This window comes from Suncus etruscus, chromosome 3 (assembly GCF_024139225.1).
Source record: "Suncus etruscus isolate mSunEtr1 chromosome 3, mSunEtr1.pri.cur, whole genome shotgun sequence".
NCBI lineage: Eukaryota > Metazoa > Chordata > Mammalia > Eulipotyphla > Soricidae > Suncus > Suncus etruscus.
Window position 1 is genome coordinate 65,422,348 of NC_064850.1, and position 141,304 is coordinate 65,563,651.

General features: G+C 49.2%; 3 protein-coding genes across 11 annotated transcripts; all 3 read left to right on the forward strand.

The window, feature by feature from the left end:
• Positions 1-22,050: 22,050 nt before the first annotated feature.
• On the forward strand, positions 22,051-97,714 carry PLEKHA6 (pleckstrin homology domain containing A6). 9 transcript variants are annotated; one of them, XM_049770608.1, is made up of 27 exons: positions 22,051-22,101; positions 57,252-57,332; positions 58,028-58,142; positions 62,997-63,101; positions 63,615-63,687; positions 65,923-66,023; positions 69,013-69,215; positions 70,770-71,252; positions 72,110-72,617; positions 72,980-73,066; positions 73,960-74,013; positions 78,201-78,281; positions 79,113-79,181; positions 80,170-80,250; positions 80,427-80,576; positions 81,328-81,423; positions 83,722-83,833; positions 83,942-84,081; positions 84,717-84,866; positions 85,822-85,930; positions 86,075-86,181; positions 87,917-88,093; positions 91,232-91,399; positions 91,467-91,600; positions 91,977-92,122; positions 96,733-96,854; positions 97,527-97,672. In XM_049770608.1, exons 3-26 carry the CDS (start codon positions 58,041-58,043, stop codon positions 96,846-96,848), a joined length of 3,552 nt encoding a protein of 1,183 aa, XP_049626565.1. In that variant the 5' UTR covers positions 22,051-22,101; positions 57,252-57,332; positions 58,028-58,040; the 3' UTR covers positions 96,849-96,854; positions 97,527-97,672. The 9 variants fall into 9 exon arrangements, with proteins under 9 accessions (XP_049626565.1, XP_049626566.1, XP_049626561.1 ...); XM_049770604.1 differs by lacking the exon at positions 22,051-22,101 and adding an exon at positions 53,820-54,365 and having other exon boundaries at positions 85,825-85,930; XM_049770603.1 differs by lacking the exon at positions 22,051-22,101 and adding an exon at positions 53,821-54,365.
• Positions 97,715-105,477: 7,763 nt separating this feature from the next.
• Positions 105,478-126,014, forward strand: GOLT1A (golgi transport 1A). Its single transcript, XM_049770692.1, has 5 exons — positions 105,478-105,574; positions 122,813-122,904; positions 123,586-123,764; positions 125,135-125,198; positions 125,777-126,014. The coding sequence occupies exons 1-5, from the start codon at positions 105,550-105,552 to the stop codon at positions 125,816-125,818; spliced, it is 402 nt and encodes a 133-aa protein (XP_049626649.1). The 5' UTR covers positions 105,478-105,549; the 3' UTR covers positions 125,819-126,014.
• An 8,409-nt stretch (positions 126,015-134,423) lies between these two features.
• KISS1 (KiSS-1 metastasis suppressor) lies at positions 134,424-136,117 on the forward strand. Its single transcript, XM_049770694.1, has 2 exons — positions 134,424-134,517; positions 135,819-136,117. Exons 1-2 carry the CDS (start codon positions 134,424-134,426, stop codon positions 136,115-136,117), a joined length of 393 nt encoding a protein of 130 aa, XP_049626651.1.
• Positions 136,118-141,304: the final 5,187 nt, after the last annotated feature.

Consider the following 141,304-nt stretch of genomic DNA (forward strand, 5'->3'; position numbering starts at 1 on the left):
TAACTTTTCCAAGACCCCTCCCAGGAATGGGCGGGGTCTTGCAGGTAAGGTTACACCTACTATCTGGTTCCCAAGACCCCTCCCAGAAATGGGTGGGTCTCAGGTATCTACACCTAAATCCAGGATCTCAGATAGGTACACCTACATTTCCCCCTTTTCTGAAATATATTATTCCTTGGTCTATGCTCAAAAGTAACCCCTGGTAGTGCTTAGGGGCCCATTTGGAGTGCTGGAGATTCATGCTAGGGTGGGTAGGATGCAAGATATCCCTGGTGCTATCTCCCTGGCCCCCTTAAGTAAGTTTTTTAAGGGAACACTAGTTCATTAAGTCCAGACTTCAGGGTCCTAAATTGGTCCAACCTGGAAACGGGTCATTAGCTGTTGTCTGTATGGGGGAGATCTGGGAAGTTGAGCTCTGATTGAGAAGGCAGAGATGGGGGTCCTCCTGGCTTTGGAACATTCCAAAGGTGTGTGATTTCAGATTATTCACTGTCCCATGGAGCACCAACTGCAGAATTACAGAACATGAGGGGTGAACATATCGGGTCCCCTCTTTAGCTTCTGTGGTTTTTTTTTTTTTCTCTTCTTTCTCTCTTTTTCAGTTTTCGTTTTTGGGGCCACACCCGGTGATGCTCAGAGCTTACTCCTGGCCTTGCTCTGGGGATCACTCCTTACAGGAATCTGAGGACCATGTTGGGTGCAGGAGATTGAACCTGAGTCGATAGTACAAGGCAAGCTCCCTAGCTTCTACATTATCTCTCTGGCCCTTTCTGTAAGGTTCTGATGCAGAATAGAAGGGGTATGTGGAAGCCATATTAGAGCAGGTCAGTGTTCTGGGGAGACAGGGAACTTGGGTGTTCTGACTCACTCCGTGTGGGAGCTCCTGCAACTTGCACTAAAAGTGTGGGAGCCTTTGGCATGTGACTTTCTTGTGTCCTGGTCTCTCAGTGGTTAGAGAAGTTGGTTACCCCTAAGATCTGTCCTCAGGCTTCTGGATCCTCCTGGCCCAACCTGCTTCTTCCTGCTCCTGATTTGGGGTGTCCTTGAAAAACCTGACAGAAACCACCCCCCTTCCTAGGTGTGGCAGGAACTCTCATTTATGGTAATGATACCTCACTTTTACAGTGCGTCCTGGCTGGCAGTACAGGGTTCCCCCACTCCTAAGGTACTGCCTGGGGCTCAGTGATGTGGCTGCAGTGACAGGCCACACTTTGAGCTTCAGCTCTGGCCCTGCCACAGGGATCCACCACCAGTTCAGTGAGACCTTGTTGGCTTCTGAGGTGTGTCCGAGGCCTGGGCCCCAGTTGGTGTGGGGTGACTCTGAGGTAACCTTGAACCTAGGGAGGAGGTGGGAATCAGTGTTCTCGTGACCAGTCTGCACGGACATGAATATGGAACAGACCCGCTATGAAGTCGGTGAGGCCTGAGTCCCCTTAGCAGGGGTCCTTCAGGGGCGGGCCTCATTATCAGGCTCTTGTCCCAAGGTGGAGCCTCCCAGGGCTCCTGCCATCAGGAGGCGGTTTGCCTGGAGCCTCTGATGTGGAAGGTAGGAGAGGCCACTGGGCCACATGGGTGGGCAAGCTCTGTGGGATTCCCAGCCTCTTGGTGTCTCTAGAACTGCCCCCATCTCTTTCTCCTCACTTCTACTCTTCTTTCCTGTTGTCTTTGCTCTCCCCTTGTCCTTCTCTCACTGAATGGTTCCTCATTCAGAGCTCTGGCGTATGCCAGTCTGGTCCGCTCTCCCTCCTCCCGGGCAGCACCATTCCTTCTCTGCCCTTGCCTTTGGAATTCTCTGTCCCTTCCTCCCAGCCTCTCCCTGAACTCTGAGCAGCAGCAGGAAGTGCTAGGGGAGCACCAGCCCAGGAGGTGCCAGCTGTTTGTCTAAGGTGGGGTGAGCTCAATTGGTCCCTGCTGTGCTCTGTAGCTAGCCCTGCCCATACTGCTTCCTTTCCCTTCTCTGCCCCGGACATTCTGGCACCTAATAGAGGCAGGAAGGCAAAAAGGAACTTGATCCAGGTAGAGCAGGTGGGATTTTCTGAAGCGTCTTATCCTTTTCCATCCCTGGTGCAGTGAGCAGCCGGATTCTACTTTGCATTGGATTTGCTCTTGGTTTTCAACACCAAGTCAGGCTGATGGGGGGGGGGGGGGAGGAAATGGAGGGGTGGTTGGTCACCTGCCAGGATGAGGACTGAAAACTTGGCTCATGGCTCCGAGATAGGAGCTGGTGAAAGTGAGTGGGACTTGTTGCAGGGCAGATGCAGAAGTCGGAAAAGCAGCTGAGAAAGACGGGACAGCTCCTGTCATGCCCTCATGTGTTCCTTGGCCCTCTCAGGAGAGTCTTGTGTACTGTACTCTTATTGCTAGATTGGGGGGCTCAGGGAAAGATCCCTGTGCATTGAAAGTAGATGCTGTCTGTTGTAGAGAAAGAATTGCAGTGTCTTTTACGAAGCCACAGAAACCCTCAGTTCCCTCTGGCGTGTGTCTCAGCCTCCCAACTTCCTCCCATGATGACTTTGACCTCTCTATGGACTCTTTAAAGACCACTGTCACCTGGGAACAAAGGAGTGATGGATTCCCTCCTATCATCAATGTGCAGCATCCATTCATCTATCTGGTGGTGGATTTTTCTTTCTGCGTTGGGTACGTTTTGGCTCAGTGAATCCTTGCTCTGTGAGTGGTCGCTGTGCTGCTCATTGGCTCTTCAGTTACTCTGGAGCTGAAGGTTTTCTTCTTGTTGTTCTTTCTCTCTTGCACTGTTTTGCCAAAGAAACCTGGTTGTCTTCCTGAAGTTTTTCACATCTTGCATTTGCAGAATGAATGTGTACCCTGGATTTCTTCTCTGTTGTTAGATTCCAGGCTGGCTCCATTTTAGCTTCTCATTCATTGATAAGGGGGACTAAGGGATGCTGCTTCCGCCTTTGAAGCTCAAGGTGGTTGGTTGTCTCCCTTCTTGTGATATCAGCAACTCTGATGATCACAAAGGCCCATGAATCCATTGTAGACTAATCATCACCTGTTCTTGACTCTAGTGACATTTTTCAGCCAGCTAGTCATCATTTACTTTTCAAAGAAGCTTCCTTCTTGGAAAGTGTGGCCAGGCCATGTGGTAAGTGGGTGGGCCTCACCCTCCCTCTTGGCCTCTCTGTGGACTGGTGAAGCTGGCAGGCCACAAACCATTCATTAGGAGTCCTGAGAAGAGCCCTTTGTATCTCTCTTGAGTCAGGTGTCTGGCTGATGCAGGGAATCAGTCTGAGGGATTCCAGATAAATTTGTTAGGAAACACAATGTAGTTGTATTTGTCTGTTTAATGCTCAGATACACAATTTCCCTAACTGTCTCCTATGCCCACCCACCTCTGCTACTATTATTACTAGCAGTGGCCTGATAATAATTCTTAAACTTGTATAATAGTTCATGGTATGCAAAGTGTGAGCACATGCACACCTGTGAGACATTAAGAGGGAAGTGCTGAGCATGCTTGAGTGTGGATTCCACCCAACTCTCTAGTACCTTGGCTTGGGGCAACTTAGCAAATGTGTCCTGGCACCAAGTATCTGAGAAATATGCACTGAGCTCCTGTCAATAAAGGCCTGAGCACGGTGCTGGTGCATAGTAGGCTTGCAGTCAGTGTTAGCTGTGGTCGTTTTGAGCAATCTGCTCAAAACAATACAGAATTGTAATCTGGAGTGTCTTCAGGCACTACCCAGCACAGCAGCAACACAGGAAAGCTGATTGCTGATCACATGCAGTGCAGCTGGTCACTGTTCCAAGCCATGCTAGAAAGGAGAGTTTATGCAGCATTTTTTTTGTTTGTTTGTTTGTTTGTTTTTTGGGTCACACCCGGCATCGCTCAGAGGTTACTCCTGGCTCTACACTCAGAAATCACTCCTGGCAGGCTCAGGGGACCATACGAGATGCCGGGATTCGAACCATCCTTCTGCTATGCAAGGCAAACGCCCTACCTCTATGCTATCTCTCTGGCCCATTATGCAGCATTTAAGAACCAGTACTTCTTGGGCTAGAGTGATAGTACAACGGGCAAGGTGTTGCCTTGCATGCGGCCAACTGGGGTTTGATCACTGGTCCCTGAGCCTGCAAGGATTGATTCCTGAATACTGAGCCAGGAGTAACCCTAGAGCATAGCTGGGTATGACCCCAAAACTAAAACCAAATCAAACAAACAAAAGAAATCAGCACTTCCCTTCCTTTCTATTTCAGGCTGAGACAAGAGAGTAGGTCAAACTTTCAGGCCACCAAGGTTTCTACAGACTGTCAGGGAATTGGCCCTAGGACATGGCAATTCTAGGGCTTCATTTGGGAAGAAAATCCCTGACCCACCGTCTGGGCCTGTGCTGTCTATCCGCAGGGACTAGGAGCAGCAGGCAGGGGAGGCGGATGTGGGGTTTGGCTTAGACTTGCACTTGTATTTTTCCAATTTGGAGGCCTGGACTGTCTCCCGCCCTTGAGGCATCCCCCTGAGGCCTCAGGACAGAAGTGCCAGGTGGATGTGCCTCCTCCGTAGGAGCTGTGGTTGCTTGGGGCCTGGCACAGCTGCCTGCCCATGTGGCCCTGCAGATCAGAGATGGAAATCTGCAGGCACACAATCAGATGCAGGCACTTGCCTGGGCAGAAGAGAGAGCTGACTTAGATGGTGTCAGTGAGACACAGAGATCCTGGTGCACTGGCCTAAGTGGGCCAGAGACTGCAGGCCAGAAGGGGCTCTGAGAGAGGCTGGTAGAGGCAGGGGAAACACAGAGAGAGGTGGGCTCCGAGGCTCTTAGCTCAATATCTTATTGCTGGCTGGTACCTTGAACTCTCCTGTTGGGCAGTATAGATAACCTGATACCATCTGCAGGTCTCAGAGGCTGTGAGAGGCCAACATCAAAGGTCCTAGGAAGGTGCCAAGGGTTCTAAAGAAGGGTCTCCATGGCGAGGGGAAAGAAGAGCCAGGCAAACAGTACACACTGGCTCTGCTCTTAGGCATCAGCAGAAGAAGAATGTCCCCAATTGAACAAATGAAACATCACCAGTTTCTCTCACTGGGTTCTTGCTGTGTTGCCCGCGCGTTCCTTCTTTTGCTGGGAACTCAGCCTTGTGACAAACACGTGAGCAGAACCCGGCAGCGGGAGTTTCCCTGGCAGAAAAGGGGAGAAGGGAGAGGAGATGCTGAGAGAGGCCAAAGCCCAAGTGTCTGCTTGGTCTCCAATTTCATGCCAGGGAGGCTGCCATGTGGGGAAGATTTTGGCTGGACCAGGTTGGGTCAGGAGCCAAGTGCACAGGTTCGTGGCTCGGAATCGTTTACATCAGAGAACGGAAGCCAGAGGTGGCTGTCGGCAGTGGAGGCTGTGTGAGGCTGCAGGGAGCAGCCCAGAGTTCCCTGCCTGCTGTGGGCCTGTACCCGGAAGGCCCTCAGGATCTGGGGACTGAAGGACAGTCCTGGAAAATGAGTTTGAAAGTTCCTCCCCAGGCCTTTTTATTCACTGGCCTGATGCTGGGAGGAGGCCTTTGGACAGTGCAAGCTGTTTGTGGGGACCGAGTTTTTGGTGAAGAAGCTTGTCTCGGGCCCACAAAGCCCTGCTTTGTGAATTAGCCAGATTCTGGCTTCTCTTCTTTCCTTTTTTTCTCTGTGTCTCTGCGTTTGTTCCCTTGGGTGGGGTGTGCGGGGATACATGGTGGGCAGACCCCAAGAGAGAACTGGGAGAATTGAATGCCTCTGGCAGTTGGGGTTCACTGTCTTGGGGTTTGTTGTTGGGCTCAGCAGCCATATCTATCTGCGGGATGCACCTGGTAGACTTTGGGAGAACATGATGAGTTGAGCTGTGCTGGTGGAGGCAGGGGAGAGGAAGTCTGTCCATCCTGGCTTGGCAGGCCTGGTTCCTTCACTCTTGTTCTATCAGGGTGTGGGTTACTTTGAGGGGAGATGTCTCCGGGTCTGCCCTTGGCCTCTGTGAACAGGGCTCCAGTTTGAGTTTGGGCTCCATTTCAGCTGGCAAAAAAGGCCTGGAACTAGAGCCTGCCCTGGGCCGCGGAGGGAATCAGCTCCAGCAGGATGGGGCAAGCAGAGGCTCCGGCCCACCCTCCCAAAGCAGCCCAGGAGAGATTTGAGCTGGGCAGCTCAGTTCACAGCTGAGGAAATTGGGGTTGGGCGGGGAGCTGGAGCACTGGGCTCAGTTGTACTGGCTTTGGCTGCTTAGAACGGCTGTGCCTGCTCTAGACCATGCCTACCTTTCAACCCCTGTGCCCCTGCCAGCTCATCTTGGGATGAAGGAGATCAAGAGTAGCCAGAAAGCAGAGTCTCGCACTATGGCCTTCTACCCATTTTGCCTGCAGGCTACTTTAACATGACCTTTTTTTAGGGTTCAGGGGCTCCAGTCACCTCAGGTGGGGTCTTCCATCTGGTATTTCCAGCAGAATCAAGGCCTGGCAAGGTGAGGATTTGCCCCTGGCCTCTGAGTATTATGACTGGACTTCAGGCCTGGGACTGAGCTCCTGGTTTCTGAGCATGAAGGTGCTGCATGGTGGTGTGGGGTTTGCCAAGCCAGAGTCTTATTTCTGGAAATCCTTAGCTAGGCGACTCTCTGTTCTGGCTGACCCATTTTCACCCTGAAGTTCTGCATTCTGGAATTATCTTTGATGACCAAGGGATAGTCATAATGCCTAGCCTGAGCCTCTTCTTTAGGCCAGAGGATCTTTAGATGCTGTTGACCTCGTGGGGGACATTTTCCTTGGCTGACCCCAGATAGTGGATCTCAGACCCACCCACCCCCACCCCTGCCCTGGCAGAGATGGCACTTCTGTATCTGAGATGTCAGAATTGCTGCTTCTCTCTCTCTCTCTCTCTCTCTTTTTTTTTTTTTTTTTTTTTTTTTTTATTTTTTTTTTGGGCCACACCCTTTTGATGCTCAGGGATTACTCCTGGCTAAGTTCTCAGAAATTGCCCCTGGCTTGGGGGGACCATATGGGACGCTGGGGGATCAAACCGCGGTCTTACCTTGGCTAGCACTTGCAAGGCAGACACCTTACCTCTAGTGCCCCCGAATTGCTTCTCTACCTGCCGGGCATAGGTGGGTGTTTCAGGAAGAGCCAGGCACAGCCAGGGATGGCCAGAGCACAGCTGAGCACAGACTGGCAGCATTGCCTCTCCTGCCCAGAACTTTGGTATGCCCTTGCATAGCTGCCCCTGTTGTTGTATGGTCTCCTTGACTGATCACAGTCCCTTTCAGGGATGGTAACATGAGCCTTTCAGCAATGTGGTGAGTCTGCACGGGGTCCTGCCACAGAGAAATGTCAGATCAGAAGCAATACTTGCCGCAGCTGTATTGTTTTGGACAAAACTTGAATTGGGTGAGTTCTGGGCCTGCTTTTCCTGTTCGATTCACTTTTGATTCTTCCTCCCATTAAGTGTTGTCAGAGAAAGTGGCTTTTCCACCTTGCTCCTTAGATTCTGTTTTTGCCCTGACGGCAGGAGGGATGACTGTCCCAGCATCAGTTTCCTTTCCGATGGGTTCCTCCAAATTAGTCATACCCAGAGTTGCTCAGCCCTGTCCCCCAATTCCCATGCCACCAAGTGATGATGTATGGAGATATATATGAATATCTTCAGTATTTATGTCTATTTTCACTTTGCTTTCTGCTTGAGACATGGTCAAGATGCAAGAAATTTTTATCTATCCCCTGCCTTTCAAAATTCATAATTGGGACCAAGCATTTAGGGCGCTTTCTCTGCATGTGGCTAACCTGGGTTTGATTCCCAGTATCCCATATGATCCCCTGAGCACTGCCAGGAGTGATTTCTGAGCTCAGAGGCAGAAGTAAGCCCTGAACATCACCAGGCATAGCTCTAAAACAAAAACAACAAAGTGGGTAGTGGGTCTGGCAATAAAGTCAGAAGTTCTGCTGTTTGGAGGACAGGCCCTTATTTGGGGGGGGGGGACTCAGAAGCTCCTTGTGTAGCTGGGACACAGCCCCGCCCAGTAGGCTTGTACCCCACCTTAGCCCAGCCCAGTGACTCACATAGAATGTGTGGGTTGTGTGGATTCAGTACTTGCCTTGCTCTCAGCACTCTCTTGCTTGGAAGTGGTGGAGCTCAGCTCCAGACTCTGTCAGGAACTGTTCACGTCCTGCCACTGTGGATACTTCACTCTCTTTCACATGGTCATCTTTCAATGGCCATCTCAAAAGCATGTGGGCACGCTGCAGCACTTCGTGTGGACAAGGATGTCTGAATAGTCGTTGTTCTTAGTGAGCTCACATTCTCTTCCTTTATCTGACAAACATGCATTGAGTGTCTGCTGTGCATTAGGAGTACAAGGATACACTGTCCAGAGTTTGCAGATGCACGAATCTTTCTCTCGGCCTCGATTTTGCTTCTCTCTCCTGTGCCCAGCCAGGAGTGAGGTCCCTCCTCACTACCTGATTACTTCAGCTGGGGGTCCTCCCACAGGCAAGGAAGAGGTTTCCTGGACTGTAGTGTCCCATCGATTGAGTCTCCATCCTGCTTAACAAATGTATGTGACAGATGTAGGAACCTCCTTGTGATAGACAAGAATGGGATGGAAAGGGGGAGTAAAGAGGGGCCCAGACAGGCCTGATGCCAGAACAGAGGTGATTCTCCTAGGAAAGGGCAACAACAACCAAACTGGGTGGCAGCCTTGGCACAGGGCCTGGCACATGGCAGACACTGTGACACCTGGCACACAGCTTTCACCCTCAAGTCCATGTATGTTAGATAAATGGCTCTGAAATGGCTCCATCCAATGCGGGGCCTATATTCCATCCTGAGGAAGGTGAGGCCAGATCCAGCTGAGGTGAATGAATAGGTTGGGCTCTTTGGAAGAGAATTACCCAAGGAGTTAGGGAGGACTTTCTGGAAGAGGTTTACCACGAAAGAAGACGACTTTGTTTTGGTAAAATAACACTTCCTGGACAGGAAGACTATTAGCTAAGCCAAACTTGGCCAAACTTTAGGGTTTCCTTCTGGCTGTGGGAGAGATCCCAATGAACAGAGCAGGAGGCAGAGGGTCACTTGAAATGCCAAGCCTGGAAGGGTAGTGGGTCTGGAGTGAAGCATGAACATGTGACAGTGGGCAAGTGGTGGAGCCACTCCTGGTGAGCCAGGAGTGCAGCACTGGGGAACTACTGAGGACTTACTCCATCATCCAGCAATTGTGCTTTGAAGGTGGCAAAAGCGAAGGGAAGGGCACCCCTCCACCCCAGCATTGTGATTCCTCAGCTCCCAGGCCCAGGGTGGGGACTGCCGGCTGGGCTCATTAAAGCTCAGGAAAGTGCAGTCTTTCCAGGGCTGCCTCATTTCAGAGCATTGTGAGTTAGGGGCCATTGTTCTTCCTTTTCTAAAGGAGGCCTGGGAATGCAAGCTCACTCATTTCTTAGAGCGGCTGAGAAAGTGGTGTTGGTGGAGGGGTTGGGGGGGTCTAGGGAACAGACAGGCTGCTCCGCACACTCAGGGTCTTGGCCACACTCTGCACCTGTTATGTGACCCTAAGCATGTTTCTCAGCCTCTCTGAGCATCACTTTTCTTATCTGCAGGCCTTTGGCAGAGAGTTGCTTTTGAGAATTCAGGAAAACTGCATGTGAAAAGGACTAACAGTGACTAAGTCAGTGCTGAGTACTCAGGAAGTGGCCATATCATTGGCAGATCCTTCTTCCCAGCACCCTGTAGTGTCCTGGGGAAGGCGGGAAGGCAGAGCTGAGCCTTAGCTGGGCCTGTAGTTCTGCTGGGCCGGCTCATGATGACACAGCAGGGTCACCAGACTGTGACACAGCCACCCTCCCTTGGTATCCTGGCACCGGTTGGCGCCTGGCACAAAGTGGGCTCTTATTCAGTGTTTGTTGAATGAAAGATGAATTTGACATGGTCCATTAAAGTTCCCTGCTGAGCAGGGTTGTCACAGAGAATGAGAAGATTAGGTACATGGGGAGGGTTGGCCAGCCAGAGGGAGGGAAACTGCAGGAGTGGTAGGGGGTCAGGAGGGCATGTTTGGACCAGACACACAAGTCTGTATGTGTGGGGTATGGGCCAGGTGGAGGGGTCAGCACACCAGAAAGCACAAAGGCACGAGATAACATGGGAACCAGAACAGTTGGCATGTAGGGCTGGGGCCGAGTGAGCTTCTGGAGTTCAGGGGACACTTCTGGGGGTGAAAGAATGGAAAGTGGAGCCAGACCCAGTTGCATAGAAGGCAAACACTCTCTCTGCTATCCTATGCCTCTGACCTTTCTGCCCACATCTTGATTGTCCTTAGACATCCTTCTTGGGGTCTCCCAAAGCACAGTGATAACTTCAGTTTTGTTTGTTTGTATTGTGGTGCCTGGTCTCATGCATATGAGGCACTTGCTTTCCTGTAGGTTAGCCCAGCCTGGCATTTAGATTTTGTCTTCAGTCTAAAGAGATTGGCCATGTAAGCAAGGATACATGCGCATATGTACACATATACACACACATGCTTATAATTGTGTGGAAACACATGAAATTGCACTTTTGTGACATAACTTGTACCATGTTTTTTCCATCTCTTTCACTATACTCTTTGCCATGGTCCAGTGAGGAAATTGTCAGTGCCCCATCTTGAGAGAAGTTGAGGGATATAGAAGGTGATGCATCTGCTTTGGTGTTAGGACTGTGTGACATCCAAAACCTCTGGGTCTTGGAAGATGGGATCAAGGGCTTGTGCTCCTGCTTTGTGTGTGGAAGGCCCTTGTACCACTGAGCACTGCCAGGATTGAGTACTGAGGATTGCAGTCCCCTGAGCATTGCCAGACTTGACTTCCCAGAACAGAATTGACCATATCCTCTCATTACCATGAGGTACAGGTCCCACTAGAAAAAAAAATTAGGGACCAGATAGATAGTATGGGGGTTAAGAAAGCATATGCCTTACTTGCTGCCATCCTGTTTCAAACCTCCTATACTGCATATGGTCCCCCAAATACTACTAGGGGTCACTCCTGAGCACAGTGCCAGGAATAGACTCTGAGCATTGCCAGGTGTGGTCTACCACCCTAAAATACACTTTTTTTTTTGAGCATCACAAAATAATACTCTTGTTTTATTTATTTATTATTTTTGGGAAGCCAGGGGTTACTCCTGGCTATGTGCTCAGAAATCGCTCCTGGCTTGGGGGACCATATGGAATGTGGGGTCCATCTTAGGCTAGCGCTTGCAAGGCAGTTGCCTTACCTCTAGTGCCACCACTACAGCCCCAATATTCTTATTTTTTGGTTTTTTGTTTGTTTGTTTTGGGGGTCACACCCAGCGGCACTCAGGGGTTACTCCTGGCTCTTCGCTCAGAAGTCACTCCAGGCAGGCTTGGGGGATCATTTGGGATGCCGGGATTTGAACCATCATTCATCCTGAATCGGCTGTATGCAAGGCAAACACCCTACCACTGTACTATCTCTCCAGCCCCCAAATAATACTCCTGTTGAAGAATATGGGGCTCCACTCAGTGGTGCTCAGGGGCTACTTCAAGCTCTTGGCATTTACTTTTAGGGGGTACCAGGTGTTGTTGGAAATCAAACCCAAGGCTTCTGCATGCCAGGTGAGTGCCTTAACCCCTGTACTGGCTCTCCACTGCAAAATAGTACTTATTTTTCCCAACTATGTTTTGTTCTGTTCCCTTTTGTAAATGCTGTGCTAGTTTCCTAGATGCTGCTGTCCGATTGCAGTTGCTCAGGCAGCATGAAGGCAGCCCTAAAGGCAGGGGGAGCCTGTCGAGTAGGTGTACCTTTCTCCAGGTGCTGGTGGAGGGCCAACTGGCAGCATGGGCTCAGACAGGCTCTGGAGTGAGAGCTGTAGAGAACTTGCACATGCCTGGCATACCCCTTCAGCTGCTTGGAGATCCCATCTTATCTCACCCTGGGAAGGAGTCTGGGTGGAGCCTGGGTGATTCCAGAGCTCAGGGCACCAAGGCCTGCTGGGCCTCTTTGTATGACAGGATAAAATAGAGCATCAGTTCTTCTGTGGGGAACTTCTTGATGTGATTGAGTGAGTGAGTGAGTGAGTGAATGAGTGAGTAAGTGAGTGAATGAGTGAGTGAGTGAGTGAATGAGTGAGTGAGTGTGTGTGTGTGTGTGTGTGTGTGTGTGTGTGTGTGTGTGTGTGTGTGTGAGTGACAGCTGCCACCTGCAGCCTGCTTCCAGCCTAGAGTTCATGGTATTCACCATGTTCGTGTTTGTGCTGAGCGTGGGCAAACAGGTCAGCAGCAAGGGGCATCATACAAGCAAGAAATAGACCGAGTCACGAAATGGTGCAAAAAGGCTCAGGGGATTGAGCAACCTCTAGGATCTTGCTCACACTCTGCAAGTCTCTTGCTTGCTGTTGCTCTCTTGCTGCTCTCTTTTGCTGTTCAATCTCAGTTTTCCCCCTGAACTGCTTTTATTAGTCAGAACTTAACATAAACCACCTGAGGGGGTAGGGTTTACATAATTAAAGGTACTTGTGCTAATTAACTCAGAAAAGGTAAAAGGAGGAAAGAAAAAGTAAAATGTGATTTTATAGGTTTCTATTATTTTACCGATGTCAACAAACAGTAGTCAATGTTTCAGTTTTAGGTTTAATATTTATAACTTTTAAAACATGGGCTAGAATGATAACACAGTGAGTAGGGTGTTTGCCTTGCAAGCAGCTGACCAGGGTTTGATCCCTAGTATCCCATATGGTCCCCTGAACCTACCAAGAGTAATTTCTGAATACAGAGCCAGGAGTAACTCCTGAGAGTCACTTGTTGTTGCTCCACCCTCCCCCCCCCAAAAAAAAACCCTGAACAAAATTTTAAATCATTTTTCTAGGTTAATATATGAGAGTTGGACTGGCACAGTACTTTCCCTCCCATCTGTCAGGAAGCCAGCCCATGGCCTGTTGTAGCTATAAAACTTTTCTTTTAAAGTTGTGGTTCACAATGGTGCCCAGGGCTTATTTATTACTCAGTGAGCACTCCTGTTGAGGATGGGGACCATTTGGGATGTCAGGATTGAACGTGGGTCAGCCGCATATAAAACAAGTGCCCTATTCTCTTAAAATTTTTTTTAATTATAAAAAAGGAGATTAGAGGCCACAGCAGATTGGATGGACCTAGGTTCAATCCCCAGTATCTCATATGGTCCTCTGTGCCTGCCAGGAATAATTTCTCAGTACAGAGCCAGGAATAACACCTGAGTGCTTCCAGGAGTGGCCCAAAATAAAAATCAAAAACAAAATACAAACCAGGAAAACAAACAAGACAAAACAAACAAACAAAAAGAATGTTTTCCCAAGCACTGCTCAGGAGTCCCTCTTCTTCCTAGCAGGCCAAGGCCATCAGAGGCAGTACCTGGAACCACGTCTGGCAAAGCTACACTTGGCTGTGTTCCAGGGCCTATGTGGATTAGCTGCATGTAATGCCAGTGCCTACAGTCCTTCATTGCCTCCTGCAGCAGCTCTTGATGTGGGCTGGGAGAGCAAAGAACGTATTTTTCAGCAGGTACTTGCTTCTGCTTCCTCCTAAGGTGAACCTTCACCTTAATTATCGCTCTTGGAGAAACTTTTTGTTTGTCTTTGGGGGGGGGTGTACTTTTTTGGTTTTGTTTTGTTTTGAGGCCACATCCATCAATGCTCAGGGGTCATTCCTGGCAGGCTTGAGTACTGAACCCGTCTGCTGCATGCAAGGCAAGTGCCCCCTACACACTGTATTATGTTTCTGGTCCAGAATGATATTTTTTTTGTTTGATTTTTTTGTTTGTTTGCTACATCCGGTGACGCTCAGGGGTTACTCCTGGCTAGTGCTCAGAAGTTGCTCCTGGCTTGGGGGACCATATGGGACGCCGGGGGATCGAACCGCGGTCCGTCCTAGGCTAGCTCGGGCAAGGCAGACACCTTACCTCTAGCGCCACCATACCGGCCCCCAGAATGATATTTTTAAAGGATAGTTCTAAGCTCCTTTTCCATGCATCTTATGTCTAACCCAAATCTTTCCTGCTGTTATCAAAGTTCAATTTGTCTCGTGGGAGCAGACAAACAACTGGACAGGGCCCAGGGCTGGAAAGAAAACTCAGTCTCTCTTTCTGCCAGGGAGAGCCCACATTGCAGTGGGGCAGGCGTGTGGTTAGTTCTGGGCCACGCTGGCAGCATTGGGGCTGCAGAAGGACACGGGGGCCTACCTAGTTACAGGGTCCACACCCAGGGATGTAGGTGGGGCTAACTAAAGCACCCATGGAAGTAGAAACCCTGGACTTGTCCCTAAGGTGTGGATCCCATCCCCGACACTGGTTTGTCCCTTTGAAAGGCTGTGGCCTCATCCAGATCTTCATCCTGCTTCATCGTGCCTTCATTGTGCCTGATAAAGGTACAGAGATGGGCCTAGGAGACAGGAGATAAGTCAGCATTCAGGACTTAACCTGGAGGGGACTCAGAGTGGATTAAGATGAAGTCTCGCTGGGATTTATCATAGTTTGTTGAGGGGCTGTGGACATCTGAGAACAGGACCTGCCTGAGTGCTGGGGAGCAGCACTGTTCCCTGCCAGGCCGGGTGGGGGGCAGATTCCAGTTCAAGTATGTCTTGTGCTAGGGAGCCCCTTCTGAAGCTAGACACCCCTATTTCTCCCACCTTACTTCTTCGTGGCTCCGGTTGGAGCTCCAGACCCGCCAGTCTCCTCTAGAGCAAGTTTCTCCTGCACATAGGGCCCTGTCCACCCCTGGCTCCTGGGGCAGGTGGAACATTCCACTGAGCCTGAACCGGGAACAGGTGAGTGAACTCGCAGCCTGCAGCAGCCTGCTGCCCACAGGTGGAGAGAGGTGAGGAGCCCCAGAGCTCTAGACCACCAGAGTCTGCACCGCAGCCTTCCACCTCCACTCTCTTAGGGCCACCGTGCTTCAGAGCCCTGACCCCAAAATGCAGGACGAGGCTCGAGGACACAGAAAGAGGTCAGGTAAGCAGCATCTTCCCACCACCATCACCCGTCCCTCCATGTGGGATCCTCACTGCCCCAGCTTCTGAGTGGTGCAGTTTGGAGGGGCGGGTGCAGTTCACAGGGTGTTTCAGGGTAATACACACACTCTGTGCCACCCCCGGGGTTGTGCCCAGGCCCAGCAGCCCGTGCCAGCAGATAAGGACGGCAGAATCGAACACTTTTCTGTGTTCTAGGCAAACAATGGGGACCTTTCCTGGAAGCTCCAGGGCGGGAGCAGCCTGTAAGGGGATCTGTGCTGCTGCTCTGTGGGGCGGCTGAAAGGTCTTTGCATTGGTTGCCGGTTGCTTAATTAGACGCTTACCGAGCGCTCCCTGCTAATGACCGCATCTCCGGGGAGATGACAGATACAAGGTGGGTGGCTTCAGAGGGCCCGGCGGAGGTCACCTAAATGGGTCACCCAAATCATGCAGGGGCGGTTGAGCATCCTGGGGTCTTCCTGGGTCCAGAAGGGCCAGCGACTCCCACAGAGACTGGGCTTCTGCTCTCCTGAATAAGAAGAAAAGCTATAGGGCTGGAAACCTATTTCTACAAGACAAGCATGCTCTGAGGGAGAATGGTTGCTCTGCAGACTCGGAGAGCCAGGTGGAGAGGGGCCGGAGGGGAGCTGTGGGGAGAAAGCACCTCTGAAGGGCAGGTTTGGGGCCAAGGCAGAACCTTCCTAGTGTGCTACAGGCTGAGTTTCCAGAATGGGCTAAACAAGGTTTCACTGTGGAAGTGTCAGCGCTGCTCAAGGGGAAAATTAAAGATGCTGATTGCTCAGTGCTGGGGTTCGTAACACTCTCCATCATCTCTTCCTAGAGCAGAGCTTGTTGGGATGTGGGAGAACCAGCACTCTCTTTGAAGAGCCAGTCAGCCCAGATGTTTACTGAAGTAGGGCTGCAAAAGGAAGTTGCCTGGTTCTGGGTCAAATTTGTATTTATGGTACCCAAACAGCACCATGTTGCTCTGGTTTCCAAGTGCTTAGGCTTTGATCTGAGAAGGCGGCTGTGTCAGGAACAGGGCTGATGCAAGCACCCAGCTATATGCAAACATCAAATTGTATACAAGCACTGCACTATTTCTGTGTGTGAGCTTAGGAGATACCCTTCTGCTCCTTGGCTGTCTCTGGGCCAGTGGCACCCGCTGTGGGTGAGCTTTGGGGAAACTCTGGAGACAGACTGCAGAGAGCTGTGGTCGGCAACTCCTATCCTGCTTCTGGTGGGAGTGAAGGAATCATGGAGTCATTGTTTCTGTCCATTTCAGAGACTGGGAGGCTGGTGGGTCAGAGAAGCTAGTCCAGCTGCCTCAGGGAAAAGATTTTATGAATGTTCCTTTAAGGAAAAAGACAGAATATTTTAAACAGGACAGGCCTTGCTGTTAATTCTGACTTCACCCCCTATTAGCTATGTGCCTTTGGACAAGTCTACTAACTCCTCCAGCCAAGTTGCCTGCAGTAGAAAATGGGACTTTTAAGAACCCACATGGCCATGGGTGATTGTGAAGGATGTTCTGTAAGAAAAGCCTAGACACTGTTCTTTACAGCCTAGCTTGAATGCTTTTGGCTGAGGAGACAGGAAAGGAGACTCTGCTCAATTTTATTCAATAAACACATTTTTGAGCATTTTGGTATTCCCAGTTGCCAAGAGCCAATGATTTCGTGTCTTGAAAAATCCTTTGAACATTGTGGGAGGAGTATCTGAAAACTTGATCCTATTCAGCCATTATTCTTTTCTATTACGCACTCAGAAAGTCTTCATTGTTTAGGACCATAAGTAGGAGTCTAAAAGTGTTCTAACCTGGGGCCAGAGGGGTAGCATGGAGGTAAAGCGTTTGCCTTGCATGCAGAAGGACGTTGGTTCGAATCCCGGCATCCCATAGGGTTCTCCCTGAGCCTACCAGAAGCAATTTCTGAGCATAGAGCCAGGAGGAACCCTTGAGCGCTGCCGGGTGTGACCCCAAAACCAAAATAAATAAATAAATGAAAGTGTTCTAACCTGCCTCCTTCAATTGCAGTGAGCATCTCACTGTGTGTGTGCACGTGTGCACATGTAAACTCACTGCATGTGTAAGTGCATTCACTGTAAGTGCACAGGTGTGTGAGTTCACTGTGTGTGTGTGAGTACGTGTATGCATGTGAACTCATTGCGTGCATGTATGTGCATTTTGTGAGTGAGTTCACTGTGTACATGTGGACGCTCACTGTGCATACACGTATGTATTCACTGTGTATCCACATTTGGTGCTATGCTTACTGGAGCTCCAGGGTCACACACCCCTTCCCTGACTGCCAAGATGTAGAATTAAATAATAAAGAAGCCCTTTGGATGGGCTTGGATGGAGGTGGACGGTGATAGAGGCCTTTCTTCTCCAGCCCAGGACCATGTGGCTCCAACTCCCTCCTGCCGGAGGATCAGCAGGTTCAGGTAGAGGTGAAGAAATCATCCACAAACAGGTTCCAAGAAATATCAGCTTTATTTATGCCCAAGCTACCACATGTGTGGCTGGATTTATGCTGGATTCCTATTCAGCCCTACATTATACCTTATCCCTCAGCCTTCTCCTCCTGCTTCCTCCTCCATCCGTGCCAAATCTCCTTTTGCCCCTGAGGCTAAACCTTTTGAAACCTTTTTAAGACCCCTCCCAGAAATGGGAGGTCTTTTTTGTAGGTAAGGTTACGCAGGAATAATGAGGGGTGGGGTTACACCAAGAGACCTTTTCCTACATCGGGGACTTAATGCAGAGATTCCCACCTAAATGGGAAAGTTCTGATTCTGGGATCTTCTAAACTTCCCACTTAAGGATAGGGTTTTCCTCACCTCTGGACTCTCCTGCTGGAGACTGAAATTAAAAAACTTTCCCCTGAGCTTCCTAACTTCCCTTTTTTTTTTTTTTTTGGTTTTTGGGCCACACTTGGCGGTACTCAGGGGTTACTCCTGGCTGCCTGCTCAGAAATAGCTCCTGGCAGGCACGGGGGACCATATGGGACACCGGGATTCGAACCAACCACCTTTGGTCCTGGATCGGCTGCTTGAAAGGCAAACGCCGCTGTGCTATCTCTCCGGGCCCCTAACTTCCTTTTTCAAGCACAGTTTTTTTCAGGCCCTGAGTAACAGTATAGTACATAGGATGTTTGCTTTGTGTTCGGCCCACATGGGTATAATCCTGCGCATCCAGTATGGTTCCTCTGAGTCCATCAGGAATAATTTCTGTGTACATAGCAAGTCCATTTCATTTCCCCCCAGATATTAAAAAATACTTTAGGCATTGTGTTCATAATCACGTTTGAACAAATGTATTCATGATAGAATCTCAGTCATAGAGAGCTGGAGAAATAGCACAGCAGTAAGGGATCTGCCTTGCATGCAGCCTATCCAGGACGGATGATGTTTCGAATCCTGGCATCCCATTTGGTCCTCCATGCCTGCCAAGAATGATTTCTGAGCGCAGAGCCAGGAGTAAATTTGAGCACTGCTGGATGTGACCCAAAAACAAACAAACAAATAAGAAAAGAATCTCAGTCATACAGCGTCCCACCAATCTCACTGCCAATGTCAGATACTCTCCACTGGTGTCCCAGTTCCCCCACCCCAGTCTACCTCCTTTGACCTTTTCAGTTAAATTATTGTATTTTATAGGTTTGTAGTTTATAATATTTTAGTCTGTAGATTACTATTACAGTACCAGTGGCTCTGTGGTTTGTTTTATTTTTTTGTTTTGGAGGGATCCACATCCAGCAGTGCTCAGTGGTTACTCCTGGTAGTGCTTAGGGGACTGTATGGGATGATGGCGATTGAACTCCAGTCAGCCATGCAATGCATGTGTGCTCCCTGCTGTCCTATATGGCTTAGGTCTTGGTTCTATGGTTAGATACATACATAGACCCCACCTCTACATATCTGAGGTGTCCCTTGTCTCTGTTACCTCCCATCTGCCTCCTCTTACTCACTTCCCTTTTCTCTCCTTTCCTGGCCTTTTCATTTCTGTAATCTAAGGCCCAGGATTTGCCCATCTTTGGTATCTTGCATTCCCTCGTCCTGTTATTTTCTATCCTGCAGATAAGTGAGATCATTCAGCCCCTTTCATCTGAATCAAGTCTTTTCTCAGAGTTTTTTTGTCCATAACTGATCTTGGAGACTTTCATTGGCTCTGCTCTTTGTGCCCCTGCTGTGTTGCTGGCTTTAGAACCAGCATTTGTTTATGCCTGACCATCTCTGTTGGGATGAGAAATTATCAAGTAATTATCTATAGAGTATCTGCTAGGGTGGAGACCAAAGAAGTCATATGTGGGCGTGTGCCATGGTTGAAAATGGCTGGATACTTTGGTGGCTGGGTCAGTATATAATGGACACAGAATTGTGGGCTGAGAGACTAGGGTTGTAGGCAAGGAGAGTCAAACTTGACCTGAAAGTTCTAATGAGCATGGCAGTTACATTGCTAGAAGGAAGAGTACTTTGGTGGGAATCCATGATTAATGACTATTTTGAACATGCAGAGATCACAGTATTAAAATGGTACTGAGAAGTATTCATTGAAAATTTCCCCTCCTGGGCCCAGAGAGATAGCACAGCGGTGTTTGCCTTGCAAGCAGCCAATCCAGGACCAAAGGTAGTTAGTTCGAATCCCAGTGTCCCATATGGTCCCCCGTGCCTGCCAGGAGCTATTTCTGAGCAGACAGCCAGGAGTAACCCCTGAGCACCACCAGGTGTGGCCCAAAAACCAAAAAAAAAAAAAAAATTTCCCCTCCTTCCCACCTAGGGTTTTCCCCTAGCTCCCTCCTGTTCCAGATCTGGGGTGTCTTTTCCAATAGACTGGAAGCCAGCAAAGCTTTTACTAGGGCCCAAGTCTGGACACTATCTGATTTGGTAAGACCCATAGGTCAGATGGTGTTTCAACCAAGAATGATTGAAAAAAAAAAACAAAACTCAAATGAAGAATAATGCTTTGTGACACATTAAAATGATAGCAATTCAAATTCTGTGTCTAGGAGTTGACACAGAAATAGCCCTACCTATTAATTTCTGCATCTCTGCTTACTTTTTACCTGTGGCAACTTCTGTACAATAAAGGTAAAGTTATCGCAGCAGCCAATCAGTCCAGGAAGCTGTAAAAGTTTGTTAACCTCTGCCCTAGGCAAATGTAATCATATGAGCATTACAAATGATTTTTTGGGGCAAGAGAAAGAGAGAGAGAGTACAGTGGGTAGGGCACTTATCTTGCATGCAGTTGACTTGAGTTTGAGCCCCTTTATCCCATCTGGTCTCTGGAGCACTATCAGGAACGACCCTTGAGTACAGAGCCAGGAGTAACCCTCCCTTGAGCACCACTGGCTGTATCCTGAAAACCAACCAAAAAATAATTTCTTAACCTAAATAATGGCATTTCTAAGTAAATTGCTCTGTCCCTTTCTGTCTTCATTTGTGCTATATTGGAAACTGTTTCATAGCAACATTGTATTATATGGATAAAGAATCCTAATCTGATTTTTTTTTTCCTAAACACCAGTCCTGGTGATACTTAATGAACTAGGCTGGACAGGTCAGTGCTAATCCTAAGAACATGGAGCTGCCTGTGAGACAGAGACATCCAGTGGTTTTCAAGGGCCCAGGTTTTTTTTTTTTTTTTTTTTTTTTTTTTTACCAGACTAAAACTCACGTCCTAATGCATTTCCCAGGACCCCTTAATCTGATTTTAAAAAGAATTAACCTTTGGGGCCTAAGTGATAGCACAGTGGGTAGGGTTCTTGCCTTGCACACAGCCAACCCAGGACCCACCCAGGTTCGTTCCCCTGCATCTCATATGGTCTCCTGAGCCTGCCAGGAGTGATTTCTGAGCACAGAGCTAGGAATAACCCTGGAGAGCTCCTGGGTGTGGCTCAAACCCCTCCCCCCAGAAAAAAAAGGAAAGAGAGAAAGGACAATGTGTTCAAGAGAGAAAGCAGGTTCCTACAGAGAGAGTACCTGAGGGAAGAAAGGAAGGAATCACACACCCCAAAAGGGTCCAGGCAATTCCCAAAAGGAATGGGCTGCTTGCTTGCCAGTTTAATTCAGTCTTTACAAGGTGCCCTGGCATGGAGCCAGCGAGATAGTGTGGCGGGGAGGACGTTGGTCTTCCATGCACTAACTTGGGTTTCAAACCCCTGAGCTCTGCAAGGAGTGATCCCTGGGCACAAAGTCAAGAGTAAGTACTGCTGGATATGGCCCCAACCTTCCTCTTCTCTCAGTCCCCCCCCCCCCCCAAAAAAAAAACACAAAGAGCTCTGGCATAGTAGTTTCTTGCATAGTTGAGAGTTCATTGTTGCCCTCTGACGTAAGATCCTTCTGGTGCCAGGGCAGGCTGGAATCACCCCTGACTTTGGCAAGCCTTTATCTGCCTGCTTCCACTCCCTCGTCTGCAGTGTGGGCACCTTGTCGCCTAGTTCCCTTCCTGCTCTCACTTGGCCTGATTCTGTGGCTCCTGGTGGAATCGTTGTAGGAGGTACGCAACAGACCCCGATGCAGACAACTGGCAAAGGAGAGGAAAGTAAATCTAGCAATTACGTTATTATCTGGGATCCAATCAGTTATCTGCAATCCAAGCTGTAGGAAAATATTACTCCTTGATGTGGAGGAAGAGTCCAGAAATCTCTATTCCTGCACGGGGAATGCATTCTCAAAGCCGAGACCCCAGGGCTACTTACAAGGCTGGACTTGAGCTGCTGGTGGGTGGTGCAGGGAGAGGTGGCGCCTGGGGGTTCCTTGTGCGCTCCCATCTGGCTTCTGGAGGAGATGCAGCTAGAAGGCTGTCTGATGTGTCCCAGGAGTGGCGGCTGGGGAGCCGGAGGAAGCAAGCGAGGGTGGGCGGGGAAGCCAGCCATCACCCAGAGAGCCGAGGAGGAGCTGGGGGTGTGAGCGTGTTTATATAGGACTGGGCCAACCTGCAGTTTCAGATTTCAGACCCTGCTTTATCAGCCGACTTTCTCCTGGTTTGAAGTCTGTGCTGGAGCTGGGCAAGAGCTGACACTAGAGCCTTCCTGGAAGGCTGCGTGAGTTTGGGGCACCCAGCAACTTTCGCTGCTTGCTTCTCATGGGAATAGCTTTCAGCACCCTCAGCAGTGGTCCCCAATTTCAAGCCTGACTTTGTTCCTTTCCAGTCTGCCGGTCCTGACTTCCAGCTTGGAAGGTAAATGGTTGGGAAGGGTTTCTGGGGACCAGGGCTAGAGAGAACTGGGTATGACCCAGACTCAGTGGAGGGGTACATGGAGGACATAGGTCTCAGGCAGAGAGCAATAATTTCCAGTAAGAGGTGTGTGTGTGTGTGTGTGTGTGTGTGTGTGTGTGTGTGTGTGCATATTTGCACCGGGGACACGCCTGCTTGATTTGGAAAGCAAATACAATTTTATATCTTCCTTCCAGTTGTTTCCTCTTTCATCCCTCACAAATAAAGGCAACATGTGGATGCCCTTCTTCCCTGAGGGTCTCACACCTAAGATTAGTACAGGCGCCCGCCTACGGGAGCCCTGAGCTCAGGTTCCTACTGGTTTGGGCTATGTGTCTGGACATTCCCTGGAGCACTTGGGAATCTTCCCAAGGCCCTGAGCCTGTGCTGCCTGCCTGAGGGTTCAGCACAGAGTCCTTGTGGGACAGTGGAGCCATTACGAGGGATCACAGCTGTGAGACAGCATCTGGGGGCTGTCAGGGGCCCTGCAACGGGCAGAGAGAGCAGGACCTGGGCCAGCTCCTGGGGGCTTGGCGCACTGCCTGAAAGCAGGAAGTTGGGTGGGGAGATCAGTGGGAGATGGGTTTGCTGCGGAATGTGGTCGTTTCCCCAGGCTTTGCTGGTCCTGTTTCCCCAGGCTTTGCGCCTTTTCAGCAGAACTGAGATCAGAGAACTGCCTCACACAGGGGCTGGTGGGCGGTCAGCTGGCCTGGCTGCCAAGATTGGTCTGTGCAGTCATGCCCAATGGGTAGTGTGTGCTTCGAGGCAGGGGCAGTGGGATGGTAGGTGGAGCAGGCTGAAAGGTGCTCAGTTAGAGGCTGGGGGTGGCTTTTGGAAAGCTACTTGGGATGGTGAGATATGGAAGAGGGGAACAGTGGGGTGTGCTGGAGGCAGAACAGAGAGAGGAGGGGAAAGAATCAGAGAGGGTTGGGAGTCCTGAGCTCATATCCTTTCCAAAGCTGCAGGCAGCGGCTTGGACTCTCAATATAGAGCAGCCCAGAATAGTCAGGGGTGGGTCCGCTTTGGCTACCTGAGGGTAAAGAGGTACTGAGAGTGGTGTGGGCTGGGCCAGGGTAGGAGGGAGCAAGCACACTGCTATTTGATAGGCAATATAATTAATAGGTTGTATGATTTTGATAGGCAATATAATTAATAGGTTGTATGATTTGGCTATTTTTGAAACTATGGACATCTTAAAATATGACCTTTACTTGTGGGAGTTGGGGTATGACTCAGAAGTAGAGAGCAAACACCTTGCATGTGTGAGGCCCTGGGTTGGAACCTTAGGTGGAACATTAGCACCAAACAAGAAAATAATTATTTGCATCATTAACTGCTTCCAAATAGAATTTCAGGTGTTTATTCCAAGGGCACCAGCATACTTTGGCCCCGACTGTCATTCAATGGTAGTTTCTCACTCCAAGGGCTGCTTCTGTGGATCAACTCTGTTTCTGGCTCTGGTCAACACATTAACCAACCCCTGCTCATACCTAAGTACTTTTGAGACTTTGAGTTTGTAGAAACAGATAAATCCGGTTCTGCCCTTATGATCTTCCAGTTTAATTAATTGCAGCCCTCCAAGAATGAGGAAAGGGTGCAACTATAAACACTGCTGGAAAGTGGGCAATGGTTAGGTTTGGGGCCCACCAGCTGATGCAGTGCTCTGTGGTGTGGTCCCGCTTTATACCTTCTACCTCCTAATCCCCCTCTGGTCTCCACAGCCCCAACCCCCTCTTTCCTGATTGTGCAGCTCAAACAGCTGCATTCTGTTGGCCTGTGCTGATGCAGTGCAGCTTTGATGCTCTCTACCAGCCCACCCACCTTTATCTCTTGGCTAATTCTTGTCTTGGTACTAATGGTGATTACCTTCTTCCTTTTCTCTCTGGATTATCTAAACAGACAAGGGGACTATAAAATCCAGAGGCTCAGAGAAACACAGGAGCTCCACTTGGAGGCAAAGGCTCACTGAACACTGGTATAAAATAACAACCCACTCCCGTCTATAATGGGCACAGAGCATTTACATCAGCAAAGGGTCTTTATTGCTCTCTCTTCCTCTTGGTTCATTTCTGGGATGTTCTGAGTCCCCAAAGCTTAAAATCTTTTTCTTATCATTTTAGGTTTAAACTAATGGGGACCTAGAGAGATCCTCACAGTCCGTGGTGATCAAATTTTGATCTGAGATAGAGTCTAAAGTGAAAAGAGAAAATAGGAAAGAGGCCCCAAACCATTTTCTTTATAAGTAAAATGCCTTCAGTGGATTTAGGACTTAGGTTGGGCAGAATCTGTGCTAAAACATTTATTCTGGGGTTATGGCTTTCTTATTCTTTTCATGAGTCCATGAGAGTAGGTGGTAGTTGAGCTTGGAAAATGTCCTTATTTGGCAAAATAAAAAGTTGGCAATCTTATGTTGGTTCCTTAAGTTTCATTTTTTGGGGAAATTTATCTGATTCATGAGATCTAAGTTTTGCCTCTAGGACAGCCTGCTTCAATCAGAGGAGAAACTCCCTGATAAAGACCCTTTGCGGGCGGATTCCTGAAGGTCATGTTCTGAGCCCATCACTGCCATCCTTTCCCTGGGCCCTGATGGACTCAATCTAAGCCTTGGTTAGGCTGTGAAAGTTCAGCCTCAGGGATCAGCCCTGAGACAATCTGGGCAGAGGCTGCCAGCTCTGAATTCCATAGTCATCAAGACCTGGGGAGCCTGGGGTGATAGGATAGAGGGGAATGTGCTTGTCTTGCACATAGATGACCCAGGTTTGATCCCTGACACTATATATGGTCACCTGAGCATCACCAAGAGTCATCTCAGAGCAGAGAGCAAAAAGTAAGTTTTTGAGCAAGGCTGGGTATGCCCCCTCCCCCCAGCCAGAAACCCAAAATAAACCCAAGGGTTTTGTAGCATGAGGAATATCTTACATTTAGAGACTTGGTATCAAGTATCGATCATTTGGAAGGGACACCAAGACATGTTTATCATGCCATGGACTAATGTCCAGGGCCTTTACAAATCTTCAGGTTTGGAAATTCATGAGCTTTCAAGAATATCACTCGAGTTCATGCTTTGTCTGCTGGAGGCCCAGGTTTTTGTCCTTGGCACCACATGATTCCCCCATCACTATTGGATAGAAGTGACCCTTGTGTGATCCTCCAAACAGAAATATCTCCCAGGACCCACAAAGAATATCAACAGGAACATCTCTAAATCTGGAGGCTCCTTGAAGTCATTACAGTGTCTCCATCTTCAAGGGAGTCAGGCCTGGAGTAGCAACAAGCACATGGTTATTCCCTTAGCTCTCGTGCCTGCCTGAGTCGAGGTCAGTGTGCAAATGTGCAGGGCAGACATCTGGGTGGAGTCATTTGAACTCATCTGGAATGAAACTCCATGCTCACTTTGAGACTCATCCTGGGACCCTCCTTTTCTGAAAGCAGAGGCTTAGCAGCTGTTGTATGAAAGCAACTCCTGATTTTCTACCCCATTTTTTTGCTCTGAAACAAGAATCTTCTTAGCCAGGGAAGTAACGAAGGTGGGAACTGGGGTGTTAAATGTGAGGGAGTGGATAGCAGATCTGTGGGTTTTCCTGGGTGGAGAGAAAAGAGTTGGGAACCAGTAAAGGAAGCAGGGGAGCCTGATTCCCTTAACCAAGACCAAGTATAGGACAAGCCAGTCTTCTCTCCAAAATACAGAAGGATGTGAGGGACCCGGATCCATCACAGGCCCAAGAACAGCACTGTGGGGGCAAGGAAGGAGGGTCAATGGGCTAGAACACATTTTTTATGCAAGAGATGTGGGCGTGGATCGAGAGATAGAACAGTGGATAGGCCATTTCTCTGCATTCCGGCTTTCCATATGGTTCCCCTGAGCACCACCAGGAGTGATCACTGAGAAAAGAGCCAGAAAAAAAGCTCTGAGCACAGCCGCGCATGGCCCCAAAACAAAACCAAACAATCAAAAAAGGCTCAGACTGCATCCCAGCACTTTATATTTCCTTGAGCAACACTAGGAGTGATTCGTGAAACCTGAGCACTGAGCCAGGAGTAGTCCTTGAACACTGCTAGGTGGGCCTTAAATCTCTTCCCCAGAGTGATGGAAGAGCTGGCAGCTATGGGGCATAAGACTCCATGAAATCTACCAGTCAGGCCAGGTAGGACAGTGTCTGCTCCCTCAGGGAATTCTCAGGGCATTGGTGGCACCACTAAGTCTGAGCAGTGAATGAGGGTGCCAGGTGGCTCCTTATCCCATCTCTGCTCACCATCCATGACAGCTTTGCCAAAGATGCTTAAGGAGACACAGGGACTATGTCTGCAATGCTTCAGCTGAAGCACAGAGGTCATCAACCAATTCTCTTGGCAGAGCATTGACCTGGGAACTGACCTCACAAGGAATCTTCTCTTTTTAATGCTGAGGCTGTGTAATGTGGCATCGGGATTCCACGCTGGTTTTGGACCCCTCAGTCATTGTCCAGGGCACAGATTTTTTTCAAATGAGGGACTTGAACTATGTCATGGCCTCCCCTGAGTCTACTCTACTCTCGTGGCTACTCTTGACAGGCAGGAGGAAATTTCTGGAACTTTGCTCTGCTGGTCTGAGAATGGTCTGCCGGCTCCTTGGACTGGGGGGAAGGGGCTTAAGGGGGCAGGGTAAGGCAGTTTCTTCAGGCAGTAGGTCTCAGGCTGCTCTCAGAGCCCTATGGGTCCCTCACAGGCTTCACTTGATGCCTCTGTGGTGTGACAGAGCCCAGAGCCCTGAGAGGAGGAACTGCCCCCATGGTCAGGGCTGCCTGTTCATTTAAATAGTCTCCTCTGGCCATGGAAGTTTCCTGAGAAGCATGTCTGACCTGTCCTGTGGTGCTCCCAACTCTCCCTGACCCTTATGTCCCCCCAATGCTGGCCTCCTACCACCCTCATTTTCTCTAAGGCTCAACCGTGGTTTTTCTGGGAAGGCCCTAAGTTCCATAGTAATCAAGACCTGGGGGGCCTGGGGTGATAGGACAGAGGGGACTGTGCTTGCCTTGCACATGGATGACCCAGGTTCCCTCATTTCCCCAAGGCTCAACCATGGTTTCCCTGGGAAGGCCCGAGGGGGTGGGAAGCACAGTAGGGCTATGGGGGAGGAGGGCTGCAGCCAGCAAGGTAGGGAACAGGAGGAACGCTTGGAATCTCAGACGTGTCTCTACCTGACAGCCAACCTGAACCACAGCGTGCAGCCTCTGCCTGCTCCATTTAGGCATTTGCCATTTTTTAGGGGTTGATGGGTGTATTTCTGGATCATTGCGTCTGGCCAGGCCAATGTACTTCCCAGGGGCCAGCTCTAGGCTGTGGGAGCCTAGGGCTACTATGGAGAGTGAGGAGAAGTACTTGGATAGCTTTGGTGGGGTCCCCAAAGCCTTGTCTTGGGGCTTGGAAGAGCAACAGCCCTGGTGGAACCTTGGGCCTCTGGGTTGTTGAGCCACAAAATGGTGGCCACAGTGTATCCACATGTGTGTTCCAGAAAACTCTAGCAGGGACTGGAACAACCCCAAACCAAGCCAAATGATATTTCTGCAGTAAGATTTCTTGATAGAGGCACTCACATTGGATAAACTGGAGAGATTGTACAGCAGGTAGGGCAGCTGCCTTTTTTTTTTTGATTTTTGGGTCACACCCGGCGGTGTTCAGGGGCTACTCCTGGCTGTCTGCTCAGAAATAGCTCCTGGCAGGCACGGAGGACCATATGGGACACCGGGATTCGAACCAACCACCTTAGGTCCTGGATCGGCTGCTTGCAAGGCAAACGCCGCTGTGCTATCTCTCTGGGCCCAGGGCAGTTGTCTTACATGTGTGAAGATATGGGGTTCAATCTCTGGCACCCCATATAATCCCCCAACCTCCATCAAAAGTGATTCCTGACCCCTGACCCTTGAGCAGAGCCAGGGTAAGCCCTGTGCCCCACCAGGTATGACCCCACCACATAAAAATAAAATGACTGAAGAGTCTCATACCAGTTCTGGCCTGGGCACTGCTCACTTGGTTTGAGGTTAACTGTTGACTGTTTTGTTATTTTGATATTGGGGGCACTTCCAGCAATGCTTATTCCTGCATTCAGCAGGAATCCAATCCAGCAGGGCTTATTCCTGGCTCAATACTCAGAGATCACTACTGGCTGGGCTCAGGGGACCATCTGGAGTTCTGGGATCAAACCCAGGTCAGCTGTGTGCAAGGCAAGTGCCCTGACTAGTATAACTATCGCTCTGGTGCCTTGGCTGGTCTTTATAACCAGTTAAATTAGGAAGAAAACTTTAGTTTCAGATGCATGTGGACTAGGATGCTGCGGCCTTGCAGTTTCGATCTGGGAATCAGCATTTCCACTTTGCTGGTGAGGGAGCTGAGCCTCAGAGAAGGCCAGTCACCTGCCTGCTGGCACCTGGCAGACAGAGGTTGAGCCAAGAGCCCAGGCTTCTTCCTCTGGTTGTGGCCTCTCTAGAGTGTGGGGGGGGGAGAGTCACATCTGGCTCTTCCCCAGGGGGGAAAGCACTTTCTGAGCTCTGACGTGGCTGTCACTGGTCTGTTCTTTCATATTGACTTCTGAATAGGTTAAGTGCTCTGAGGTGGAGTTCAGTCAGCTTTGAGGCTTTGCAGAAAGAATCCAGCTGCTTCGTGGGGGCTTTAAGAGCCAAGAACAAATGGGGTCACGCTGGGTTTAGTGAGAGAAGCTTCTGCTGGGTGGGGCTGGCTTCCTGCCTCACCCATCGAGGGGAGACCGCCCAGACTGGGGACTGGTCCTGAGGGAACAGTCTGGAAGGCTCAAGAACCTCAGATAAATGAGTGATGTGTAGCTTGAAAGGGGGAATCCGATTAGGGAGTCTCACTGGTCTCTTCAGAGATGTAGAAAGGTCAGCAGAAGTGCTAATTCGATCTCGGGAGACACACTGCGGCTGTTCACACTTGGCTGGGAAGATGGACGGCTGTTCACACTTGGCTGGGAAGATGGACGGGCACTGGTCTTTATCTGGGCATTGACAACCTCCCACCCCTTTCTGGGGTGCTGTCGGCTGGGGCTTCCATTTCTGGGTCATCTCTAGGTCAGGTGAGAGTTGAAATCCTCCTCTCCCAACATACCTGAGCATGGAGCCTGTGGATTCTGTGCAGCACCTGGTCCAGTGGCTGGGATCAGAGCGTGGCCCATATTAGATCCTGTCACCCTTTAGGAAGGGTGGTTGGTGAGTTACCATAGGAACCAGGAACATCTGCTCTAGCCAACTAGTGAACAGATGGGGAGAGACTAGTCTTTTTTTTTTTTTTTTTTTTTTTTTTTTGGTTTTTGGGCCACACCCGGTGACGTTCAGGGGTTACTCCTGGCTATGCGCTCAGAAGTCGCTCCTGGCTTGGGGGACCATATGGGACGCCGGGGGATCGAACCGCGGTCCGTCTCCTAGGCTAGCGCAGGTAAGGCAGGCACCTTACCTCGAGCGCCACCGCCCGGCCCCAGATGGGGAGAGACTAGTCTTAAAGAGACCCCTAGCTCATGAAATTGGTGCCAGGGAAGTGGGTTTTTCCAAAGAAGGCTTGAGGCACAGATCAGTTCTTTGTGAGAGATCTGGATGTTTCTAAGACAGCAAAGGATTCATATTTGCTGTACAAAGTGTAGGGGGAAAAACACAAAATTTTCTCTCCAATGCCTGATGTCTGTACCCCTGGAACATGTCTCAAAGCTGTGTCAGCACTTTGGTCCTGAATGCTGGCTCCGACTCCCAGGCCCAGCATTCACACTGCTCACTTTCCACCTTGTTTAGAAAACTCAGCTCACCTGGGCTGAGGTCCCCTTCTCCTCTAACCAGCCCCCTCTCAAACAGCTGAGAGACTTTTCTCCAGGGGAGAGTGCTCATTTTTTTTTTTTTTTTTTTTTGGTGGTGGTGGGCACACCCAGCAGAACTTATGATTTACTTCTGGCTCTGTGCTCAAGGACCACTCTGGTGGGGCTTAGGGAACCATACAGGGTGCCAAGAATCAAACCCGAGTCAGCTACTTGGAAGGCAAGTATCACTCCAGCCCCAAAGTGCTCATTTCTGACCCTTATCTTCTTCCTTGCCTGCTGACGGCTTGCTCTCTGGGCCAGCCAAGGTCTCCTAACTCGCCACTTCCCTCATCCCCTTTCCTTCAGTCCTCTTCCTCATTCCTCTCTTTTTCTTTTTCTGTTCTTCTTCATCCCAAGCTTCTGTGCAGCATCCAGAATAGATGCTGGGTCCTGCCAGGGCATCTGCTCCTGCCTCTTGGTATTAGTAAGGACATGTTACTGCAGGAATTCAAATCAGCGTGAACCCTGAGGGGAATTTTATTATAAGGGCCAGAGAAATGGCTAGCCCACAGGAACACACTAGGACCTGGAACCCAAGGCCGCAAGTAGGTCATGGTTCCAGCTGTGGTTTCTCTGGTCTGCCCTCTGGCTTCTGTCTTCCCACTCAATGATGGATCATCTCCCTTAGAGTCTGCAGGCTGGGCTGCAGGGGAGAAAGGAGTGGCCTTACCAGCTCCTGTGGAAGTAGCTTAGAGAAGCTCTGGTCTCTTTCTTCTGTCTATGCAGTATCTATCCTAGAGAGAGATTTGGTTGAGCTAGAATAGAGAGACTGGCATCAGGTTTTAGGAAGTTGGTACTATAACTGTGGGCTGGGGTATATTTGTAGGTTTGGGGAAATTTCTAGAAATGGGTCGATATTTCCCATCCCTTCTTAGACCTCCAAGACTAGAGGTAGTTTGGCTAGCAGAGTTTGTGTTCTCCTGACTTCTCTTGGGCCAGTTCTGGTTGAGACAAAGCTGAGCTGCTGAGGCTAGGCCAGACCATGTAGCAGGAGAATTTGGTGGCAGTGGCAGGAACCCTCATGTAATAGGGATGTCATTGCTTTCCCTTTGACTAAGGAAGCCTGGACCTTAACTGGGAAGTGCTTTGGCTGCTGTTCTACTCTCTTTGAGAGCTAAGCAGCCCAGCAAATGTCACACTGTACTTTGAGTAAAGCCCCTGATGAGATATGAAGATATGAAGATAACAGATATGAAGGAGGCAGCAGGTGAGCTTTCCTCATTTCTCTCTTCTACTTTTCTTTTCTTTCTTTTTTTTTTTTGGGGGGGGGCACCTCTGGTAGTGCTCAGGACTTACTTCTGGTTCTGGTCTCAGGGGTCACTCCTGGCTATGATTGGGAGACCATCTGGGATGCTGGGGATTGAACCTGGGTCGGCCACATGCAAGGCAAACATCCTACCTGCTGTGCTGTCATTCTGGACCCCCTTCTGCCTTTCTGACCATGATTGGGGCTATTGTCCCTCTCTCTGTAGTGGACTTAAGAAGGCCTGGTACTCACCCTAATTTGGCCTCTTGGCCAGGACACACGGGACTTGGAGCCCTCTCTGACTGACTGTCGCCTTCATCTTAATGAACCCCAGAGCAGAGACAGCATGCAGGATGGCTTTGCCTTTGGTATTTTTGCACTCTCCCCATTAGTCATGCCTCCCTGTTCGGCCTCTTACCTCCATCTCCAGAGACAGGGGAGGCCATCCCTCTTGGCCCTATTCTGAGGCTGCCTGGTGGGGAGTGGGGGAACTGTGTACTTTCTTCTGTTCTTGTCTCACTCCCTCAGAGTTAGGGAGGTGGGGGTATCTCTAAGGGGGAGAAGGAGGCCCTCCAGAGGCCCAGGAGCCAGGCTATTTCTGTAACACAGAACACATCTGCAGCCAGCCGCAGAGAAGGTCAAATTCTGGGCGCGGGGCTGGAATGCAAGGGGCCAGGAGGGAGTAAGGGGGCTGCGGTTTCACCCTTTCTGACAGCGTTGAGGGTCCCTGCAATACCCTGTTGGGAAAGGGGGCTCTCTGCATCAGGGTGTGCTGAGGGGCCCTGGTGCTGGAACCTGGGGGGGGCACTCTGCAGCTCTTGTGCTACTGTGTGTGCCCGTGTGCAGAGGAATCTCCTTTCAAGGTTGTTGGAGAGAAGTCAGGGTCTGCGGAGAAAGCTCACGGGTGGAGTGCATACCTTGAAGGCATGATGCCCCAAGTTTAAGCTCAGTACCTCATGGTCCCCCTGCCACACATTGCCAGGGTGGTAACAGCTGGAAGTGTCACTGAAAGTGGCTCCCAGGCTGCAGAGCGCTGTTGGGAGTTCCCTGTTCCCAAACAGAATTAGTTCAGGGTAGGCTCTGTGAGATAGAACAGTGCTGGGGGCAGGGTTCTTAGTCCAGGCAAGGGGCATTGGTGCATGTGCAGTGTCAGGAGGCAGTGGGATGTTGGCAGGACCCTGGGCCATGTGGCATAGCCCTGGGTCTCTTATGCACCCTGCCCTTTCCGGGCTATTCTGGTCCTAGCTGGAATCTTCTGCTTTTTTGGATTTTGGGCCACAACCAGCTATGCTTAGGGCTTACTCCCAGCTCTGTGCTCCAGGGATCACTCCTGTTGGGCTTAGAGGACCATTTGAGGTTCCAACTCAGATTAGCCATCTGCAAGACAAACTCCCTACCACTGTACCATCTCTCTGGCTTTAGCCTTTTTCTTACCTTTTTTTTTGGGGGGGGGGGTCACACCCAGCAGCACTCAGGGATTACTTCTGGCTCTATGCTCAGAAATCGCCCCTGGCAGGCACAGGAGACCATCTGGGATGCCAGGATTCGAACCAATAACCTTCTGCATGAAAGGCAAACGCCTTACCTCCATGCTATCTCTCGGCCCCTTTAGTCTTTTTTTTTTTTTTTTTTTTTTTTTGGTTTTTGGGCCACACCCGGCGGTGCTCAGGGGTTACTCCTGGCTGTCTGCTCAGAAATAGCTCCTGGCAGGCACGGGGGACCATATAGGACACCGGGATCGAACCAACCACCTTTGGTCCTGGATCGGCTGCTTGCAAGGCAAACGCCACTGTGCTATCTCTCCGGGCCTAGTCTTTTTCTTAATGAGAATCCTCACTTAGATGAACTTTAGGCCCATTATATCTGAATCTGTCTGTGGCCCTTTAACCTTCATACCCCATCCCAGTTTTTCACAGATGTCCTCTCCTCACATCCGCATCCCTACTGTCGCCCATGTGACACCCTCATCACACGTGCTTGTATTTGTTTAGTTTGGGGGCCACATTCGGCAGTGCACAGGCTTGCTCCTAGCTCTGCACTTAGAGATCACTCATGGTGGTACTTGAAGGATCATAATAGGATGCTGGACTGGAGTCAGAGATTGAACCTGGGTCCTCTGAGTGCAAGACACCAGACTCTCTCTCTCTGCTTTACCCACCAGACTCTCTCTCTCTAGCTTGTTTTTGGTATATTTATGGTTCAAAGAGTGTTCTTCGGCAGCTCTGTCTGGGTCACAGAAGGGCGCTCTCCACTCAGTCTGACTTCTGCATGCCTGTAGTTCTCCTGTCCTTAGCCTGCCCCTCATTTTAGGAATAGCCTATGGCTTATCCTCCTTCCCTGTGATGTAGCCCCTGGACCTGCTTTTCTTTCACCCAAGTGTGACCAGTCAGAGAAACCTCACTTCCTAGTCCATTTAGATAATGCTTCCTGCCTGTTAGAGAATCTCTGTTGATGGCTTGACCTATCTGAATTGGGGAGCAGGTCCTTAGAGAATGATGACTTAAAAGCTTGCCAAGCAGCTCTTAGGAGCGCTCGATGCCATCTTGATGGATTACTGCTCTAGGAGCATTTATTCAGCATCCGTCTTCATATGTCAAAGTGCTGAGGGTTTTCATGTCAAAATCCGGCTGTGGTTTTCATGAGAGTTGTGGGTCCAGTACAGCAGCACAGACAGACCTGGGTACAAGGTCTCGGCTGAACGTTTCCAGTTGCCAGGGCCTGCTTCACTTCTCTCCTGTGTAATCCCCTTAATCACGGGACACGCCATGGCATGTTGCTCTGACTCCCCTGTTCACAGAGGGGACAAAGGGAGCACAGTTAGGTGAAGTCACTTCTCAAAGTCCCCAAGGGGGTGATGTGGAGCTAGAATGGGAGATGGGAACTCTGACTTCAGAGCCAACAATCCCAGGCCAGTGCAGATTCAGCTCAGTAAAAAATAAACTAGAGGATTAGCGTGTAGGATGAGGCATGGAAAGGGAATTTCAAGTTGCACAATGAAAGTGAAGTGGGAAGAGAGACCCGGGCTGCGGCCTGGGCTCAGATCCCAGCTCTCTCTTTTCCGAAGGTGTTGCCCTGGGCTACTTACCTGACCTCAGGTTCTACTCTCTGGGTGCCCTGCTTTGCAGTGCCCTATCTCGAAAGGTGAGGCTGGGAGTATGCGGGGCCCATGGCTCCATTGTTCCTTTTCTTTGCTGTGCCACACCTGAAGCCATTCAAAGGAGGGTGAGGTGCAATTTGGGAGGCTAATATTAGTTCTCAGGAGAAAAATTCCCAACCAACCCTCCAAGTTCCAGTGTTCTGGGGCTCGACTTCCTGCAGCCTTGCTTTTTACTGCCATTCTCAGGACTGAAATTGAAGGTCGGATAGGTTGTAGGGAGGGGGCATTTGACATCTGTTCCCTCCCCTTCTCTTTCTTCATCTTTATTTTTCTTTTCAAAACAAGGACATTGTCTTGCACAACCACTCTAACTACTGACTCTGTTAAGCAGCTTTATCCTGATCTATCATTTAACATACAGTGCCCACGACATGACATGACATGACATGACAATGACACCAATGCCTTAGTAAAGGTGGGAGAGCCCAGCCAGATGTGTTTGGTCTGGGACCTGGTTCTGGTGCCTTGTGGTTCTCGCACTGAGGCTGCTGAAGGTGCCTCTTCCTCCTGGCCCTTCTGGGGCCTCCTCCTTCCCCTCTTCTGCAGGGCTGACTAGAGCGAGGTGATTGAATAACTAACCTTAGGTGCAAATTTTTAAGTATGTAATTTTAATATGTAAAATATTCCTGCTGAAATCAGATAAGGGACAAGGTGTCAAGGTTTGAACAGACAAGATGAGTAATTGTATTGCTCCAAGCATCCATGGTTCTTGAGGGTAGACCAAACTCAGTTCCACTAATTTTATGTAAAAGACATTTCGTTACTTATGGATTTAAAAAAAAATTGTTAAACTTGATTGATTGATTGGTTTCTGGGTCACACCCAGTAGCACTTAGGCATTACTCCTGGCTCAGCACTCAGAAATTGCTCCTGGCAGGCACAGAGGACCAGATGGGATGCTGGGAATCAAACCCAAGTCCGACCTGGATTAGCTGTGTGCAAAGCAAATGCCCTAACACTGTGCTAGCTCTCCAGTCCCTTGATTTTTTTTTTGAACCACACATGGCTATGTTCAGGGCTTACTCTTGAATCTGTGCTCAGGAATCACCCATGGCAGGTTTGGAGAATCACTTGGGATGCTGGGGATCAAACCTGGTCAACAGAGTGCAAGACAAGTGCCCTTCCTACTATACTATCACTCTAGCCCTAGGAGTAAGCGTTCTAATGTCTCAAGGGAATGCTTTGTTTCGCTTTTGGAGTATAATTGATTTTTACTAACAACAAATGTAAAGAGTAAATTTTGTGTTTTATGAAACTATGATTATAAATAAAAGGCACCACATCACTCCCAAAATTTCTTCCTGTTGCTTTGGAATCCTTTCATTTATTCTACTCCCTGGTAACACTCTGACCTCTGTTCTGTCTTCTATTGAGATAAATCAGTTTTGCATTTTCTAGAATTTTTTCTAAGGGGAAGATATATTATACTCCTTTTAATTTATGCTTGGGTCTGACTTCTTTCACATAGCATAATTATTTTGAGATCCATCCATGTTGGTTTGTTAGCAGTAATTCACCTCTTTTTATGGCCTAGCTGTACAGATGCAACATGCATTTTGTATCCACACAGCATGCAGGCTGCTTGCACTTTAAAACTAATAAAATAAGCTTCTAGGGACACTGTGTACAAGTCTTGGCATGGACATGTGCTTTCACTTGGGGAAGTGGGTGGGTAAATTCCTAGGAATCAATAGGTTGTATGGTAATGGTATACTTAAGGTTTTAAGAATCTGTCCAGCTTTTCCAAACCGGAAGTTCCATTTACATTTCCACCAACTGTGTGTGAGTTCCAGTTAATCTACGTTTTTGACGAAAGTTGGGTTAATCTTTTAATTTAGAGATTCTTGTGGGTGTGTGTTGTAGATTTAATTTGCATTTGAGCATCTTTTCATGTGCTTTATTTAGCATAGCATGTTGTATTCAGTGAAGTACTGTTTAAATCTTTTGCCCTGGGTCAGAGAGATAGTCAAAGATTAAGGTGCTTGCACGAGACTACAGCCTCAACCTTTATTCCAGTCTCAGTCCTGCCAAGTGTGGACCTGGAACATCACAGAGAACCCTCCGAAGAAATAAATTAGATTTCTTTTAAATTTTATTTCTGGCTTGTGGACACTCAGAACATATTCCTGGCTCTGTGCTCAGAGTCCTGGTAGAACTAAGGGAACCATATGTGGTGTCATAAATTGAACCCGGATAGACATCCTGTGTGCAAGGCAAGTGCTTTGCTCACTATACTATCTCTGACCCCACCCCCTCTTTTATTTTTTTTTATAAAATTGTCTAGCTTTCCATTTTAATATTAAACAGAAATATTTCTTTATATATATAAAGAATATATGTATCTATATAAACGTCGTTTGTTTTATGTTTTGCAAAAATATTTTCTCAGGGGCTGGAAAGATAGCATGGAGGTAAGGCATTTGCCTTTCATGCAGGAGGTCATCGGTTCGAATCCCGGTGTCCCACATGGTCCCCCGTGCCTGCCAGGAGCAATTTCTGAGCCTGGAGCCAGGAATAACCCCTGAGCACTGCCGGGTGTGACCCAAAAACCACAAAAAAAAAAATTTCTTTTTTGGGCCATACCAGGCGGTGTTCAGAGTTTACTCCTAACTCTGCCCTCAGGGATTATTCCTGGTGGTGCTCAAGAGACCACATGTAGTAGTGGAAATTAAACTCTGATCAGCTGTGTGCAATGCAAGTTCCCGTACCACTGTTCCATCACTCTGATCACCTTTTCATCTTTTGTTTTGGTACTGTACCCAGCAGTGCTTAGGGTTCACTGCTGGCAGGGATCATATGTGGTGCTAGGGATCAAATCTTGAGTGAGCTGCATGCAAGACAAGTACTCTACCTACTGTGCTATCTTTCTGGCCCCACTTTCATTTTGTTAAAAGTATCTCTTCAGGGGCAAAGTTTTTTATTTATTTATTTTTTCTTATTTTGATTTTTGGGCCACACCCGGCAGTGCTCAGGGTTTACTCCTGGCTATCTGCTCAGAAATAGCTCCTGGCAGGCACAGGGGACTATGTGGGATGCCAGGATTCGAACCAATCACTTTAGGTCCTAGATCGGTTGTTTGCAAGGCAAAGACCGCTGTGCTATCTCTCCGGCCCCAAAGTTTTTTATTTTTATGAAATTCAGTGTCTTGATATTTTCTTTATAGTTTGTATATTTTGTCTTATATTTAAAAAATCTTTGTCCAGGGGCCAGAGAGATAGCATAGTGGTAGGGCATTTGCCTTGCAGGCAGCTAACTCAGGACCAACATTGGTTTGAATCCCAGCATCCCATATGGTCACCCTTGCCTGCCAGGAGCGATTTCTGAGTGCAGAGCCAGGAGTAACCACTGAGCGCCATCGGGTGTGGCCCAAAAACCAAAAAGAAAAAAAAAAAAGAAATATTTGCCAAACCCAAAGTCACTAAGGTTTTTTCCTGTGTTGTTTTCCAAAAATCTTGTCTACTTAGCTCCTAAATTTAGGTCTTTGTAAATCTGGAGTTAATTTTTAATGATAGAACCACAATTGCATGATTTTTTTTTTTGGTTTTGTTTCTTTTGGATATATGGAGATATAATTTTTCCAGTACTGAAAGCTATTCCCTCCCATTGTATGACTTCCCTTTTAAAAAAATTAAAGCACTGTGATTTAAAAAGTTATTTATTTTTTCTTTTTTGGTTTTTCGGGCCACACCAGTTTGATGCTCAGGGGTTACTCCTGGCTAAGCGCTCAGAAACTGCCCCTGGCTTGGGGGGACCATATGGGACATCAGGGGATCGAACTGCGGTCCTTTCTTGGCTAGTGCTTGCAAGGCAGACACCTTACCTCTAGCGCCACCTCACCGGCCCCGATTTACAAAGTTATTTATAGTTGAGTTTTAGACATACATAGTTAAGTTTCGATATTCAATGTGTTATTCATACAATAGCACCAATGTACCACTAGGTTGACAAACCTCCCTCCATCAATGTTCTTAGGGTCTTTCCCATATCTTCCCTCCCAGCTACCATCTTAACAGGCACCTTTTTAAATTTGGTTGTTGAAGTTTGAGTCTCATGATTTCAGTACTATTGACTCTGTGGTTTGAATATTTAGCTCTGTCCTTAACACTGCTGATGTACCTGAATCCCTTTGACTCCTACCCCTATTATTTTTCATCTGTCTCTCTCCCCCTCCACTCTACTTTTTTTTCCTTTCCATTATATTCTAGGGCCATAGATGAGCTAGGCAACACCCCATTTAAACCATTGCATTCCCTCATCCAGATATTCTGAATACTACATATAAGTGATATCATCCTGTACTTATCTTCCTTTTTCTGGCTTACTTAGTTTAACATGGTATCTTCCAGTTCCATCCATGTTACAATGAATTGTATGACTGCATCATTCCTTGGGGCAATGTAGTATTCCATTGTATTGTACCACTCATCTGTTGTTGATCTGTTCATGATCCACTCATCTGTTGTTGGACATCTAAGTTGATTTTCAACTCTTAGCTATTGTAGTGAAATATTTAATGGATAATGGTGTGCATACATCTTTTTGAATGTTTTTCTGTCCAGGTAATAGATACCCCAAAGTGGAATTGCTGGGCTATATGGCAGCTCAATGCTGAGTTTCCTGAGATCCTCAATACTGTCTTCCATAAGGGTTGGACCAAGCATCATTCCCATCAGCAGTAGATGAGAATTCCCTTTTCATCACATTGCAACTGACAGATTGTTCCCAGTATTTTTGATGTGTGTTATCCTCACTGGTGTGAGATAATATCTCTTTGTTATATTAATTTGTATTTCCCTAATGATCATCATTTCATGAACCTGTTAGCTATTAGTTGTCTTCGCCAGACAAGTGTCTATTCATTTCCTCTTCCCATTTTTTGATGGGGTTTTTAGACTTTTGTGTTTGGAGAATCTTTATGAGTCCCTTGTATATCTGAATATCAGCCCTTTATCTGATAGGTTGCATGCAATTCTGCCCCCTCCACTCATTTAGCTGCCTTCCAGTATTATCCTGTGTTTCTTTTGCCATATATATCTTTAAAAAATGTATCCCAGGGGCTGGAAAGATAGCACAGTGGTAGGGTGTTTGCCTTAGACACAGAAGGACGGTGGTTCAAATCCTAGCATCCCATATGGTCCCCTGAGCCTGCCAGGAGCAATTTCTGAGCATAGAGCCAGGAGTAATCCCTGGCTTCTTTAGCTACTTATCTGTTGCCGGGCATCTGGGTTGTTTCTAGATTCTGGCTATTGTAAATAGAGTGCAATGAACATAGGCATGCAGAGAGCATTTTTGTATTGTGTTATTGTATTCCTAAGGTATATCCCTAGGAGTGGTATAGCTAGGTCATATAGGAGCTCAATTTTCAGCTTTTTGAGAAATCTCCATATTGTTTTCCATAGAGGCTGGACTAGATGACATTCCCACCAGCAGTGAATGAGAGTTCCTTTCTCCCCACATTCCCGCCAGTACTGATTGTTCTTGTTTTTTTTTTCCGATGTGTGACAGTCTCTGTGGCATGAGATGGTACCTATTGCTTTTTTGATTTGCATCTTCCTGATGATTAGTGAAGTGGAGGATTTTTTCATGTGCCTTTTGGCCATTTGTATTTCTTCTTTGAGTAAGTGGCTGTTCATTTCTTCTCCCTACTTTTGATGAGGTTAGATATTTTTCTTTTTTTTAAGAATTTTTTTTCTTGTTAAGTTCTATAAGTATATTGTATTTCTTAGACATTATCCCTTATCTGATGGATATTGGGTGAATAGTTTCTCCCATTCTGTGGGTGGCCTTTGTATCCTAGTCACTATTTCCTTCGAGGTACAGAATTTTCTCACTTTAATATAGTCCCATTTGTTTATCTCTGCTTCCACTTGTTTGGACGGTGGTATTTCCTCCTTGAAGATGCCTTTAGTCTCATGTCATGGAGTGTTTGACCTACATCTTTTCTATATACATTATGGTTCTAGGTCTGATATCAAGGTCTTTAATACATTTGGATTTGACCTTTGTGCATGGTGTTAGATGAAGGTCCAAGTTCACTTTTTTGAAAGTGGCTGACCAGTTCTCCCAATGCCACTTGTTGAAGAGGCTTTCCTTGCTCTGTTTTGCATTTCTTGCTCCTTTATCAAAGATTAATTGATTGTATTGCCATACATATCTATGAAAAGTCAGCTGACCTTCTGGTCACTCTATCTCTACCACAGACTTAAAATTCTGGCCCTCTAAATGATATTCTAAATTGTTCATTGTTTGGAAACGGAGAAATAGCACAGGAAGTCAAACACTTACTTTGTATATAGCTATGGTTGTTGCAACCCTGGTTCAAATCTCTGATACCACATATTGTTTTCTGAACACTGCCAGAGGTCACTGTTGAGCACAAAACCAGGAGTAGTCCCCAAGTACCCCCAAATGTGTCTCCTGCCATATAAATCAACAGATAGTTAATTATTTGCTACAGGGTTTCACTCATCATCCCATTCCGCTTCATTCTCTCTCCTTTTCTCATTCTGTTGATATCATATTGTCTTGAAGACTATAGCTTCCCCACCCCACCCCCAAGACTATAGCTTTTTAGTTTAGTTTAGTTTAGTTTAGTTTTGTTTTTGGGCCACACCCGGTGGTGCTCAGGGGTTACTCCTGGCTGTCTGCTCAGAAATAGCTCCTGGCAGGCACGGGGGACCATATGGGACACCAGGATTCCAACCAACCACCTTTGGTCCTGGATCGGCTTTTTGCAAGGCAAACGCCACTGTTATCTCTCTGGGCCCAAGACTATAGCTTTTATAATAGGAATCTGAGTTTCTCAGACTGGCCTCCCTCCCTTCCTCCCTCCCTCCTTTGTTCCCTCCCTCCCTCTTTTTCTTGAATATTTTCAGCTGTTCTCAGGGCTTACTCCTGGTAGTGCTCAGGGATCAATTCTGGTGGTACTCAGGGAACCATGTGTGTGTGGTACCAGAAATTAAACTGACCTCTGCTGTGTGCAATGCAAATGCCTTAATCAATGGACAACCTCTTCAACTCTGAATTTTTTTTTGGGGGGAGGGGGTTTGGGTCACACCCAGCAGCACTCAGGAGTTACTTTTGGCTCTATGCTCAGAAATCACTCCTGGCAGGCTTGGGGGACTATATGAGATGCCGGGATTCAAACCACCATCCTTCTGCATGCAAGGCAAATGCCTTACCTCCGTGCTATATTTTTATTTTTTTCAAAGTGTTTGGGTCATTTTATGTTTTTTGAGTTTTCATATGAATCTCATGACTAGTTTTTTTTTTTTTTTTTTTTTTACAAGGAACCTATTAGGGTTGTGTTTAAAAAGTTTGTGGGGCCCGGAGAGATAGCACAGTGGCGTTTGCCTTGCAAGCAGCCGATCCAGGACCAAAGGTGGTTGGTTCGAATCCTGGTGTCCCAATATGGTCCCCCGTGCCTGCCAGGAGCTATTTCTGAGCAGACAGCCAGGAGTAACCCCTGAGCATCGCCGGGTGTGGCCCAAAAACCAAAAAAAAAAAAAAAAAAAAAAGTTTGTGGATAATTGTTTTCTTAACATTCCAGGGGCCAGCGTAATAGTAGGCAGGTAGAGCCCTTTTGCTTTGCACACACCCAACCTGGAACATGCCCAACTGGGTTTAGTTAGAGCATTGAATAAGGTCACCCAATCCCCAGAAGGAGAGTTCTGTGAGTGCAGAGACAGGATTTAGTCCTGAGTACTGCTGGGTGTGGCCCAAAACAAAATAAACAAACAGCACTCCCAATACTGAACCAATATATCTTTCCTTTTATTTTATTTATTTAATTTCTCTCAGCAGTATTTTATAGCTTTTAACATATAGGTCTTACATTGTTTTTGCTAAATTTGACTCTACAAAGTTCTGGTCTTTTATGCTATATTAAGTGGTAATTTTTGTTTTTTGATGGGCCATATCTGGTGGTGCTCTGGGGCTCTCTGCTCTCTGCTCAAAGAGCAGGGTGATAAGGAGTGGGGAATCTGGGGTTCCTACATGCAAGGTATATAGTCCAACTATTTGTTCCATCTCCCTAGTCTTATGAAATATTTTTTCATTTATTTTAACTTTATTTTATTTTGGTGCAAAGGATGAAACCGAGGGCTTTACACATGTGCTACCTTAAAATTACAGTTCCAGTCCTGTGAGCAGCACTTTTAAATGTAAAAACATGTATATTTTTTGTTGTTTGTTTGCTTTGTTTTCGGACCACATCTGGTGATGCTTAGGGGTTATTCCTGGCTCTGTGCTCAGAAATCACACCTGGCAGGCTCAGAGGACCATATGGGATGCTGGGAGTCGAACTCAGGTCTGTCCCAGGTTGGCCTCATTCAAGGCAAATGCCCTACTGCTGTGCTAACTCTCCAACCCTAAAATGTATATTGTTAAGTCTGTATAGACGCAACTGATCTTCTGGATTGGTGTCCACAGTGTTCTCTTTTTTAAAACACTGAAGAGCCGGAGTGATAGCACTGTGGTAGGGCATTTGCCTTGTACATAGCTGATCTAAGATGGACAGTGGTTCAAATCCTGGTGTCCCATATGGTCCCCCAAGCCAGGAGTGATTTCTGAGCACAGAGCCAGGAGTAACCCTTGAGCAATGCCAGGTGTGACCCAAAAACCAAACCAAACCAAACAAAAACAAAAACACTTGTTACAAGGAGACCTAATTGTTTCTGAGTTAGGTTATGCTTGGGAGACAGGGGAGAATTATATCTTTTATTATTTTGTTTTGTTTTGGGGTCACACCTGGCAGCGTTCAGGGGTTATTCCTGGCTCTAGCTCAGAAATAGCTCCTGGCAGGCTCAGGGGACCATGTGGGATGCCGGAATTCAAACCACTGTCCTTCTGCACGCAAGGCAAAAGCCCTACTTCCATGCCATCTCTTTGGCCTGAGAATTATATCTTATTTTAATTTCCATTGCCCTTTGAAATAGTATATTTGACCTTGTCTTGTATCTATTGACCATTATTTAAGATTTCTTCTTCTTTGAATTACCTGATATTTGGACATTTTTATTAAATTTTTATTTAAGGATATTCTTTTTTTGTTTGTTTGTTTTGTTTTTTTGTTTTTGGGCTACACCCGGCGGTGCTCAGGGGTTACTCCTGGCTGTCTGCTCAGAAATAGCTCCTGGCAGGCACGGGGGACCATATGGGACACCAGGATTTGAACTAAATACCTTTGGTCTTGGATCGGCTACTTGCAAGGCAAACACTGCTGTGCTATCTCTCCGGGCCCTAAGGATATTCTTTATGTATATTTTATTTATTTATTTTATTGATTTTATTTAGAGGTTGCAAATATCTTCTAACAGAAGTTACTTAAAAAGTACAATGGAGGGGCCAGAATGATAGCACAGGATAGGGTGTTTGCCTTGCACGTGGCTGACCCACAATGGACCTGGGTTCGATCCATGGCATCCCATATGGTCCTCCAAGCCAGGAGCCATTTCTGAGTGCATAACCAGGAGTAACTCCTGAGCGTCACCGGGTGTGGCCCAAAAATCAAAAACCAAACAAACAAACAAAAACCTCAGTTTGTGATACACACATTCTTTAGCTTGGAGTATGTGATTTCTTTTTCTTTATGAGAGACAGATAGACGCACACACACACACACACACACACACACACACACACACACACACACACACACAGCAGAATTCTGCAGATGGGTAGGTATGGGGGATTTGCATAACAAAACCTTAGAAAGGCCTGCTAAAGTATTAGCATCTCCCCAGCCACTAATCATTCCTGCTGCAGTCCTATAGCCTGCAAAACTAGAAAAGGTGTGGGGAGTAGGGTTTCTGGGAAGTCCATAGGCAGTGCTCCTGAGAGAGTCTGGGCTTCAAGGGTCTAGGGAGCAGGTGGAAATGCAGCATTGCCCCTTTAAGAGACCAGGCCGCTGAGCCATTAGGGCACTGGAAGGCAGCCTGGAGATAAGATAAGGCCCCCTGGCTGGTTTCGGGCAGGGTCTTGAGCCATTGTGGCTGGACGACTGAGACAAACAGGAACCAGTGTGATTAGCTGGAGGTGCCAGCTACTAGAGCCAGGCTGGCAAGAGGTGGAGCAGCCAGATCACCCTTGGGGACCTGAAAGAGGAAGGGAGCTCTGGTATGTAAGAGAGGGTGCATGTGTTTGCCTATATATTGTATAGGTCTATGTATTTATTGTATGTGGTCAGTGAGTGTGTTTATTCAGTTCTTTATGTTCTGAATTTGAAAGAAAATTTATTTTGGGGTGACACTTAGCAGTACTCAGGGCTTACTTCTGGTTCTGTGCTTAGAGATCACTCCAGGCAGTACACAGGAGACCATATGGAGTGCTTGGGGTTCAAACCCAAATCAGATGCATGCAAGGCAAATACACTACCTGCTGTACTATCTCTTCAGCCCCTATGATCTGTGATAATGTTCCAGTGAAGCTCTGATATACCCAGTGCAGAAACTACCTTCTTCCTCCCTCACACTAGAAAACTGGCAAGAACTTCCTTTGAAAAGCCTGGAATGGCTCATTTACACGTATCTGCATAAATTTGCATGCTTCCTACACAGGACACTTTCCTGCTGGATTTAGACCTCCCCATGACTGTCATCTATTTTTAAACTGATAAAGAGTCTGTAGTCTTCCGCCTACTTTTTATTGGCATCCTCTGAAGGTACAAAGATAATTTCTATAACTTTGAAATACAGAAATCCCACCTGTGGACATATATTTAGTGTAGATCTAAGGAACCCTATTTCTGTTCTCTACCTGATATCTAGGATTGTTCCTCCCTTTGTTCTCCTAACTTCTGAGTGAGGCAGAGGCAGGAAGGTGGAGAAACCCTGCAGCTGAACTTGCTCAGGAGCCAGCCTGTGACCACATAGAAATGCCCTAGACCCACTTCTCTCACGTCTAATCCCAGAACTAGGGATGCTGCCACTAGCCACTACCTTTGTCTGTTCTCTCTCTTTTAGAAATAAATAAAAATCTCCCCTCCCCCAGAACCCTGCTCCTCCATTGGCCTGCGGGGAAATATTTCATAATGTGGGCTCATCCAATTGGGCACCATGCCAGGGCCCAGTGCCCTCTGGTTGTGAGTGAGCTCCAATCAGGTGGGGCGGCCTGGGTGGGACTTAGGGTTCCTGCTCCACATGGGAGGCGGCAGTAGTGCTCAGGTGGGTAGCTTCAAGGGGCAGTTGCTGCTTTCAAGGGCTGGGAGGCAGGGGCCGAGCTGTCCACAAGCCAGTCTGGGCTGCCCAGCGCTGATGGGGTTAAGGCCAGCAGGCATGTGTGGCTGTTAATGATTGCTACCCCCCAGGGACCAGGGACCAGGGACTAGGTGAGTATTAAGAGAAAGCCTTGCCCTTCTCTGAGTGTGAAGGGTATCGGTTGTTGCCTGCATAGGGACAGGACAGCAGACTGAAGAGGTGGTGCGTGAGTACTTCTCTGTTCTCTGTCTGTGTGTCTGTGTGTCTGGGGCATAAGACAGGAAACACAAATAGACCCATTCCTTCTGTGAAAGTGGTTTGTTGTTCCTCTCAGATGCAAATTCTCAGCCTAAGGCCAGAGTTTCCCATCTTTATTAGAAGGAGATCTTAGGGATTGTTTTGGTGCAGGTGGGTGGGAAAAGACTGGCACAGAAGCCAGAGATACAAACCATTGTCGGTCCTGAATCAGAGACAATGGTTGTGTGTGGACGGACAGCCTGTGCACAAAGCCAGCTTGGTCTGCTCTCAGCCATTGTCTCCAGAGAGGGCTCCGGGCTCCGGCTTCAGGCAGCTGCCCCCACCCCAGCTTCATGAGCCCATTTTCTGGGCTGGCCAGGGAAGGCAGGTGGAGAAGATGCAGCAGAGCATTGCCGGCTCTTCTTCAATGGCAGGTGGGGCAGGTGTAGACCCACAGGACTGCCAGGAGTGCAGAGAATTCCAGGCTGCAGACTCGTAACTCCTTATGGCAAACATGTCATTTGGGAAGAAGCAGAACCAGTCTTCCTGGTTTGCATTTCTGTGGTTCCCTTTGCCTCAACCTTTGCCTTTGCCTCAACATCTAGGTCCCTCGCCCCACCGCTGTCCTCAATGTTTATGCTCTTTGGGCCCTGAGCCTGGCAGACCCAGCAGGGCTTTGTTGGAATTGACTGGGCCCAACTCTGAGTACTTCAGCATGCATGTGGGGTGAAAAATGAGACCCTGTTTGTTTCCAGGACAGAGATATTTATTGACTTTACACCTTTGAGCCAGGAGTTCTTTCCTGTGTATGCTCAGGAGAACAGTGATGAGATAACTTAGTGGTCCTGTATGACCCCCCCCCCAAGGGTCCCAGGGAGCAAGAGATGTTTGGAGGTGCTGTTGAGAGAGGAGACAAACAACCCCAGTGGTTTTCAGCCGAGGTGCTGCCCTGGCTGACGTGGGCCATGGTGAGGAGTGAGCCATGTTGCCCATGCAGAGTATGGTGTGTGTTCCTCCCAGATGCAGGCTTCTGGCATGTTCGAACAGGTGGGGCACATTCACCTGCTAGGCAGGTGCCACTGCTCCTCTGTAGTGCTGTTCCCTGGCTCCCTGCATGTGCTTCTTTCCAGGCTCCTGGGGGCAGGGCCCTTCTCTGCTTCCCTCTCTCTTGCTGGGCTCCAGGCATAGAGTGCCCCTCCCATTCCCCAGGTCAAGTTATCAATGGACACGCTCTGGTACCCGCTTCAGGGGCTATTTGTTCAGATTGTTTCCTGCTGCCTCTGCAGGCTCCAAGTCTTTGGGGACAGGGTGGGGACAAGGGAGCTACAGGCAAGTCATAGCAAAGCAAGTTCCTGCTGGCCCTGCCACTTCACACCAAACACCGCACAGGCCACTTTCTTCCTTTTCCTCCATCCAGGTGATCCGCTGAGGGAAAGGGTGGGACTTTCAGGACTTTCTCACTGTTCCTGTATTTGTCTTGTTGAACCCTAGTGGAAGTCAGTGCCAAAGCTATGGATCATCCCAATTAAGTTTGCTTGAACTGAGAAACATACCATTTGATTTCAGACTTTTCCTTCTTTACTTTGCTTCTGTTGGTGTCATTGTTGAGCTGCTGAGGGTCACACACATGGCAGAGCTGCAATCCGGGTGCTTTGTAATGTTGGCAGTGTGGGGCTCAAATATATGCAAGGCAGGCACCCTACCCCTGAGTCCCAACTCCAGTTTGTTGTTGGCAACAGTTTTCCTTTCTTCCAGCTTAGCTAAGCTCTCGCTGCCCTATTCCCGTACTCGCTCGTGCCACACACATGCATTTGGAGAATCTCAAAATACGAGATCTGGAAAGTGATTGTCTGTGCTGGCCTATCGTATGTTCTGCTGTGGGGAGATGTTCTATGACTTGTATTCAGTGTGGCAGCTATAAGCTGCGGTGGTGAGCGTGAGTCAGGAACTGCACTTTTCATTTCTTTTTTATTAAAATGTAAACAGCTGCCTGCCACTGAATTGGAAGGCCACAGTGAGGGTGGCACTGTTTGTTTTGATTCTTTCCTGTTGGTGATTAGGACATCAGCTCATTTCTGGGCAACTGTTCTGGGCTCTGCACTCTCCTTTGGTGCTTTTTTACCCAAGATCTTGGCAAAGCCCCTTCTCTGGCTCCTATGTGCTGCTGCTATCTGTCACAGGGGTAAACTGAGATAAGTAAAAGGAGACTTTACCTCTCAACCAGAGTGCCTCCCCCCTCCACTGTCTTAAAAATGTTCTCCAGCTCCTTCCCTTCAGCTCCTGCTTACTCTCTCTTGCAGGTGCTGGCAGGGGGAGCTCATGGTGCAGCCTATAGCATAGGAAGTCAGAGTGTCTTGGGTAGGCTCAACCTTCTAAGTGGCTGCATTCAGACTCTGTGGACCCCTGATGGTAAACATATCCAGGAACTAGTCTTCCCCTGGCCCTGGGAATTCCCGGACCCCTTATGCCTGCTGTAAAGAGCCTACAGAGGCGGGCAGTGCTCTGATTTAGAGAGGATCATGGGTACCCACATTTGCTGCAACCTCCCTTGCCATGGGCAGGGAGCATTTGGGGTCCAGCCCTTGCCTGATTGCTGTCCTTTTCCCCAGACAAAGCTTTTGCTGCTTTCAATCTTATCAGAGTCTGGCTGACTAGAGGAAAGGAGGGGGACAGCCCTCTCCTCAGCTCCCAGCAGATGGAAGCTGCCCCTGGGTCTCTGCTGGGATGGATCAGAGCCCCCTAGTCCCTGCTCAACCAATCAGTGTCCCATGGCCTTTGCTGCCTCCAGCTGCTTCTCTGCCCCTCCTTCTCTGCCCTTCCCATGAGCCCAGCTGTAAGCAGACTCCTCTGTGCCTTGGGACTAGCATTTGTGGGCTCTCCACAGAACAGAGAAAGAGAGGTGGGGCTTTCTCCTGTGCTCTTGGAACAGTTTATAAAATGGAAATCGCCCCTGCATCTGAATCAGCTTCCTCTCCTGTCCTGGGCACAGGTCTTCAGTGTGTATAGTACAGATCTAAATGTTTGTGTGTGGTGCTTAGTAATCGCATGTGCACGCACACACATATATGCATGTGTGTACACATGTGTAAATATATATGCATGTGTGTACACATGTATAAATACATATGCATGTGGTGCTGTGTGTCTGCACACATATATTTGAACATACGTGTGCCTATGAAAAGGAGAGACTATGAATATCACTCAGGGGGACTTATAAGGAGTTTTCCTGCTAAGCTTTGGATGGTAATTGACTTATCCAATGTCTAAACTGAATATTTCATTTTATTGACTTTCATTTGTCTCCAGAAAACAAAGATCACCAGAGTAAGGATAGGTCTAAATCATATCATAAATTCCACTGAAATTCCTCTTTACTAGATGTGGAGGCTAAAGCACTGCCCCACCAGCCTCTCAAGCAGCCCACGGTTCCCCATCGCATGATCCTCGCTAGTCCCTGGTCCTGCAGGACTCCCGCCCAGCGTCCTTGCTGGTGGATGAATTACTTATGGACTGCTGCCCTAGAGTGGCCTTTCCTTAGCTGTCCAAACACCAAAGTCCCTTCTAAGTGCTGGCCTAGAGGTCTGGAAGGAGGGGAGGTCTTTCCCTTTAGGGCTTCTGTACCCCATGTTCTAACCTTGGCACTGCTCTCTGCACAGAGAGGGAACACAAAGAGGAGAAAGGCATTGCCCTGATCACAGGGTCCGGCAAAGCCAAACAGAAGCCATGCAAAAGAGCCAGGCCTAATTTTCTGGCCCTTGTAATTTCTCCTGACACTCAGCAACCTGGAAAGAGTTCAGGGGAGACAGAGAAAGCACCCCCAGCTCTGCATCCCCGCCCAGATAGCTCCCCTTCAGAGGTTGAGGCTGTCCAGCTGTTGATGTCTGAGAAGGCGCCTGGGCCTAGCTCAGCAGATTTTTCTTGGTCCCTCAGACAGCAGTGACCCCACACCACCCCTAGGGAAGGAATTGTGACTGCCGAGTCATGCAACCAGGCTCTTGCCCTTCTAGCTGCTCCAATCAGGGTGAAAAGAGGTTTGGGCCCCAGAGGCTGGGCAGCAGGAGAGGCAGTGGCACTGGAGTTGGGAACAAGGCTCATAACTGGCCAATCCTGTCTAGTGACACGGAGACCCCAAGTCCCTGGTTGCTTCTTCTGATAGTACTAGGAACAAGCTAGAAAGGTGCTAAAGAGGTTCTGGCAGTACCACAGCTGTCCTCTTGACCCATCCATGATCTCCTCTGAGCTTGAGAAGGATATTAGAATTGAACCCAGAGCCTCATATGTCAAGCAAGTGAGCACTTCTCACTGAACCTTGTCCTGGCCCTTGTGCACCTTTCTGGTTGTCCTCAGCTGTACTTGGTTCCATCCCTGCTACTACTCTCCTGGATTTCCTTTGCTTTCATCATTCCTCTTCATCACAGCAGAAATGGGACTTCCCAGCCACAACAGAGGAGAGGGCCGGCAGAGCCTAGAAAAGCTGGGGTGAAGGGGGCTCAGGGTCAGGCCCCTGGTCTGTGCTCTATAGCCCCTGCCCCTGAGCCAGCTCCATTGCTTTCTGTTGGTGGTAGAGGCAGCGCTCAGGAGAAGTTCTTGGTTTTCCCTTGTCTGGCCACGGTTAGGAAGGAAAACATGTCAGAACCCTGGTGGGTAGGAGTGAGCTGAGGACAGGTCTCATGGAGTAGGAAAGAGGGTGGCATCGTAAGTCTCACTTCCCAGGTATGTGTGCTTTCATGTGCTCCAAGCTTGCTTGTGAGATTCTGGCCACTTCTTTCCTCTCGTGTGTACACTCAGGGCTTATTCCTGGCTCTGCACTCAGGAATTTCTCTTGGCAGTCTTCCTGGGACCCTATGGGATGCCATGGTTTAAACCCGAGTCAACTGAGTGCAAGGCAAAGGCCCTACCCAATGTATTATCTCTCTGGCCTCATTTTCACCCTCTTTGTATGGCAATAGGACAGTGGGACTTTGGAGAGAAGTGAGGGAGAATTTGGCTAGAAATGACTCTAGGGATGGCTGGGGTGCTCCAGGAATCAGGCCCACCAGATTTGTGGGAAATGTAAACTCAGTGAGTTTTAATTAGGGCTGAAAGCTGGAACAGATAATGCTCCCCACAAATAATGCTGACATCCAGGAGAGGAGGTACAGAGCAAGAGCCAAAGATCCCCCCCACCCTTTCTTCCCCTCCTCTGTGAGCAGCAGAAATACTCCCTGGCTCCTGCATGGAATTTGCTCCCTGGGGGGAAGAAGGAAGAGGGAGGACTGGCCCAGGCAGCCCTCCTTCCCACTCATCCCTTGGTCCTCTCCATCTAATGAGATAAAATATGCCAAAAGCCAGGCCTTCTCAGGATGAGGAGGCCTGGCCAGGATTACTTCTCTGTCAGCAAATTTACAGGAGCTATGGAAATAGAGCAGCTCAGTATTACTCACAAGTAGGCCAGGTGCTGGTGGGAGTTGGGCATATTTTTCTACCGGTTCAATATTGATCCCAGTGTGAGCATTGGGCTAGGTGTATGTGTGTGTCTATGGGCAAAACAGCTGCATGTGTCATGTGCAAGGGTCCTGATGGAAAAAGACTCATCATGATAATCCCCTCGATTGACTGTGACTATCTCTGTGGTGATGCAGACTCAAGATCTTAGCAAACACTAGAAGGTGTGTGTGTGTGCCAGCAAATGAGAGACTGCGCTGCATGGATGCAGTGGCTTTGTGGGTCCTCTTGGACATCTAGCCTCCCCACCCCAAGACTACCTCAGCCTTCACATGACTTTTTTTATTCAGTGGCTCCAGAACCTGCTATTTCTGAATTTCTTTTGAAGCAAAATAATCATAGCTGTTTTTCCAATGCATTAAATGTTTCATAGTTGCTGAAAGTTTATAGCTATTATTTTATAGACAAAGAAGTTACCTCATTTGCATTGAACGAAAAAAATGAAACAAAACAAAACCAAAGATCAAAGAAATTGTCAGCCACTCATTGAAACTGGAATGAAAGTCTTGCAATGGCCACACTCTTGTTCCCAAAGATGCAGTGGATACATACGTTCTAGGTAGGGGTGCCTGTTGCTGTTGCAAATGTGTCTCCTTACTGTTTGAGGGACCTTGTCTGGAGCAGAAGTCCAGTTGAAGAGCAGGTTCTAAGCGGCCAAGCGTCTCTCCTGGTTCCTTTTTCTTAAGGCTCTGCACCAGTTCAGTCCTTGCCCAAGTTTAATCAGAGAGAGAAACCTGCTATTCTGGGCAGCTTAGCAGTAACGGAGAAGAAGCCCAGCTAGGATTTCCCGTAAGCCTCCCTCTGCTCTGCTTCGCAAGCTGCATTGGGCAGAAGAGATGTGATGTCACTTGCATCTGAGGCAAAAGTTGGGGGAGGCCCTTGAACTCAATTGGAAACGAAAGGGGATATTTTTTGCTTCTAGAGGAAGAAAACTCATTCTCCCATTGTTCCTCCTCCCCCTCCTCCTGTGCCAGTGAGCTTAATTTTCTTCTGATTCTAATGAAGATGGAGCTAAGCCAAGCTATATATTCAAAGGGGAGCCAGACAGGGGAACTGAGTGAAAAGATGAGGGGGCAGAGATAGAGCTTTTTCTCGAGGAGAGGAAGTAATTAATTTTAAGAGGGCAGAGATAGGGAAGCCCTTGATAATAGAATTTTAAATTCTAAGTGTAGGTGGTTAAAGCAGAGTCAGACGGCCAGGATATGGCTCATGACTAGCAAGTGCAGGGCTCTGATCCTTGGTACATGTTGGTGCTATAAGCATTGCTGGGTGTGGCCCTGGTTACCTCGTAGCACCATGGATGTTATTCCTTCTCTATTCCCCCTTAATAGAGCATGAAGTTCCTTTTGTTAATTTATTCTTTCACTAATTTTCCAACAAAAATATTTATTGATCATCTATTATGCACATAGGTCCCTCAGTCAGGCATCAGGGGAGGGCTCAGTTCTGACTAACAGGAACAACTGGATAAGGATGGAGTGAGAGTGCTCTCTGCTAATGGGATCTCCTATCAGCAGGATAAAGCATTTGAAAAAGCACCTGGAATGGCTGAATATATTGACTATCAGCATTTAGGATCAGAAATATAGTCGGAGCGCAGGTCTGTCTGGCCGTTTGTCTGCTTTTGGGTTAAATGAGAATGTCCATTGGTTTTCCTCACACTGATTACAATGTTCCAATTGAGTTCTATACTCAAATTTAGGCAATTAGATTAGCTCCTCTTTCTTCCGTCTGTTGTGACGTCACAGGATTGCCATAGCAACAGACTATGATGGCACCAGAATGCCCTGGGCTGCTAAAAAGAATTCCATTGGTCAGAAGGGACTGTGCCATCTGAAAACAAAAATGAAATGATTGAAAGGCAGAGGAGATAACATTTGATTTCAGAAAGAACATTTGGGCAGAGTAAGATGCAGCGGCCAAGCCTTTGCTGGAAGCATCCCAAACACCCAGTGCTGGAGGCAGGGGATGAAGGGGTGACCTTCAGGGGTCCTTGTTGCCCCTGGGACCTTGAGACCTGGGGGATATTGGAAAAGGAGAGGTAGAATTCTTTGAGCCTCCGGATAATTCAGGAAATCGACAGCAAAGCCAACCTCCACGCCCTGAGCAGATCTGACTGTCACCAGCTGGAATTGCTTATATGGCAGCTGAGAAGATTTTTCAGAAATAAACACGGGGTGACCCCCAGCCAACCCCCCACCCCCCGGCATGCACCAGCTCATTTGCTACCCTCGTCCTTACAAACTCAAGAGGAAGCTTTTCTTCAGTTGCCCTCCTACTAGAATCCTGGTCTGGCTGCCAGCTCGGCCCCAGGACGCCTCTTCCCTGTGTCCCACCTGCTCCTCACCCTGGCCCACCCCATTCCCCACAGGAGGTACATGGGACACTCTGTGGGCATGTCCTTTTCATTGCATTGGGCAGGCTGAGGGGAGAGAGGACACTTCATCCATCTCAGCCACCCGCCCACAGCGGCAGCCCAGCAGCCAAGCGCTTGGACTGACTCTGTGGCCTCAGGCAGGAGGGGCCCTGGGAAGTGGTGAGGAGATAGTGCAGCTCGGGCTGGAGGGGGCAGCTGTCTGCCTGCAGGCCGCTAGCATGTGCTTCTGCCGTGGAGATGGCAATGCAGCTCCAGACAGCTCCGCCCGCTGCTCCCCATGTCCTTAGCTCGGTGAGGTCGGACTGCCTGGAAGTTGCACACCTGCTCCATCCGCATCTAGCTCTTCCACTCCAGCCTTTCTCCTTGGGGACCTGAGCTGGGAGGACAGCATCTCCTTTTGGCTGCTCTGCTGTGGTCTTTGCAGGGTGGCACCTACCACACAAGCGAAGGGCAGATCTCGGGACACCCTCCCCCTCCACCCTGCCTGGTGCTGGAGTCCAACCGAGCCCAAACGGGCTGTGTCTGCGCCGCCCCCTTTTTCCTGTATCTTGGACCCGCACACTCCCAGCCGGACTGGAGAACTCACCTTCTGGAGGATGCTAGGAGCAGGGTGGGTGCCGGGTCCCCCGAGGCTGCTGATTCTGGGCCAGAGCTGCCAAGAGGATGTTGAAGTTTCGGGCTGATCGGCGGGTCAGGTAGGGATCACTTCTGGGTTCTGGGTGCCAGGGAGAGCAGGCAAGCCACTGAGCCCAGGCTCTAGGGCTCCAGCAAGGGGCCTGCCCTGGTGACCTGGTGGTGGAGGCACCGAAGCTAGGTCAGTGACTGCTGCATTGCAGTGCCGAGAAGGGGAAGTGTTTGGAAGTGGGTCGCGTTCAGGGATGGAGAGAGGACGTCATTTGGAGGGGTTGCTGGGAAGGGGAGTGGGGGGCAGGGAGAGAAGGACTGTGCTGGCCACCGGCAGTCTGTGTGTGTGCTCATGAGTGCACGTCCCTCCATCCCTCTGTCCGTCTGTCTGAAGCAGTGCCTGTAGAAAAGGTGTCAGCAGACTTAGCTCAGACCAAACGCAGAACAGAAGGACACCTGGGGGCAGGGCCACTGGAGAAAAACAGAGACCTTGGCACGGCACACACTGCCTGCCTGAGCCCCAGACTTTGACTGGAGACAGAGCCAGAGACCAAGGTCACCATTGCCGCCGCCTTTCTCATGAGGGTCCCTGCAGTCAGATCTTGTGGAACGGGGAAGGAAGGGAGAACAGACAGTTTGAGAGGCAGGGATTGTATTGTCCAGGTACTGGGGGGTGAGAGCTAAAGCCTGGGAGACTGGGCTAGATCTGTGGTACTAAATAGAAGATCCAGGTTCAAACCCCTGATTTGGGGACTCTGATCTTCATCCTGGCTTCTTAAACCATGAGTCTTCTCCATTTCATTTGGAACCATAATAACTTAATGAGGGGGCCGGGGTGTTGTGAAATGTTTGGCAACAGACGAAGATTTCTGAATGTGCATTGACCAAATTTTTAACTCAAATGTAGAATCAATCTGTGGTATTTCTTACCCTCTTTGCCTGAGTTGCACATTTTTGTTTTAGTTTTGAGATCAGGCCTGATGGTGCTGGTTAGGGGTCACTGCTGGCAGTGCCAAGATTCGAACTCAGGCACCCAGCTTGCACTTCAGTCTGGGGAACTTAGTCTCTGCTTCCATGTTGCATTTGTTTGGTGAAAAGGTCAAGAGTTAAGAAAAGGGTGTGGGGGCCGGCGAGGTGGCGCTAGAGGTAAGGTGTCTGCCTTGCAAGCGCTAGCTAAGGAAGGACCTCGGTTCGATCCCCCGGCGTCCCATATGGTCCCCAAAGCCAGGGGCAGTTTCTGAGCGCTTAGCCAGGAGTAACCCCTGAGCATCAAACAGGTGTGGCCCAAAACAAACAAACAAACAAACAAAAACCAAACAAACAAACAAACAAAAAGAAGTGTGTGTGTGTGTGTGTGTGTGTGTGTGTGTGTGTGTGTGTGTGTGTGTATGTGTGTTAGATTTGGGGCCAAAACAAGACTTTTGGGGGTTATTCCAGCTTTATAAGCAGGAATTACTCCTGGTGAGGCTCAATCTGGAAGCTCTTATCTTTGGCTTTAGTAGATGGTTTAAGGACCAGAATGGGTACAGGGCCCAGAGAGATAGTGCAGTGGTGTTTGCCTTGCAAGCAGCCAATCCAGGACCAAAGGTGGTTGGTTTGAATCCTGGTGTCCCATATGGTCCCCCCATTGAGAAGGTCCATGAAAGGTGCTGCAGACATCCGAGTTCTGGGCTGGTCCCACCCAGCAGCATGCAGCCCTGTCCTGCGGGTGCCCAAGCCTCATTGGGCTCTGACCTGAGCCTACTTCTCAGGGCGACTGAGTGTGCTCTGGAGTCTTCCTGTATTTCTCAAGAATAATGAAGCAGATCCTAAAACTAATCCTGTACTACCCCCAATCTCTGCTCTGTTTGGGTGCTTTAGTCTCCCCTATAACATTCTTGCCAGAACTCATTAGACATGGCTGCAAATCTTTTTTTGTTTGTTTTTGTTTTGGGGTCACACCTGGTAATGCTCAGGGGTTACTCCTGGCTAGGAGCTCAAAAATCATTCCTAGCTTGGGGGACCATATGGGATGCCTGGGATAGAACCTACCATTGTGCTATCGCTCCAGCTCCTCTGGCTGCAAATTATGTATTTTGGGGAGATTATACCCAGGAGTGCTGGGGGTCTGGAATCTCTCCCAGCAGTGCTCAGCCATGCACTCAGTGCTTGCCTTAGGCCTATCGATACATGGGGTCTCTATCCTGCAGTTGTCAGGCATATCCAGGGGCATGCCCAGGAGCCCAAGGAAGTCATGTAGCACTGGGAATTGAACTCAGGGCCTGTGTGCCAGACCTGTGTTATGCCCTGTGAGCCACCCCCTGGCCTTTTCCCATATCCTGTGAAGCAAGAGATGGAGTTAGACTCATTGATTAGGAGTGCAAATGGTTGAGTACACAGCTGGCTTTTATGGGGCCCCAAGTACAAGGTCTAGGCACATCTGAAGGTAGACCTCATAAGAGTTAAAAAATAAAATAAAAATTAGGACTGGAGTGATAGTACAGTGGGTAGAGCACTTGCCTTGTACACGGTGACCCGGATTTGATCCCCAGCATCCCATATTGTCCCCAGAACCTGCCAGGAGGGATTCCTGAGCACAGAGCCAGTAGTAAGTCCTAAGCACCACTTGGTGTAGCCAGAAAAACAAAAGTTAATTAATTTAATTAAAATAAAACTTAAAGCAAAAACTAAAGAACAGGAGAGCAAGTGTTCAAGGTTATAGTTTGCAGGGGGAAGTGAGCTGAGGGCTGGTGAATCCGGGAGATGGTCATCCCTGGTAACTAGGGACACAGAAAGTCTTGACTCAGAGGACTCCTAATGGGCTCCATGGGCTTCACCCCTGCTCAGGCCCTGGGAGGCTATCACCACTGACAAGTGACAGTGTGTCCCTCTGGCCCCCTTCATCCTGTGGGGACAGGCCCCAGCTCCCTCACCTGTATCCTGTCAACTTTGTCACAGTGCCTGCATTTCCTCCACAGCCACCATGAGAGACGGAACACATTTCTGCACCCAGTGACAGGACAGATTCCAGAGGAAAACCACAAATTTGACTTGAAAACGTATGTTTGCCCCATGTGGCCATTGAATCTTTTTCATCTTTGACCCTGTCCCACTTTGCTCTGAAGCTGGGAAGGGGGTGGAGGTCACATGGCTCAGGTCTGTAGAAGCTTTGAGATTCTCTTCTCAGAGCTAACCGGTCTCAAATTGATGCATCTCATAGAGTGAAGAGGGCTCGAGAGGGGTCTTTGAGGCCCATGTGGGCGAAGATATAAGACAAGGATATAATCTGTGGACTCGTGAATTATGATTTTGGGGGGTTATACTCAGGGGTGCTGGAGATCTGGAATCTCTCCCAGCAGTGCTCAGTCATGCTCAGAGCTTGCTTGGGTCTTTGGTGAATGGCGCCTCTATCCTGTAGTGCTCAGGCACATCCAGGGGCATACCTGGTGTCTCTCAGTCCACCAGGTCATGGCTTTTCCTAGGGCATTTCAGAGTCCTAGGGTTGAGGTTTCTAAAGTAAATTTATGGGAAGAGGAGCATGTCCAGAATTGTTAGCATGTGTTGGCAGAGGGTTTGGAGGAGCAACAAGATGGCTTCATGCCAGCTCTGGGGGGCCGAGGGTAGCGGGGCATAGGCTACCTTTAGCATTGGTTTCTTTGATGCTGAAACAGTGGATCAGTGGGGAAGGGAGGGCTGTTTGCCCAGCCTTGCTTCTGACTCATTTCTTTCTTCTTTGCTGCTCACTTGAAATCAGATCCACCTTGGACATGTCCAATAAAGCAGGCGGGAAACGCGTGACCACGACCAACAGCGACCTGTCCAACCACAACATGGTGTCCGAGGTTTCCGCCGAGAGGCCCAGTGTCCGGGTGAGTGACCCTCATATGCCAGGCAATCTGCCAGCAGGACCCCCCTGGACCTTGCAGAGGCTCCCAGGAGCTGACTCCAGAGGAGCAGAGGGAGAAGGGTGGAGGGAGGGGCTGGCACAAGACCAGGGACCAGTCTTGGTGCATTTGCTTCCAGCCTTGGGAGTTCTCAGGGCTGTATCATTTATGGGTGCTGCAAAGTGGCATCCCTGGCTTATTTCTACCCACCCCGTGCCCACAGTACTGTCCTGTGACAACCCAAAAGCTCCAGATCTTTGCAAACATCTCTGGGATCCAAAATGATCCACCTTTGGGGCCGGAGAAATAGCACAGCGGTAAGGCATTTGCCTTGCATGTAGCTGACCCGGGAGGGACCCGGTTAGATGCTAGGCATCCCATATGGTCCCCCAGCCTGCCAGGAATGATTTCTGAGTGCAGGGCCAAGAGTAATCCCTGGACATCACTGGGTTTGTCCCCAAAACTAATCAATCAATAAATAAAGTTTAAAGAAGTGATCTACCTCACAGAGGCTTAGTGATTTAGCAGGAGCAGATGAAGACAAATTCAGAAATATATGGGGAGGATTGGAGAGATGGTACAGCAAGTAGTACATTTGGCATGTAAGTAGCTGAGCTGGTTTCCTTCTCTAGAACCTCAGTTCTCTCAGTCTTCCAGGAGTGATCCCTGAGCACCCCAGATATAGCTCAAAATATATATTAAAAAAAAAAGACACAAGGAAGGAATAGGGAGAGTCCCCAGGGGAGGGAAAGATCCCAGACAGGGCTGGTGTAAGTGGAAGATTGGCACTCAGAGATTGAATGCCATTCAGTCACATACCATCATGGTCACTCTGACAGGACAAAGAGGCCCAAGACACATCAGAGAAAGCTTGTGAGGAGAGATGTAGGAATGTCAGACAAGAATTGGTGGGAGTGGGGCTGGAGACATAGCATGGAGGTAGGACATTTGCCTTGCATGCAGAATGATGGTGGTTCTAATCCTGGCACCCCATGTGGTCCCCTGAGCCTGCCAGGAGCGATTTCTGAGTGTAGAGCCAGGAGTAACCCCTGAACGCCACCAGGTGTGACCCAAAAATCATAAAAAAGTAAATAAATGAATGAATAAATAAAAAAGAAAAAAGAAAAAGAAAAAGCGCATTACTCATGTAGACTGAACTTTTTTTTTTCTTTGGGTTTTTGGGTCACACCCGGCAGTGCTCAGGTGTTACTCCTGGCTCTACGCTCAGAAATCGCTTCTGGCAGGCTCAGGGGACCATATGGGATGCTAGGATTCGAACCACTGTTGTTCTGCATGCAAGGCAAACGCCCTGTCTCCATGCTATCTCTCTGGCCCCTAGACTGAGCTTTTTGCTTTTGTCTTTGCGCCACTCCCAGTGGTACTCAGGAGTTATTCCTGGCTCTGGACTCGGGAATCACTTCTGGTGGACTCGGGACTATATGGGATGCTAAGGCATTATACCCAGGTTGGCTATGTGTGAGGTAAGAGCCCTCCCCGCTGTTCTATGGCTCTAGCCTCACAGTGTGAGCTTCTAACATGAGTAGCTGATGAATCTGGAGTCCATGGTTGCCTTTGCAATTTGACTGCGGGAGGATGGATTTAGGAATTTGCATGCTCTTAACATGGCACATCACCCTTTAGGTACCTAAACTCAGCCACCTGTGAAGACTCAGAAAAGAACTCCTTTTTAGGAGGGAATAGTGAGGTCTTACCCAGTGGCGCTCAGGCATTCTCTTGGCTCCACATTCAAAATCACTCTTGGCAGGCTCAGGAGACCATAAGGATGCTGGGGCTTGAAACTAGGTCAGCTGCATGCAAGATCAATGTCCTACCCATTGTGCTATTGCTCTGGCCCCAGAAAAGAACTCCTTCCTGCCTGATTCAATTTCTCTTCTCCCCACTCCTTCACATATACCTTAGCTGGTGGCTGTGAGATTGGCAACAGATCAGAGCAGAGCCAGATATGCTCCTGTGAGGAGCTCATGGTCTCTGTAAGAGATAGAAGCTGGTTGTTCCATGCAGGGCAGCATGTTTAAAACTCCAGCCTGGGGGATTCCTGGGGGTTCTAGGAGGCGTGTTGAAGGGTTGGGACCACAGCAGGCCAAAAGGAGACATTGGGATTGGGATTTATCAGTGGACCTGGGTTTTAGAATGCCCCAATCTGCAAGGTATGCCCAGTGAGAAAGGCACAGGAGAGGAGAGAATTACCATGCAGAAACTGGGTCTATGTGGTAAAGGAGCAGAGGTCAGCCTGGACAGGCTGGTTCAGTGCACTGTGCCTAGCAGTCAAATGTTCTAAATGAGAAGCTCCCAGAAAGGAAGCACAGAACCAAGAGCAACCTCCAGGCTATATATAACCTTTTCACTGGATGGGGTATTAGCAGAAAGAAATGATGCTCTGGAAAGCAGCAAGACTAGGATCCTAAAGGAAAAGATAGAGCTGAGGGCTAGGGTGAGTGAAGGCTAGTGAACAAGCATCTCTCTCATCAAGACAAGAAGCAAGATTTGGTTAGAATATGACTTTATCCTTATTTAATCCTGCTGGGGCAAAGTGCAAAAACAAGATCTGATGGAGTGTTGCTGAAGCGGTGGCTGAAACGTTGAGTCTGTCTATGACTCTTGGGTAGAGAAGGAGAAGGAGGAGGAAAAGGAAGGAAAAGAGAAAAAGAAGAGAAACAGGAGTAGGAATAGCAGCAACTCAGAAAGAGAGAGAGCAGCACAGAGACTGAGGGGAGAGCTTCAGGGAGGACTTGAGATTAATAGCACCAGTGCTTCTGAAAGGCCATGGCCCACTAGGTAGTGGGATCTCCAGCCAGTGACACTGAGGCTCTACTTGAGAAAAACCCTGAGAGGTTTGGAGTCCTCAGGAGGAGGGGGTCAGTGGTCTTCCCCAACAGGGCGCAAGGGAAGGGAGGGATGAAGGTGTCATAGCAGGGAGGGTAGAAGCAGGCTTGAGGAGACATTCAGGTGTGTGTGTGTGTGTGTGTGTGTGTGTGTGTGTGTGTGTGTGTGTGTGTGTGTGTGTGTGTGTGTGTGAAAGAGAGAGAGAGGGGGGGGGAGAGTGAGACAGAGACAGTTGGGTTGATGGACAGACAGACAGATAGAGGTTGGAAGGAATAGACAAAGGAAAGGAAAGAAGTCAGAGTATGTGGGGGGTGTCAAAGGGAGAGAGAGCGAGAACAAACGTTGGGGGATGAGGTTGAAGGCAGCACTGAGAGACCATCATTAAAGTCAAGTCTCAGAGGACACTGGTGGGACAGGAGGAGAACATTGATGGGACACAGGGAAAATGGCAAGGACCTTATTTTCTGGGTACACAGTGTGACAGTGAATAAATATGTGTCCAGTTATCTCATTTTCCCCTGGGGAAATGCCCCAAAGGTGGACAGAGGTGTCAGAACTGTGAGGGGAATGGGCTGTGCATAGGATAGTTGAGGGGACTGAGCCCAGCTGTTTGGTTGGGTATCTTAGGCCTGACGTCAGGAACATGGGTCTGTGGCCATCTGGTCTATGACAAGTGACTTTTCCAGCTACACTGTAATTGGCTGTGAGTGCAGACAATGGGATGATCTGGGTCTTTGAGTTTTAGGGATAAGGGAGCAGGACAATGGAGGTTTTTTGTTTTGTGGCCAATTCCATTGGTGCTCAGGAAATATTCCTGACTCCTGGCCATGCTTGAATGACAATATGAGATGTGAGATGTCAAGGATCAAACCTGAGTTGGCCATGCCTGGCAAGCACCCTGTCCATTGTACCGTTACTCTGACCCTTGGATGGAATTGATGAGGGATCAATTAAGTGCTGCAGGTGGGGACTGACTAAAGCCAGGAGGTGCTGACACAAAGGGAAAGTTGTGGAGCAGGGGCATCCCAGCAGTATCACTGAGTAACAGAGAACAAGACCAAAGTTGCCTGAGGCAAAGGGACTGTTTGAAGCTGGCATGTTCTCAGTCAGGCTGGGTGCTGATAGGCACAGGAGCAGTGGTGGCACATGGTTGGGGACATCAGGGGCTTCAGTGTGGTATTACACAGGGATTTTATTTTGGGGGGGGTTTCGGTCATACCCGGCAGCGCTCAGGGGTTACTCCTGGCTCTACGATCAGAAATTGCTCCTGGAAGGCTTGGGGGACCATATGGGATGGAGGGATTCGAACTACCGTCCTTCTGCATGCAAGGCAAATGCCCAACTTCCATGCTATCTCTCCGGCCCCAGCACAGGGAATTTTTTGGGTCATTTTGGGAACAATGCTGTAGTGATGGTGAGGCTCTGATGAGGACCAAGAAGGGTAAACGGTGGCAGACCAGTAATGCCTCCAGAAAGAGAAACTTGCAGTTTGGAAGAATATTGGTGTCCCATGGAATTAGGTGCCAAGAGGGCACAGGGACACCTTTGTCCATGGTCATTGTTTCTGGAGACCAAACAACATGGGGGGACAGAGCGGTTGGAGAAGAGAGAAGAGAGGGAGAAGGGAGGAGGCATAATGTTGTTCCAGAAAGTTTTAGGAAGAGGTAGGAGCAGGACAGGGAATGAAGAGTTTTGTTTGTTTGGATTTGGTTTTGAGCCACATCTTCCAGTGCTCTACGCTCACCCTGGCAGGTCTCAGGGGGATCAAACTTGGATCAACCGCTGTGAGCAATTGCTATTGCTGTGCTACTACTCCTGGCCTGGAGTCAGATTTCTCCCAATCACCCCAGCTGTTTCCTGAAGGATTGAGCTCAGTTTAGAGGAAGAAAGAGTTGACACGAGACTCTTGCTTTATGGGTATTCAGTTCCCAGCCATGTCCTCCACCTGGGGGGCCCTGCTGAGTAAGACCAAACCAAGTCTCTGTCCTACCTCAGGCCACCCGGACCTCCCGCAAGGCCATTGCCTTTGGCAAGCGAGCCCACTCCATGAAGAGGAACCCCAGCGCTCCCGTAGCCAAAGCCGGCTGGCTCTTCAAGCAGGTGAGGGGCCCTTGCCCGAGTCACTCCATCTGCCTCACAGCTGGGACTGCTCTGCCCTGACATTTGGCCCCATGTCTTATCTTGGTGTATCACTGAGCATCTTATCAACGCTCAGGGAAATTGAATATCTCCCCCTGAATCACCCAAAAAACTTAAGTGTCAATTCTGGGGATCCTGCTGGATCTCCTTAGGGCATATGTAATGCCTTTGGGATGGGTTGTCACACACCCTTCCACCTTCTGCCACTTTTGCAGGTCCCTCTTGTCATGAGAGACTGTTGTCCCCAGACTAGTTTTGCTATTGTCCCTGTGCCACTTGCTCACTACTCTCAGCTCGCTTCTTGGCCCTGATCTCCATGGGGCACTGAGATCCAGAATGACAGGACAAATGAGGCCATGGGCATCCCCTCCATCACCTCCACCCCAAGGCCTCCTTAAGGCTAGCTCTGAGCAAGGATACTTGTCCTGTGCCCCTTCCTGGGCACCTCACACCCACCTTCCTTCACTCCCACAGGCCAGCTCTGGAGTTAAGCAGTGGAACAAGCGCTGGTTTGTGCTGGTGGACCGCTGCCTCTTCTACTACAAAGGTGAGTCTGCCCTGGGCTCTGGTATCCCTAGGATCACTGGGCAGTTCTGCAGGGGCATAGTTTGTGGGGAAGGGGTAGGCCCCCACAGATGTGCCAGCATCAGTGGGACATAATGGCCCATGAAGACAAGCTGACAATTGGCAGCCAGAGCTGCTGCAGATTGAAAACTTCACGGCTGTGGTGGGTGATTGGGTTGTAGATGAAGGCAGCCCCTGATAGGGTGAGGTGTAGGGGGTAAGACAGGTCACACCTGGTAGGCTGTCCCCCATCCCTTGGGAATGCTCCATTACCAGAGAAAAAAGCTGGTTCATCTTACTTATCACTGTGTCCCTCGCCCCAGAAGCTGAGCTTGGCACTAAGGCTCAGTCAGTGTTGAAGAGACAGACAGATCACCCCGACTTCTGCTGTCTCAAAGAATAATGATGAAGGAGGCAGAGACCTTCCTTTTGGGGTGCAATTGCCTCCTGATATGCTTATTATGCTTCTGGCAAGGCACACAGCCAAGGAAGGAGGCTGGGAGACAATGCCAGCAGGTCCAGCAGGGCTTGGTGCCAACAGGGTGCTGGGAGCCTGTCTGTCAGTCATTAACTGGCAAACAAAGGCTGTGCCCAGTGACTGTCTCAGCACTAATGTCCCTACACTGCCCAGTTAGCCGTCACATGAGCATGGAGGGGAGAGGCCAGTAAGGGTAACGTATATGGGTATTGCCTCAGACTGGGGGTCTGTGCGCCCATTGTGGGGTCCCTGGGCTATAGAGGAGATAGAAGGGGGATGAAGCTGAAGGGGGCTCTACACAGTGGAGACTCTGGGCTACTGTGAAGATCATTTAATAAAGGCACTGCTGCATTGGGGGTCACTGTTGCTTAAGAGATAGTGTCAGGATCTCCTTAAGCCGGGCAGGATTCCCTAGCAGGGCCCCTTTTCCTCCCAAATACAGCTTCTGTTTCCAGAAGGTGGCTTTGGGTCTCCTCTTGCTTCTCAATTGACACCATCCTGAAGTCCCTAAGGAACAGAAGTGGGGGTTTGGTGCCATTTATTATTCCTAAGAGATTTCTTCCAAGTCCTTACATAGGTTTTACTGAGTCACCAGCCCTGGAAGTAAAGAGCTGAGCAGGTTTTTGCATGGTCTTATGTCACCCATGTATGACCTGGGTCACAAAGCACCCTGTCTCTTTCTGGCCCCTTGCTGTCAGCTATCCCCTGCCCCCAGATGTCCCTGGCTCAACTGGATACCCAGGAGGGAATATGTGGTCAGCCCCGGTCAGCTCCATCCCAGGCCCTGCGTCCTGCAGAGGGAGACACGTGCAAGGATGATATCACTGCCAGGAGGGGGTGAAGCAAGGCACTGGGTGTCTAGGAGAGCCCTAATGACAGTGACTGCAGTGCAGCCCCAAGGTCACTTTAAGTTCCACAATGTCTGAACTGCCTTGTTTATTTTTTTTGTCTGTTTGTTTTGGGGCCACACCCGGTAGTGCTCAGAGGTTACTCCTGGCTCTGTGCTTAGAAATCACCCCAGGCACACTCAGGGACCATATGAGATGCCAGGATTTGAACTCAAGTCTGTCCCTGGTCGGCCGCATGCAAGGCAAATGCCCTACCACTGTGCTATCACTCCAGATTCTGACTTGTTTTGAGGCCATGTGGGTTGAATAGACTCAGGCAGTATCCTGAGCCCAAAGACTGTTCCCACCTTTTACTGCATCAGGCATCTAGAAGAGATTGCTTGGCCGCTCTGTGTCTCAGGCCTACTGCAACATAGTGGAACTGTCATGAAGTCAAAGCTGTTCTGACACTAGACTCACCAGTTCTCTTGACCACCAGAGTTGCTGTTGCATGAGATTCTCCTCCCACTCTTCCCAGCCATCTAGAACTTTGACTCTGGCATTGGCAGAGCACACCCTAGGGTGGAGGTATTGCCCTAGTGCTTCATGAGTAGTCAGTGAGCAGCAGGTCATCACTGAGGGGCTCATCTCTCCATGCCTGCACTTGCACACACAGATGTGCACATGCCCCCCCCCCAATGTGTATCCCTGAGTTGGTGGTACTCCACCCACATCTGCACACACAGGTGTGTACAAGCCTCCCCCATTTGTTCCCCTGCAGACTAGTGCTCTACCCTGCACCTGCACACAGGTGTGCACACCCTTCCCTGCCTGTCTCCCTAAGTTGACAGTATCCCATGATGCAGCAGCACACACAAGTGTGCCCACACGTCCCCCATCTGTCCCCCTGCAGATGAGAAGGAAGAGAGTATCCTGGGCAGCATCCCCCTCCTGAGCTTCCGAGTGGCCGCTGTGCAGCCCTCTGACAACATCAGCCGGAAGCACACTTTTAAGGTCAGTGGCCTTCTTCTCCCAGGACCTGTGGGAGAGGAGGCATGTTCATAGCTTCCTCAGAGTCCTGGGATTGCTGAGGGACTGGGGCTCAAGCTACTCCAGCAGATAGTTTGTGGGGCTTGGCCCCTTGTCTTTACCCAGGGTGGGGACTGTTCCTAAGAAATGTCCATGGTATACCACAGTGCTACTGGTTAATCCTGGGGGGGAAATGGTTCTGCCCCAGTCCCCGGAGCCTCTGGTGGGTGAGTCCAGAATACTCCTTAGGCAGGCTGGCAGGAGCTATGGGCAACTGAGTGCTTGGGTTCCTGCTGGACAGCTCCCTCCCCATCTTGGGCCTGGGGTACCAGACAACCTGGCCAGGGTCTTCAGATCTCAGCCTTAGGAAAATCTTAGGAATGAGTCACACTGTAACCAAGACACCAGTCCCTTTCGGTGACAGTCATGGGACAGCAGGGGGAACATCGCCAGCCCAGCCTCACTCCCCGGATGCCTTGGGGCCCCACCCCACAAAAAGCTGCTGTAGCCAGCTCATCCCAGCCCTGCCTTTTTCCATATTTAAAAATTCATGACCTTAAAAAATGAAAACACCATCCCTTTGTGTGCTTTATAATGGAAGATGCAGGCTCCGCCTTGGTTTCAAGACAAAATACGCTTCACTGTGCATTTTCTGAGCACAAAACCTTGTCTTTTTCCAGTGGGTTTAAAGAAATTTTTATTTTTTCTTGGTCCATATCTAGTAAGCCTTGCTCAGAGGTTACTATTGACTCTACTCTCAGAGCTCACTCCTGGTGTGCTTGGGGGTACATATGAAGTTCTAGGAACCAAAAGTTGTGTCAGGGAAGTCTATTCCTGTTGGTAGCTATTGAACTACCCCAAGACCCATATAACTGGAAGGTCTGAGTAGGGATGAGAACCTGTAGGTCCTTCTGGAGCCCCAGGACCCGTTCCCTTTCTGTCCTTCAGATATGGGTCACCTGTGCTCATACAGATGCTGTTCCTGAGTGGAGGACACATTCTAAGTTTCCACTATCCAGGGTCATGCTGCCAGAAGTGTGAATAGAATGAGCTGTTAATAAAGCCATGGATCCCAGAAACCAGGTTCTAGCAGGGGGAGTAAGAACAGTCTGTTTAACCAACAACAGCTAGGCCTGCTGTACACATGCACACATACACCCATGCAGCCAAATGGCCCAGCTCACAGACACCCACACCAGCTCTGCTGGCAGTGGCACCCGGCCAACTCTTAAGTGACAGGCACCAACCAGAGACCCCACAACTCCCCTCTGTACCTGTGAATTTCTCCCCACCCCACCCCCAGCCCATGCTGCCTCTTTAAAATCTGAGCAGGAGGCAGAGGCTGTGCTCCGAGCCCCTGAGGGTTCTGGGGTGGCTTTCAAAGGCCCTTCTCCGGGGAAGGGAGGAGCAGACAGAGTCGGGTGCTGCAAACCTCCGATGTGGCTGAGAACTGAGAACCAGCCCTGCCCAGCTGCTGCAGGCTATGGACTCTGCCCAAGCCAGTGCCTGGGGATTCTCCTCAGTACCTCCTCAATTCTTTGACCCCTTTCACAATTTGAGCTGGTGCCTCTGGCTCCCCCCTGCCCCTCCCACTCAGATATAGTCATTCACAGGCTTTTTGCAGGCTCCCTATCTTAGGGAGAGCCTGTTCTGCCCCAACTGGACTACCAGTTCTTCAATACAAAGAACGTGACTGCTCTCCTGGTGCCCGGCTTTCAGCCACATTCAGTCTTTCCTTTCTCCTTTGCTCCATTCTGCCCACTGGTCTCTAACCATACCCACAGTCCCAGCTATTCTTGGCGGCAAGCCATTGCCTTGGCCCTGGGCTCCATATCTCTGAGTGGGTCAGTCCCATGGGCCTCCTTCCAGCTGTTCTTCATGGTCCCCACTGTCTTTGTCCTCCCCTGTTGGATTGTGGGGGCTGGCAAGATCCAGAGAAAGGACCGATGTACCTAATATATATGTTCACCCTTCCTGGGTGACCATATAGAACACAGCCTGGGAGAGTGAGAGGGTTGGGATGCAGTTGGGAAGTAGAGTTGACCTTTCTGCTTAGGACAGGTTAGGACTGCTGGGGCGTCTTTCACTCAGTCCCCATCAGCACCATGAGTGGAGGCTGCCATGAGGTTTCATTCATATTAAATCTGGGCCTTGTGAGAGATAAGGAAAATCTAGGACATTTGTAGATGCCACCGGAAGAGTCCCTGGGCTACCAGAGGAGTCAGTCCGTCCCCTTGACATAGGCATTCATTAAGAGCTATTGGGCTGGAGCATTGGGTGGCAGGTGTGGTCAGAACTGAGCAGGATGCCTGCCCTACCTGCCAGCCCCCTCCAGTCCCCTTGGTATACCCCAAGCCTGCCAGCATCCTCACTCCCCTTGGAGTACTCCTTCCCTCCAAACGCAGAGCCGGGCACTGCTCAGTGCTGTCCTTAGGAAAACCCTGGTTGAAGGATTGTCCAAACAGCCCCTCTGCTTCTTCATGCTCCTGTGTCGCCTTCTGTCTTCCCTCTGGTGTTGGTTGACCTGTTCTCTGCTTCTCCTTTTCGTGGTCGCGTGAGGACCCCTCCCTGGACAGGAGCTCTCTTCGGGGTTCCCGCCTGCCACGCCTGCCCGCGGTCACCAACTAGGTAGTGTGCCTGCCCACGCATGCCCCCTGCATGCCCATTCACATAAAGGCCTGCCCAGCCCCCACACAGAGAGATGTGCTAATTTCTCTGGTGCAAGTCCCTAGGCAGTGGGGCTTTGCACCTTAGTCCAGAGACCTGGGCCAGGAGAGCAGCCCTGGGGGCTGTCGTGCCTACTTAGATGTATCTCAGCCAGCCTGCCTGCTGGTAGCAGCAAGCTGGCACAGGCAGACACCTGCATGCTCTGGGAAGGCTGTGGGTCCCCCCTCCCCCAGCTCTATGTGGAGGCATGCTGCAGGATATGGCACCCTGACCCCTGTCCTATGGACCTGGTGTCCTCTCCCTGCAGGTGACTATGTTCCGGGTAGACGAGGCTGGAGCCAGTCCCACGCGCTGCCTATCCCCACAGGCTGAGCACGCAGGGGTCCGCACCTACTTCTTCAGCGCCGAGAGCCCCGAGGAGCAGGAAGCCTGGATCCAGGCTATGGGGGAAGCTGCCCGTGTGCAGATTCCCCCTGCTCAGAAGTCAGTGCCTCAAGCCGTGCGTCACAGGTGAGTGCCTGGGTGCTGGGCATGGATGTGAGGGGCTGGAGAAAGGAGAAAGACTTGGGACGAAGAGATAACACAGCGACAGGGCATTTTGCCTTGCATGCAGCTGACTAGGGACAGACCAAGATCAATTCCCAGCATCTCATATGGTCCCCCAAGTCTGCCAGGAGTGATTTCTTTTTTTTTGGGGGGAGGGGTTTGGGCCACACCTGGCGGTGCTCAGGAGTTATCCCTGGCTGTCTGCTCAGAAACAGCTCCTGGCAGGCATGGGGGACCATATAGGACACCGAGATTCGAACCAACCACCTTAGGTCCTGGATTGGCTGTTTGCAAGGCAAACACTGCTGTGCTATCTCTCCGGGCCCCAGGAGTGATTTCTTAGTGCAGAGCCAGTAGTAACCCCTGAACACACCTGGGTGTGGCCCAAAAAGCAAATAAAAGTTAAAAAGGATAAGGACGTTAATTTGCCAGCTCCAGCCCTGGCCAGCCCAGCTTCTGGCTAGAACCTCTGGATGCTCAAATGATGCCCAAGCCTCGTCCTTACTCAGCTCCTCTGTGCTTTAGAGGGGAGGCTAGGAGATAAGCGGGTTCTTCCACATGGAAAAACAAGGTCACTGCTCATGGTGCCCATTGGGCATATTACTAACGACCCTGAGGTGGACTCAGGCTCCTTTTCATGTGGTCATCTCGCTATGTGCCCTCCACATAGGCTCTTCTGCTCAGAGTGTTGAATCCAACAACCCCCAGGCTGAGGGTCCCACACAAAGCCAGATGTGGGGAGACATGGGGTAGCCTCAAGCACAATTGCCTGCTGATTTCCACCCTCATCTCAAGGCCCAGAGCTCAGGTTTTTTCCAGCCTTAGCTGAGGTTTCAATGGAGAACCAGTACAAACCTCACATCTGAGCACTTGTCTTAAGTCATGTTTACCAAGAAAGCTTAAAATGTCTTGGGGTGCTCCAGGGTGAATATTGTGATGAGCCTCCACGCATGCTTAATAATGGATATTCTTCCAGAAGTACACATACTTGTAATGCACTACATAGGACCTTGCAGGAGAGCCAATGGGGTTGCTCATTTTGTGGGCTGACTGCCCATGGATGCTGGAAGAAGTCTAGTGCTGAGTGGAGCTGAGATGAGACATGGCTTCTATGGGCTTAGTTGAGCGTTCTCCCTGCTGTCCTGGGGTGCCAAGTCAGAAGCCCAAGATGTGCAGGCAGAACATACTTTCTGTAGTAGACCTCCTGGGTGCCCCCTGCCTCCCTTTCTGGCCACCTGCTATCAGATAGCTCCTTTTCCAAGTGCCCATGGCTCACCTGGCCATACAGAAGGAATTCGTGGTCAGCCAAGTCAGCTCTATTCCAGGTCCTGAATCCTGCAGGGGGTGTCTTTGGGAGAGACATGCATGGATAGGGTCACTGCCAGGAGCGGGTCCAGTCACTGCCCAAGTGGTGGCATTCAGAAAGCAAGTGCCCTTCTCTGTAGTGTCCTGCGTCCTCACTTCCCCCTCCTCCCCTGGCCCTCAGCTGATCATCACCTTTCCTTTGGCCTCCTGCAGTCATGAGAAGCCGGACTCAGAGAACCTCCCACCCAGCAAACACCATTCACAGCCGCCCCACAACAGCCTCCCCAAGACCGAGCCAGAAGCCAAGACTCGTGGGGAGGGTGACGGCCGAGGCTGTGAGAAGGCTGAGAGGAGGCTGGAGAGGCCGGAAACCAAGAATGAGTCTCTGGGGAAAACCAACTGCATCCAAGCTGGCCCAGAGCCCAACTCCGAGCCAGGCAGCCCCTACCCTGAGGGCCCAAGGGTGCCAGGGGGCGGGGAGCGGCAGGCCCAGCCCAATGGCTGGCAGTACAGCTCTCCCAGCAGGCCAGGGAGCACAGCCTTCCCTCCTCAGGATAGCGAAGGTGGGGGGCACCGGCAGAGCTTTCCTCCACGCACCAACCCCGACAAAATCGCCCAGCGCAAGAGCTCCATGAATCAGCTTCAGCAGTGGGTGAACCTGCGCCGGGGAATGCCCCCGCCTGAGGACCTTCGCAGGTGAGGCCTGGTGGGGACCAGGAATGGTGTTAGCTGTGAAGGAGGAGCAAGGTCAGGGCAACCCAGTCTGGAAACTCCCAGAGGCCAAGAAAAGTCCAAAAACCCCAGTATGCCTAATTTTCTGCCTCAGTAAGAGGACGGAAGGGCACATACAAGTCTGTACTCTCAGTGTATCAGGGCCAACTGTGTCCATTCCACATCTGCCCTAGCTCCTGGTCCACCCACACCTTGGACCTGCCATGCCAGCTCACAAAAAGCACTTTGCAGAAGGAAGGGACAAGAGGGGCTTGAGTGGTCATATATTTGCCTAGCAGATGGGAGGACTGGGCTGAAGCTTCAGCATAAGGGGGAGTAGGATTCTGAAGCAGAGGAACTCATAGGGGGCAGCTGGGGTATCCTGCATGCTCACACACACACACACACACACACACACACACACACACACACACACACTCACTGCTTCTCTCTGTCTCTGTGTCTGTCTGCCTGTCTCTCTCTGCCTGTCTGTCTCTGCCTCTCTGTCTCTGTCTGTCTGTCTGCCTGCCTGCCCCCCCTCCTCTCTCCCTCTCCCTCTCCCTCCTGCTCTCACAAGGATCTACCTTCCACACCTTGCTGTACAGAGGACCCCCTTCCCCTACCGCTGCTGCCCCATATTTCATCCAAAGCAATGTTTTTACACATTGAACCAGGAGCTCCCTGGAAGACAGGGAGCTGGAAGAGAATGGAGCTTGAGGTCTGGCCTTCCAAGCACCCCCAACAGCCTTCAGGCCCACGTAGTGGCACCCCTGTGTTAGTCAGATTGGGCTGGGTGGGAGACACACCCCTGCACACGCCCCTCACCATGTTCCCTGTCTCAGCCCTTCCAGGTTCTATTCTATGGAGCACAGGGCCCCCGATTATTACTATTCGGCCCAGTACCCCGACGATTATCAGTACTATCCGCCGCGCGTGCGGCCCGACAGCATCTGCTCCATGCCCGCCTACGACCGCATCAGCCCGCCCTGGGCACTGGAGGACAAGCGCCCAGCCTTCCGCAACGGGGGTGCTCCCGCCTACCAGCTGCGGGACTGGAAGGAGCCCGGCAGCTACGGGCGGCAAGAGGGCCCCGTGTGGCTCGCCAGCCCCTCCAGGCAGCCTGTCTATTACGACGAGCTGGACGCGGCGGGCTCCCTGCGCCGCCTGTCCCTGCAGCCCCGGTCGCACTCGGTGCCTCGCTCGCCCAGCCAAGGCTCCTACGGCCGTGCGCGCATCTACTCGCCGGTGCGCTCACCCAGTGCGCGCTTTGATCGGCTGCCGCCACGCAGCGAGGACATCTATGCAGACCCCGCTGCCTACGTGATGCGGCGCTCTATCAGCTCTCCCAAGGTGAGCATACCCGCCTGCCCATCCCCCAGATGTGACAGAGATAGGGGGCGCCTGCAGGCGATGCAGAAAATGCTGGGGGATGTGGCTTTGCCTCTGGAATAGGTGTTGTCTCTGCTCTTGCTACCTGTTCCCAAGACTGAAGAGGCTTCCCACCCCTCATCACACTGCGCAGAGGGTGGTGCCTTATCGAGTCCCAACCAAGGTCCTGGCCAGGTCCCCTTACAAACACCTCACAAGGGATCAAATATCCCTTTCAGTTTAGCTCCTGTTATGGGACACAAACTTCCCTAATGTCGAACTTCAGTTGTAGGGAAGTTTGTTCACGCTGGACCTCTCACCTACACATTCCCTTTCTCTTCCAGTATGATTACCTGGGAGACAGGCGGCCAGTCCCTGCAGGACTGTTCCCCTACAACTACCCACCGTCCCCCACGGTCCACGATAAGATGGTACGTCCAACCCCCTATGCCATTCCCAGGCCTCCCGAACTTGCCTCCCTCCTGGGCCCTTCAACTCCAGGGACTCCAATGCTCACTGTTTCAGGCAGCCTCTGGTTCTCCTCCCCATGCAGGACTCCAGCCCCCACACAGAATTGGGGCCTGTTCTCCCCTGTAATAGGGTCTGGGAGCATGGAGGACCTAAGGATATCCTGCCCTCAGCCAGCTTCTGACCCCTCATGCAGAGGGACCTGGACTGGAGCTGCCTAAGGATGGGAAGGAAATCAAATTCGAGCTCCCCACAGGCTCCTGACAGGCCTGCCAACTGTTTCCTCTGTGTTTGCCACAACCTCGGCCTTGCCATTGTGTGAGGTGCTGGAGGAAGGAGGATTTCTCAGACCTCTAGCTGGCTTCTCCCTAATGCCTTCACCTGCCTGTTCTCCTGCCTGAGAACTGGAAAGGAATGCAGGTGCCTCTCATGAGCAGGCTGGGGACCACAGACAAACCCCACAATAGACTTGTCCTCTGGGTGGGCTGCCAGAGGTTGATTTCCCCTCTCACTCCAACTCAGACCTTGACATTAAGCAAAAATATCCCCTCCTCCAAAGGCAACATAAATTTCCAGAAAATTATTAGCTTTCTGGAGTTGCCCTAGAGTGCTGGGGTAAGACTCACCTTTCCCAAGGGTCAGCTAAGCAGATGAAGCCTAGTTGGGGCCTATGTGTATCCCTCCCCACGCTGGGCTGTCCACCCATACTGGGGAACCCTACCCCCAGAATCCTCCAGAGCTGAGCAGTGCCTTTCTCTTCTCTGCCTGCTAACTCTTAACTGCTTTGCTTCCTCTTTACTGTTTTCTTTTGTTGTGTTCCTGTTTGTGTTGCTGTTGGGCCTCGGGCTCCGGGTAGGATGAACTTTTAGACCTTCAGTTGCAAAGAAACCTAGAGTATTTGGATCAGCAGGTAGGCAGAGCTGGTGCCCCCTGCCCTCCCCTGCCCTCCGATCTCCCTGCTCCTCCCCTCCCTCATCCTCCATTCTTTCCGCAGCCTTTGTTGACATCGACTGGATACAACAAAGTGGCTTATATTTTGGTTTGCTCCTTCACACCCTCACTCTTCAAAGCCCTTTAGGGCAGCTGGGAGTTTCCTGGGGAAAGGGGAATAATACCAGCCACATGAATAATGAATGCCACCTCCGATTTATTCAGCCCAGATGGAGCTGCCCCCAGGGGGCAGGTGGGAATTTGCATTTTTGTTGGTGAGAGTTGCAGAGATCCTGCTGGGCTTGAAAGTGGAGGGATTTAGCCTGAATCTGGGAAATGACCCTGTCTATCATACTCTGTGGGTTGTAGTTTAACTGCATAATTTGTAAACTGAGGACTACAGACCTGTCCTAAGAGGATTTGTGAAAGGATGAATTCAGTCTCTTTGTGAGTATGTCTGCAAACTTCTTTGACATATATGATTCAGTTTTTCTTGAGAAATTTGGTGCTGGACTGAGAGGGGCTGCACATCCTGAAGAGGTCCTGGGTGTCCTATGTGCTCCTGGCCCCAGTTTCTAATCATTGGCCATCTACCTTAGGCCCACATGGCTGTGATACACCCTAGGCTTGGAATGCTCAGTGTGGTGGGGTCAGAATCTGGGTCCTAGATCTATGCTAAGAATTGCAAAAAGGGCCCCAGCAATAGATGGGCATTGGCCTTGCATTTAGAAGGCCTGCATTTGATCCCCTGTATCCCTGAGCCTGCAGTGCCAGAAATTAGCCCTGTGTACTGCTGAGTGTGGTCCCAAATCAACAACAAAAAGAATTGAGAACCTGGAAGTACACAACCTTATTATGTGGAGGCCCTGGGATGGAGGAAGTAATTCTGGCAATGGCTGAAGCTTCTGAAATTAGGTGCTCTCTCTGTAGCCCTTGTATGTTAAGGGAGCCTGGTATACTCTGGTAGGAAGCACATGGGTATGCTTTGCATGGCTGAGGCCAGAGACCCAGAATTTTACTTTAGCATTACATATATACATCACACTGGGCCAGAGAGAAAGCACAGCGGCGTTTGCCTTGCAAGCAGCTGGCCCAGGACCTAAGGTCGTTGGTTCGAATCCTGGCATCCCATATGGTCCCCAATGACTGCCAGGAGCTATTTCTGAGCAGATAGCCAGGAGTAACCCCTGAGCACCGCCGGGTGTGGCCCAAACAAACAAACAAACAAAAAACATATATACATCACACTTCCACCCCACTCCTCTGAGCCTAACTGGGAGAGGCCCCTGAGTACTCCTCAGTATGATTCCCAAATCAAAAGAAACACAATGCATAGTCTTAACTCATTTCATCCTTAGGACACTTCATGCAAATGCATCCTGTTATCATCCCTGTTTATGACTAAAACTTGTAGCCAGAAGTTTAGTCTGGGCTCAGGACAGATAGCTACTCAACAGCCCAATGCTGAACCTTTGATCTGGTTTGCAGCCAATAGTGTGTCTCACATAGGAAGAAGCTGAAGATAGGCCCAACAGGGTAATTCTGGGTCCTCAGCTACAGTCAAAGAGTCTCATAAAGAACATAACCTTGAAATCTGAGCCTGTACCAGTGGTTGTGTATGGTTCTAGGCACAAACCACACAAGCACTATCTCTCATTCTTGGTGTGCCCATCCTTGGGAGGGACTGACAGTTGCTGAGGTCACTTTTCATTCTGTCTAGAACCGGCATATGGCTTCCATACCTGGAGCCTTCCAACCCCCATGGGGATGGGTTCCAGGCTGCTAGCCCAGAGCTGGCCTGTGGGCCTGCAGGGGTGCCAGAGTGGGAAGAGCATGCCTCTGGCTAGCTTTCCTCCATGTGGCCCATTCTCCCACAAACACAGGTGGGCAAGCATGACTACTCACCAGGCTTCAGAAATATACTTTCCAAGAAAGTACTTATGGAGCATTAGATATAGGGGTTTGGGGACCTCTCCGGTCAGTGCTCAGGAGTCATGTCTGTGGTACCCTGTAGCACATGGTGCTAGATTCAAACCTGCAAGCAAAGCATGCAGCACTGCCCATTATGCTATTTTTCTGGCTCAAGGACAGTGTTCTTTTTTTTTTTTTTTTTTTTGGTTTTTGGGCCACACCCTGTGACGCTCAGGGGTTACTCCTGGCTATGTGCTCAGAAGTTGCTCCTGGCTTCTTGGGGGACCATATGGGACGCCGGGGGATCGAACCGCGGTCCGTCCTAGGCCTGCGCAGGCAAGGCAGGCACCTTGCCTCCAGCGCCACCGCCCGGCCCCTAGGACAGTGTTCTTAAAGGTAAGTTAGTGCCAGGGAAAGATCCATAGCATGAACTTGGACAGTGCATCTGGGTCCTATTCTGTCCAACATGGATTTGCTTCTCAATAATGGCATCTAGTCTTTGGGGTCTCTGTCTTCTCAGCCATAAGACAGACACTAAGAATTGGCCCCTTCTTCTCGAGTCAAGCAAGCATGTGAGGTGTGAAATAGGAGCCCACTTAACCAGGCTTTGATGAGGGACAGTGTTCTTAAAGGTAAGTTAGTGCCAGGGAAAGATCCATAGCATGAACTTGGACAGTGCATCTGGGTCCTATTCTGTCCTTTTCCTTCTAAAATTAGATTCAAAATACTGATGGTGTTCCCTGAGTGTATCATAAAAGCACTGGACTAGGTGCTTGCTCCCAGCTCCTGAACATTTGACAACAGATCCCAACAACACACACACATGCACACATATATTTTCGCTCACTCACCAAAAAGATAGAGATAGAGTTGACTTGAATTTAGAACCTTATTATGAAATTGTGGTTGGAATCCCTCTGGATTTTTAACTGTTTTGCAAAAAAGTCAACCTCATGTAAACTACTCTTGAAAATCTTTTTTTAAAGGAGGGGATGGGACACACTCATTGGTATTGGGACTTACTCCTGGCTCTGCACTCAGGGATCACTCCTGGTAGAACTTGGGGACCCATATACAGTGCTGGGGATCAAACCTGGGTCAGTTGCATGCATAGCAAGCATCTTACTTGCAGTTTGAATCATGCTTTTTACTATAGAAAAATTAGCAACTGAGTCAGAGTTGGAAAAGTTGGTTGCTTGGGAAATCTCTTGCATGCGGGCATAGGCCTTGCTCATGGGGTGCCCCTCACCCTCCAGCACAGAGATGCAAGGCTGCTTTGGTGTTGGTACCTAGCAGCGGTCAGAAAAGGAAACAGTATAAGCCTGATAAAGACTGGGAGATAGTGGCCAAACTGTGAGACTTTGAACTGTGACCCAGGAAGATCTGCCCTAACATGGCTCTGAGCATCCCTCCCTACACTGTCCCTCCCCTGCTCCTCATACCCTCCACCTTTTGCAGATCCGCTGAGTTAAAGGGACCCAGGCAAGGACATTGCAGGCAGAGATTCACTTTGGGCTGCCTCATGCTGCGGCTGGTGGAGAAAAGAGAGTGTTCTGGAGAGATGGGGTCTGCGTGCCCTCCCTCCATCCTCCTCCTCTCCCCACCCTTCCTTTCCCTGCCCTTTCCTACCGGTCCTGAATCAGGATGGCTGTTGGACAGTGGGGTCCCCGTGCCTGGTAGCCCTTTAACGTGGCTTGCTTGTCTCACCTCCTTGGTTGCTCCTGTGTCATCACAGATCAGCATGATGCAGCCAGCCCAGCTCTGGAAAGCGTGTTAGCCGTTCTGTCTACCTGAGAGCCAATGGGGGCAGAGGTCTCGCTTGCTTACTGGCCAAGGTCCAGCCAAAGAGCGGGCCTGAGGTTTTCCTTTGCTGCTGTTTGAGTTCAATGTGGGGAGATTGAACTCTAAGCTTTTCCAAGTTTGGGTGGTCTTGTTCCAAAGCAGTGCGAGGAACAAGCTCTGGGCGGGACAAGGAGGTGGCGTTCTTGACCTGTGTGGATAAGACTTGCTCTGGGTCTTCGGACCGGGGCCTCCCAGCTCCCCTCTGTGGCTGTTCCTCAAAGGAAGCTTTCATGCTGTTCCTGGGACAGGGTTCACAAAGTGGTGGGGGAGGGCTGGAGAGACCAAACGAAGGATCTGGAGGTCCCATGAGTTACTGCTCTTTACTGTGCCTGGAAAATAACGCAGACAAGCTGCCTGGGGAGACCTGGTGGCCCAGGTGTGAGTGTGAATCATCCGTTCCTTCCTCTGCTGCAGATGAGTGAGAGCGAGACACTCATCACTATGGTGAACCACATGGTGGAGAACTCCTCCCCCCGGGCCCAACTCTTCATGCAAGTAAGACCTCAGTCTGACAGCATGGGCCTTCAGCGCCGTTCCTGCTGGTTGTGCATGCTTCAGTTGGCCTCTCTGGGGTGGGCTTGCTGCATCCAGCCTGCTCATCTACCAGGCCTCATCACCCAGATTCAGCCTGGCCTCCCTCCATTCTTCATGATCATGGGGGGAACCCCAGGCTCGTTTCCCAAACCATCCAAACCACCGGACATCTCATATCATGCCAGGGATTGCAGATTTGCTTTTTAATGTCTTGGACCTCTGTTTCATATTTTGATATCTTCTTAAAAGATATCATTGGGCTTCAGGGCATAAGTATATGGATGCTGTGGAACCAGCCAGAGACTAAGTTGTGTAGGATGTGCTGTGGTTGTGTGTGCATCACCAAGGCCAAGCAGTATTCACCTGACCTAGAGATACTTCAGGTTTAGGCACAGGCGCTGTGATCGGTGTTCAATATACTGGGGTAATTGCAATGCTCATTCTTGCTGTTCTTCCATGTCTCCTTCCAAAAAGCAGCCAAGTGGGTTCCATTGTTGTCGAGGTGGTCCCAGTAAGCCAATTTTGCACTGCACCCTGGAGCCTCTCTGGGTACTAGCTTCAAGAGGTTCAGGGAAAAGCATTGGAGCTTCACTTCGATCTCAGGATCTGCCTAGGAAGACGGGCATATGGACGAGACTGGGCTGCCCCAGCATTCCCTGACAAGGGTACAGAAACTAGCTCAGCTCAGCGTCCTGGAGCAGAAACCACCAGGGTGATCAGCAGAGTGTCTGGCAGGAGTGGAACATGCCCCGCCCTCAGCCGCTGCACTGTAACCACCTCATGTTCCTGCAGGTCCCTCCATACCCAGAAGTGTTCCGGGACAGCCTTCACACCTACAAGTTAAACGAACAGGACACAGATGTAAGAGCAGTGCCCCTGCTCCCTGTCAGCTCCCACCACCTCATCTGCCTCCTGGGGCTGTGGCCCTTCATGTATTTCACCTTGTCCTCTCACCACAAAGGCGCCCTGTCATTCTGTTGGTCTCTCCACTCTGTACTCGCTGCCTCCCTCTGTCTGTGCATCTCTCTGCTCAGCTCCCAGCCCTTTGGTAAAGGATCAGCCACTCCACTGGCAGGGCAGGGCACTAGGAAGAGGAGCAAGAACAAGTCCTGCCCAGGAACCCCTGGGAATGTCAGGGAGGTGGGACTGTTTGGACAACTGCAGCAAATCAGGGCACATGTGGGCTGGACCTTGATTTTGGGACTTACTCCTGGTTCTGTGGCAGAGATCACTCCTAGGGGGTTTGGGGAAACTATGTGGTGCTAGGGATGGGACTTGGGTTGGCTACATTCCGGGCAAGTGCTCTGCCCACTGTACTCTCTCTTGATCCTGGGAGCTGAATCTTAACCAAAAAAGCCTCCCTGGAGGGCAAAGTTTGGCTCAGTGCAAGGAGCACGAGTGTTGGAAGGGCAACGTAGCTGGCCACCCCATCATGGGTAGGCTCCAGACTTGGCAGAAGAGAACTTTGGCACTTGCCACCTCTCCTCGTGACCACTGGGCACCAGGCAGCCCAGAATCAGCCATGCAGACAGCATGGAAAGAGAGGGGCCATTGGGCTGAGGAAGTGTCCCAGGTTTATGGGTATTTCGGGGCTGCTTGTTTACATAGCTGCCTGCCCTCCTCCCCAGCCTGTGGGACCTTCAGGCTAGTGGGACAAGGTCAAGACAGGGGCACCCTCAGCTCCCAGCCCTCTGCCTCCTCAGGGAACAAGGTTCCTCTGCCTGCTCAGGTCTCTAGGGTCCTGCTGTTGGCCCTGTTTCCTCTCTCCAAGAGGCCCTTACCAAGCCATGTCCAGGTGCCCCTCAGCTCTTCTTTCTCCCTCCCTTCCCTCCCCACCTCTGTCCCCCAGAAGCTGCTGGGCAAACTGTGTGAGCAGAACAAGGTGGTGAGAGAGCAGGACCGGCTGGTGCAGCAGCTCCGGGCAGAGAAGGTAAGGCTCAGGGTGGGGATGTGGTGTGGGTGCAGCTCCCTCCTGGCCAGTCCTCAGCTTCACAAATCACCTACTGCCCCACCAGCCCCACCAGCTAGCATGGCTGTCCTCCCTGGTCTCCAAGGCTCCTGCACAGGGGCACTCAGGCTGTCCTCTGCACCCTATACCTTATTTAGGAGAGCCTAGAGAGTGCGCTGATGGGGACCCACCAGGAGCTGGAGATGTTTGGCAGCCAGCCTGCCTATCCAGAGAAGTTACTGCACAAGAAGGAGTCATTGCAGAACCAGCTCATCAACATTCGTGTGGAGCTTTCTCAAGCCAGCACTGTAAGGTTGCACCTACAGCTCTGGTGCCTCTGATACTCAGAGCAATGCAAGGGGGCATAGAGATGGTCCTTTCTGTGACCTTGCAGTAGCCATTGGATGTGCTAGGCCTATTCATTCCACCCACTGTCCACTAAGGAAACCCACAAACTCTCCTTAGTGCTGGTTTGTTCTGGGCAGCTCGAAATCAGGACTGTTCAGCACTTAAATAGCCTCACTACCTTCCTCTCCCTCCGCTGGAGGGAGACTCAGCCATAGGCAGAGTCAAGCAAATCCCAGCATCTTAGCTACCCTCCAGAGAAAGCATCAAAATCCCCAGAGTATTACCCAGGGAGGAGGAAGGGATCATACAATCCAGAGAAAAGACATAGTCTCTCTGGCTCATGTCTCTTTTAAAAGCAAGCTTTTGTTTTATTCTTCTCCCTTTCCTTTGTTGAGGTAATTACCAGAGGTCACACTTGACTGGAAATCACCAGGGGTCATGCTTGGCTCTGATGGTTCAGTACCTATGGGTGGGGCTGGAGATCAGAGTACCTGCTTACAAAGCAGGTATTTTGTCACTAAACTTTCCCCAGGCCTCCGCTTCCAGCTGCAGATCTGGGGGAACAAATAGGGGTGATGGTGTCTCCTTTGGAGTCTGGCTTTCTTTCTGTCCTACTGGGTTGCAGTGGGGCGGGCAGTTGCATATCTGGTGGGGTAGGTATTTGGCTCTGAGCCCTCTGTCAGCCACCTCAGCAAGCTGCTCTGCTCACAGGCCCTGGCTAACAGTACCCTGGAATATGAGAACCTTGAGTCTGAGGTCTCAGCCCTCCATGATGACCTCTGGGAACAGCTCAACCTGGACAATCAGGTGAGAACCCGCGCAAGGCCACCTCCATTCTTTACCCCCAGAGTACCCCAGAGGGTTTTCTATTCCTATCTTAAGGACTCCAAAACTTAAGAAAGGGGGTCCTGAGACAAAGGTCAGGGATAAGGCCAGGGAAAGGGATTGAGGGCCTTGAGGGGGACAGAGCTCTAGCACCATCAGGAAGCTTAGCCAACCTGGGTTCAATCCCTGGCACTCCATATGGTCCCCTGAGCCTGCCAGGAGTGATCCCTGAGTACAGACCCAGGAATAAGCCCAAATAAATAAATGAAGACTTTTGCATTTGTGTGCCACAGGCTGTTCTGCAGTAAGGACATGTGTAATGTATTTGGGTGTCTGTGGAGTACAATGTAGGTACTGATCCCTGAGCACAGAGCCAGGGTGGCCCCAAAACTTACATAAAAAGCAAAAGTTGGGGGACAGACTTTGCTTGCAGGAGTCCCAGGTTCAATCCCAGCACCCATTCAAGCACTGCAACCCTCCCCACCAAACACAACAGAGAGGACAAAGGCAGGGCCCTGAAATGGAGTCTGAGTTCCAGCATGATGGTAATATAGCATTTTGCTTACATCAGCTGTTGGGTACCAAGCTATCACTGAGGTGGGAGAGTGGTTTAGGCCTCAGCTATGGGCATTAAACATGTGGATGTTGAGATACATGGTAGACAAGGTCCAGACACATGGCTGCGCCACATATTCTGAGCTGACAGACCCCTCCCTTTATTTTGTTTTGTTTTTGGGCCACACTCAGTAGCGCTCAGGGGTTACTCCTGAGCTTTGTGCTCAGAAATTGCGCCTGGCAGGCTCGGGGATTGAACCTGGGTCGGCAGCCTGCAAGGCAAATGCCCTACCCACTGTGCTATTGTTCTGACCCCTCCCTTCCTTTCTGAGCCTGGGAGAGGCAGGCTGGGAGACGGGACAAAGGACAGGTGGATCGTGGGATTCCTGTTTCCCCAGATTCTGTCTCTGCTCTGCTGCCTAAGTCTCTCTGATGCAGCTCATTTCCCTCCCTGCCTGCCCTTCTAGGAGCAAGCTCAGTGCCCACCCACAGCTGGGAGGCCAGGTGAGGGGAAGGCACTCCAGGCGCCGAGTATGATCTCTGCTGTGTACTTGCACTGGCTCTACTGTAACATAAAGGCATTTAGATGCAGAGGAACACCATGGGCCTGAGCAATAGCCTTTGGGGTACATTCCCAGATTCAGTCCATGATCACACACCTACTCGCTCAGGCATGAGCTTCCACCAATGATATAGGGACAGCTCTGTCTTTGTCTGTTAAATTGGGTTAGAGTTTCCTATGCACCGAGTATAGGGCACAACACAGGATGCACAGAAATGACAACTACAATTTGTGCGGAGAGGCACACTCAGTGGTATTCAGGACTTATTCCTTGCTCTCTGCTCTGGAATCATTCTTGGTGGACTTTGGGACCACCTGAGGGTGACAGATATTGAACCCCAGTCAGCTGCATGCAAGGCAAGTACCTTTTCCTTAATGTTATCTCTCTGACCCCAGACTCCAGACAACTGCTGTCTTTTAGGGTAGATGCTGTGTTGAATATAGTTTCCCAGTATCTTGGGTCTATTTGGGATGTTGCCAAGGGGCTGTCAGGTGGTAAGAAACACAGGTCTCTCTGAAGCACCTCTCTGGGGCCAGGAGATGGTTCGAAGGGCTGGAGCACATGCGGGAGCCCCGGGTTTGATCTCTGGTACCTCCTGGTGCACCCTCCACAAAAGTGTCTCCTGAGAGGAATTTTACTTTGGGACCACACTGGTCTCTCCTTGGGTTGCTCAGAGGAGCTGCTGCTGACTCTAGATTTCTGAGACTTCATCTTTAATGGAGTGACAGAGCCTCTCCTCAGGGAATATCTGAAGGCAGAGAAAGATTGGGCAGAGGTAGTGTTCTGGACCGGGGTGCTCTGCAGGTGTTTGATACAGTATGGGGGAGGCAGGAGGTAAGGGGAGGTGAGGAATCTGTCTGTGGATGAAGAAAGGGGTCTGAATGATGATAGCATGAAGAGTAGTGAGATTGTATAGGGTGTTTATGTACGTGAGTGCAAATATATGTGCAGTTAGGTGTGTTCTGTATTTGAATACGTGTATATGTGAGTGCGTGTGTCTTGTCATGTGCATTTGTGTGTGCAATATATATGTGTGCTCTACGCATGTCTGTATGTGTGCCATACATGTACATTTATGTATACATACATGCCAGCTCCTCACTTAGAGACTAGAGAAGGCCGGGAACCCCCGGCGGCTCCCCTGACTCCCCTGTGTGTTTAGAATGAGGCACTCAGCCGGCAGATCCAGAAGGAGATCTGGAGAATCCAGGATGCCATGGAGGGGCTGAGGAAGAACAACCCGTCCCGGGGCACAGACACCGCCAAGCACAGAGGTGGGCGCCTTGGTAGAGACATGGCAGGCCCAGAGGGCCAGAGATTTTGTGTGCTTGCTTCCCATTGGGTGCTGCTCCCACAGACATGCCTTTCTCTGTCCCCTCCAGGAGCACTGGGCCCCTCGGCCAGCTATGGCTCCAACAGCCCCGCCAGCCCGCTCAGCTCCACCAGCCTCACCAGCCCCTTGAGCCCCTTTTCACTCATGTCTGGTTCTCAGGGTTCCCCCACCAAGCCCGGGTCCAGTGAGGTAAGCAAGAGAATACAGAGCTGAAGGTAGGTGGGTGGGGTCTTCTCTCTCACACCCCCTGGCCTCCAGTCTTAGAGCACTGCTCTGGGAGTTGTTGCCTCCATTTCCCCCAAACTCCCCACTGCTTTGATTCTCTTGTTTCCTCTGTTCGCTGAGGTCTTCGTGGAGTCTCCTTCTGAGCTGAGACCCAGTATTGCCAGGACCTCTAGGGTGGGGAGGGCTGGAGAGGTTGGTAAAAGGCTCATTTCCTGCCAGGCAATGGGTGTTTGCTGTGGGTGAGGGGTGCAAAGGCCCCCAAGAGATCCCTATATGCCCCAGCCAGAGTCCAGTGGGGTTAAACCCAGAGGCCATGGGTCCCAGCAAGGGGCCTCTGTGCTCTGGCTCTATGTTCTACCCTTTCCGAGACCCTCAGCCTAGGCCCTGTTGAGAGTGCTGGATCCATGGGAGGAGAGTTTGAAGAGAATTCAGGGGGGCCATGGGAGAGGCAAGAAGGGTGGATGGGGAGTGGGCCCTAAAGCAGGGCTGTGGGACGAGGGGGGGGTGTCCCAGGCTGCATTTCCTGCTAACACTCTTCTTTCCTGCCTCACAGTGGCGGCTCTCACTCCTCCTCATTCTCTGGCTTCTCTCTGCCTCAGGAACCCGGCCCACCACGGCCTCCCCTCCCCAAAGCCTACGTCCCCCTGGAGTCTCCTCCTACCGTACCTCCACTCCCTAGCGAGAGCCGCTTCTGGCCGTACCCCAACTCCCCTTCCTGGAACCACAGTGGCGAGACAGCCAGGGGTCAGGTACCCAGCGCTGTGGGGTTCTGGGACAGGGTGAGGAGGGGCTGAGGGTCCTCAGAGCTATGTCCCTTCTACCTGCACCCTCCACTGCCGGTACCACGAGGTATTCACTGGCTCCTGCCCTTTGCTTTCTGTGGATGACGGGACATGAGTGGCCATTTCTTACCAGGCCTCCAGAGTCTCCATTGTTCTGACTGGGGTGGGATTTCCCCATTTCCTACCAGCATTATCAGACTAGGGGACTGAGGGAGACCTTCCCCGCCCCACCACTCCCAGAGCCATTCCAGGCCCTTGTCTACCTGGTTCTCTGTCTGCCAGTCTGATGGATTCAGGCCATTGTCTCCCCTCTTCTGGTCCTTCTCCTGTTTAATCCTTATTAGCCATGATTCAGGGTGATGGGCATGCTTATGAGTGAGGCATCTTGAGCCTAAGGGGCCTCACAGTCTCCTCTAAGCTCGGGGCCTGCTTATTGGCTGAACCTGGAGATTGCTCAATGAACAGCAGGCCTCACCTTGCAGATGGAGGAGGGAAGAATCCCTCTGCTTTCTGAATCTGACCTCCTGCCTTCCTCTGTGGCCTTCACTAAGCCAGGAATCCAGGGCACCCTGGGCAGGGCCAGCTCAGCCACTTCTGGGCCCTTCTTCCTGCAGCCTCCCAACCCCAAAACTAACCTGCTCCAGTGCTGGGCAGGATTTCAGCAGAATCATTCTCAGAACTATGTGGCTTAATGACCACTCTCCATGCTGGGTGCAGGCCAAGAGGCTGGGTGGGTAGAATATCACTGTGGGACCCAGCGGTCTCTGGACCCTCCTGGTTCTTCCCAAGTTAGTGTAGTGATGGCTTGTCCAATCCACCCCAGAATTTCTTCCTTACTAGTTTCTTCAGGGTGAGGGTCCAGCCTGTTCAGAGGGCTCAGTTCTAGGACAGAGCTGCAGCCTCGCTGTCTCTCCCTTCCCAGCAGAGCAAGAAAGATGTCCCACAACCAGCACCAATGGACGCCTCTCGGGACACCAACCATGTGCCCAGCAGGCAAGAAGAGGCCGAGAAGCAAGCGGCTCTCAACAAAGGTACCTGCTGGCCCATCCTTCCTGGGCCTGGAGCTCAGTGAGGGACCAGGTTCTCTACTCTACACCTGGACCCAGCAGCCTGAGCTGGCTCTGCCCCGCTTCTCGCTCTGCACCAGGCCCACCCACAGCTCTGTCTTTCTGCAGTTGGCATCGTGCCTCCCCGGACAAAATCGCCCACCAACCAAGCGGGGACCCCGTCCAGGGTGGTGAGAAGAAGTGGCAACGGGCTGGCCAATGGCCTCTCCCCCCGCGTGAGTTCCCCCCGCTGTGCTCCGCAGTCAACTTGGCATGTGCTGCCCCCTGAGTATGGTCCCCACACCTGAGAGACCTAGGGTTACATGGGGACTGGGGACAAGAATGGGAGACATTACAAGGGTGACCCAGGGCTTCTGGGAAGGCAGCCAATACCCTTACTCCAAACTGAAACTACTGTGTTCTCTCGTGCCTGGAGCTGGAAGTTCAGCTCGGATGGTGGAAAGGCTGGCTGTGGCCTCTCCTGCTCAGGGCCACCGGTCACCTCATTTCCTCTGACTTTCTTCTCATTGTATTGCCTCCATCCTCATGCCACTCTCCATGGTTTCTGTTTCCTACCCCTTCCTTACCAGAATGCCTGTTCTTGGATTTCAGGAGGTCCCATTCTAATTGGGAGCCTTATCTAATTGGGAGTTCCATCTGCAAGGATCTCTTTTTTGTTTGTTTTGGGGCTACACTAAGCAGTGCTCAGGGCTTATTCCTAGCTCTCTGCTCAGGGATCAATCCTGGCAGAGCTTAGGGAAACATTTGAGGTGTCTGGAATGAATCCTGGGTCTGCCACATGCAAGCACCTTACCTGCTATACTATTGCTCCAGCCCAATGATCCAATTTTTTTTTTTTAATTTTATTTTTGGATCACACTTTTGATGCTCAGGGTTTACTCCTGGCTATGCACTCAAAAATTGCTCCTGGCTTGGGAGACCATATGGGACGCCAGGAGATAGAACCACAGTCCGTCCTAGGTCAGCCACTTACAAGGCAAACAAATGCCCTACTGCTGTGCCATCGCTTCAGCCCCAAGGATTCCATCTTTACATATGGTCTCTAGGTCACAGGTGTCTAGGTCACAACTCCTGGATATAGATCTTGGGGGACCACCACACAACTATAAGCAGTCTTCTCAGAAAAAGGAGATTTGAAGGGACCAGGAAGATTAAAAAGTCTCAATCAGGGCCCAGAGAGATAGCACAGCGGCATTTGCCTTGCAAGCAGCTGATCCAGGACCAAAGGTGGTTGGTTCGAATTCCGGTGTCCCATATGGTACCCCGTACCTGCCAGGAGCTATTTCTGAGCAGACAGCCAGGAGTGACCCCTGAGCACTGACAGGTGTGGCCCAAAAACCAAAAAAGAAAAAAAGTCTCAGTGAGGGGCGAAAGCAATTATATGGTGGGAAGGGCACTTTCCCCAGCATCCTATATTTGAGCACTGCCCAGAATAATTCATGCATTCAGAGCAAGGACTAAACCCTGAGCATCGCTGAGTGTGGCTTAAAAGACAAAACAAGGGGCCGGAGAGGTTATGCTAGAGGTAAGGCATCTGCCTTGCAAGTGCTAGCCTAGGATGGACCAAGGTTTGATCCCCTGGCGTCCCATATGGTCCCCCAAGCCAGGAGCAATTTTTGAGCACATAGCCAGGAGTAACCCCTGAGCGTCAAATGGGTGTGGCCCAAAAAAAACAAAAACAAAAAAACAACAAAAGAAGCTCAGTGAGTGGGGCTGGCGAGGTGGTGCTAGACGTAAGGTGTCTGCCTTGCAAGCGCTAGTCAAGAAAGGACCACCGTTCCATCCCCCGGCGTCCCATATGGTTTCCCCAAGCCAGGGACAATTTCTGAGCGCTTAGCCAGGAGTAATCGCTGAGCATCAAACGGGTGTGACTGAACCCCCCCCCCCACCAAAAAAAAGAAGCTCAGTGAGTGAAGTACCCTACTGAGATCTCCTGTTCCCTCACTACAGCAGGAGCGCCCCAAAAGTGCTGTGTTTCCCGGGGAGGGCAAAGTGAAGATGAGTGTGGAGGAGCAAATCGACCGCATGCGAAGGCACCAGAGTGGCTCCATGAAGGAGAAACGACGGAGCCTGCAGCTCTCCGCCAGCCCAGCCCCAGAGCCCAGCCCCCGACCTACCTACAAAGTGGTAAAGTCCTCTCTGCCTGCCAAGTCAGGGGTGGGCACTTGAGAGGGAAACCTGGGCACCTGAGAGGGAAGACACGTCCCATGCAGGAGATGAGCAACGAATATTTCCTTCTTATGTTCATAAAAGTCACTGGGATGGAGAGATGTATGCCTGCCCCAAATTTGATTCTTGCTACTGCAGAGCCCTGAGCACCATGGGAGTGGTTCAGGTCATCCAAGCATCACTGGGCCTTAGCATTGAGCCCCATTGAGGCCTCAACTTAGGAAAAACAAAAACAAAAATAAAAACAAATAGGAGGGCTGAAGAGATATCACAGCAGTAGGGTGTTTGCCTTGCATGCGGCCAACCTGGGAGGGAACCAGTTTGATTCCCGGCATCCCATATGGTTCCCCAGCCTGCCAGGGAAGATTTCTGAGTGCAGAGCCAGGAGTGACCCCCTGAGCACTGCTAGGTGTGGCCCAATAAACAATCAATCAATGAATAAATAAATAAAGTTTAAAAAATTTAAAAAATAGGAAAGGAAAAGGTAAGTAGCAATCGTACAGTGGGCATAGCTCTTGCTTTGCATGTAGCTGACTCAGTTTTGCTAGCAAAATCTCCCACAATGATCCCCTGAAACTCATTTGGTCCCCTAAACCCTGCCAGGAGTAAGACCTGAGTACAAAACTACGAATAATCTCTAAGCACTGCCATGTATGCCTCTAAATCCTCACCCCATAAATAAATAAATAAAAAGAAAAAAACAATTAAACTTCATGAAAATAAATGCCTCAAATCTGAGGTGAAGTTAATCAAAGTTCAGTTAAGGACTAGAGAGTAGGGCATTTGCTTTGCATGCAGCCCACCTGGGTTAAATCCCTGGCATTCTATGTGGTCCCCCTCCAAACACTGCCAGGAGTGATTCCTGAGTGTAGACCCAGGAGTAACTCTTGAGCATTGCTGAGTGTGGCCAAAAAAAAAGTCAAAAATTCCATGGAAAAGAGTCCGGCATTCACCACCCAGAATAACTGAGTTTTTTGACACATTTTGGGAGCATTTCTATGTTGAGCTCCACAGACTCCTCAGCTTTCAGCACTGTCTGGTGCTGCAGCTCCCACAGCTGTTCTCTCAGAGGCCTTCCCAACTGTGCTGTCAGGAAGTCTTATTCAGGCTCAGGTGGTATTTTGGTTTTGATTTCTTGTTTAAGCAGTGTCAGGAATCTAACCCGGGGCCTCACACAGGCCAGCCAAATCTCTGCTGCTCAGCCACAGCTATCAAAAATAAATAAATAAGGGGCCAGAGAGATAGCATGGAGGTAAGGCTTTTGCCTTTCATGCAGGAGGTCATCGGTTCGAATCCCGGCGCCCCATATGGTCCCCTGTGCCTGCCAGGAGCAATTTCTGAGCCTGGAGCCAGAAATAACCCCTGAGCACTGCCAGGTGTGACCCAAAAATCACAAAAAATAAATAAATAAATAAATACAATAAAAGAATATTAGCTGTTTTTCTTTGCATCTTTTTGGAGCTATACCCAGTGGTGCTCAGGTTTTACTTCTGGCTCTGTGCTCAGGGGACCACATGCCAGAGATCAAACCTTGATCAGTTGCATGCATGGCAAACACTTTACCCATTGTTCTATCTCTCCATCCTCACCATCTTTGTTTCATTAAATTTGTTTCTCTGGGGCCAGAGAGATAACCTGGAGGTAAGGCGTTTGCCTTGCGTGCAGAAGGACAGTGCTTCGAATCCTGGCATCCCATATGGTCCCCCGTGCTTGCCAGGAGCAATTTCTGAGTGTAGAGCCAGGAGGAACCCCTGAGTGCTACCGGGTGTGACCCATAAACCAAAAAGAAAAGAAAAGAAAAGGAAAGAAAGAAAGAAAGAAAGAAAGAAAGAAAGAAAGAAAGAAAGAAAGAAAGAAAGAAAGACAGAAAGAAAGAAAGAAAGAGAGAAAGAGAGAAAGAGAGAAAGAGAGAAAGAGAGAAAGAGAGAAAGAGAGAAAGAGAGAGAGAAAGAGAGAGAGAAAGAGAGAGAGAGAAAGAAAAAGAAAGAAAGAAAGAAAGAAAGAAAGAAAAAGAGAAAGAAAGAAAAAGAGAAAGAAAGGAGAGAGAAAGAAAGAAATTGTTTCTCTGCCACAACCATCAGTACTTTGGGGCTATTCCCATTCTGCGTTGGGGATCACTTCCTGTGGTGTAGCACTCAGAGAACCACGCAGTGCTAGCTGCAGGGTTCCTGCATGCAAAGCCTGCATATAGCCTCTGAGCTTTCTCACTGTCTCCCCCTGCCCCTGTTTTGGACACCGAGAAAGAAAATCACAGGAAATCAAGGGCTTCTTAGGCTGCCCAGCTAAGCACAGAGTTGGCATTTAAAACATCAAATTTCCCTTTCTAAAAAATGTTAGAAATACAGAAAATGGGGGCCAGAGTGGTGGCACAGTCATTGGGTGTTTGCCTTGCATGCGCTAACCTAGGACAGACCATGGTTTGATCCCTGGTGTCCCATATGGTCCCCCAAGCCAGGGGTGATTTCTGAGCACATAGCCAGGAGTAACCCCTGAGCATCACCAGGTGTGGCCCAAAAAACCAAAAACAAAACAAAACAAAAGGTAACTCGTAAGTCCTGCCTCTGTTTATGCTCTGATTGGTGGGTTGGAATGTCTATAATATAATACTATAATATACAAGGTTCTCTGTGGAGGTGCTGGAGCAATAATACAATTGATAAGGTGCTTGCCTTGCATGAGACCATTTGATCCCAAGAATCCTATATGGTCCACTGAACCCTCCAGGAGTGATGCCTGGGTACAGAGCCAGAAGTAACCTCAGAGCACCTCTGAGTGTGGGCCCCCAAAAAAGAAAAAACAAACAAACAAAAAAAAAGAAGAAAAAACAAAAAAGAAAAGAAAAGAAATAAGATTATCTGTAGAGGGCTTCTCTGTCGTGAAGCAATAGGAGGTCATTGTAAGACATATGCATTCCACATGCCTTCTACCATCTCAAGATAAGGCACAGACACAAAGTTGGGGTCCAGCAAAGCTGGGCAGATATTACAGGGATTTCTTTGGTCATGACTTTGCTATACCCTGAAAGAGCAATGGGGTGCAAGGGGCAGTGAATGTGGTATGTACAGGCCCTGTGGGCATGACCGGGACTTGTTCTAGGTGCGCCGTCATCGCAGCACCCATGAGGTGGACATCTCCAACCTGGAGGCCGCTCTTCGGGCCGAGGAGTCAGGGGGTCAGGTCTATGAGACGCCCCAGGAAGAAATTGCCCGGCTTCGCAAGATGGAGCTGGAGCCCCAGCACTATGACGTGGACATCACGAAGGAGGTGAGCAGAGATGGGATTGGGCAGGGGGGAAGAGACACAAAGGTGTGCTTACCTCTGTCCCCCACAGCTGTCCACTCCAGACAAGGTCCTCATCCCCGAGCGTTATATCGACTTGGAGCCCGACACACCACTAAGTCCTGAGGAGTTGAAGGAGAAACAGAAGAAGGTGGAGAGAATCAAGACGCTTATCGCCAAGTCCAGGTAAGGACCTAGGTATACCCCTGAGCTTCGGTCACCTTGGGGGCCCCTTGTTATTGGAGGCCCCAAGAGAAATTCAGGCAGTGGCTAAAGGCAGCAGACTGGGCGGACCCAGGGGACCTGCTCAGGGCAGTACAAAATGATGGTGACCTTCTGGAGACTTCCTTTCCTCTCCAGGATACCCTAAGGCTCACTGGAAATCTGGATCTTTTGAAACCCTGAGGGCAGGGACCCCCACAGATGTTTTTCTATGTTTCTATCCTATTGGGACTGAGCCTGTGTGCCCAGAGCCCACGTTCCTGCCAGTCTCAGCCCACAGGCCCCTGCAGCCAGCAGGACCAGTCAGTTGCCCCATGTCTGTGTGTCTGTACCTCTTCAGTATGCAGAACGTGGTGCTCACCGGCGAGGGGGACCCAGTGGACGTGCCCCAAGACTCGGAGAGCCAGCTGCAGGAGCAGGAGAAGCGGATTGAGATCTCCTGTGCCCTGGCGACCGAGGCCTCCCGCCGCGGCCGCATGCTGTCTGGTGAGAGGGGCTGGGCCTCGCTCCGCCAGGGACACCACTGTCCAGAGTAGGGGTGGAGGCGCCGTGCCACCAGGGGGCCAGGGACAGAGATGCACAGTGACAGGGAGACAAGCACTAACCAAGCACAAGCCCAGTACTAGACTATGGGCAGGCAGGAGCTGCTGCTGGATATCCAGAGTCCATTCAGAATATAGAGTGTCCTTCTTCCTCCTCCCAGGTTGAGAAAAGACCTAAAGAAAAAGGGTAACTCATCTTGATTGGGCAAGACCACAAAAATCATTCCCAGCTCTGAAGAGAGGCCAGACCTTCCAGAGGCCCCATTCACAACACCCCACTCTTTCTACCTACAAGCAGGAAGAATCAACAGAGGTGGCCAAGGCAGCCAAGCACTGAGATAGTCACCACCTTGACCTCTGAGCCAGAACCACTGTCTTGTAAGGAAGCAGCCAAAGAAGATGTAACAGTACATAGTGGCAAAGACTAAGGATACACTCTCACTCTCGGGTTGGAGTCAACAGCTTGAATTTTGACTTACCTGAGTGATTACCCTGGAATAGACCAGAATGTAGCTAGGAAAAAGAGTGGATGTGAATGGAAAAAAGGAAAGCGCTGCTGGGGGCCGGAGAGATAGCATGGAGAAAAGGCATTTGCCTTTTATGCAGAAGGACGGTGGTTCAAACCCCGGCATCCCATATGGTCCCCTGAGCCTGTCAGGAGCGATTTCTGAGCATAGAGCCAGGAGGAACCACTGAGCACTGCTGGGTATGACCCAAAAACCAAAAAACAAAAACAAAGAAAACACTGCTGGGTGAACTCACAGGCCAAAGAGGAGGAGAGTCAGAGGTTAAATGTGGTCTGAATATGCCTCATCTTTCAGACTAATGGCAGAGTGACAGAGGGTTTGAAGGCCCAATTGAGACCCCATCAGAACAGTTGTGATGGTATCAGTCAAGGGACAGAGGCAGCTGGACAGGGGCCCATGTCTTCCATGGCCAAGTGAACAGCAGGGACTGTGAGGGAGAGTTCTCTGGGGGTGTGCAGGAGGATCCAGTTCTAGCCTCAGTCTCCAGATCCTCACTGTAAAATTCAAGTTTTACCACCATTTTTCCAGAATGAAGAAAGGGTCCTGGGTGTGCCCAGCTTGCATGGTACCACCTGTTCCAGAGAGAAGTGAGCTTTCCTATTAGCCAGCGATAGTGAGACACTGAATCGATGATGCTGGTCTTAGTTAAGCTAGCAAGAGTCCTGCTTGGGTTACTCATGGTCCTTGTTGAACTAGTAATGATCCTAGTTGAGATAGTCAGCTAGCAATGGTCCTGACTGAGCAAACAGCCTAGTTGAACTAACAAGGAGTCTAGTGGAAGATGCAGTGTTTCTTGTTGAACTACCAATGATCTTAGTTAAGCTCAAAAATTATCCTAGTAGGGGCTAGACAGTGAGAAAAAATTGTCCTAGTAGAATTTGCAACAGTCTAATTGAATTACCAATAGTCCTCATTTGAACTGACAGTAGCTGGAGTAGAAATAGGAACTCTTTGTGGGTTTTTTTCTTGGCTGTTTAAAATATGAATATTTCCCAGAAATCAGAGGGTTTTAAGCTATAATAAAAAAAGACTCAGTAAGTTTTCCCTTAAGCAGGGACATCAGAGTGGGTGACCAGGCATCCGGTGGAGGTATTCCAGATTGAGACTATCATCTGTGCAGGGGATGAGCCTGGAGTGGCCTGTCCTTATGGCCCAAGGCAGCAGAACTGGTTTGGCTGCAAAGAGCCTCTACCGAACCTCCTTCCCCCTCAGAGTTGAGCTGTGAGTGAACTTGAATTGTCCACAGATCAGATTCCACAAGCTCTGGGTAAAATACAACTTCCTGTTTCAAGAGTTACAGCATACAACATTGTTTCTAAACTTCACATCTGCCCCTGGCCCAACCCTTGTTCCCCTACCAAAGGTTCCATGAAAACAAAACCCACCCACATACTCAGATTTCTCCCTCAATATACACACGTTTACATTTCAGGGTTTCTGCACTAAGAGCAGATAGTGCCAAAACCCCAACTATTTAAAAAATGACAATGGCCGGGTCAAACCTCAGACTTAGCCCACAGTCCCCACCATTCCTGGCCCAGATTTCCAGAGCTGTGCAGTAAAGATGCTCAGTACGGCAGACTGCGCCTGTGCACATGCTGTGTGTGACCCCAGTCCATGGCTAGGGCCTGCATGGACAGGAGAGCTGGGCATAGGTGGTGAGGACAGGGCAGTGGGCATAGGAGGCAAAAAAAGTTAGTCCCTGAGGGTGCATGGCTGGTGTGGCCAATGGCGAGTGTATGTGGTTGTGCTTGTGGGTACAGACTGCTGAGGGCGGATGTGAGAATGCCAGTGGGACAGTGCAACCGTCTCAGTTTGTATGTGCAGCGTGGGGTCTCCAAACTGGCATAGACACCACATTAGAGTACCTGTGGCTATGTGACTAGAGGAAATGTTTGAAGGTGACATGTGTGTATGCAGAATATTTGTGTTGCAGTGTGGACACCCCTCTGCTATGAGTGGTGTTTAGTAAGCTGTGGGTATGTAGATGGGGGTATCTGTGTTTCTAAAGATTTTTATTTGTAGGGACCAGAGTGATAATACAGCTGGTAGAGCTTGCCTTGCATGCAGCCGACCCAGGTTCAGTTCCTGACATCCCATATGGTCTCTCAAGCCTACCAGGAGTGATCCTTGAACACAGAGCCAGAAATAAGCTCCCAGCATTGCCAGGTGTAGCCCAAAAGTCCAGATACATAGAGACTTCTATTTGTGCAACTTTTCTATAATAGGGACATGTATAAGATATATGTGTCTCTGTGAGGTACCACATAGGTAATTCATTGCTCTGACACTTTCTCTGTGGTATGTTGGATGGGAGGGAGCAGTTTTAGGACTGGAGTGTGTGTGGCCAATTCTCTCAGCCTGCAAAAGTGGTGTCCTTGTGACTCACAACTTGAAGATTCCATCTGTCCATACAGAGGTGCTGGATCCATGGATTTTAACTCTTGATAGATATAGTTTTGATAGGCATTTAGCACTTTTACCTTAAAGAGGCTATATTGAATGTCATTCATAATTCTTGTTCCCTAGGATCAATACAGGTATTCTTTTGCTGACCTCTTTGGGACTATGATGGGACAAATCTTCACTGTTATGCTTCATGACCTCCAGCTGTTACTCAGGGTTTATTCTTGGCTCTGAATTCAGAATCACTCTGGTTGGACTTGGGGGCTATATGGGATGCTGGGGATCGAATCTGGGTCTATCGCATGGAAGGCAAGTGCCCTATCCACTGTACTATGCCTCTAGCTGCTGGTTGTGCCATTTTACAGACATAGCCAGCCTCTCACTTTGGCCTCTTATTCTTTTAATTTTCCAGTTTCTAATCTCCCACAAGCTAGAGCCTGGCAAGTGACACGTGTTAGAATGGAGCCAAGCTAGGAGCCACCAGACACTAAGAATGTCTTCTTCCAGAGCTCTGCATGTACCTTCTAACATCAGAAGGAATTTCTTTGCTTGTTTTAGGTTTTGTCTGATTGGAAGTTCCCCAAGACTAACCATGGGAACTGTGGATGCACACGAGTGTGTGTTTTGAAAGTGTTGGCAAGTGTCTTTGTGTGTGAGACATTCTCCAGACCCTGTGGAAGGGCACCCAGTGGAGCTGTACACAGCGAATGTGAAAAAAGGGTGTTGCCAGCGCTCAGCACCAACTGCTATGTGTGGGCAGACTCCACTTCCTGATTCTGGGGAGCCCCGTGTCTGTGGTGGCTTATTATGTGGGTGTTTGCATATATGCCGTGGTTGCATAGAGACAGAGAAGAATGTGGGAACTCAATGCCAGGATCCCGCTGGCAGGAAGCATGGTGTGAGCCTGGCTGGCCTGGGTCTTCTCTCAGCCTGACTGAGCATGCTCTGTGCTGCCCTCCTGCCACCCCCACACCTGCCGCCTCAGGGTATCTGGGGGCAAAAGATGGAGAGACAGTGCACATTCACCTCTGAATAGCTCAGCCTCTTCTCATGTCACTGGTGGCCTTTCACAGCGTGAACAATGATAATAAAGCAAAATCTCGTGTATTCACATGTCCCCACTTTAAGGCCATTAAGATTCAATGAGAGGAGGGCCTGAAATGTGTCTTCTTGGACTGATGAAAAGTAGGGAGAGTCGTCTCTGTGGAAGTAGGGGCCCCTGGTTCCTGGAGCAGTAAGCAGATTCACTCTGACCCCGTCTGAGTGGATTCATTGTCATCTTTTCATTTTAGTCCTTAATCAGGGCCTGCAAGCTGCACTGCTGCTCCTTAGGAAGTGTGGTTCAGGAGCAGAGGTGACCTCCCTGGTCACCCCACACCATGGGAGAAGCCTGAGACTCACCTGCAGTCTCACGAGGGGCCTGTCTCCTCGGGGGCACCTGGCTCTCCTGCTCAGAGCCCAGGGAACCAGACCAGCTTGGCCCCTGCTTGAACGAGTGGTCAAGCCAGTTCTCCTCTCCTCAACTTTCCTCAACTTTCCTCTCCGCTTGCCTTCCTGCCTGCTTCTGGGTGCTCCCCTCATCCTTGCCCTCCGCTCACTGCCTGTTCATTTCTGTTTCCAGTGCAATGTGCCACCCCAAGCCCTCCCACCTCCCCTGCCTCCCCGACTCCACCAGCCAACCCCCTCCCGTCTGAGTGCCCACGGGGTGCGGACAGCAGCCATGCCATGCAGGTCTGAGTGGACGTAAGCACTTTTGACTATATCATACTCCCCATGGGCCCCTCCCCTCGCTAATAGCATTGCTTCTCCCACCGCCAGCCCTGTGCCCGTGCTCCTTCCATCTGCTTGCACACTGAGTGCCAGCCGTGCAAGCGAGCCCCTTTCTAGGCCGAAGCAGAGCTTGTGTGGACTTTGCTTTTCCAGAAGCAAAGTGGAAACAGTGGGGCCTCACTTGTCCCTGCCGGGAAAGAGAGTCTCTGACATTCTCTCCTGTGCCTCCCTGTGCCCATTGTTGCCCTCTGCATTGCTGATGTGTACAGTGGTCCTGCTGCCCAAGTCCTTGGAAGTTGTCCCTTCCAAGTTTTTCCTCCGCCTTGTGCTGGGGACTCAGGTCCACACAAGTAGTGCCAGGAGGTCAAACTCCTGGCACCAGACTGGATATGCTCCCAGATTTTACTGTGAATTATCCTGGGCCAATTTGGACCGAAGGCTGTGACCCACCTGCCCACTAGCATCTCTCAAGAGCCAACAAATTTTCTTCTTTCCACTGTTCTTCCCTCCTTGGGGAGAAGAAAGGCAGTGGTAGGATGCAGAGGTTTTTGACCAGAAGAGATGAGAGGCCCCTCCCCGGGGAAGGTGGGTAAGATTTTAGTCACTCAGGCAACCCCTTTCTCACCTCCTTCTCTCCCCCTTCAGCACAAGCCCTGGCCAGTGCTGTGAAGCTCCAGAGAGCCACCTTCTGAGATCACCTCTGATCCTGCCGTGCCCATTTCTGCCTGCCTGGTCCCTACGGTCCCTACCCCCTGCACTCCCTAGAAAGCCACTGGGAGCTGACAGGGACTGGTCTGCTACACAGGGCCACAGACACATGGACACATGGACGGCTGCCTTGGTCCACTCACCATGCCCAGAACTGACACCTGACCGTCAGCCATGGACCCAGACCAGGGCCTGAGACAGAGGCACCACCATCTTGTCTGAAGCTCAAGCCTTCACGGGCTGAGGCCTGCATGTGAACGGGGCAGCAGCAGGCCCACCAGAACTCCCAAATAGAGGAGATGTTCTAGTGCCAACCAGCCCTGGACTCAGACAGCACGACCAGGCAGCTGCGGAGAGAAAACAGTCACCCTGAAGCCTCCAGCCTTGTGGACAGGCTGGCCCAGCTCCTCCCAGCTGTTCCAGGGCATGATGCATTTCTGCTCATGGGTGCTCCTCAGTGCCCAGTGGGACACACTGCTTGAGCCAAAGAGGGGTGACAAGAAGGGGCAACTCCTGGACTGAAGGGCCCTCCTGGCTGTGGGTGGGAACAGCAGGTCTATGAGGGTCTGAAAGCAGGTCGCAGAGGGTTGTAGAGAGAGAGTTCCAAGGAAAGAAGAGAGGGACCACTAGAGAGAGAGGAATCTGGATATAGTCCTCTGAGAGGAAGAGATGGAGGGAGGTACCAGGAACGAGTGAGGGATTTTGATTTTGGAGAATGGCAAGTTAGTGCCAGCACAGAGCCAAACCCCTCATTTTTCCACCTCCACCAAGAGTCCCATCCTCTAGCAGGATGCAGAAATACATGACATGGGACAGAGAATGGGATGGAAGGAGTCTGGGATACCATTCCCAGATGAGGGCCTGGGATGTGCCTCCCCAGCTGGAGTTTGGTGACTTAAAGTAGGGCCCTCGCCTTTGCAAGCCAATTTGGTGATATTCTCCAGTGCTCCCTCTGCACCCTGGGTGTGTGGTGGACAGAGAGTGACCTGAACGTGGGACATCGGATTCCAAAGCCCTGCCCTGCTTTGCAGACACCCAAAGCACTCTGAGAAGGAGCTGGGAACTGAAGACGCCCTTAGCTGGGCTCTCCATCATGTCCTGCCTTGGGAAGTGGGCACAGTGCCCACCCTTGCTGTGCTCCACAGCAGGGATTGTAGTTTGCGTGAATGTTGGCAGAGGAGGGCAGCTGCTGCCAGCCTACAGTTGCCCAGGGCCTCTGCTTGCTCCTGCCCATGTCCCTCGCACTCCTCCACAGCTGGAGCAGTTCATGAGCGCATCCTAATGAGCATCTTAGATCCACCAGGCACTGTTCTAAGTGCTTCGGATACATTCCTGCTTCCCAGGGGCACCAGGTGGGGCTCCATCAGCTTCAGTTTCCCTTGGCTACATTATCTGTCGTTAACCCAACTCAGACACCCCAGACCTGTCCTTTCTCCCCCACAGTTGGGCAGATGGGAGGACTCCTAGGTAACTCCCTCTTTCCAACCTTTTTCCTGCCACCAGAAACAGACTTGGGGGCAGAGGGGTTCATGCCTTCCCTTCCTATGTCTCTCCCTTTTTTAAGTGATATTTTTAGAAATATATGTGAAAATACCAAGGATCGCTGTCTGCCCTGTCTCCCCGTGTTTCATAAAGCTGGCTCTTTATGTTGCTTTACATGCCTTAATATATGTTGATAATGGTTATACATATTATAGATCTATATGTAATATATACATCTGTTTCACTGTCTGATCCTTTCCTAGTGCTCTAGCTAAGGTCCTCTCCTTTACAACCCATAACTTTCCAGAAATGTGTCAATGCACATCCCCATGCCTTTTGTCCAAAGAAGGAGAAAGACTGATTTTAAGATATATGTATTTTACACTTTTGTTATAAACATCGATCCATTTTCTAAATGCACATTGTGGGCTGGAGCAATAGCACAGCTGGTAGGGTGTTTGCCTTGCATGTGGCCAATGGATTTGATCCTTGGCATCCCATTGGTTCCCTGAGCCTGTCAGGAGTGATTACTGAGTCCAGATCCAGAAGTAACCCCTGAGCACCACTGGGTGTGACTCAAACCCCAAAATTAATAAAAATATACAATGTTTAAATGGAATTAGAAGAGAAATGAGGAAACTAGGGTGGCACTCACAGGCCCCAGCCTTACACTCTGCACCCACAGCTTCCTTTTCCCACCTCCTCAGTGGTCCTGTCCCAGACTGCTTAGAGCTAGTTCCCCACAGTCTCCTACTCCCAGATCTCTGAGGGCAGGACATACACTTGAAGTTCTGCTTTACAACTTGGCTACCATGTCACCTGTTAGTGGTCTCTAGACTCTTCTGTGGCAAATCCTCTGGATGGAAATACTCATCATGTATGTGAAAGAACCAGCCCTGCAGACACTCCTTCCCAAGATGAACTCCTGGGCCTCCTGCCAGCTGCTATCAGGGCACCCATGTCAGACCAAGAATTCTCTTTCTGTCCTGCTCAGGAGGCAGTGCCAAGGCACAGGAAATGCAGGACTGTGGTCCTTCCCTGCAGACAATCCTGACCTGGACTCTTATCTGTTATGGCTCCCACTGGTGGCATCTGCCTCTAGGGCTTTGCTAAGGGAATGATACTTAGGTCTTGCATCACATTGCAGGATCCATCTCTGGACAGAGGCAGGTCTCAGGGACAAAGTGGCATCTCATCCTTGCCTGAGGAGCTAGGACTTCCACGAGGCTTTGCTGGGCACAAATACCACCTGCCCCAACGTACCCCATGGGCTTGCACGTTCATGTGCCACAGGTGGGGCAGCAAGGTATTTGGCCGAGATCCGGAACCAGGTTCTGTGAGAAAGGGACTGTGGAATGTGGAAGGTCAGGGCCAAGTAACCCCTTGGGGAATATTCTCATGCCAAATCCAGGCTACCCAGTGGGCAAGTCCAACCTGGCCATTGTTACTGCTGTCCCTCAGGAGTGTCCAAAGGATCCAGCTGTTGCTATGTGGTGAGAGATATGAGCTTGAGGCCAGGCTTGCCCAGAGCAAGCCAGAGTCCATCTTGACCTAACAGCTCTCCCATTAAAGTAAGACTAATATCTACACAGACATATATACATATCTACTAAAGCCAATTAAAGGAAGACTAACATCTACATAGACATATATACACATCTACTAAGGCCAATTCGATGAGTTAGTGTTAGACAATAAACCAGAAAGGGACTTTATCAACTCAGTCTATCTTTAGGAAAAGTGGCCTTAGAAAGGAGAATTAGGATTAGATCATAGAGGGCTCCTGGGAATGGAACCAATCAGCCATTTTTGAACCCCTGAAATAGGTGAGTGTCTACCAGTCCTGGCAGCGAGTACAACAGAAGAGCCGAAGATTTGCTCCCTCCAGTACTAGGTTTGTATCTTGCGAGTTTGTGCCCACCCAGCCCTGGAAATAAAATGGTTCATTCAAGTGGTGCATGTCTCTGCCTCTGTGTGCCCGGGGCTGACAGGATGAGGAGTGGGTAGAACAGGCTGGGGGGCCGGAGAGATAGCATGGAGGTAAGGCATTTGCATTTTATGCAGAAGGTCATCAGTTCAAATCCCAGCGTCCCATATGGTCCCCGTGCTTGCCAGGAGCAATTTCTGAGCATGGAGCCAGGAATAACCCCTGAGCACTGCCGGGTGTGACCCAAAAACCACACACAAAAAAAAGAACAGGCTGGGTGCAGTGCCATGCACCCCCCACTGTGCCTCAGCTTTTCTTCTGAGCAGGAGCACCCAGGACCGTGTTCCTGTGAGCATGCATGGGGGCAGAACTGGAAGGAAGGCAGGATGAGATATCCATGGTCCTTATGGTCCAGGTCACCTGGGTAAAGGCTTGACCCGAGATCCCCTATCATGGAACTAACAAGTGCTTCAGGACCTGGAAACTTGTCTTTGTTTTATCTCTGAGACAGGTAGGGGTGTAGGAGGGACAAATGAAGCCCCAGCCTTGTTTGACACATACCCCAAAGGCCACCCATACACTCAATAGCCTCCAGTCTTGGCTGTTTCTCTGTGCACTCAGGGGCATGAAACTGAGCTGGGGACCTGTGGGCTTGACAGTAGTCTGTGAAGATAAGCTTTAGGAAGCCCTGGACATCCAGGGGAGGCGGAGGAAGGGGAGAAAAGCTCCGTCTGAGGACATTTGGACATAAGATAGAGGCATCAAAAGTTCGGGCATGGACCAGATGGAGGAAGAGGGCCTGGGAAGCTGAGTTCTTGCTTTCCTCCCTCGTGTTTTCTGTTTGGCTTTCATGCCGGTTTTTATTCTGGACACCTCAGCTGAAAAGGACTAGTAGAAAGTATGTTGTTCTTTTTTTGTTTTGTTTTGGGGTCACATCTGGCAGCGCTCAAGGGTTACTCCTCGCTCTGCACTCAAAAATCACTCCTGGCAGACTCAAGGGACCATATGGGATGCTGGGAATCGAACTGGTCTCCGATCTGGGTTGGATGCATGCAAGGTAGAGACCCTACCACGGTGCTATTGTTCTGGCTCCTGTGTTTATTTAAAAATAAGAGGAGGGCCAAAGCGACAGCACTGTACGTAGAGCACTTGCCTTGCACACTGCTGATCCAGGTTTGATCCATAGAACCCCATTGGGCCCAAGCCCACCAGGAATCAGAGCCAGGACTCATCAACACAGCTGTGATATAAAACCCAATAATAGAAAGTAAATAAGATGATGTCTCTTGGGTTTTAGCATCCCTGGGACTGTGACAGCTACACCTGATGTTTTCAGAAGTGCAGAGAGCTGGCCAAAGAGCGGGGCCTTGAGGACTGTCTTCTTGGGTCAGGGGTGAGGGGCTCTACCTGCAGCCCCCTTCCTCAGAGCCTCTTAGAGGGAAGGAGGGTATGAACTGCCACTGCATCCACTGTATTCAGGAATGGGCAAGCCCACACACTAGCTTCCTCTCCTGCCAGCTGTCATCTTCAAACAAAGTCAGGTTGGGGGCTGTGGGAAGAAGAGGGAGGAAAAGCTACCGGCAAGGCATATAGGTGTCCAAAGATTCATAGCTGGTTTATTTTTTCTTCTTTTAAAAAACATTTGGGGGGGGTGGGAGATAGCCCAGCAGTAGGGCATTTGTCTTGCATGTGGCTGACCCAGGACCAACAGTGGTTTCTGTCCTCTCATCCCATATGGTCCCCTGAACCTACCAGGGGCGATTTCTGAGCACAAAGCCAGGATAACCCCTGAGCATTGCCGAGTGTGACCAACTCCCCCCCCCAATATTTTTGGGTGGCCACACCTGATGGAATCTAGGCAGTTATGTGCAAAGCAAGCATGTTACCCACTGAGGGTCCCCAATTATTGTTCTTGAAGAACCTGTGGACAGCAGACAGGCTTGCTGAATGGATGCCATGGGTAATGGGACAGAGAGACTGATGCCCTGCACTAAGCTCTGCCTGGCTCCTGTTGGCAACATGAGGGATCTGGCTAGTCAAGTCTTATTGTCTCAACTGTGAAAGGGGGTGACTCTCAGTCACTGTTGCTCCCCAAGAGTTGAATGAGACGCACTTAGAAACCCACAACCACTCACTAGCCAGCTTGGGACCCAGGATAGCCTTTGGGGCATGAAGATGGGACAGGGGATTTGTGTTCTCCATGGCCTTCCTGAAAAGACAATTTGTCACTAGCTGGTGCCCCTACTGGCCCCACTTCCATTCTAGAGATTAAAGTGCTGCCCAGGAGCAGTGCTCCAACCATTGCCAGTACCTGCCGGGAAACGTCACATAACAGTCCTGGTCTCAGCATGTCCCGGGGGTGCTCAGGGTTTGGGCAAGGGGTGACTAGCACCCTCCTGCACACGATTTTAAGTGAGGCACAAGTGTCTCCTATAACTGTTTAATACACCACTAAAGCAATTTAATGAGAGTGGTTGGCATTAGCCTGACTGGACTAGTGTTTGTAATGAGCCTGATGCTTCCCATGCTTGCTCACTGATTCTCCTTACCCAACAACAGGAAAGAGATGATTTTGTGTGGATACTGAGCAGAGTGAGGGTGGAGAGAAGCATTCAGGTGGCCTGAAGCAAGGACAGAGCCCAAGGCACAGTGACTTCACAACCCAAACTCTTTTCTGGGGGGTGAATGGTGTTGAATGGTGGGTTATGCATCCCACAATCCCCAGAGAGAGAGAGGGATTCTCATGCCCTCTGTCCGGGTAGGACAAGAGATGCAGGCCCTCCAGCAATTCCGGCACAGGAAATAATCCACACACACAGTTGGGAAGGAATAGCAGTCAGAAACTCACACCGCAAGCTGTTCACCCACAAGCCAGTTGCTCCACCACATGGAACCACGAGCCAAGATGGCAGCCGCTCCTTCAGGTTGCCTGAATAGCCAACAAAGCCCACCCCCAAAAGGGAAGGGGAAAAGCCAGATGAAGAGGCAATGGGGAAACATCTTTTTAACAAGAAAACCAAAGGAACCAATTGATAGACATCTAATTAGAAGGCAATATGAGGACCAATCCAAAGGCCCCTACCAACAAATGGGACCTCCCAGGTTTTGGCTGAGCATGGCTCTTTGTACTCTCTGGCCCATAACATCTGGATTTTAATCTGCCACTTACTCCTTTCACTGCTTTTTTTTTTTTTTTTTTTTTTTTGGTTTTTGGGCCACACCCGGTAACGCTCAGGGGTTACTCCTGGTTATGCGCTCAGAAGTCGCTCCTGGCTTGGGGGACCATATGGGACACCGGGGGATCGAACCGCGGTCCGTCCGAGGCTAGCGCAGGAAAGGCAGGCACCTTACCTTTAGCGCCACCGCCCGGCCCCCCTTTCACTGCTTTTTAATTTTCATTAGGGAGGGTTGGGATTGAGGGGCAAGTGTTAGGTTTAGGATGTATCCTGGTTCTTGACCTCCTGTTTCTGCCATTCAAACTCCAGGCATGGTGCTTTGTTCTAATCATTGTCTTCTTTGTTATTATTTTACTGAAGTTTTGTTTTTTTCTTTAATTTTCTTTTTTTTGGGGGGGCAGGGGGAGGACCATACCTGTTGGTGCTCAGGGTTACTCCTGGCTCTGCACTCAGAATTTCTTCTAGTGGTGCTAGGGATGCCAGGGATGGAACCCGAATCAGCCATGTGCAAGGCAAATGCTCTACTCGTTGTGCTATTGTTCTGACTCCTTTACTGGAGTTTTTTGATTGTCTGCAGATGGGCAGGACCGAAGGGACTCCCTTACAAACTTCACTGCAAGGACAGAGGGGACAATTCGAGGTTTAAGAAGCACTGCATGGCCTAGAGTCAGGGCTACACCTTCCAAAATCCCACTTCATTTGGAGGTAGGTGACAGGAGACCTGCTTTCACATATTTAGCTGTTCCCAAGGCAGCCACAGGTTTTACTCGGTGACTTGTCTCCCTCTAGCGTCCACTGTGAACAAAGTAGGCTAATTCTGTTCCTCCAGAAAACCAAAACCAGGTTCTCAGTCTTCATATGTTAGGTGTTGGGGAGAGCAAGAAGGCACCTGCTAAAGCAGTGTTCAGGGGTCAGGAACCAACTCTGTGCTATGCAACCAACCAGACTGGATAGTTCAACACTCTAGTTCAACCACACGGTGTTGGTTGGGCCAGGGAAGCTAAGGCCGCTTCTGATGCTAGGAACTCCAGCCTGGTGGTGCTTGGAGGCCCCCAGTTCTGAGAACATGAGATGCTGAGGACTGAAGTTGGATTCCCCAGAAATGGAAGATGAACCAATCGGGTACAAGAGGACAGTGCCTGGGAAGAATCAGAGGGAGTCTGCCTTGGCTGTGTAATGCGTGTGTTCAATGCATGATAGTGTGCATATGCATGTGTGTGTGAGTGTGCGTACATGTGCACACACGTGTGTTAATGATTGACAGAGGCTCATTTCACAACTTACCAAGGGTCACATCCTAGAGCATGTTGGAGCTGAGCTCTCTGCTGCGTGCGTCTTGGCAGCTTCCACCAGGAAGGGCCCCCTCCCCTACGGCATGATCACCATCACAGAACTGCAGAGTGAGTGCCAGACTGGGGATTGGGGGGCATTCTAGACAGAGCGGGGTATTTCCGAAGGACAGGTGGAGACACATCTGTGCCAGCAGGGAGCTCTCTGGGGAACCCTTGACCTCTGGATCCTGGGATTCATAGCTGCTGTGTTGGTGCCACCAGGCTGTGGGGCAGGTGGGCGTGTCTCCCTGACTTCCTGCTCTGTGTGTGTGAGGGGGGGTGCTCAGAACCTCCAGAGTGCTGGGGGTGGGGGACTGGCCAGACTAAAACAGGCAGGTCCCTCCCCAGTCAGGGCTCTTGGTCCAGCGATGCTGCAAAGGGCGCACTCTGGCATCTCCCCACAAACTCTCAGGGTCTCCTGCAGGGTCAACTTCCTCTTACCAGAAGCGAGCTTTATTCTGCTCCTCAAGCCCCACCTCCTTACTCCCCGGTTCCTCTCCTTCCTATGTGGTGGAGCCCCCAGCTGGCACCCACTGGAGGGTGAGCTTTAGGGAGCTACTTAAAGCCTCTGACCCCACCCCTACCCCATCCCACCCTGTGAACTGAAGCTAAGAGCCACGGGACAAACAGGCCTTCACTAGGAGCTAAGCCTGGTGTAGCGTAGACCGTGCTGTAGGGACAGAACAGACACATCCTCCATCAAGCACTGCAGGGGACACAGATTTTGACAGAACTTTCAGTGCTAACAACTGCCAGAAAAAGGAGCAAGAAGTCTGGGGAGTGCAAGGCTGGTGGAGAGTGGTGAGGAGAGGCTCTATTCAGAAGGTGCCTTACGTGGAGCCTGACAAGAAGTGTAGAAATCGGAAGGGAAAGTGTCCTAGGGAAGGAGGGCAGCCATGCAAAAGCCCAGAGGGACAAACACTTGCTTTATAATGGAAGATCAAGGAGCCAGTAGGGCTGGTACAGAGTGGGTGGGGGTGAAGTAGCTGGGTCTGGACCAGGGTCTCTGAGAGGCCAGAGTGGATGTGACACCATGGATGTGAAAAAAAAAAAAAAAAGAATACAGAAAGGGCCAGAGCCATGTTTCAATTTTCTTTCCATGAGCTGAAAGCCATTAAATTATCTGCAGATGAATGAATAAGATCTGTTTATTCCTTCAGGAGATCACCCAGGATGCTGGGTGAGAGCAGAGTGTAGGAGGAGGGGGTCAGAAGTGGAGAGACCCTGGTACTGAGGCAAGAGATGACAGAGAAACAACCAGCTGTGAGCAGAGAGAAGGTGGGGCGAGGCCACACCAGCCAACATTTCATAAAAACCAAAGTGTGTTAAGTTCAATGAGAATGAAAGTGGGGAGAACAGAATTCAAGGTCAGGAAACATCCAGAGGGCCAGGAACTGGCTTGGCCTTGAGACCCCAAGAATGACTATGCCGGGGCCGGGCGGTGGCGCTGGAGGTAAGGTGCCTGCCTTGCCTGCGCTAGCCTAGGACGGACCGCGGTTCGATCCCCCGGCGTCCCATATGGTCCCCCAAGAAGCCAGGAGCAACTTCTGAGCGCATAGCCAGGAGTAACCCCTGAGCGTCACAGGGTGTGGCCCAAAAAAAAAAAAAAAAAAAAGAATGACTATGCCTTGAGCAGACAGAGTAGGAGGAAGTGGGGAGAAAAAGCATGTTCAAAGGCCTCAAGGCAGACAAGCTCTACATTAGGGCTTTAGAGGGGCAAAAAAGGTGGATGGGGAAATGAGTTGGATCAGAGCCTTGGAACCCTTGGACAAGGGCCTGTGACCCAAGAAGAGGATAGGAACATCTTTATTCTCAGCCCAATGGGAATCCATGAGTAGGTTAGGCAGTGCACCATTTTGATTAGATTCTGTTTTCAGCATTTCTGGCATTTCTGAGGAGTAAAGAGGGTGCCAAACTGCTTGGAGAGGTTGTAGGTGGCCAGGAAATTCAAGTGTTAAGAATACAGAGAGGGGGGGCTGGAGAGATAACATGGAGGGAGGGTGTTTGCCTTGCATGCAGAAGGTTGGTGGTTTGAATCCTGGCATCCCATGTCATCCCCCGAGCCTGCCAGGAGCAATTTCTGAGTGTAGAGCCAGGAGTAGCCCCTGAATGCCCCAAGATGTGACCCAAAAACAAGAAAGGAAAGAAAGAAAGAAAGAAAGAAAGAAAGAAAGAAAGAAAGAAAGAAAGAAAGAAAGAAAGAAAGAAAGAAAGAAAGAAAGAAAGAAAGAAAGAAAGAAAGAAAGAGAGAGAGAGAGAAAGAAAGAAAGAAAGAAAGAGAGAGAGAAAGAGAGAGAAAGAAAGAGAGAAAGAAAGAAAGAGAGAGAAAGAAAGAAAGAGAGAAAGAAAGAAAGAAAGAAAGAGAGAGAGAAAGAGAGAGAAAGAAAGAGAGAAAGAAAGAGAGAAAGAGAGTACAGAGAGGGCCAGAGCCAGGTACAGTGGAGAAGGCCTTGCTCGTGTCAGACATGGGTTCGATCCCTGTCACCCATATAGTCCCCTGAGCATGCAAAGAGTGGTTTCTGAGCATAGAGTCATGAGTAAGCTCTGAGCATAGCCAAGTGTGTTCCCTCTATCCAAAAAATAAAAAGCAAAGAAATACAGGCCGAATAACTGGCCCAAGAGATAGTGTGTATGCCAGTGTGTGTGTGTGAGGCCTGAGTTTGTACTGGTACTACATTCCCCCTTTCCCAACCTCTCCCACCCCTGCCCAGCACTACCAGGCATAGATATGGTCACACACACACACACACACACACACACACACACACACACACACACACACACACACACACACACACACACCAGCACCATGAGCCATATAGGCTTGAACTTAAGACAAAAGAAACGCAGAGAAATGAAGGATGTCTGAACTCTAGTAAAAAGGTACTGAAGACACCATATCTGGGACAAGGAAGGTTAGAGCCACAGGGAAGAAAACTCAGCTGCACCTTCATTCACAGAGCAGCCTAAGGAGGAACAATCGCTTATGTGTGTGGTCTGAGCCTGAGAGAGAAACACCCAGCAGATATGTCAAGGAAGCAGCAGGGCCTATGTGGGGAAGCTCAGCAGAAAAGAATTCTAGACAGATGAACAGCAATGTCACCAGGGAGGATCAGCATGCAACCTTCTCAACCTCACTTGCGAGGCTTCCGTTGATAAAATATCCTGAGAGCAAAATGACGAGTGAGCGCATAAGAATGTGAAACTGAAATGGAAAGGAGCAGACTTGAGCCCAAGGCTTTTTTGTTTTTGTGGGAGAAGGGGGCCACACCTAGTGATGGCTTATTCCTGGGCGACCATGCAGAGTTTTGGAGATCAAACCAAAGTTGGCTTATGCAAGGCAAACACCCTACCCACTGTGCTATTGCTCCGGCCCTGGACCCAAGTTCTGAGGGAGTCAAATACTCAAAGAAGCTAAGCAGGTAGGTCACAGCAGTGGAGAAAAGTGAGGGGTATCTCAGCTACCGAAAAGCTTTTCAGGGCAGGGAGCTCCCCTGGAGACTTGTGCTCTGGCTTTCATAGACAGATCCACAAAGCAAAGCTGTTTCTGAGGAACGGGGGTAGAGGGAATAAGACTGAATTGGCTGGTTAGGGCACTTTTCTAGAGCCTGACTACTGAGTTTACCCCCATGTTCTCCTGGGGGCTGCCTGGGTACCCCAGAGTGTTTCCTTTCTATCTTGGAAACAGGTTACCAGGAAGTTCCGAACAATCCAAGGTTCAAATGTTCAGATGGTGGCTGTCAGGGTTCATTCACGTCAGTGGCTGCTTCTATGAATCACTTCTGTTAACTCTGAGAAGTGAAGGAAAGTTCTCTCTCTTCCTTTCCTCCGGCTCTGTATTTAGCCCTGGCATCATTGGTCAGGAAGAAAGTTAACAGGGTCACAAAGTACAGTCAAGAGGTTGGGGCAATAAACTCTCGCAACTTCCCTGTGCTTTTATGGCTGGTGAGATGAGAAGAGAGACTGAAGAGAGATGGCTGTGAAGAGTTTCCAAACCTCCAAAGAAGGTCTCTGGTACTCTGGTGGGCAGAGAACCCATACACTTCCTGTTAGGCAGGAAGTGGGATCAGGAGGGGTGCAGCAGACACTGTCACAATCAAATGCCTGAAGAAATGTCAATAACAAATCCAAGTGGCACCCAGCCCCACCTGCCTGATGCTGTTCAAGAACATGACTTGTCATGTTGCTCTTTCTGCTTCACCTAGATCTTGTCATGCAGAGAAAACATGTGACAAACCCAAGTTGAGGAACAGTTAGAAAACGACTGGCTGGAATCCTGATAAGTGTCACAGGTTGACAAGAGACAGGAGGGACCTGAACCATCCCTGGTCTCCAAAATGGTTCTCAGCCCTACCAGGAATGATCCCTGAGCACAGAGCCAGGAGTAACCTCTGAGCACCACAGGGTGTGGCCCAAAAAAAGAAAAAAAAAAAAGAAAAAAAAAAGAAAGGAGGAAAGAAAGAGGAGTAGCCAGACTGGTGTGGTTTTGGGTTAGGTCTGTTTGCTGGCAAAGACACTTCAAAGTAAGACAGATCCTGAACAGGCTTTAGGATTGGGTGGCAGAAAAGTTTCTGGGAGAGCCAAAGAGGTAGCACAACCATAGGGTGTCTGCCTTGCACATGGTCGGTCAACTGGGATGGACCTGGATTCAACTCCCAGCATTCCATATAGTTTCCCAAGCCTGCCAGGGGCAATTTCTGAGCGAAGAGCCAGAAGTAACCCTGAGAACCGATGAGTGTGGCCCAAAAACAAAAGCAAAAAAAAAAAAAAAAAGAAAAGAAAAGCTTCTGGGAAAGCTTTCTGGATTTGGGTCTCCTGGCTGGTCAGAAGGATGGAGAAAACCATGCCACTATCCTGGGGTGGGTGCAAGGTCGTTGCTAGGGGCATATGCTCTCAAATGACTGTGGAATAAAATGTCTTTAACTCTTTTCATTTGTGACACACAGAGAGTGTCTGTGCATGTGTGGACATGTGCGCATATCCTGAAGCTCTGTACTGTCTGGGGCCGGAGGCGTCCTTCCACTCTCATGGAACTCTTGCTTTCCTCGAAGCTGTAGCTGCTTTCAGAAGCCTGAGAAATATTGAAGCAGTTTTGAGTACTATAGAATGGGGTGTTAGGGACAGGACCACAGTTCACAGAGGGTACTTGCCTTGCATATGACAGACCCTGATTCAATCTCCCGCACAGCATATGATCCCTCGAGCTCACCAGAAGTGATCTCTGAGGGGATGGAACAATAGTACAGCAGATACTTGCCTTGCATGTGACCAACCTGGCTTTCTATATAGTCCTGAATCCCATCAGGTATGATCCCTGAGTGCAGAGCCCTGAGCTTTGCTGGGTGTGCCCCTCACCAAACTAACAAGCAAACAAAAAGCAGGAACTAAAGTGGGTGTGGAGGCAGCCTAGATCATGAGATCACTGCAGGATGTGGGCTGTGGGTAGAGAAACCAAAAGGGGCCTGAGAACAGCCCCCAGCCCTGCCATGCCTAGGAGGGTCTCCAGGCCTGGGTAGTCTTGTTTCTTACCAGGTGTCACTCTGGCCTGTGACTGCCCCACCTGTTTGCATCAGGTCAGCAGTGACAGGCTCACTTCAGCCCTCCCTGCTGCTCCAAGAACTTCAGGGTCACACCCTTCTGATGGCAAAATTTGCCTTGGAAAGCGAACACAGAAAGGGAAAGCCTATGTGTGAAGGAAGCACCATTTCAGCTCCATTTTTTAGAGCTGTTTTTCTTTTTACCATTTTGATTGAGGTACCTGGGTCTGCAACACTATGAACCACACTTTGCATGCAAACACCATTACAACAGCCACTTCCTTCCTAAGGGCCCCTCCCAGCAACTCCTCCTTCATAAACTCAGTTCTATAAGCAAAATTTCCAGTTCTGATAACTTTGGCCATCTGTTTCTACTATGCTTCTTTATATAGCACATGTAAAAGAGTTCTTTTGTTAAATTTATTGTGAAGCTGATGACACCCACACATATATAGATAAATAAAACCAAACTCGTAAAATGCTATAAATGACACATTGATAATTTTTTTTCTATCTTTTATTTTTTTAGTTTTGTTTTGTTTTTTGGGCCACACCATTTGATGCTCAGGGGTTACTCCTGGCTAAGCGCTCAGAAATTGCCCCTGGCTTGGGGGGATCATATGGGACGCCAGGGGATGGAACCACGGTCCTTCCTTGGCTAGCACTTGCAAGGCAGACACCTTACCTCTAGTGCCAACTCACTGGCCCCGTGTATCTATCTTTTATCCAAGTATATAAATTAAAAAATATTAGTATAAATAATTCTATACTGATATATTTCAAAATTTATACAAGATACATAAATCCTAGTATACAATTTAGTAAGAGTGAGAAGAGGAGAAATAAGAAAAAAGTGTTAATTAAATTTCTTTAGTTTAGGTACCTTGGTTTACAGAGTTACTCATAATAGAGATGTTTCTGACATTCACTGTACCAATCCCATCACCAGTGTGATAATCCCTCCACCCTGGTTACCAGTTTCCCAATCTTCCCAAGCCTGCTTAATATTGCTTGGTACAACTAAATGGTAATGAATTATTGGGAAAAAAATCTTCATTGATAGAAAAAAATTGAAAATTGTCCTATCTCGCAATGGGGTCATGTCATTGTACGATGGGCTACTAAGCTGTATATTGCTAGTTGAGCATTCTGTTGTTGGTTTTATTTGCATGTAAGTTCCTTTGTTGATCTTGTGACTTTCAATATTCAATTTCTGACTTTTGCCGTTATGATTATACTGTTTCCTGGAGTTTTGCTAATTGTGTCTATTTCTGCTGAGGCCCTTTTAGCCTCTCAGATCTTGATGCTTGTAGTCCTCAGTTCTGGGAAATTCTTATCTATGATTTCTTTTCCTTGTTTGATTTTGTGTTTGGGTCACGCTTAGTGGTGCTTAGGATTTACTCCTGGTTTGGAGAGATAGCATGGAAGTAGGGCATTTGCCTTGCATGCAGAATGACAGTGGTTCAAATCCCAGCATCCCATATGGTCCCCCGAGCATGCCAGGAGCGATTTCTGAGCATAGAGCCAGGTGTGACCCAAAAGCCAAAAAAAAAAAAAGAAAAGAAAAAGAAAAAAGAATTACTCTTGGTGGGTCGTAAGGTGCCAGGGATCCAACCTAGATCAGCCAGGCGCAAGGCAAACACTCTATCTACTGTACTATCACTTCGGCCTCTTCTTTATTATTTCTGTAACTAGTAGTTCATATTTTCTTTAGAGGCTCTGATTATTCTTATATTGTTCCTTGTAGATACCCTACTGTTATCCAAAACCAAAGGTGTTCCCTCAACTTCCTCTTTCCTTTTCATCTATTTCTTTGATATGTGAAAAGCCACGTGGAACTCACTCAATCCTCCCCTGTCAGCTGAATTTGTATTGGTGAAAGAAAGAGCTTTCAATTTTGCTTGGTGAGCAGAGAGAGACCACAAGGCTAGAAGCCAACCAGACTGCATAATTCTTTCCTGACTGGCTTGGTTTATTAATTCTTTGTGACTACCTTGCTTCAGACCCATCCATCTGGGGTTGGAAATTCGGCATAGGGATTCATTTCACAGTTCCTCTTGACTCATCCCACAGCTCTAAGGTGTGCTGTTTAATTCTTTTCACACTTTTCCCATCTTCTGTTGTTTTCTAGAGGTTTCCTGCATCTTGTCTTGAAGTGCACTGCTATTATTTTGCTGCTCACTTTCTATTGAGTTTTTGTAAATCTCTTCCCATACTCATTTCTGTCACTTTTGACTGCCATTTTCTCTGTTTTTTTTTCCCTTTGTTTTTGTTGTTCTTGTTGCTGCTGTTATTATTGTTTTGTTTTGGGAGTCACATCCAGCAGTGCTCAGGGGTTACACCTGGCTCTGCGCTCAGAAATTGCTCCTGGCAGGCTTGGAGGGCCATCTGGGATGCTGGAAATCAAACCCAGGTCTGTCCTGGGTTAGCTGCAGGCAAGGCAAGCACACTCTGTCACTGTGCTATCACTTTGGCCCATTTTTTTGTTTTTGCTCTTCTGCTTTCTTGTGCTTTGCTGACTACCTGTGTATCATTGCTCATTATACATCTTCATCATGGTGTCATAATAGTCTCTCAGAGAGTGACAGAACTGCCTGGTACTGCTGGAGCCTTTGTTCATTACTTTCACTTACTCACCAGCATGGGCTTCTATGTATCTTCCCCACTGTGTTGGCTATATTCCTGCTGTGCTGAGGGCAAATCTCTATAGTCAGCTTCCCTTAAGGATCTCAGGCATTAGGCTAGTGTTGCTTTCCCCCCCTCCCTCCCCGACCATCTTCACTCAGTGAAGAGTAGATCCATCAGAAGATGTGGAAAAGTCAGACACAGAGGCTGCTGAAACCCAACTGGAAAGGAGGGGAATTCAGTTCCAGCTCCAGGAAAGTCAGGGTGTATCAGGCAGGAGGCTAGTCTCACATGGAAGACTGGAGGAACAAATAGAAGTCTCAGATGTGGAGGTCTGCCTATTGAGATGGTGGAAGACAGCACGGAGGCTACAGGGACCTTCTGTGAAATTTTGTGTTCATTTTCTCCCCCAGAAGCACTGAGCAGGGCCATAAAGAAGTCTTCTCCAGGGGCTGGAGTTCTAGTACAGTAGGTAAGATGCTTGCCTTGCACATAGCTTACCCGGGCTTGATCCCTAGTATCCCATATAGTCCCTGAGTAATTCCTGAGAACAGGAATAATTCCTGAGTTCAGGAGTAATTCCTGAGTGCAAAGCCTGAGCATTGCTGAGTGTGGACCAAAAATTAAGAAGAAGAAGAAGAAGAAGAAGAAGAAGAAGAAGAAGAAGAAGAAGAAGAAGAAGAAGAAGAAGAAGAAGAAGAAGAAGAAGAAGAAGCTGCTACTCTCATCACAAGAACATTCTGGAATTGCATCAGTCCTTGAAGAAGAATGTGCTGATAACTGGCAAAACAATAGCTGCCAGCCAGTGTATCACTGTTAGGGTGAGTCTAGTATACGCAAAAAGACATCTGTGCATAAACTTGGGGAAATCACACATTCCAAAGCTCTATGAAGTGAGAGAGGGGTTATTTCCCACTGTGGACAGATCAGGAATGTGGCTATTGTAACCAAACAAATGAGAAGCCAATACAACATTCGCATTGTGCCACGGAAAAACATCTGTGAAGGGAGAGAGGGATTGGAAGGGAACAGCCAGAACTGGAACCAATGACCTACATATAGGGCAGCTATAAGCTAATCATGGATACTGTTACAGCAGGCATAGAATATTCTTATCATTCTGATTCTTCAAATAGGTTGCATAAAAGTTCTCTTCTCAAGAAAACTACATCTGCAAGATGGCAGATGCCAAATAGACCCATTGTGATGAAATCATAATGGTGTAGAAATCATGATGGTGTAGACCTTCAATTAGCACCACTGTGTTCTGGGGTTGCTTTGTTGTTTTTTGTTTGTTTTTTGTTTTTTGTTTTTTTCAGAGCAGGCATAGCCTGTGGTTCTAGGGGCTACCTCTGACTGTGCTGGGAGTCACCCCTGACTGTGCTGGTGGGTCATGCCTGGCAGTGCTGGGCTTTGAACCAAGGCCACAGCCACATGCCAACCCACTCACCTTAACCTTTGTACTCTCAACATGAATATAGAGCTTTATGTCAATTTTAAAAAATGTTTAGGGCCAGAAAGACAATTCAACAACACCTGTTTTTTTTATGTAGGACTTGCAGTTGGGTCCCCAGCACCAACATTCAATGAGCAGCAACAGGAGTAACCCCAAGCCCAAGCAGAAAGTAGCCAATGAATAACCCAGGATGGAGTTTCCAAATGAAACCCCCAAAATGTTTACATGCAGACAAAAAAGTAGCAGAAAACTTTGGGCAACATCAGAGATGACAGACAGAGACATTCCTGTCTGCATGCAGTGAAAAGACATGGTAGAGGCACTTTTAGGTTTAAGATATTGGATTTGTTTGTTTGTCTTTTGTTTTTCTGGTCCACACCTAGTGGTGCTCAGGGATTGCTCCTGGCTCTGCACTCAGGAACCTGGTGGACTCAGGGACTATATGAAGTGTCAGATCAACAAGACAAATTCCATACCCACTGTACTATCACTCTGGCCTGGTCCTCAGCTCGCTTCCCAGGCTAGGTGGGCTGTGCCATCTGCAAAGACAAAACACTTGTTGGGTGTGCCTGTGAGTATCTTGTTGGTAGGGTGCACTCTTGGCACCTTGACTTCTAGGCAATCTGGATCAAGTACACAGTTGTGGGAGGTGGTAAGAAGGTCCAAATGGATCATTAAATAAATAATCATTATTTATTTATCTTCTTGCTTATTTATTGGATTTTGGACCACACCAAGTGGTGATTAGGGCTTTTTCCTGGCACTATCCAGGGATTATTCCTGATGGTGCCCAGGGAACCATATGAGGTATCAGGAATTGAATATGGGTTGAATTTGTGCAAGCCAAGTGTCCTACCTGCTGTATTATCGCTCCCGCACCTCAGGTGGTCTTGTAGAGCGAGAGGAATCAGCCTCACAAGAACAGTGCAACTAGGCAGATATTGGGAGACATAATGTCACGTTGGCTTCTGCCAGGGAGAGGGGAAAGCTCTTTTGTTTGCTTTTGGGTTTGTTTTGGGGCCACACCCAGCAATGCTCAGGGTGTGATTCTAGCTCACCACTCAGGGATCATTCCTGGGTGGTGCTGGGGATTGAAACGGGATTTGTTGCATGCAAGGGAAGCATCCTCCCACTATACCCCAATATCTCCAGCCCAAAATAGGGAAGTCTTTAGATTATGGGTTGAGTAAAAGCTTATTCTATAATTTGAACAAGTTACACACACACACACACACACACACACACACCTCTAGGACCCAGGAATGGTTCAGTGACTAAGGCATTTGTCTTGCAAGTTGAACTCCCAGTGCCTCCTGTATGTGCCTCTCAAGATCCTAATAGCTCTGCTGGCATCACAAGCAATTTCTATCTGCTTGTCACCAGGGCTGTGTGAGCACTGCAATTCAAGGCATAATCCCCAGAGAGCACCATAATCAGGAATGATCACCTGTGTGAGCACCATGACCAGATGTTTGACCTCCTGTGAGCAACCAAGCATCACTCACACAGCAACATGGAAAGAGGGGACTTTCCTGTACATTGGGAGGGCACTTACCTTGCATGTGGTCGACCAGGCTTTTCTATCTGTGGCATCCCAGATGATCCCAGAGCACCATCAAGAGTGATTCCTGAGTGCAGAAATAACCCTTTAGCATTGCCAAGTATGGCCCCAAAACAAACAAACAAAAAGAAGTAAAAGAACTGGAACAGTGTTTTTTTTTTTTTTTTTTTAGGTCTTTCTCCTCTAGACTTCTTTTTTTTTTTTTTAAATGTAGGGTTCAAGTCTTCCTCTAGACTTTTTATTTTAATTTAACAAATCTGTTTTCATTTAGTTATTCTTCCTTCAGATGTCATTTCTGGCAGTGCACAGGCATTACTACTCCTGGCTTTGTGCTCAGGATTATTCATGGCAGACTCAGGGGACCATTTGGGGCACTGGAAATTAAACCTGGCCCAGCTACATACAAGGCAAGGGCTCTACCCACTGTACTATTTTTTCTTAACTTTTTTTAAAATTTATTTAAAGAAAATACATCACATAGTTGACACAATTGATCATAGTACATTTGTTTCAGGAAGAACAAAGGCAAAGTTATTTAAAAAATAGAAAGAAAAACTAAAGAGATGGAAGAGAAAGGAAAGAAGAAAAAGTTCACTAGCAAGTATATTTTTGAAAATCATTGAATCACCGATGAACTCACTAAAGTCCTAGCAGAAGGGCAGGGATCTCCACATTGCCCTCTAATTGTGAGGTGAAACTAGAGGATGCTCCACATCATCCTGACTTCAATGTTGGATATGCACAGAATTTGGATCTTTAACTACAGAAACCTGACACCAACAACAGCGATTGTGCAAAATTTTTTTTACTGAAACCAAAGAGAATGACTCAGGGGTTGGACACCTAGTATGCCTGGAGCCCAGAGTTGGTCTTATGCCAGAAAACTTCAGGGGTAAGGTCTCCTTGTATTTAGGCCAAGGCTTTTTTTTTTTTTTGGTTTTTGGGCCACACCCGGTAACGCTCAGGGGTTACTCCTGGCTATGTGTTCAGAAGTTGCTCCTGGCTTGGGGGACCATATGGGACACCGGGGGATCGAACCGCGGTCCGTCCAAGGCTAGCGCAGGCAAAGCAGGCACCTTACCTTTAGCGCCACCGCCCGGCCCCCAAGGCTTTTCTTTTCCATCCCCCCCACCCCATATTTTGCTGAGCCTATACAAACAACACTTGCTACTCTAACACTGTTTGTTTGTTTGTTTGTTTGTTTTTGGGCCATGCCTGGCGGTGCTCAGGGGCTACTCCTGGCTGTCTGCTCAGAAATACCTCCTGGCAGGCACGGGGGACCATATGGGACACCGGGATTCGAACCAACCACCTTTGGTCCTGGATCGGCTGCTTGCAAGGCAAATGCCGCTGTGCTATCTCTCCGGGCCCTCTAATACTGTTTTTACTGTATTTCTTTAATTTATCCTTAAAAGAAGGAGATGATGATGAAGAAGAAGATGAACAAGAAGCAAAAGAAGAAAAGAAGAAGAAGATGAAGAAGAAAAGAAGATGAAGAAGAAAAGATGAAGAAGAAGAAGAAAAGAAGATGAAGAAGGAGAAATAGGAGGAGGAGGAGAAGAAGAAGAAAGAAGAAAAAGAAGAAAAAAAGAAAACGAAGAAGAAGAAAAAGAAGAAAAAAAGAAAACGAAGAAGAAGAAGAAGAAGAAGAAGAAGAAGAAGAAGAAGAAGAAGAAGAAGAAGAAGAAGAAGAAGAAGAAGAAGAAGAAGAAGAAGAAGAAGAAGAGCTTACTAAACCTTTTGCTAGGGCTTTAATGGAACAGTATTTTACAGGCAAGAGAGTCCTGGGTTGAATCACATGGTCCCACACAAGCCACAAAACAACAAACAAACAAATAAAAATTGCCTGCATGTTTTCTTTTTCCCCTCAAGGGTTCACACCCAGAAATGTTCAGGGGTTACTTCTGGCTCTGCATTCAAGAATCACATCTTGTAGTGCTTGGGGGATCATATGGGATGCCAGGAATAGAACCTAAGTCAACAAGGCCAGTGCAAGGCCAGTGCTCTACTCACTGTGCTATCTCTTTGATCCCTATGTGTTTTCTTTAAGAAAATTAAACCAAGAAACCGAGAGTCCTGTGGCCCAAAAGGATGAAATTTATTTTTCTTTTGCTTTTTAGGCCACATCCAGAGGGGCTCAAGGACTACTCCTAGCTTTGCACCCAGAAATTGCTCCTGGTAGACTCGGGGGACCATATGGATGCCAGGGATCAAACCCAGGTCCATCTGGGTCAGCAGTGTTCAAGGAAAACACCCTACCGTTGTGCTATCACACCGGCCCCAACAATGACTTTCTAAAAACTAAATACTTAGAAGGCCAGGCAAGAAAACAAAACAAAACAACAACAACAAAACTAATTAATATTGATCATTGTGTCCTATACTTGTTGAATCATTTATTTATTCTAGATATTTTGTGCATTATATTAATCTTTGAATATAGAATTATTTACGAGTGGTAACAATTTGAATTTTATCTTGGTACCCTTTATTCTTAAATTACTGTATTATTTTTATGATAATAGCTAAAGCTTTTTCATGGTTGCTTTACATCAGGTTGAAGATGATTAGTTTATCTAAAATGGCTAAGTTTGCAGGTCAGAGAGAGTATAGTGGGTAGGGTGCTTGCTTTGCATGCAATCGACCCAGGTTCAATCCCCAGCATCCTATATCAGCCTCCTGGATCACCTGACAGGCTTGGAGGATCATTTGTGGTGCTAGGGATAGAGCCCACAGTACTATTACTTAGGCCCATTGAATTTGATGCTTCTAAATTTATATATTGGTATAAATGAGTTAAAATGTCAAAAAGAGGGGCCGGTCGGTGGCACTAGAGGTAAGGTGTCTGCCTTGCCAGCGCTAGCCTAGGATGGACCGCGGTCCGATCCCCCGGTGTCCCATATGGTCCCCCAAGCCAGGAGCGACTTCTGAGCGCATAGCCAGGAGTAACCCCTGAGCGTCACCGGGTGTGGCCCAAAAACAAACAAAACAAAACAAAACAAAAAGTCAAAAAGAAAATTAAACCATCTTACGTTTTTAAACAGCTTTAGATGCTGTTTAAGATAATCTCCTCATATCCCTAATCTACCATACAATTTATAATACGAATTTACAAAGTCATTATAACTAAAAAAAGGTAAATAAAGCATGTTTCAGAGGTGTACATACAATATAAAACTTGAGGTTGAAACCAAAAAAAAAGGGCCCGGAGAGATAGACAGTGGCGTTTGCCTTGCAAGCAGCCGATCCAGGACCAAAGGTGGTTGGTTCGAATCCCGGTGTCCCATATGGTTCTCCGTGCCTGCCAGGAGGTATTTCTGAGCAGACAGCCAGGAGTAACCGCTGAGCATTGCCAGGTGTGGCCCAAAAACCAAAAAAAAAAAAAAAAAAAAAAAAAAAACTTGAGGTTGGTTTTGCTATTTTCAGTTTGGGGCCAGTGCCAAAGATCAAACCTGGGTCAACTAAATACAAGGCAAGTGGCTTAATCTCTGTCCTCTGTCTCCAACCTGGAATTAGAATGTTAATCTGTAAGATAAAAATATAAAGATCCAGGGCCGGAGAGATAGCATGGAGGTAAGGCATTTGCCTTTCATGCAGAAGGTTGGTGGTTCGAATCCTGGCATCCCATATGGTCCCCTGAGCCTGCCAGGAGAGATTTCTGAGCATAGAGCCAGGAGTAACCCCTGAGCGCTGCTGGCTGTGACCCAAAAACAAAACAAAAAAAATTATATATATATTTTGACCCACGTGTTGAGTGATGCCACTCCAGGCATTGTGTTTCTAAGTTCTCAGGTTGATGAAGCAGGGTAATGGTGGAGAAATAATTCACAAGCAGTCAATTAGTTAAAGTTTTATGGGAATCAGTTCTCTTTATTCCTCACAGCCTTTTCTCTGCCATGAGTCTTTCTGCCATCTGCTTTCTTTACTGAGCTCTCTCTGGCCTGTCTCCTAAACCATGTCTCTCTTCCTGTCCTTTTTGCTGCTTCTCTCTCACCTCCCCACAGCCAGACTCTTTCATTCTTTATTTCAAACAGCCCACCCCATCCCAGGTATGAGCTGGTCTGATCATCCAGGTGGGATTAACATCTCAAAAGAAGAGGTTAGGAAAACAGGAAGTTGGGGGAAAGGTTACCTTACATTAATCTATTATCATTGTTTCTTTCCCTTCCACACATGTACTGAGGGACTGTGCTCTTTAGTTGTGGAGTCTGTGTCTATTCTGGCTGCAGCACCGCTGGGATCACATCAGTTGTGGCTTCAGGAAACCTGGACAAGGAAGTGCTGGGGTCACACTTGGATATGCATTTCAGTGTCAGGGCTTGACGTTCCATCTCACAGACCTTAGGCCCTATCTTTTTTTTTTTTTCTTTTTAATAATGGAACACAGTTGCAATAGCATCAAAAAGAATAAAATCCTAGGAATAAATTTAGCCAAGAAGGCAAGATTGAATATACTAAAAACTAGTGTTGTTTAAAGAAAATTTTAAAGCCACAAATAGAAAAATATTCATGTGTGCACAGATTGAAAAACTCTATCTAGGACAGTACCAGTACTCCCCCAAGAGAGCACAGATTCAACATTCAGCACAATGTCTATCAAAATCCCAGTGACTCATTTAAAACAGAAATAGAAAAACCCACCTTAAAATTTATATGGAATCTTAAGGCAAAGAAATCTTGGGAAAGAAAATCAAAACTGAAACTTTTCATATATGGTATGAGTTTAATATCCAAAATATATAAATAATTCCTACAATCAAACAACTAAAAGCAAGCAACCTGCTTATAAATGGGCAAAGAAAGGGTGTGTCTAGAAATTCAAAGATATAAAATGCCAACAATCATATTCATGTCAAGATGTTGGGCACCAATTGTGTTTAGGAAAAGTGCAAATCAAAACCAGGTGGGACCACCTCTCCCCCATCTTTGGGCACTGGTGGGAGTGGACGAGGATGAGCGGCCATGGGAACAGCAAGGCAGTTCCTCCAAGACTGAAAACAGTTTTCAGAATTCTCCGCTCACTAGATTGCGAAGGCTAATCCAGTGCTTTCTAGAGCTAAGATGGGGAAGTAACTGTAGGCCCATCAATGGGTGGATGAATAAACAGGATGTGCACTCTAGTTCTCTCTCTCTCTCTCTCTCTCTCTCTCTCTCTCTCTCTCTCTCTCTCTCTCTCTCTCTCTCTGTATTCAGCCTTAAAAAGAAAGTCATGCACATGATCAACCCCAATATTGCTGTGTCAGTCCCTGGAGGACAAGTGGTGGATGAGTCCACTTCCACAGGGTACATAGAAGAGCCAAATACCAGACAGATACTGTCTATTGTGCATAGACTCTGCTCAAAACTCCTTTCCCACAATGGCAAAGATCAGCATGAAGCCAAGCCAAGGGGCCAAAGAAACAGCACGAGTAGGCATTTGCCTGGCATGTGATTGACCCAGGTTCAAAGTCCCTCCAGGACAGATTCTGGAAAGCAGACCAGGAGTCAGCCCTGAGCAATGCCAGGTGTGGCCCCCAAACAAACAAAAGCACACTAACCCAGCAGAGACAAGAGGCTTCATGAGGGCAAATCTCTGGGAAAAGCAAAGGAGAGCTGAGGGCTCCGTGGCCCCTCTGGCCCAGTGTAAGGAACAGTGAGGGCTGCTGGTGAGTTGTCTAATCTAAGCCTGATCACAAGCTCCCCAACTTATTGGGCCTTCTCCTCCTTTTCCAGAGAAACAATAGCTCTGGATCCTGTTCCCCAAAACCACCTTTCATACAAGCAAATAACATAAGTGTGTGCTGTCTGTGGATGGGTAGTTACTAACCTTTGAGCCAGATAATGTGGCCCTAAAAGGCAAGAGGAAGCTGCTAAAGAGTGGGAGAGGGCTGAAATGCTTCACAGGCAGCTATGCACAACCACCTTGTTGATAGAACTGAACTGACCCGTTTCTAGGCACTAACACAGATTCTCACCTGCCCTTCCTCTCCCTCATCCCATCCTTCCAAGAACAAGGCTGAGTTTCTGAGATGGATGCTGGGTCACCCATTTCCCAATTCTCATCCCACTGGCACCTGCTCGTGACAGTGAGGAAAAGTATCAGTGTCTCTGTGGCCCCGAAGCCCATCTAACCTCCTCATTCATTGCAGAGATTGGTGTGGGCACCGCTGGCTTCGGCCTCTTCTTCATCCTCCTGGGAATACTCCTATACTTTGACTCTGTGCTTCTTGCCTTCGGAAACGTGAGTCCACAGCTTGCCTGCTACACCCTGTATCCTTCTGAGGTCTCTTACAGACAAGGGTCCATTTCATTCATGTGCTGGCCAGGGGGCAGGCACCATTCAGGCCAGGCCGGCAAGGGGGCTGGAGGTGCAGAGAACCTGAACACGTGGACTCTGAAGCCAAGTGCAAGGACAAACCAGGCTTCCCCTACCATGTCACTCTGGCTGAGTAGATATGGATGTGGCCTGACTATAGGCAGTGGGAGAGGAAAGGAATTTAGAAGATATGCATGGGACTGAGAAGGCAGCTGCTCATGAGGAAAAGGTATGGAGAAGGTGGGGAGAGTGTGGAATGTGCTGGAAGAAGGTCGGTGCTAATGAACCTGTGCAGTCTCAGGAGTGAGCTTGATGCAACCCCACAGAGGAGCTGCAGAAATCCGGGGCCTCAGTTCTCACCTCTGTGACAGGGATCAGCCCTGTGGTTGGTCCATTAAGGAGTGAAAGACTTCCCGTCCATGTAGTTAGCCATGACTCTGACACCTAGGAACCCCCTCAAGTTCTCCAAGCCCGTCCACCAGCCACTGGGCACCTAGCTCCATTCCCCAGGGCTGTGTGAGCTGATTGCGTGGCAGAGTCACCATCTCTGATAGTGGCCCCTCTGTCTCTGCTGGCCCTCATGCCTGTCTCCTACTCTCTCCACAGCTGTTGTTCCTGGCCGGCCTCTCCCTCATCATCGGCCTGAGGAAGACTTGCTTTTTCTTCTTCCAGTGGCACAAGCTCAAGGCCACCAGCTTCTTCCTGGGGGGTGTGGCCATGGTGCTTCTACGCTGGCCCCTCCTGGGCATGATCCTAGAAGCATATGGATTCATCAATCTCTTCAAGTGAGTGCAGCCCTTTCAGCAAGGGTTACGGAGCTGGGATGCAGGCCTCCAGGGGACATGCAGAAAGACCTCCCACCCACCCTGTTCCCGCCCACAGAAGAAACTATCTTCAGCTAACCTTGTGCACCCCCTGTGCACAGCAGATAGGAAGCCCAAGCCTGTCTGAGTCCTGGGGCCCTGCTGGGAGGCCAGGCAGGTAACCCACAGTCGCCAGCCCCTGTGTGTATCCCATGGTCATGGTCCTCTACTTTATCTGGTGTGGGCTGGTTAGTTTAGTTTCACTTTGTTTTGTTTGGGGCCATACTTGGTGGTGCTCAGGGGCTACTCCAGTGTCTACACTCAGAAATCACTCCTGGTGGGGCTGGAGAGATAGCATGGAGGTAAGGCTTTTGCCTTGCATGCAGAAGAATGGTGGTTCGAATCCCGGCATCCCATATGGTCCCCCGTGCCTGCCAGGGGCGATTTCTGAGCATAGAGCCAGAAGTAAAACCCCTAAGCGCTGCTGGGTGTGACCCCCCCCCCAAAAAAAAGAAATCACTCCTGACAAGGTTCAGAGAATTATATTAGGTGCAAGGATGGAACCTGGATGGATTACATGCAAAGCAAGTGCCTTCTCTGCTGTACTATCTCTCCAGCCTCTATACACTATCTTGCCAGATCTGGTGCTCAGGCTTAGAGGCTGAGCCCAACATTTTGAAGGCCCTGCCATGGCCTGTCAACTTGGTACCTGGGACTCAGCCCTGCACTTGAGATGTAGCCCCAAAGTTTGGGGCCAGCCTCAAACAAAGGGTTTGAGGAGCTCAGTGAAGATATTCCTCCCCACTGTGCTAGTCCCCGGGGTGATCCTTGGTATTAGTGTAACTGCTGCAGGCAACATGTGGTTCATGGAGGCTACTGAGGCCTGAGGAAGAATAAAGGTGAGCACAGACAGCCCAGAGCAGGGAGGCTGGTGGGGCCCAGCACAATAGGTCTGCCCACAGTCACTATGGCAGATCTCCAGCATTTCCCAAGAGTTTCCTTGTGTGAGGTGCTGAGGTGCAGGAACCACTGGGTCTGTTCCTGCTGGGAAGAGAACCCAAAGTGAAGAAACTGACTGACCCCAGTTCAGAGACTCTAGTAAATTGTAGTACCAAGATCTGAACACAAGGGAGCAGCCTATCTCAGCCTCCCTGCCTCCTCCATTCTTCAAACCCAGGGTCTCATCTTGGGGTTCACATTCTTAGCCATCTCTCTGATAACAGGGGTGCAGAATCAAGCCTGATCCCAGGTCAGGAGCCTGCTACCAGGAACCAACACAGCTGGGACAGTCTCTCCTTTATTCTGGATCTCCATTGACCCCTCTGCTCACTCTCTGCTCCCTCTTCTCCTAGGGGCTTTTTCCCTGTGGCCTTCGGCTTCCTGGGCAATGCCTTTGACATCCCCTACCTGAGTGCGGTGAGTGGCTCTTGCATATGGCTGGGGGTGGTGGTGATGGTAGAGAGCTGCTGACAAAGAATAGGGACCCCATTTCCTCCCACCCCCATCAGACAGAAGCAGAGGTGAGGGTTGTGCCCTCAAGATGGGCATAGAGATGCAATAAGTGTCACTCCTTAGTGAAGACCCTGAGATACGGGGGGTGGGGGTGGGGGCATGATAGCTGGAAAATGCCAGAGACTTCCAAGGAAGTTGCTGCATGGGCTGGACAGTGTCCATGAGAGACTGAGACAGCATGAGGTGGTCTGTCCTATCTGGCCCTCCTGTTCTCTGAAGCAGCTAAAATGACTGCTCTGCCTGTTCACACCCGAGATTACTCACTACCCCACTGTAGAGCCCCCACAAAGTCCCTCATAGCCCCTTGCAGCCCCCTCACAGCCCTTCACAGCCCCCTCTCTGTCCCCCTAACAGCCCCTCTCATAGCATCTTCACAACCTCTCACAACCCTGCATTGAGCCTTCACCCAAGCTTGTCAAGGCTGCCCTTTGGTCTGGCTCTGGGATCTCCTTTTGTCTGCCCTAATGACTCTCCTCTTGCAGCTGTTCCGGAGGCTCCAGGGCGGCAGCAGTTCCATGGTCTGAAGAGCAAAGATGAACCAGCTCCTTGAATTGGGTCCTCACTGAGGGGCCGGGGGGAAGGGCGCCTCTGCACTGACTCATCCCTTTCCTCTGAAATAGCTGTTGCCTAGAGATGGAAGGACAGAATCAAGGGACTCATGGCGCTCCCTCTGCTCCCTCCCAATCAACCCTTGAGGCTGCCTGGACTGTGGGAAGCGGAGTGGGGTCCTGAAGGTCAGGTTGGACTATAGGAATGGGTATGGCCACCATAGATCACTGGTCTAGGAAACAAGATTAAAGCCCAGTCTTTGTCTTGAGATGTCAAGTGTGCTCCCTCCCCTGTCATTGTCACACAGAATTCCAAGTGCACACAGGCCTTTCCATGTGTGAGGAAATGTTGGTAGGGTCTGTATGACCATTGTGCCAACCTCCACATTCCCCATGGCCATGATGGATATGTCTGGCCCTTCACTCCCCGTGGCTGTGACAAGGATGCATCTGTATGACTTGCATCCTAGTGGCTCTGCTTCTCAGCCATCATGTCCACCTGGGTGCACATTGCGTACTGGGACAGAGACAGCCTTGCTTTTTTGAAAAGCTAGTCTGGTGGAGGGGATAGTCCCTGTCCTCGGGGAGAGACTGTTCCTGCAGACTATGGTGAGGCCCCTTGTGAAGCTTCCTAGGACAGCCACTGAGCCAGCAGGGTACTGAGGAGCGATGCAGCAGGAGCCCCACTTTCACTCACTATGCAGCTCAGATCAGCTATAAAACTGGGCCAGGTGCAGCACCCCAATCTCTGTCCCCTGCAAGTCTCTGGGCCTTCCTGATACTGCAGGGGTTCCTGTCCCTGAATCTCTGACACTGCCTGACCCTCTGCCCACTCGTTCATCTCAGATCCCTGTGTGGAGCCAGGAGCTGGAAGGGAACATAGTCTTGAGTCTGGGGTTGATGGGATCTGAAAGTGGGTGTAGGGAGGGACCCTTTCTTCTTCCTCCTCTCCACCGTCACTTTCTGCAGGGACTAAAATTTACGCACTGGGCTTCCCCCAGTCCATTCCAATCCCAGTTCTGCCGTAAATAGTCCTCTTACACCTGACTAAAGGCAAGACAGCTCCCCCTTCCCCTCTCTCTTCCTAGCTTCCCCTCCTATTCCATCACTTTCCTCCTCCTCCCTCTCCCTCTCAATGGGGAAGGGCTAGAGGAAGGCAGGGAGGAGGGGGAGGCAGAGATCATCCAAAGCCCAGAGTTCTGCTAGTCCTTCCTTCAGAGGAGGAGGAGGGAGAGGGGCTGAGGGGACTGCGTCTGGACACTCATTCTGGGCTTAGAAAAGCCCTGATCTGCGGGCTGGGAGAGAGCCCAGGAGACTGACTGCTGCCCAGCAGCCCAGCACACAGCACCTAGAGTGGCTGCAGAGCTCTCTTTGCCAGGATCCAGGGCAGAGCCAAGGTAGGTGTCCTGTGGCATTCACTCCAGTGGTGCAAGCAGGAACCGAGTCCCATGTGGGGTGGGGGATAAAATGGGAGGTGAGCTGATTTTTCTTATTTCCAGCTTAATCGTTCAGTTTTATTTTAAACATTGTTTTCTGTTTGGGTCCACATCTGACAGAAGTCTATCCCTGGTTCATTCCTGGCAGTGCTGGGAACTGAATCTGACTTCCTGCTGTGAAGCCGTAGCTCAATCTTTTGGGGGGCAGAGTAGGGGGCACAAACATGGTAATGCTAGGGCTTACTCCTAGCTCTGCTCTCAGGAATGATTCCTGGTGGTGCTTGAAGAATCCTAGGGGATGTAGGGGATCAAGTCTGGGTTGGGTGCTTGCAAGGCAAGCACCTTCCCAGCTGTATTATTGCTCTGGCCTGAGCTCAGTCTTGTGATTCCTTTCTGGGCCTCATTTTTTTTTTTTTAAGGCTTAGAGAGATTTATTTGTGGTACTATGAAACAGTTCTTGAGAGGTTGATTGTAAAAGCCAAAATAAGAATAATTTTGTGCTGTGTTTTTTTGTTTGTTTGGTTTTTGGTTTTTGGGTCACACCCAGCAGCGCTCAGGGGTTACTCCTGGCTCCATGCTCAGAAATCGCTCCTGGCAGGCTCGGGGGGGACCATATGGGATGCCAGGATTTGAATCAATGACCTTCTGCATGAACAGCAAACGCCTTACCTCCATGCTATCTCTCCAGCCCCGTGCTATGTATTTTTTAATATTTTTACTTAAACACCTTGATTACAAATACGATTGTAGTTGAGTTTCAGTCATATAAAAAACACCCCCCTTCATCAGTGCAACACTCTCTGACCTCTTGTCTTGCATTTTCTGAAGCCAAAAGTTCCTGGATCCTTTACAAAGTGGCTGGAATCAATGCAGGGAATGAACTCTGTGGCCAGACAGGAGATATGAGAGTTCAGGAAGGCTGCCAGGGGCCCCTTCCTGGCTCATGGGCTCATTGGTTTCTCTCAGCAATTCCCATGATTGGGAAGAGCCTGAGACTAAGAACTGAGATTATCCTGGAGAGAATCATAGACCAAGACCGACATCACTGCTTATTGAGCTCCCGGTACAGAGAACCACAAAGCTTGCCTCAGTGGGCACCCCTGTTCCAGGGCCCCTTGAAAGATGATTCTTCTTTCCAATTTAATTCTCCCAAATGTCCTGCAGACCCTGACCTAGAGTTGGGGGAGTTATTGTGTGTGCACATGTGAGTGTGCATATAGATGTGGGTGTGAGTGTGTGTGAGATGTGGGACTGTAAGTATGTGAGACTGTATAACTGTGCATGTAGTCTTGGGGGTGAGTGTGGTGTGTGTGCATGCATGTAAGTGTGTATAGATGGGGGGTGTGAGTGTGTGAGAATATATGTATGTGGTATGTGTGTGTAATGTGGGTAGGTAACATGTGGTAACCATGGAACTGCCAGTGGGAGGTGTTACCCCCCCCAGAGATAGAGTAGGGATGGGGAGGCTTATGTATAGTGGGGGGCAGAGGAATTCCCTCTTCCCTTCACCCCTAGCCTCCCTCTGAGTTCCAGCTTCACTCACCCCTGCACTCACCCTTCCCTCACCCCTCATTCTCTTCCTACCCCTCCCCCTCCCCCTCTCGCTGACCCCTTTTCCTCTCTACCCACCTAGGACGCCAGACACCCAGGGCTGTGCCTGGATAAGTCTCAGTCTGATGAGTTTGCCATGAGCCCTGTGTGGTCCAGCCCTCATGTCTCAGCAGTCCCACAAGGTCATTCTCAAGCCATGAGGGTTCCACAAGTGCCCTGCCTGGAGATGACCCTTATGGCGTCATAGATTCAGGAGAGGGATTGCTCTTCGCAGGAAAGGAAAAGTTCATCCTAAATCTGTGTGTGTGTGTGTGTGTGTGTGTGTGTTGTAGTTTTGGGGTCACATCCAGTGGTGCTCAGGGGTTACTCCTGTCTCCTGTCTCTAAACTCAGAAATTGCTCCTGGCAGGCTCAGGGGATCAGAAGGGATGCCGGTAATCAAACCAGGTCCATCCCGAGTTGGCTGCACACAAGGCAAATGCCCTACCACTGTGCTATCTCCCTGGCCCATCCTAAATCTAACCCAAACTTGTTTGCATTCCTCAGAGAAAAGAATTTCAGGAGGAGATAAATAGTGAAGTAAAACAAGTTTATTCAGAAAACATCTGAGGGAAGGAGAGCAGTAGGTCACTCTTATTCTCAGGAGAGAACATGGGCTTCTCCAAAGGGAGCAAAGTGTACCTCACCAACAGAGATGTCAGGGTCATTTCCACAAAAGGGCAAGTGAGCCCTAAAAAAGAAAGTCCAGGGGCTGGAGTGATGGCATAGCAGTAGGGTGTTTGCCTTGCAGGCGGCTGACCTGGCATCCCATATGATTCCCCAAATCAGGAGCCATTTCTGAGCGTATAGTCAGGAGTAACCCCTGAACATCATTGGGTATGACCCAAAATCCAGCAAAAAAGAAAAAAAAAAAAGAAAGAAAAAAAGTCCACAATTCAGGCAGATGCAGGTCAAAGAGGTGAGGCAAGGCAAAGAAAGTTCGCTTCCCAAGAGAATGGGCTAGTGAGCTTCTTCCTCTACCTAGTTTGCGTACTAACCATCTGGTCTGTACAATTTCCCCAAACTGCCAGCCCTGGTCTATTACTAAGGTGACTGCCAAAGGCAAGAGCTGTGATGAGTGAGGGCCTTCCAGCAGTGGGGCCTCTCCTCCTCCCAGGGTCCAGCCTCCTTTACCTCCATTCAAGAAGCCTTCAACTCTGAAATTTCATACACTTTACCTAGCTCCTGAGAAGAGTCTTGTATCAAAAGCTTTTATGCCCTTGGGCTGGTTTTAGGTTCCAGACAATAATACCCACTTCCAAGTCCCTCATCTTTCTACCTAAATGCTGCCCATAGTCAAGAGGCTGCAGGACTTTGAAGAAAGTATGACAGTCTTCCCACTCACCTTCCTGTCTGAAATAACACTACACACACTTTCATTCACTCAGACCCAGGCAGGATGAAGGCTCAGCCTTTCAGTCAAATCTCTTGTCTCATCACTCCAATAAGGATCTGCCCTCGTTGGCAGCGTGGACACTTGTCAGTCTCAGCACCTCCTGCAGGAAGGCCTTCTGTGAACTCTCATTCTTGCTCAGATACCATTCCCTGCCAAAAAATGGCTGAAACTTTCCAGACCAGCACCCTTGGACATGGACACCTAAGCCTCCAGCTCCAGTGTTTACAGCACTGCTTTAAAATAAATGACTTACTTAAGACGCAAATTTTTGGAACAATGTATAGCAGATAGGGATGTATCAAATCAAATCACCTTGATTTTATTCCTAATATCACCTAAAGTTCCCCTGATCACAACCGGAAGTGATCCCTAAGCACAGAGCCAGGAATAGCCCTGAGCACTGCTGGCTGTATCTCAAAACAACAACAATAAAAAAAAAAATTTCAACACAAAATACAGGAAAGAGGGAGCTCTTGTCTTACACAGCTGTGCACCCCTAGGACCCAGCACTGAGTTTATGGGTTCAGTTCTCTTTCCTTGCCCTTCAGCTTCTATTCCGATTGTCTTTTGCTAAATAGAATTTTTTGTGGGGGTCATGTCTGGTGGTGCTCAGAGCTTACTCTTGGCTCTGTATTCAACAACGAAATGGGGATACCAGAGATTGAATTTAGGTCAGCAAGGCAAGTGCTCTACCTACTGTACTCTTTCTCCAGTTCACTAAAAAGAATTTTTTTTGTTTTAGTTTTTGGGCCACACCTAGCAATGGTTACAGGTTACTCCTAAATTTTCACTCAGGAATTATACCTAGAATTGTTCAGGGGCCATATGGGATGTCAGGAATTGAACCTGGATCAGCCATATGCAAGGCAAGCTCTTTATTCACTCACTGTATTATCGCTCTGCCACCCCCAATTTTTAAAAAAATTTTAAATTTTAATAAAAATTTTAAATAATTAAAGCATCCTGTCTTATTCAGGACTCACTTCATAAATATTTCTATTAGAATTGGGTCTAGAGAGATAGTACAGCCTGATTCTATCCCTGGCATCCCACATGATTGGTCCTCTGAGCACCACCATGAGTTATTCCTGAGTGTAGAGTCAGGAGTATCTTTGAGCAATATAGGGTCTGGCCCAAAAATACTAAAAAAAAATTCAATAGGAATTTTATTATTGGGTCAGGATTTTATTAAAGGTTACATGCTTTATATGCAGGAACTCTGGGCTTATTCCTGGTACCATATGGTTGGTCCCCTAAGCACAGAGCCAGAAGTGGCTCCAAGAAATGAATTCTTATTCACTGCTGGTGGGAATGCCATCTAGTCCAGCCTTTATGGAAAACGATATGGAAGTTCCTCAAAAAACTGGAAACTGAGCTCCCATAGGATCCAGCTATACCACTCCTAGGAATATACTCTAGGTACACAAAAACGCAATACAAAAGTGCCTTCTACATACCTATATTCATTGTAGTACTATTTACAATAGCCAGAATCTGGAAACAACCCACATGGCCGACAACAGATAAGTAGCTAAAGAAACTGTGTTACATATACATAATGGAATACTATGCAGCAATCAGGAAAAATGAAGTCATGAAATTTTCTTATACATGGATGGACATGGAAACTATCATGCTGAGTGAAATAAGTCAGAGAGATAGAGACAGAATAGTTTCACTCATCTATGGGATTTAAGAAAAATAAAAGACATTATTGTAATAATACCCAGAGACAATAGGGCTGGAAGGACAGGCCCATGATATGAAGCTTACCACAAGGATGGTGAGTTCTGTTAAATAAATAACTACACTAACAACTATCAAGACAATAGTAATGAGTTAGAGAAATAGAATGCCTGTCTCAAATACAGGCAGGGGGTGGGGGAGGAGGAGAATATGGGACATTGGTGGTGGGAATACTGCACTGTGAAGGTATTTTTTTAATAACTGAAATACAACTATAGACATGTTTGTAATCATGGTGCTTAAATATATTATTTTAAAAAATGTCCTCAAAACAAACCACAATTTCTAAATTATCTTTTGACATCTTAAATTCTTATTTATTTTTTATAGGTAAAAAAAAAGTTATGAATCTCTGACTGAGTGCTCTTTCTGTCCCAAATTGAATCACAGATTCTGAATAAATGCACTGAGAGAGAATGCTAAGTTGGGTTTTAAGTTGTATGGCTTAAATTTAATGACATAAAGAATTATCATAGCTCCCAAAACTATTTCAAATTGCTTCTCTGTGCCAAGAAAATATTGGTGATTTCAGTAATAAAACAATAGACATTCATGGGGCTGGAGTGATAGCACAGTGGTAGGGCGTTTGCCTTGTTTGTAGCCAATCCTGGAAGGACCCGGATTCAATTCCCGGCATCCCATATGGTCTCCACAGCCTGCCAGAAGTAACCCCTGAGTGCTGCCTGGTGTGGCCCCAAAACAAAAACAAACAAACAAAAACTAGACATTTAGAACTAGCAAAAATAAAATGATTTCTGAACTAGCCTGGACTAGTCTGTACACCCCAAATCTGAAGCCACAAAAGAAATCGTTTACCACTATTCTCACTCTATTTCCACTCCACCCCCTGTCCCTGGCTGAGGCAGGAGCAGGAAGCCAGGGTCCACCTCATGTCTGCGAGGGTACAGTCAGGTCTGCGTGACTACAGTGCATTGATTTGGCAGGTGGAGATGTGAGACTCAGAGATGAGTGTGGGGAGAAGAGCTGGCTCAGGATCCAGTACATGTGACCCCATTTCAATGTCCTCCTGTGCCTGAATCTTGGGAATGGGTAAGGACAGGAGTAGGAGTAAGAGCAGAGAGAGGGGAGGGGGGAATCTGTGGCTGATCAGGAAATTGCTATCAGGCACTGCAGTTAGTCTGGCTCCCTTCTTGCCCCCACCCTGTTGGCACCCTGGTGTCTAGACTGGTGCCCTCAGAGCTTTTCAGCTCAGTCTCAAGTGCTTCCCACCTCTCCATCCATTTGTCTTTTTAGCTCTTTTTGTTGGACAATTTCAAATTGCGTGGTGAAAAAAATTTTTTTTCAAAGAAAAATATAGACTTGGAAGAGGTATTGGGCACAGGAGAGGAACAGTGAGGAGTAGGGGAGCACAACTCCAATCTCAACTATCAAAGCCATGGGGCCACTAGCTTCCTGTCTCTCAGAGCCCAGAGATAATGAAATACAGGTCAATTGTGTTGATAAGTAGGGGCAGGTTTTGTTCCCTGAATTAGAGGCAATAAGACGATTTAATGACAGTCATCAAAGGGGTGCAAAATAATGGTCTCTGTCTTCCTTTTGTCTTCAAAAAGGGGTTAACAATTAAGTTTCCCTGACAGCATGGGGATCTGGACCAGGTTCAAAGGTACAAGGCATATTCGAATGGGGAGCTTGGAGCACTCACAGGCCATAGTAGAGTCATACAGAGCTTGACTGTGGCAGACCTGCTTCCAGGCCCTCCAGAGAACTCTGGGTGGAACTCAATGGCCCCCACTTAGAACCTGGTCCCTCCCTGTTAATACACACACACACACACACACACACACACACACACACACACACACACACACACACACACACACACTCATAGCTCTTCACTCCTCAAGTTTCCAACATTCCTTTCAAGTACATCTGAGGTACAGACTATTGACCATTCTTCAACCTAAGCAGTCTTGCCCCTTGGCCAAACAAAATGAAGCCTTCCTTTCCTCTTACCCTTGCTGCCACACCTTTACCTGGAAGTCCTCCCTGATGGCCCTCACCTAGCATGAGTTCAGCTTGAACGTCACTGTGCAAGCGGCCTCAGTTCTACTTCCATGATGAGTTCAGTCTTGTTCAGAAAGGAAAGCCTAGTGCTGGTGCCATAGTACAGCAGGAAGGGCTTACAGTCAACCCAGGTTTAATTCCAGCATTCCTTTTGATCCCTAAATGCAGAGCAGAAATAAGCCCTGAGCATTTCTGGATATGACCTTACCCTCTCCAAAAAAGTTCACCTCCCTACCCACCTATAGCTCCCCGGAGCTACTCTTCTGTCCAAGGCTCTCTCTTCTGTCCCAACTGACCCTGCCCAGACTCCAGCCCACATGCTGTGCTAACCAACCCTTCTTCCCTCTGTCTAACCTCAAGCACATCCAGGACCTCCAGTTCCCAGCAGCATGAACACTCTGGTGTCCTGGCAGTTGGTATTCTTCCTCTGTACCACCTCCTTCAGGGGGACAGTGGAAAAGATGGCAACTCCGGGTTCTCCAGGTATGTGTTGTCTAGGGAGAGGAGTGGGGGCTGGAGGGTGGGTCCCCGTGAGCAACTTTTGCAGCCCATTAAAAGGCAGGTGGAGGACCTGAGAGATGGCACAGCAGTAGGGCAATTGCCTTGCATGCAGCCGACCCAGGAACATGCATGTAGTGTCCAGTCTTCTGCCATCTGCTGGAGGGGACCATGCTTCAGCTCAATCCACAAGTCCCAGCTGAGCTGAGGAGGTAGGCTATTTGCCACTGAACTATTTAACCCACAGTATTCTCTCTTTGTATGAGACAGACAGCAGTGATGATATCTATGAACTCAGTGATGATGATATGTCTATGCTAATACTCTCACATCAGATATAGCTGAAGCTCTGTTTGGACATACAGATGAGGAGGAGGAATCCAGTTTTGAAGGATTTTAACCTTTGTGATTTAGCTTGATTTCCTGTTAAGCTACAGTTTTCTGCACTTTATTTAAAGTTTTAAAGTTATTGTTGCTAGTTTAGTTTTTCTTTAGCAATAAATATTGAAAAACATTTAACCTACAGATTCCTCAACTATTATAATTGTTTTGGGTATATATTTTTATTTTTGAAATTTACCAGTGGCTGCTGCATTTTCCATCTTGGCTTATACTAGAGTCACTAAGTTTTCCCAGTTTTAGGGTAAAATGGGGGGGGGGTGTCAGCTTATACTTGTGTTGGCTTATACACGAGTATATACGGTAGCTTCTTTTCTTTTCTAAACAAATTTTTATTTAGGTTTTCGGGCCACACCCAGGGGCAGTGGCGGTGCTCAGGGGTCACTGCTGACTCTGTGCTCAGAAATAGCTCCTGGCAGACTCGTGGGACCAGCTGGGAATAGAACCCCGGCTGGGTTAGCCACGTGCAAAGCAAACACCCTACCACTGTGCTATCGCTCTGGCCCCTCTTTTCTTTCTTTTTAAATTAATTCCTTTACTCAATTTTTTTTAACATACCTGGTAGTGCTCAGGGGTCAAACCAGAGTTGGCCACATGCCAAACAGACACCCTGCCCTCTGTACTATCACTCAGATCCCTTCAGAGAACTAGTTTCTCAGAAATGCTATGTAAGATCATTCTGAAAGCTGTTGAAAACTAAGCTCTGTGGAAGCTGGAAGGAGTCTACCCCTAGTGCCAAATGGCCAAGGCTGGTAATGGTAGCCAGTGTCGGTGTAGAGCTCCCTGCAATTCAAGAAGCAAAGGAGAGGCAGAGGAAGGGGGATTGGGGCGAAGGTTCCAGAGTCTTCTTTCCTGTATCCTCACTGCAGCCTCTTTCTGTGTTCTAGGTCTGCAGCTGGGCCCCCAAGCCCTGCTGACCACCAGAGAGCAGAGCCTGTGCTGTGCAGAGACCAAGTCCAGCCCTATGCGCCCTCTGGGGTCTCCCCAGTACCCCTCCACCCACAGCCCAGAGGGGCTGAGGCGTGCCTGGCTGTGGCTGTTTGCACCCCGCAGACGCCTGATCCCCACCCCACGGGGCACTGTGCTGGTGCAGCGTGAAAAAGAGCCCGAGGCCTATAACAGAAACTCCTTTGGCCTGCGCTATGGCAAGCGGCAGGCTGGAGGCAGGGGTGCACGGCGGGGCTGAGAGGTTCTGTTCCAAGGCAATAAAACAAAGGGGCTGAGACTGCCCCGTGAGTGATTTGTGATTAGTTTCCACATTACTCAGAGGTGACTTCCAGCAGCAGGGCTAGCTGCACCCTGTAGCTAACTCCTGGGTCCCCCACACAAGGGCCAGGAGGTGTTGGTTACAATGCATCAAGCTGATCTCACTCCTGTGGAAGGAAAGACGAGGAATTCTGGAGACAGAGAGTTCTAGAATCACCAACACGCCGTTTATAAGTACCAGTTGCGCCCAGCATCGTGAGATCCACCACAGTATGTGGGCATGTCATCCCCAAAAGACAGAAAACGGAAGCTCCAAGAGTTTGAACCTGCAATCAAATTGACCCAGCTAGAAGAAGACACATCCTCATCTCCCTCCACACTTCCCTTCCCTTCTTAGCCTAATGACGCCAGAGCCATCCTTTCTTTTCGATGGGCAGGGCAGGGCACTTGCCTTGCATGTAGCAACACCCAGGCTTCATCCCCCAACATCCTATATGGTACCCTGAGTACAACCAGGAGTGGTTCCTAAGCACTTGTTGGTCTGACAACCAACAAGTGTGGCCACCAAACAAAATAAACAAATAGAAAAGACTCATCTGGGGAGGTAGGTCTAGAGGGCTATGTAGCTCTCCCTCTTGTACTTTCTGCAGAAAGTTGGCAGGACACCCCCCCATCCCACCCCAGGATGCCCCTCCTTTTTCACCTCCTGCCTGACTCATACCTCCTGGTCACAGGAAGGTGAGGCCTGTTAAGTCCTCCCCCCTACATGCTGTGCCCACTTCAAGAACTCTCCTTCAACAGGGAGCCCAGGTTACTACTTGGTCTTTGTTCCTGAGGAAACCCGAGGTAGCAAACAGCCATAGCCACAGCCTCATCACTGGGCTTTGGCTTCTCTGTGCTTCTTCTATGTTCTGCCCAATAGTCTTCACCCACAAAAACCTTCGCAGAATAGTAAATCCATATGCCTGCCACATCTATAGAAATTAGCCTGCTAGGCATTAAAGACAGCTAAGAGGGGCTGGAGAGTTAGTACAGCAGGTGGGGCACCAGGATTCGATCCCCAGCATGATCCCCTGAACACCAGCCGAAGTAATCCCTGTACACAGAGCCAGAAGTAAGCCCTAAGCACTGTTCAGTGAGGCCCAATTTTAAAAAATACAGCAAAGGGCCAGAGTGATAGCACAGTGGTAGGGTGTCTGTCTTGCACGCAGCCAAACTAGGACAGACCCAATTTGATCTCCGGCATCCCATATGGTCCCCTGAGCCTGTCAGGAGCAATTTCTAAGCACAGAGCTAAGAGTAACCCCTGAGCACCACCAGGTGTAGCCCCCAAGCCAAAAACAAACCAACAAAAACAACAAAACCCACAGCAAAAAGGGAGCTGAGGAAATAGTACAGGAGATAAATTGCTTGCCCTCCACCTGGTCCACTGAGGTTCCATCTTCTGCACTGCATATTGTTCCTTGATCACCACCAGGAATGATCGCTGAGCATAGATCCTGGTGTGGCCCAAACCCCTGCCTCCCTCCAAAATAATACACAGCCAAGTACTATGGTATATACAGAGGAGGGGAGGACACCTGGTCAGTTAAAAAGGACTGTGGGAATTTAGTGTAGGTCTAAGCAGAGCCAGGAAAGGGAGTGTAGCCCTATGGCCAAGTGTCCTTCATTCTGGACAGAGAAAATGAGAACTGGCTGAAGCTGGTACATAGAGAAGTTTTTTTCCTGAGTTCCCTCTCCCAGGTCAATGCTGCCAGGAAGAGGCTGGAGAACCCCAAAGGAGGCCTTCTGTCTTGGGGGCATAGCACAAGGCCAAGGGGGTAAAGGGAAGCTGGAAGCTGAGAGATGATCACCCATTGGGGAGCACACTTCATCCCTCTTGCAGGCAGAAATCATCTCCAAGATGGGAGCAGGAGTTCGGTACTGCCCTGAAGGTGCTGTCTGTGCTGGGTCATGCTTCTACAACATGCCATAGACTGGGTGGATCAACAGCAGAAATTTCTGCCTGGTTTCAGTGGCCAAAGGGCCAGTTCCAGGGGCTCTAGATTCAGTGCTTCAGGGAGCCTGCTTCAGCCTGGCACTTTGCTGTGCCCACACTGGCTCAAAGAAGTGGGGAGCCCTGTAGGGCCTCTACGAGGACAGAGAATTTAATTTTGGGAGCTCCAACCTCCATACCTATTGTGGACTTTAAGAAGCCAGTATATGGGGCCGGGCGGTGGCGCTAGAGGTAAGGTGCCTGCCTTGCCTGCGCTAGCCTAGGACGGACCGCGGTTCGATCCCCCGGCGTCCCATATGGTCCCCCAAGCCAGGAGCGACTTCTGAGCGCATAGCCAGGAGTAACCCCTGAGCGTCAAATGGGTGTGGCCCAAAAAAAACCAAAAAAACAAAAAACAAAAAACAAACAAAACAAAACAAAAAAAAAAGAAGCCAGTATATGATGTGAGGGAAGGGCATAGACAAACTTTCCATCTATAATATTGGCCCTGGAAGACAGCTCAGAGCCAGCACTGGCCTGATCCTTTGACTCATAACCAGGAACCAAGAGGCAGGATTCTAGCATTTGATGAGCCTCTGCTTTGGAAGCCAGATCAAAGACAACAAACAGAGAAAACAAACTCACTCTTTAAAAATTATTCTTTAGGGCTGGAGTGATAGCACAGCAGTAGGGTGCCCTGCATGCGACTGACCTGGGATTAACCTAGGTTCAATCCCTGGAATCCCATATGACCCGCTGAGTTTGCCAGGACAATTTCTGAGCAGTTGAATTGGAAGTTGGAAGTAGTTCCTGAAACTTCCAAGTGTGACCAACCCCCTCCTTCAAATCATTCTTTTTTTGTTGTGTGAGGGGGCCACACCCAGCAGCACTCAGGGGTTACTACTGGCTCTGCATTCAGAAATAGCACCTGGCAGACTTAGGGACCATATGGGATGCCAGGGATTGAACCCTGGTTGACTGCTTGCAAGGTAAATACCCTATCCTCTGTGCTATCACTCTGACCCCTCCAACTCATTCTGAAAATTTTTAATTTAATTAAAAATTAGTCTTTAATATTCTTAGAAGTGCTCATAGTAAGAAAAAGAATTTTGTAATTATGCATAGTTAAGCTTATGTGCTGATCATTTTGCAATATATATATAATTTCTAATATACTTGAATTTAATATAACCATATATGTTAATTATACACCAATTAATCTATTCTCAGGGGCATTAGAGAAAATTTTATTTTCTTAAAATATTTAGTAGATGTAGGGTTTGGAGTGATAGTACAATGGTAGGGCATTTGCTGTACAAGATCCTCCCAACAGGACAAGTATGCTGGGAGTGACCCTAGGGCACCCTGAGCACTGCTTCAGAGTTCCTCTGGATTTTTAAAAATAATTTTTAAATTTTTAATATTTTAAATAGGAAGGAAGGAAGGAAAGAGGACAGGATGGAGGAAGAAAGAAAAGAAGAGAGGGAGAAAAAAAGGGAGGAAAGAAAAGAGGGGGAGGGGCCGGAGAGATAGCACAGCGGTAAGGCGTTTGCCTTAGACCCAGAAGGATGGTGGTTCGAATTCTGACATCCCATATGGTCCCCTGAGCCTGCCAGGAGTGATTTCTGAGCATAGAGCCAGGAGGAACCCCTGAGTGCTGCCGGGTGTGACCCAAAAACAGAAAAGAAAAGAAAAGAAAAGAAAAGAAAAGAAAAGAAAAGAAAAGAAAAGAAAAGAAAAGAAAAGAAAAGAAAAGAGGGAGGAAACATGTCATAGTTCAAACTTGCCTGGGAGTGACTGGAGCACACATTTTGCAAGCAGGAGCTGCCCAGATCTTGTGCACTGTTGGGAACAACCACAAGCACTGTCAGGATGTGGTCAAAAACAAGACAAAAAGAAAAGAAAAAGCCAAAATATTGGAGATATAATTTAGTGATTGAATACACACCATGCATGTGAGACAATAGGTTCAATGGCTGGAACTGGGCCCCAAAAGAAGAAAACCAAGAACATAACCTGTCTAAGAACCCAGCCCAGCTGTGCTTTTTTGCTGGTCACATTCTACACAGGCCCTATCCCCTCCCATCAACACTGTTGAGGTACCCCCATGGCCAGGTCAACTTTCTGGTTCAAGGTATATTCTTTCTTCCCTCCCTCCCTCCCTCCCTCCCTCCCTCCCTCCCTCCCTCCCTCCCTCCCTCCCTCCCTCCCTCCCTCCCTCCCTCCCTCCCTCCCTCCCTTCCTCCCTCCCTCCCTTCCTTCCTTCCTTCCTTCCTTCCTTCCTTCCTTCCTTCCTTCCTTCCTTCCTTCCTTCCTTTTTCTTTCTTTCTTTTCTTCTTTCATTCTTTCTTGCTTGCTTGCTTTCTTCCTTTCTTTCTTTCCTTTCTTTCCTTTCTTTCTTTCTTCTTTCTTCCTTCTTTTTTCTTTTCTTTTCTTTTCTTATTTTTTTTTGGTTTTTGGGCCACACCCGGCGGCGCTCAGGGGTTACTCCTGGCTATCTGCTCAGAAATAGCTCCTGGCAGGCACGGGGGACCATATGGGACACCGGGATTCGAACCAACCACCTTAGGTCCTGGATCCGCTGCTTGCAAGGCAAACACCGCTGTGCTATCTCTCCGGGCCCTCAGACGTTATTCTTAGTTCATCACTCAGGATTTACTCCTGGTGGTGCTCAGGGTACCTTATGGGATGCTGAGGATCAAACGTGGGTCAACTGCACAAAAGGTAAATGCCCTTCCCGCTTTATTAATGCTCAGCTGGTTGATTAGTTTTTAGGCTAATTAGATTAGAATAGTCTGGTGGTCCCACTACTTTTGGAATCCCCAACTCAGCCATGTTCTCCCAGCAGGTTCTCAGCCCCTCCAAAGCCCTCTTCTTTACCCCTGTCCCGGCAGGTCCTGAGCCTTCTGAGACTGTCATCAAATTTCCAAGATCATCATTTGAACTGGCCTCAGGGGAGGTCAGCTCAACCCTATGACTGAATTACTGTCCCCCAAGGTTCAAAACAATCAGCTCAGAAGGTTCTTTCCCCTCCACCCCCAGCCTTTTGATCAGCTCTCTCAGAACAACCTCCCACACAGGCAGCCCTGGCCCCATTCTGACTCTTTCTTCCCTCTCAGGCCCCAGCTGCTCACCTCTGCCTGCTCGCTGCTGCCCACTCAGATGGAAAATTTCTTTGCCGGAGCCACCTGG

What these genes read in the sequence shown, in the direction of transcription:
- PLEKHA6 (XM_049770603.1), top strand. Translation starts at nt 54,334, where the DNA reads ATGTTGAAGTTTCGGGCTGATCGGCGGGTCAG. An exon ending in CCACGGTCCACGATAAGATG is followed by an intron (nt 73,067 to 73,959) that starts GTACGTCCAACC and finishes GGCTCCGGGTAG; the next exon opens with GATGAACTTTTAGACCTTCA. An exon ending in TAGAGTATTTGGATCAGCAG is followed by an intron (nt 74,014 to 78,200) that starts GTAGGCAGAGCT and finishes CCTCTGCTGCAG; the next exon opens with ATGAGTGAGAGCGAGACACT.
- GOLT1A (XM_049770692.1), top strand. Translation starts at nt 105,550, where the DNA reads ATGATCACCATCACAGAACTGCAGA. An exon ending in TGCTTCTTGCCTTCGGAAAC is followed by an intron (nt 122,905 to 123,585) that starts GTGAGTCCACAG and finishes CTCTCTCCACAG; the next exon opens with CTGTTGTTCCTGGCCGGCCT. An exon ending in GGATTCATCAATCTCTTCAA is followed by an intron (nt 123,765 to 125,134) that starts GTGAGTGCAGCC and finishes CTCTTCTCCTAG; the next exon opens with GGGCTTTTTCCCTGTGGCCT.
- KISS1 (XM_049770694.1), top strand. Translation starts at nt 134,424, where the DNA reads ATGAACACTCTGGTGTCCTGGCAGTTGGTATTCTTCCTCTGTACCACC. An exon ending in GGCAACTCCGGGTTCTCCAG is followed by an intron (nt 134,518 to 135,818) that starts GTATGTGTTGTC and finishes TCTGTGTTCTAG; the next exon opens with GTCTGCAGCTGGGCCCCCAA.